This window comes from Staurois parvus, unplaced genomic scaffold, assembly GCF_062004578.1.
Source record: "Staurois parvus isolate SC_StPar_1 unplaced genomic scaffold, SC_StPar_1.0 ptg000102l, whole genome shotgun sequence".
Taxonomy (NCBI): domain Eukaryota; kingdom Metazoa; phylum Chordata; class Amphibia; order Anura; family Ranidae; genus Staurois; species Staurois parvus.
Genome location: NW_028317898.1, coordinates 1,519,150 through 1,659,316, shown reverse-complemented (window position 1 = coordinate 1,659,316; position 140,167 = coordinate 1,519,150). Strand labels below are relative to the sequence as shown.

Below are 140,167 nucleotides of genomic sequence, written 5' to 3'. Positions count from 1 at the left end.
CCCTTACTCTATTCAAAATTTAAAAAAAAAGTTTTGCCTTTAATTCTACTTTTAGGTCATAATTGTTAGAGTAGTTGCTGTGAATGGTGCATGTTTCCTTTAAAACACTGGTAGCTAATGTTTGTGTGTGTAAAGTGTTAACTGCAGAGTTTACCAGCCTTAGTGATAATCACTTTGTCTCTGACACTTGATTGTTGTCAGTGGGCTGGAAAACGTTTGCACAGGATGAGGCTGAGAGTGCAAATGCCACATTCTGGCAGCAGAGATGGGTTATGAGACTGCCACCATCATACTCAATCATCAAATCCTTTCTTTTTTCTGTGCTTTAATATGGGGGAACTTCTGATTTCCAATATGAATGCTGCTACATCTAGTTGACTACACCCATAAAGACCAATGGCTCTTGCACCTTCTCTCCACGTAGAAAGCATGCCTGAGGAGCCCCAGGGGAACAAAGCCAAAGGAGTCAAAATACACAGTGTTAGGGGCACCTGACTATTCAAAGCCTTCTAATCCACTGACTACTAAGAATAGACAGGTCACGCTTGGAAGTCTCCAGCACCAACTATCTCCCATCTACAGCAACATTATATTTGCAGAGCATGTAGTGAGTGTTGCTGATTGGGTAGATCATAGCCAGTGTGTTTCTCCTCCCTTAGATCAGAGTCTTTACAACCACTCTGCAGCTTAAGAGCTTGGTTGGATCCAATTCCTTTTCTTAAGTCATGTTTTAAGTTTTAAAAAATTTTCATATTAAAGATCACACAACAAAAAAGAAAAATACAATAAAACCCAACCCACATAAAATCACACTACTAAAACATTTCACAACATAAGTACTTGCCTACTGGGCACTTTTACCCCTTCCTGCCCAGGCCAATTTTCAACTTTCGCACTTTGAATGACAATTCTGCAGTCATGCAACAGTGTACCCATATGAAATGTTTATAATTTTTTTCACACAAATAGAGCTTTCTTTCGGTGGTATTTAATCACCGCTAGGTTTTTATTTTTTACACTATAAATGAAAACATTTTGAAGAAATTTAAAAAAAAAAAGTTTTCTTTGTTTCTATTATAAAATTTTGCAATCAGATCATTTTTCTCCTTCACTGATGTGCTTTGATGAGGCTGCACTGATAGGCAGCACTGATTATCAGTGTAGATTAATCCTTTCACAGTTGCCAGTTATCGACAGTACTTTCCACACGCTGTCAAAAAACAGATGAACTAACACTCTACACCCTCCCCGCTGTACTTACCTTCATGGGTGATGAGCTTGAGCTGTCAGTAGATGTGTGTTTCATTATGGTTAACTTTTCAGATGAAAATTTGATTTTCGAAGATTCAGATGTATACGAATCTCTGAATGGATATAGTAAAGAGTAACAAATGTCAACGAATGTTATAACGAAGTTACGAAATGCATTTGTTTCATTTGGATGACATCACATGATGTGATAGTAGTTCAAGTCCATGGGAAAATGAATTCAATTTTGAAATTTGTTCGATAATTCTAATTCAGATAATGAATGGATCAGAATTTCATTCCAATTGTTAATTTGGATACACATGATACCGATTGATATTTTCCAATCAGCTCGTGCCATTTCTCTTGGTGGGTTGGACTAGCATCTGAAAACATTGATTCCTCCCAATTCAAATTGTCCGCTTTGATAATATATAATGAATCAAGATAATATATGGCAAGCGCTGTGTATAACAAAAAGCAGTTAGCACAAGAAACAATGACAATAAATCTCGCAGTAACATATGTATTTAAAGTGCAGCGCTAAATCATATAATAAAACATCCAAGAATTTTGCAAAACACCAAATAAAGTTTACACATAAGCCATGACCTAGAGTGATGGCCAGCCCGACCGCCAGCTACCGCTTTCCTTCCAGGAGGATCTCTGGCTAAGGATTGTGAACATTGTATTTAACTGACCATCGATCATTGCTACTATACCAATAGCATTCTGGTGAGTGCATAGTGGTGGTGGAGTGTTCACTGGATCCCCTAGCACTGTTTTGGAGCTGGACACGTTGCTGTTTTGTGTCTTGCAGTACCACTGACACTTATATGGACTATACTTTGACACATTGTTATTGTGATTTACACTAGCACCTATATTTTACACCGTATGGACTTTATTTATTTAATGTTTCACTGATGTTTATGTTTTTGTTTGCACCTATGTGTAAACTTTTTTTGGTATTTTGCAAAATTCTTGGATGTTTTATTATATGATTTAGCACTGCACTTTACACACAAATATATAACGAATATATAGCAATCTTCTGAAACAACTGCAAAATTTTTTTAGTCTACCCAGACTAACGAATATACAAAACGAATGCCGAAGCTACGAAACAAATTGGTTCAATAGAACGAATATGATGAAACAAAATTCTTCAATGAACAAATGCATCTGAAATTAAATGAAAAAATATCTGGTGTGTTCATATCTAGATGTCAGTGCCCACGCAGCCAGTGTAGCAGTCCAGGGATTCAGAACAATTCTGATTGGTCAGCACCAGCACAGAGAATCACACTAGTCTGTCCTGGAAGCCCTGCAAAAAGAAGAGGGAGAAGATAGAGATTTCAATTCCCTGGACCACTACAACTGCATGGGCACTGACAGATCATCACCTATGGAGGTACTATAAGTACAGCGAGGATCAGGGGGGTGGGAAGGGTTTAGGTTGTTAGTTCACTATTTAATTGTTTTTCTCTGAAAAGGTGAATTAACCCTTTAAAACATTATACATCAAACCTATCATATAAGATGCCAGTAAAATGAATGGCACCTGAACACGCTGTTGTGCAATTTGATATTTTAGCAAAGAGTTTTGAAATCAGTGCATAAACGCCATAGTGTGAATGGGGCCTAAAAAGTAGTGTTCTATTATTTTTAATCTATTATTTTAAATCTGCAGCAGTCATTAAAAGAATAACTGCCATGAAGGACCTTGTTTAGGCATTTTCTGTTACAATTGTCTTCCAAATGCACTATAGTTGGCTGTATATGCTGTACAGTTTTATCAAATATACAGTTCACCAAACAAGAGAAAAGATAAATGGCTTCATGTTTCTTGAACTATCAGGAGAATTCTGACTCCACTTAACCACTTACAGTTCTCTAGCTGAATTTAATCACAAATGTTCAATTATCCGCTCACAGCGCTCTTTCTACATTTAGACACAAATGTCCAGAGATGGCCAGAAGAGGGAAGAAAAATAATGATAGAGATATCCCGGTCTGTACATTTTGTAGCTTAGTGGTGCCCCCTCTAACCTTACTGCCCTAGGCAACAGCCCAAGAGTTCCATTAAATGCAGACCTGACTGATGTGTAAAATGTATACTTTCTGTCATTAGGATGTGCCAAATGTCAAAGAACTGGCATTCAAGGAGCTTTCTAATTCTTTGGAAAGATAAATGTGACAATGGTTTGGAACATTGTATGAAAAAAAGAAAATTGCCATCTAAAATAGTATGTGCCTTTTTAAAATCCTGCAAGAGGTATAATGTATTTTTCAAGAAAACAGCCTGGTGTGTGTTCAAGATGTTTTTATGTTAGTCTCTCATATTCCAAGATATGATACATAGGGGAAAAATGAATTTTAAAAGGGTTATCTAGTCTCTACTCCTCTGGAATGTCTTTGAACTCAGGGGAAGGCTTGGGTTATTTTTTTACGATGTGCTAGATTGCACAGGTTCTTTGGACAGCGAGGCCCCAGCTCCCTTGGGGGTTTTATAGCTCGTAGCCCCCTGCTCGGCTCTGGCCTCCTGTGACACTGCTAACACACAGGCCATATGTCACTGTGGCTGAGCAGAGAGTAAGAATGTGAATGAGGGGGATATGTTTGTACAAGATGGAGGATCCTTTGCCAAGATGGAGGTTGGAGCCAAAATGGTTGAACCGTGTCCATCTCTGTGGCCATGATTGCTACACTGAGGTGTAAAGGTGTCTGCATGCAGAACTTCTAGAGCAGGGGTCCTCAAACTTTTTAAACAGGGGGCCAGTTCACGGACCTTCACACTGTTGGCTGACTGAACTATAGTTTGAAAAAAATATTATTATTATTATTATTATTATACAGTATTTATAAAGCGCCAATAGTTCGCTCAGCGCTGTACATTATAAAGGGGACAGAACATGTGACAGAACAATACCAATACAATGCAAAACATGAGGGGATCGAGGGCCCTGCTCTTTCAAGCTTACAATCTAGGAGGGAGGGGATGGTGGCACAGGAGGAGATAGCTGTGGGGGATGGAGTGGTAGGAAGAGTGGAGGAGGTCGGCAAGTTAGCAGGGGGCGGGGTAGGCTTCCCTGAAGAGATGGGTTTTCAGGGTGCGCCTAAAGGAGAGGAGAGTAGGTGATAATCTGATGGGTTGGGGCAGGGAGTTCCAGAGGATGGGTGACACCCTGGAGAAGTCCTGGAGGCGGGCATGGGAGGAGGAGACCAGGGAACTAGAGAGAAGGAGGTCTTGTGAGGAGCGGAGTGTGCGTGTTGGGCGGTACTTGGATATTAGGTCAGAGATGTAGTTCGGGGCAGTATGGTGGACAGCTTTGTACGTCAGCGTTAGGATTTTGAATTTGATCCGTTGCGCAATCGGAAGCCAGTGGAGGGATTGGCAGAGGGGGGTGGCGGAAACGGAGCGGTTGGAAAGGTGAATGAGTCTGGCAGCCGTATTCAGGATGGACTGAAGCGGGGATAGCCAGCGGCGAGGCAGGCCAGTGAGGAGGGAGTTGCAGTAGTCGAGTCGTGATATGATGAGGGAGTGGATGAGCTGTTTAGTGGTTTCTGGAGTTAGGAACGTGCGGATTTTGGCAATATTGCGGAGGTGGAGTCTGCACGAGTTTGTTAAAGAGTGGACTTGGGGCTGGAAGGATAGGTTGGAGTCCAAAATGACACCAAGTACTCTGGCCTGCGGGGCGGGTTTGATGGTGGCGTTGTTGGACATGATGGAGAAGTCAATGGGGGGTGGTGTCCGGGCTGGAGGGAAGACAAGAAACTCGGTTTTGGAGAGGTTCAGTTTAAGGAAGTGGAGCGACATCCAGTCTGATATGTCGCTCAACAGGTGTGTGATTCGGGTGGAGACCGAGGGGGTGAGGTGGGGGGTTGAGAGATAGATTTGTGTGTCATCGGCATAGAGGTGGTAGTTGAAGCCGTGAGAGTGTATGAGTTGGCCAAGGGAGGAGGTGTAGATGGAGAAGAGAAGGGGCCCGAGGACAGAGCCTTGAGGGACCCCAACAGAGAGGGGGAGTGAGAGGGAGGTGGTGGCATTATAGGTAACGCTGAAAGAGCGTTGTGACAGGTAGGATGAGAGCCAGGAGAGAGCAGAATCTCTGAGGCCGAGGGAGTGTAGTTTTTTGAGGAGGAGGGGGTGGTCGACTGTGTCGAAGGCCGCAGAGAGGTCAAGGAGTAGGAGCACTGAATAGTGGCCATTAGCTTTGGCGGTTAGCAGGTCGTTGGAGAGTTTGAGTAAGGCAGTTTCGGTGGAGTGTAGGGGACGGAAGCCGGACTGTAGGGGATCGAGGAGGTTGTTGTCGTTGAGGTGAGAGCATAGGCGGGTGTAGACTAGGCGCTCGAGGAGTTTAGATGTAAATGGGAGCAGGGAGATGGGTCTGAGGTTGTTCGGGTCATTGGGGTCCAGGGAGGGCTTTTTAAGTATGGGGGTGATGTGTGCATGTTTCAGAGGGGAAGGGAAAGTGCCGGAGGAGAGGGAGAGATTGAAGATGTGGGTGAGGGAGCGTAGGATGGAGGGGGAGGGAGGTTGTAGGAGTTGTGAGGGGATAGGGTCAAGGGGGCAGGTGGTGAGGCGGGCATCAGAGAGGATCTGGGAGACTTCTTCGATGGTAGTAAGGTCAAAGGTGCGGAGTGTTGGGGGAGCTTCAGTATGAGGAATGTAGGGTGGGGTGGGAGAGGAGGTAAGAGCAGTGGTGGGGCCGTGGGAGAGGGGTGTAGAGGGGGTAGCTGAGTGAGGGGGAAGGGGGTTGGAGGGAGTTTGAGCAGCGACGAAGTCCCTGTGGGTTATGTCGAGGGGGAGGGGGGATGAGGGGGTAGCTGTGTGAGAGGGGACGGGTTGAGAAGGCGTGTGAGTTGCGGCAATGTCCTTGCGAATTGTGTCAATCTTGTTTTTGAAGTGATTGGCAATCTCAAGGGCAGTGAGTGAGGTGCTGGGTGGAGGTGGGGGTGGCGAGAGTAGAGAGTTGAAGGTGGAGAAGAGTCGGTGAGGATTGGAGGAGAGGGCCTTGATGAGGGTCAGGAAGTAGGCTTGTTTGGCAGTATGGAGGGAGGAGGTGTAGGTGTGGAAGGCAGATTTGTATCGGGTGAAGGCTTGTTGGGATTTGGTTTTGCGCCATAGTCGCTCCAGGGCACGACTGTGTCGTTTGAGGGTTTTGGTGTGATCAGTCTGCCAGGGCTGGAGCGGTCGGGGTCTGATGTTGCGTGTGGTTAAAGGCGCTAGTGAGTCAAGGGCTGTTGACAGCGCATTGTTGTAGGCGGTCATAGCCAAGTCGGGGCAGGACAGGGGGAGGATGCGGTCATGGAGTTGATCGACTGCGGAGTGGAGGGAGGCAGGGTTAAGGTTGCGGAGGTTACGGCTGGTAGTAGTGTGACATTTGGAGGGGTAGGCATTGGAGGATGAGGAGATAGAGAAGGTAATCAGGTTGTGGTCAGAGAGAGGGAAGGGGGTGTTAGTGAGGTTGTGGGGAGCGCAGCGGTTGGAGAAGACAAGATCAAGGATATTACCGTCGGAGTGGGTGGTGGATTGTATGCACTGTGCAAGTGCAAAGGAGGAGGTTAAGTGGAGGAGACGGGCTGTGTCCGGGTTGTCGAGGTTGACAGGGATGTTGAAATCCCCAAGGATGATAGTGGGTAGCTCAGAGGAGAGGAAGAAGGGTAGCCAGGAGGAGAAGTCTTCCAGGAAGCGGGGTATGGATCCAGGAGGCCGGTATATCACAGCAATCTTTAGGGGGGTTGGGGAGAATAGTCGGACGCAGTGGGCCACGAAGGAGGAGAAGGATAGGGAGGGGGGGTTTGGGAGGACTCGGAAGGTGCTCAGCGGTGACAGGAGCAGGCCAACCCCACCACCTTTACGACCGTTGGGCCTGGGTGAGTGGGTCCAGGTGAGACCGCCGTAGGAGAGTGCAGCAGGGGAGGTAGAGTCAGTGGGCTGGATCCAGGTTTCTGTAATCGCCAGGAGGTTGAGGGAGCGGGAAACAAAGAGGTCGTGGATGGCGGTAAGCTTGTTGCACACCGATCGGGCGTTCAGGAGTGCACATGAAAACGGGGGGGAGATTTTAGGGAGCAGGGGGACAGATACTAAGTTGCGGGGGTTGCGGCAGGACGTGGAGGCGGGAGGGTTTTGTGCGGGTGAGGGAGGTGGTGGAGGGCCAGGATTCGGGGAGATGTCCCCCGCGGTTATGAGGAGGAGAAGGGTGAGAAAGGTGGCATGGGAGCGGGATGTGCAGGAGCGTGAGAAACTACTAGTGGAGGTGTTTGGGTCAGTGGGAGAGCGGAGTAATAGGAGGAGGTGGTAGGTGCCATAGAGGGGTGAGGGAAGCAGTGAGGGCACAATATACAAATGTTTGGGAGGAGCAGAGGGATATAGTGAATGGATTTTGGGAACAGAGGAGAGGAAAATGAGAAGGAGGAGTGGAAGAGGCATTTTGGGGAGGTGATGAAAGCAATAGTAGGGAGATGATAGCAATGAGGGGTAGATGTACAATTTTTGGGGTGGAGCAGAGGGGTAAAGAAATGAGATTTGGGAACAGAGGATAGTAATATGAAGAGGAGAAGAGGGGTGTATTATATAAAAAGGTACACGGAGTGGGACTCAGGTATGTAAAAGATATTTCCCAGGGTGTTTCCTTGCAGTCTGTCCAGCATGCAGTAGAGTTTCTTGCTGTTGTTGTGTTCCTGCTGCTTTAGTTCAACTGCTGTGTTTAACTGCTCTGCACTCATTCAAAGCCGCACTCAATCATAAGCAGCACCCCCATCAGAGACTGTGCCCCCCATCAGAGATCTCCCCCATGAGCTGAACTAAATTTATAGGGAGATGCTCAAATGAGCATTCAACTCCGCCCCAATTAGAAGCTGATAAGGCTCACATGAATAAGGGGGGATGTTTCTTAGGAACCAGGCCACAGTCATAAACCTGAGTGCGCCTAGAGGTGAGGACAAGTCAACAGATACACAGATATAATTACAACATTTGTTGAGAATTTAACAGGAGTCAATGCGTTTGTCTGGTTAAGAGTGGAGGTAGCAGATAAATGCAGTTACCCAGAGAAGAACAGCAGGAGTCAATGCGTTTGTCTGGTTAAGAGTGGAGGTAGCAGATAAATGCAGTTACCCAGAGAAGAACAGCAGGAGTCAATGCGTTTGTCTGGTTAAGAGTGGAGGTAGCAGATAAATACACACCACACATATCTTATTTGTAGTGTAAAAAAACAGGAAAACACAATACAATATTTAAAATGCACTATACCGCACTGGACACCGCAATGCACTGTACACTGTAACGCACTGGACACCGCAATACACTGTTCACTGTAACGCACTGGATACCGCAATGCACTGAACTCTGTAACACACTGGACACCGCAATGCACTGTACACTTTAACGTACTGAACACCGCAATGCAATGAACTCTGTAATGCACTGGACACCACACTGCACTGTACGCTTTAACGCACTGGACACCGCAATGCACTGTACACTGAAACACACTGGACACCACAATGCACTGTACTGTGTAACCCGCTGGACACCGCAATGCACTGTACTGTGTAACCCGCTGGACACCGCAATGCACTGTACACTGTAACGCACTGGAGACCACAATGCACTGTACTCTGTAACGTGCTGGTCACTGCAAAGCACTGTACACTGTAACGCACTGGAGACCACAATGCATTGTACTCTGTAACGCACTGGACACCGCAATGCACTGTACACTGTATCGCACTTAGGTTCCACAGTGAGTATATCAAGCATGCTTTACTGCATATACCGACTGATTTTACTGTGGTAGGTTTAGTAACACTTTAAGCCTTTAAAATGAAAAATACAATGTGTAGAAATATGTAAAACAAATACAATGTAATTTGAGATCATGCAATTGTACAAAAGGGGTTCTGCAAGTTTTGTTTTTTAAACCCCATCTGCAGATATGTAGGAAGTATGGCCCAGTAAACACTCATTAGTAATCCAGGGATTAAAAAATCACAAAAAGGCATCACAACCAAGAATAAAGTCCATTCTAATAAAAATACATAAAATACATCAAAACTAAGGCTAGATTCACATCTGTGCGGGTGGTGCCGCTGCGGATCCACACGAAAATCCGTGAAGCTTCACCACCTGCACAGAGAAATGCGGACCTGCGGGTGGGTGCCATTAGTTCTAATGGCACGCCGCTCGCACTGGAAAACGCAACCGTACTGGGAACCGAGGTTCCCATGCGGGCTGTGTTTTCGGAAGAAGTGTAGGGACTTCTCTGCATGTCACGGGGCACGAAAGTCCATTCAAATGAATGGGCTTTCGTGCCCGTGCAAAACGCGGCCTGCACGGCCGCATATATGTGAACCGGGGCTTACCGAGGGATGCCAGTCACACACAGGCTTGAAATAAATGGTAGAGGAAAATGATCACAGGAGAAACCATGTTAACAAGGCTACCTTGGCAACGGGGAGGTGAGTACCCTGCTGGAGTATTTCATTTGGGGCAGTCATAACTTTGTCCTATATGTTACAATCTGGATTCCTTTACAAGTCTGTTTAGATAATAATGAGATGTCTGGCTATGGACAAAGTAAGGATATAAAGCCTCTTTGGAGCCAAGCACAAGTAATGAACAGCATTGCACTACTGAGAGATTAATCAACGTAGTGCACAATAAAAAGGTATGGCAGGGTAATAATGGGATTGTTACATGTATCCTTAAATGGCAATGTGGATTTATCAATTACCTCAAAGGTTTTAATCACCTATTATGCTTTGCCTTTTTAATTAATTATAGGTCAGATACTTTTTGGCTTACTGATGTTAGTATAGATCTGAGAAGCGAGTCTGTGAAAACTTCTACCAACATTACCCAGCACTGGTGCCGTGACCGCATACCACTTTGCATTGGATTTGTTCAGAGATGCCATCGGGGGGGACAGCCCATACACATGTAGGGGGCCCGGGCATCCCAAGGGGCCCAGTCATACTGAGGGCAGGGGCAGACTGGGTCAGAGCAATTGTCGCATGGATCAGCAAGAGCCGGAGGAGGAGCAGGAGACAGAGTTTATGGGGGAGATTTACTAAAGCTGGTTCTCTCAGAATCTGGTGCATCTGTACATGGTAGCCAATCAACTTTTAACCTCAGCTTATTCAATTAAGCTATGACAATAAGACCTGGAAGCTGATTGGTTTCTATGCAGAAGTCCTCCTGATTTTACACTCTCCAGCTTTAGTAAATAAACCCCTATGTGTGCAGCAGTCGGAGGAGCATCTTTTCCCCCAGACACAATGACCGATGTAGATAATGTGGAGAGTGGCTATACCCCTCTATCCACTGTCCTCCACAGCCACTGACAGCCTGGAGTCATGATAAAGTGAGTACAGGGAAAGCAGCTTGCAGGAGTCCAACTGTATCCGCTCCATCTCCTGTCCTATTATCCTGTCTCCACTGTCCTCCTAGCCTCTCCCTCACTTGTCTAATCCAAGAATCTGTCTCCCTTTTGTGTCCGCCCATCCCCACCCACACTCCAGCCAACTGCATGCAATGTGCTGTGCTGTGAGAGGATTTCTGTGGGAAGTTTTGAAACAATAGTTACTAGCTGCCACAGCCTTGGGGGAGACCAGCCTAAAGGTGGGAGGCACAATGGCTGTGTGAGCCTTCTGCACCCAGAACAGCCCCCCTCTCCCCCACCTCTTTATGTTCTGCTCCTTTTTTCCCCCTCTTTCTCCACCCTCTCCTCCTCCCCCTCTTTTCTCCCCTCCTCTCCCTTCTTTTCTTTCCTCCGTATTCCTCCTTCTCAGCCTCCTCTCTCCTTGCTCTCTCTCGGACTCCATTCACATATGGGCGTTTTGAATCGTGGGCAAAATTTAAAAACGCTCTGCTAAAATGACAAATCACACAACATGAATTTCACGTGCCATTCTTGCGATAAATTGCACTGTAATCGCAGCAAACCATATTGTGTAAAGCTTTGACGCCCAAAATAAGCTCTTGCTCCTTTTTGGACAACAAGCTTTGCACACTGAAGTTTGCCGCGATTGCAGCACTGTATCATGTGACAATTATGTGACAATTATGGCAGAACAGCAACGGAGCCAACATGAATGGCACCTGAAATTCGAGTTGTGCGATTTGTCATTTTAGCAGAGTATTTTGAAATCGTGGGAAGAATCGTGGCAATTCTGCTCGCGATTCAAAACTCCCAAATGTGAATGGAGCCTCATTCTCTCCCTTGTTCTCTCTCTCTCTAATGTTCTCCCTTGTTCTCTCTCGTTCTCTCTCATTCTCCCCCTCATTCTTTCTATCTCTCACTCTCTCCCTTGTTCTCTCTCTCTCTTATTCTCTCCCTCATTCTCTTTATCTCATTCCCTCTCTTGTTCTCTCTCTTTGGACTGGAGGAGGAGGACATAGGATGAAGGACATGGGACTGGAGGAGTACATGGGATGGGGAAGATGGACTGGAGGAGGAGGACGACAAGGGATGGAGAAGGAGGAAGACATGGGATGGAGGAGATGACACCGGAAGAGGATATGGGATGGGGGAGATGGAACTGGAGTAGGAGGACATGGGATGGAGCAGATGACACTGGAAGAGGATATGGAATGGGGGAGATGGGAGTAGAGGAGGAGGACATGAGATGGAGAAGATGGGACTGGAGGAGGAGAAGGATGGGGATGGAGTAGATGGGAATGGAGGAATTGGATGTGGGATGGGAGAGATGAGATTGGAAAAGGAGGCCATTGGGGATGGAAGGGGAATGAGACTGGAGAAGGTGGTCATGGGATGGAGGATGAGGAGGCTATGGGGCCTAATAGCAGTGCTCGTGCCAGCAGCACCTCCTTAGGCCTCAGCTCAAGGGAAGAGAGAGATCACAAGAGTGATTACAGTGGCCATGAACCTCCTACTGGGCTGGCTGAAGGAAATATGAATAATCATAACTCTTATTATGAAATCTCATACTATTTCCAGTGATGCCAATAAAACCTACTGACAGCAGTGAGAAATTACAACCCAGCCTAAACTTAGGGAAAGACCACGTGAAAAACTATACAATCACTTGGTCAAAAACTAAATTTAGGTGATAGCCCTTGTTTAGGACAAGGTGGCTACACTTTATTTGCAGAACACTGAAAACAATAAGCTTGCTTACCCTTGTGGCCCTAACCTTAAGTGTCCATCATGATAATTTCTGCCTCATTCCTCTCCCCCTTGCTTGCATTTGTGAATACGTGTTATTATTCTGCTTGTCAGATACAGTATATATGTATTTCAGATTGTGCTCTGTTCCATTTTACTTCACTTTTGTTCATTTTTATTATTTGTTCATTGTGTTTTATGGTTAACTGTCCAACAATTACTGTTCTACCTAATTTATAATCTTATGCTTTACCTTTCCGTCTATTTGTGCCATTTTCTTGTAATGCTTTGTGTTTTTGTACCATTACCTTTATTTCTATATTGATGTTGGTCCTTAATGGTTTCTGTGCACACACTTGTTGCTATAAATTACTGCATTTTGTAATGAGTTTCCATCAGTGTTAAATACACTACTCAAAACGATTAAAGGAACATTTTGAAAACACATCAGACCTCAATGGGGAAAAATATATGCTGGATATCTATAATGATATGGACTGGGTAATGTGTTAGGAACGTAAGGATGCCCCATAGTTTGATGGAAATGAAAATTATCAACATACAGAGTACTGAATTTAAAGACACCCTGAAAATCAAAGTGAAAAAATGATGCAGCAGGCTAGTCCATTTTACTGAAGTTTCATAGCAGCAACTAAGAATGGTACTCAGTAGTTTGAATGGCCCCTACGTGCTTGTATGCATGCCTGACAACATCGGGGCATGCTCCTAATGAGAGGACAGATGGTGTCCTGGGGTATTTCCTTCCAGATCTGGACCAGAGAATCACTGAGCTCCTGGACAGTCTGAGGTGCAACCTGGCAGCGTCAGATGGACCAAAACATGATATCATTCAATGGTATCAATTCCTTCATCCTCCAGGAAATGCCTGCATACTCTCGCCACATGAGGCCGGGAATTGTCGTGCTCCAGGAAGAACCCCGGACCCCGTGCACCAGCGTAGGCTCTGACAATGGGTCCAAGGATTTCATCCCAATACCTAATGACAGTCAGGGTGCCATTGTATAGCCTGTTGAGGTCTTTGTGTCCCTCCATGGACATGCCTCCCCACACCATCACTGACCCACCACCAAAATGGTCATGCTGAACGATGTTACAGGCAGCATAACTTTCTCAATGGCTTCTCCAGACCTTTTCACATATGTCACATGTGCTCAGGGTGAACCTGCTCTCATCTGTGAAAAGCACAGGGTGCCAGTGGCAGACCTGCCAATTCTGGTATTCAATGGCAAATGCCAATCGAGCTCTATGGTGCCCAGTGGTGGCAGTGAACACAGGACCCACTAGAGGGCGTCAGGCTCTCAGGCCACCCTCATGAAGTCTGTTTCTGATTGTTTGGTCAGAGACATTCACACCAGTGGCCTGCTCGTGGTCAATTTGTAGGGCTCTGGCAGTGCTCGTCCTGTACCTCCTTGCGCAAAGGAGCAGATACCATTCCTGCTAATGGGTTAAGGATCTTCTACGGCCCTGTCCAGCTCTCCTAGAGTAACTGCCTGTCTCCTGGAATCTCTTCCATGCTCTTGAGAATGTGCTGGGAGACACAGCAAACCTTCTGGCAATAGCACGTATTGATATGCCATCCTGGTGGAGCTGGACTGCCTGTGCAACCTCTGTAGGGTCCAGGTATCACCTCATGCTACCAGTAGTGACACTGACCCTGGCCAAATGCAAAACTAGTTAAAAACGGTCAGAAAAGATGAGTAGGGAAAAAACTGTCCGTGGCTTCCACCTGTAAAACCATTCCTATTTTGGGGGGCATCTCATTGTTGCCCATCTAGTGCACCTGTTAGTAATTTCATTAACACCAAAGCAGCTGAAACTGATTAACAACCCCCTCTGCTACTTAACTGACTAGATCAATCCCATATGGAAGAAAAATATATTTTAAATATATTTTAAAAATATTCTTCCCAAATATATTGACATATATTTGAAATACTACAATTTTGGTCGTATTCAATATATTAAAAAAATATATATATATATATATATATATATATATATATATATATACTCTATGTTGAAATGCATTTTTTATATATTACAAAATCTATGAAAAATATTTTTAAAAACATATATATATATATTTTAACATATAAAAAAGTAATTTTAACATGTATTTTTACATATATTTGTAAATGCATTCATATTTTTTGAAATATATAAAAAACACATTTCAACATACAGTATGTATATATATATATATATATATATATATATATATTTATTTATTTTTAAATATATTGAATACGGCCAAAATTGTAGTATTTCAAATATATGTCAATATATTTGGGAAGAATATTTTTAAAATATATTTAAAATATATTTTTTTTCCATGTGGGCTATCCTGGGAGTTTAATTGACTTGATGCTATACTCTGATTAAAAAAGTGTTCCTGTAATTTTTTGAGCAGTGTTTTAGCAGTGTGGTGTTCTTTTGTTGCTCAGTCATTCCTGCAAGCTACCACAAGAGGGAATTCTATTAGGATTTTAGAATATGCATTTTATCTTGTGCTTTTCCACTTGTCATTACATCATCGCATCAGGACTATAAAGTTATTAAAATACTGCCTTAGTTTATGTTTGAAGAAGGTTTTCAGTGGCGCTGAATTCTTTCTTTTTACCTTCTCATTACTCTACGTATGCTTGTAGTTGTTTTTATTTTCTTCTTTGGGTCTTGCTAACAGCTTTACTTTTTTAAATCGCTTTTTCTGTCACTTTTTAAATAGCATTTTTTTTTCTTACTTTCCTTGCTTTCCTTCAGTCTGCTAATTAAAGGGAGGGGTTAATTGGTCACAGGTGCTACTGGTACTATATAATTTGCTGTAGAGCTCACTCTTGAGCTTGCCTGTATTTTGCTTGCTGGACCTTCGACTAAGTGGACATTAGATAAGTGGAGTTAAAAAACTGGAGTTGGCAACAGGAGAGTATAACAGGAGTCTACTGACCTGTAAGTGTCAACTGATATTTCCTATTAATATTGTAACTGGGATATGAATGCTAGCAGGGTTTTGTGCAGTGCACATTGTGCAGCATGTATGCAACAATGGAGCAACAGCTCCAGGGTGGAAACTGCTGAGACATATGTGAGTGGGTTGCCCTTCTGGAAACTCGCGTTAAGAGATCTGGAGGAGTAAGTTGTAACACTGGGCAAAACCGACAACCTTGAAAGGGGTCTTCTGCTCTCTGAGAAGGTAGCTAATGGGATTGATGTGGAGGGCAGAGGGGCTAATCAGGATTATCAGGTAGGAAGATGGGTTACTGTAATGAGACAAAGTGGTAGGGTCTCACAGAAAAGGAAAGCTGGCCCTGGGTTGGTGCGTCCAAACCGATTTGCCAAGTTGGGTGAAGATGTGGGGGTGGCAAGCTAAGGGGTGGCAGCCCTGGAGGTCACTGCTATCCCTAACGGCTGGGAGGGCAGACCATCTGGGAGGGGTGGTGAGGGTAGTGCACGAAGGCCTAGACAGTTGGTGGTAGTAGGAGATTCTATAATCAGAAGGACTGATAGCATAATTTGTCACCAGGATCGCCTCAACCCAATGGATTGCTGTCTCCCTGGTGCTAGGGTTCGGTAAGTGGTGGACCGGGTTGATAAATTACTGGGAGGGGCTGGGCATGACTCAGCTGTCTTGGTCCATGTTGGAACCAATGACAGAATATATGAAAGGTGGAGGCTCCTTAAGAATCAATTTTAAGAACTAGGCTACAAGTTGAAGGGAAGGAACTCCAAGGTGATAGTCTCTGAAATATTACCTGCGCCATGCGCAACTCAGGAAAGATAGGGGGAGATTAGAGAACTCAATGCATGGCTGAAGACCTGGTATAAGAGGGAAGGATTTGGGTTTCTAGAGCACTGGGCTGACTTTTCATTGGGGTGCAACCTATATGCTAGAGATGGTTTGCACCTAAATGGAAGGGGATCTACTGTGCTGAGGGAGAAGGTTATGGGAAGGCTGAAGGAGTGTTTAAATTAGGATCGAGGAGGGAGAGAAAATTAGATTATAATGGAGTAGACAGCTCAGACAGGGGTCAGTACTTATTAGTGGGTGGAATTGGGAAAGATGGGCAGCGCTATGGCAGGTGATAAGAAGGTCCCCATGTTAGAAACAAGCAGTGGAATTGGTACCATTTGTATGAAAATAAAAAATATGCAAAATAGGTGTGAACAAGGTGTCAATGTATTAAAGTGTTTGTTCACCAATGCCAAAAGTCTACCAAGCAAAATAGTTGAATTGGAAGCTTTGGTGCATGAAGAGAGCTATGATTTAATTGGTATTGCTGAATCTTGGCTTCGTTCTTCACATGACTGGGACATTAATATTCCTGGCTATGTTCTCTTTTGGAGAGACAAGGTAAATGTTAGTAACCGCCTAGCGGGGCCTCTAGCAGTCCACAGGACAGGATTCCCCAGGACGCGGAGTCTAAGCCCCAGTCTGCTTGTTCACCAGGGCCCCTGATGGTGGGGATGGGCTTGGAGCAGACAGTTACCAGGTCGCGGCCCCTGAGTACACCTGTCCATTGTAGAGAGATCCGCCAGGGGTATGTGCAGGTAGAGAGCCTGAAGTGAAGAGGTGGAAGACGGGATTCAAGCAGGATGGATGGATGGCGGAGTAGTAAGCGTGGTCAAACGGGCCGGGTCGGTAACAGTGGGATCAGCGTAGTACAAGGCGGCAGGCAGAAGAATAGTCAGGTCACTCGCTGGGGTCGGTAACAGAAGTTCAGATCAGGTATGGGGATTATCCAGAAGAGAGGTCAAACTAGCCAGGGGGTCAGAGCAGGAGAAGTCAGCGGAGGTCAGGTTCAGGCAAGGTCAGCAACGAATCTGAAATAGCAGGAACACAGGAGCAAAGATCAGACCATACGGCAACTTGTGTCTGTGCAGGGCTGGTTTAAGTAGCCCGCCCTGCACCTGACAGGCGCAGCCTAGGTCCTAGTGCCTGCTCAGCACCATCATAGGTGCCGGGTGCGCCTGGATCCTAGTGCCCTGCTGCCTGCATGTCTTGACAGACACCTACGCATGTGCAGACCCATGCGTCGCGATGGTCCCTGACAGTAAATAAGAAAACTGGTGGTGTCTGTCTCTATTTGAGAAGTGATCTCAGAGCGTGTGTGAAAGAGGACCTAGTTGATAGAGTGAGTTGAGGCTGAAGCATTATGGGTAGAACTGCACATGAGGGTGCGTACTACAATAGTAATCGCTGGAGTTCGTTATAGGTCTCCCAGTGTTAATGAGGAGGTGGAGACTCAGCTCCTTGCACAGATCAAAAGGGCTGCAAGGACTGGGACAGTGATAATAATGAGGGATTTTAACTACCCAGAAATTGACTGGAGTAATGGTACTGCAGGAACAGTGAAAGGGCAAACATTTTTAAAACTACTACAGGACAATTTTATGGTGCAGTTTATAGAGGCCCCAACTAGAAATGATGCTCTGCTGGACCTGGTAATCTCAAACCATGCAGAGCTTATTACAAATGTCCATATAAAAGAACATCTGGGTAGCAGTGACCATAATATGATTTCATTTATTGTTAGCTCTAAACAGCAAGCACATACGAGAAAAATAAAAATGCTCAATATTAAGAATTTTCCAAGGCTGACAGCTGACACACTGCTCTCCAAGACTTAGACTGGGAGTGAATATTGGCATCAATGAACACAACACAGAAATGGGAGTACTTCAAAAAGACTGTATGTGAACACACTGCGAAATATATTTCCAAGGGCAAAAAGTTTAAAAGGCTAAAAATCAGACCTATGTGGTTTACGGCCAAAGTTAAAAAAGCTATATATAATAAGAAAAGAACTTTGATTAAATATAAAAGTCAAGGAATACTATCATCGTTTAAACATTACAAAGAATATAACAGAATATGCAAAAAGGAAATAGAGGCCGCAAAAATTGAAACCGAACAACAGATTGCAAAAGCAGAACCAACCCCCCAAAAATTCTTTAAATATATTAATAGTAAAAAGGTTCGGTCCGAGCATGTAGGCCCTTTACAAAATAATCTAGAGTGGGTGACTGGGGACAAAGAGAAGACAAATTTATTAAATACCTTCAGCTCTGTGTATACAAAGGAGCATAGGGGAGTTCTTGTCCATAATGGGCATGGTATTGTCACCGCTCCAGATGATCCACATTGGCTCACAATTGATATGATCCAGAAATATTTGAACAGAATAAATCCTCGCGAGGAGGATTCTGGGAGCGCAGTGATGTCACTTCCGGCGTGGCGCCCATATTTCGAAACCCCTATATGTAATACCCATGCAGGACATTCATAGCATGAGGTATAGAAGCCTGTAATTGAAGATTTAAATGTGAGTGGGCATTTTTTAAATATATACAGTATATGGAATAAATACAGTTTCACACTATGAGTTTTTATCTATATATGAACCAAGGAGGAGGCTGCTGAGAGAATGAGTCTGGGGAGGATCCGGTGATTCATCAGAGTGGTTTATCTTAAGGCAAGCTGACCCTGTGGGTTCTATGCAAGGAGGTGAGGGGCCACTGTAGCCACTGTTTGGATTCACACAGTGTGGACACTTGTGATCACATGCATGAAGATTGAGAGTTTCTTTGTTTGTTTGGACACTATTTCTCATATGGATTTATTTTGAATATATATTTGCAGTGATTTTATATTATTTATTGTCATCACTTTGAACACTTTTAATACACCTGGTGGGAATACACGCGTTGCACTTTATTATCTATTTGCACTTTTTAGTACATATTTATAGATTGATAATTATATTGAGGATTTTGAGTTTTAGTGCTGTATTGTATATCATTTATTGCACAGATATATATTTTGCACTTTCATATATATTCACTATTATATATGGGATTGTAGGTTTAGCGCTGCACTTTATATTATTTATTGGCTAAAAGATCGTATTCAGAGAGTAGTGGTTAATGATTCATACTCTGAATGGTCTAGGGTTGTCAGTGGTGTACCCCAAGGTTCAGTGTTGGGACCTTTACTTTTTAATATATTTATAAATTATATAGTTTCTGGGATTAAAAATACTGTTTCAGTCTTTGCAGATGACACCAAGCTGTGCTTACCTTACAGGATGTCTCCAATTTACAAGCCAACCTCAATGCACTGTTTAATTGGGCAACTATGTGGCAAATTTGGTTTAATGTTGATAAATGTAAGGTTATGCAGTTGTAGGATAAGAATATGCATGCATCATACATACTAGGGGGGTACAACTGGGGGAATCAATGGTGGAGAAGGATCCAGGAATTATGGTAGATCACAAGCTTAATAATGGCATGCAATGCCAAGCTGCGGTTTCTAAAGCGAGAAAAATCCTCTCTTGTATTAAAAGAGGTATAGACTCCAGAGAGAGAGATATCATATTACCCTGTACAAATCATTAGTAACACCTCATCTGGAATATGCAGTTCAGTTTTTGGCACCAATTCACAAAAAGAACATTGGGGAACTGGTGAAAGTACAGAGAAGGGCAACCAAACTGATAAGAGGCATGGAGGAGCTCAGCTATGAGGAAAGATTAGAGGAACTGAATTTATTCTCTCTTGAGAAGAGGAGATTAAGGGGGATATGATCAACATGTATAAATACATCAGTGGTTCATATAGTGAACTCAGTGTAGAGCTATTCACCCTGAGGTCATCACAGAGGACAAGGGGGCACTCTTTACGTCTGGAGGAAAAGAAATTTAATCTTCAAACACGGGAAGGTTTCTTCATAGTAAGAGCTGTAAAAATGTGGAATAGACTCCCTCAAGAGTTTGTTCTGTCTAGCTCAGTGGATTGCTTTAAAAAAGGCCTGGATTCTTTCTTGGATACACAGCATATAACTGGTTACTATTTATAGGTAAAGTTGATCCAGGGAATATCCGATTGCCTCTCGGGGGATCAAGAAGGAATTTTTCTCCATGCAGGAGCAAATTGTGTTATGCTTTGTTGGGTTTTTTGCCTTCTTCTGGATGAAATGTGGGTATAGGATTATTACTTTTTTTTTTATGGTTGAACTTGATGGACTTTTGTCTTTTTGCAGCCAGACTAACTATGTAACTATGTAGTGTATGTATCTGTCTTGTATTATACAAATTATAAGCAAAGAATCCAGCAACAGTACTGACAGGTAAAACCATTGACAGAAGAATTTATGCAAAGTTTCCTGACACAGTCGCAGAGGAAGATGTTTTGCAGAAGTGCCAATGGATTATTTATTTAAAGGATAGGTCCAATACCTTTGGGAACATGTTACATGTGCCACCCGTTTTTTGGGTGGGACATGTAACATGTTCCTATTTCTGTAGCCTCTCACCCCCCCCCCCCCCTCATTGTGACAGAGGGCTTCGGGGATCTTTTTTTTATATTAACAATTTTTATTGGTTTTTGTGAAATACAAACAATATATTTCAAAGAATCAGAAGAGAAAATAAACATAACAGAAAGGTACATCGATGGCAGAGTTAAATAGGGTCAGGACCAGCTAAATCATAATTAACAGTGTGAAAAATATCAGGGCCTTGCAATGTGGGCCGGCATAGAAGAAGTGAAAGTATCCCATGGGAGCCAAATCATCTCAAATACAGCAAACGAACAACTATGTAGTGCAGTCAAATATTCCATCTGTCTTACATCAGCAATAAGTTTGTACAAAATCGGCATTGAAGGAGGATCAGAGGACAACCAACACATAGGAATGCTTCTCCTGGCCGCGGTCAGCACATGGACAGCGAGTTTCCTGGATAATTTAGGTAGTCCTGGGAATGGTAAACCCAGCAAAAAATGTAGTGGATCAAGTGGGAGAGAGACACGCAGCAATTAATTCAGCAAGGAGAGAACATCCTGCCAAAAAGGAGCAATGGAGCTGCATGTCCAAAAAATATGATAGAGAGAACCGAGGTCTCTACTACAGCGCCAGCAATCAGGAGAAGCATTCGGATTATAAGCATGCAGAACTTCAGGTGTTTTGTACCATAACATCATGATCTTGTAAATATTTTCCTTAAAAACCACACAGACAGAAGATCTAGATGCATTTTCCCAAATTTTCTGCCATGTCAATAAATCAATATCGCATTGTATAAATTGAGACCACCTACGCATATAAAGGTGAGTATTGTTGGATAAAGAGGGGGCTTCCATAAGAGGTTTATATGTATTAGAGATTATACCCCTGTGATGGGGACCCTGCATACATAGACGTTCGAAGGGAGTAGGCTTCCCCAGAGTCAATGAAGGTGATAAAGTGGAAAAAAAGTGGCGTATTTGAAGATAAATATATAGGTGTTGAGGAGGTAAGGGCTTCGGGGATCTTCTCCCCACACCTGCTGTCAAAATTTGAAAAGAATGTGCCTGTGCAGGGCTCCACCCACATATCTGGATCATTCATTCACAGAGATTTGTGAATGAATGAAGTACAAGTACTGACAGCATTTGCAGCTGATGGCTTGTAGTTCTCAATTAACTACCAGAGCGCTAGTGAGCACTCTAGGTAGTTCATTGAGTCTTTCTGTCACTGTATAACTGCCTGCCCATACAGTCTCAGACTCCTGCAGGAGTCTGAGACTGCACCGGAGATCTGCTGATCGGGTGCAATGCTTTACAGGCTTCTACAAAAAAAAAATAAATACACATTTTTTTTAACCTGCAAAAAATGTGCATTTAGTATTTTTTTTGAAAGGTCAACTTATTCTTTGACCGCTTTATGTGCAGTGGCCGGATGGGACAAGCACCGCTCTGAGTGGACATGCCTGTATGTCCTCTCAGAACAAGGGCACAGCCACGAGGCCATGCAGCTGCACACTCTGGTGATGCCTGTGTCCCCTGGACACAGCACATCATCAGTCGACAGATGGGCTCTGCGATTGGCCCTTCTGATCACAGTCATCATGCAATGTAAACATTGCAGCCTGTAAGTTGATCGGCTCTGTTTCTTCTCACACAGACCTGTGAGTGAGGAAAAGGAGAGCCGAGCTGTATTGCCAGTGAGTTTGAAAGTATTTACACACTGATCACCCAACCAGTGTCCCCAGTGTACATCAACATCTGTCAGTGTCACATCCACATCTGTCACACTGTACAAGTGTGCATCAACATCTGTCAGTCTACCAGTGTTCCATCAGCATCTGTCAGTGAGGATTCACAAATGTGTGGTGCGAATTGAAGCTCCATTTTCACAGCTAATTAACACAGTAGTTGTTCAGCGGTACAGGTCAGGTTTGTTGATCAGGATCAGGTCAGGTTTACATCAGGATCAGGTGTGGTTTACATCAGGAGGGAAAATCTTGTTCACAAACTCATGTCATGTGCGATACCAAAGTAGTTCCCATTGGATTCAGTGAACCTGTAACCCGCAACAGAACTGAACCACACTGCTCAGAAAATGGACAGGACTCTTTCAATCTGCACTGAATCAGCACTGCCAGTGCATCAGATGCATTTGAACAGGCACCATAGGAAGCAATGTTATTTCACATGTCATGCAGATTGGATGCAGTTCCAGCCGCATTCAATCCGCATATTGTGAACCAGCTCTCAGCGTACCAGTGTCATCAACATCTGTCAGTGTACCACTGTCCCATCAACACCTGTCAGTGTCCCAGTACACCTTATCTTGAGAGGAAAGCTTCCCCAGGGGAAGTGCAAGTAGCTATTTTGTACCTTACTGCTTGAACTATGAAATGAGTGGTTCCCCTCTGTAATCTTTTCCGATTCCCAATCTCAGTGAGACTGCACTGTGCTGCCATCTAGTTCTGTATTTAGACATTGCTCTTAGTGGCTCCTGTTTTGTAACTGCTTCATTATTTGTTGCACATACTGTCATTATCTACTGTGTGAATATCATTTTATCATACTGACCCTGTTGGGATTGCTAATCTGTTTTTCATTTATTCAGTAAACATCATGTTATTATTCACTCCTGGTCTGATCCTTTAGCTGATTACTCGTTGTTACAACATTCTCTGACAACTCTTTGGTGCATTGGGCAGTGGACCAATTGGTTTCTATTGCCATTCCCCTATCTGCAGACAGTATATTTACCCACCAGACTTGCTTAACCACTTCGCCTCTCACACCTGTTCACCTCCTAAGGACCAGAGCAATTCTTACATTTCTGTTATGGACCTGTTTATTCAACAATAAAGATAACAATGTAATACATACTGTATTTAATCACAAAAAAGGCTTTCCTTTCAAGATATTTTCTTGTAACAATTATTTTTTTCCTGCAATCCTTTGATGATAAAGCACAAAATAACTAAGAAAATTAACTTTTTTTGAGTAGGGTTAGTGCAATTTGTCCAGTTTAAAGAAGAACTCCAGCATCCTTAAAATTTTTCATTTTTAGATGCTTCTCCCCAGGACTAAATAAAAATTGGCATAGTGCAATATATAATGGCTAACTTTTAATACAATTCTAGCTTTTCTGTCCCACCAACCTCATCCCCTGTTTCTGTTAGCAGGGAGGAGTACTTTCACTCCTGCTGCATGTCACATCCCTGAAGGTAAATAGCACTACATTTCCAATAATGCAAAAGAAAATGATGTAGTTATAGTGGGCAGTTCAGTCCAGGAGTCTGAGACTTCTAGTCCCCCCCCACTGAAGAGAGTGATGATGTAAGCAGAAGCAGAACTACTGTGGGGAAGTTACAAGACCAGTGGACGGGGCTATAGAGGGCACAGTGGCCACCCGTCTTAGAAAACAGATATGCAGAGGAATGAGACGTTACATTCAAAATGCAAGTGTGGGTTTCTCACTGACAGAAGAACTATAGGTGGAAACACAAACACATAAAAAAGCACCTTTACAGACTTTACACCCACTTACCTCCAATCCGATCCAGTCCACAAAAAAAAGGGGATCCGTCCCCCTCCATCTAGGTGGATCAGAGGACAATTATGCATAAATAAATAGCGGAGTCCGTTTATACCCTCTGGTCCTTAGAGCAGAGCGGGCTAGGTCTGTGTCCACCCTGCTTAAACTGAGTGGACATGGACCTGTCATTCACCCACTCTGCTCTGATCAGCAGGGGATCAGGGGAGTCCTCCCTGTGTGAAAGGTCAAACATTGATTCAGTCTGCTTTTTGACAGCTAGAGTTGCTGACTTCTTCTGAGTATACTATAATGCAGCTGTGATTAATCACTCAACAATTACGGTATGCTGGGAGAGAAGAGGGTCCTTGAAGAGGACAAAGAGATTGGATGTGCTACACACACTCTGTGTACCGTGATGATGTTTTTTGGGGCGTGTGTAGCACACCAAAAGTCTGCAACTAGTTAAATAAGAATTCCAGTTATGGATATTTTATACATGTTGTAGTTACATTGGTCCAGCGTAAAGTGGAAGTAAAGGCAAACTTAACTACCTATACTTACCTGTTCTGCAGCCAGTCCGTGACGGTCTCCAGCGGTGACCTCTCCTGTGCCGGAGACAGCCGACAATGGCAGGGAAATGCCTGGGAAGTGACTAGAGTTACTATGGGGCTGCTCCTACACTCTGAATCTCAGCCTGGAACCGGACTGGCTGCTGAACAGGAAAGTATAGTGGTTCTTTCCTTACAGGGCTAGAGAGATTAGGCTTAGAATGTGGCTGAGAGTGGGTTTAGAGTTACTTAGGTTTTGCCTTTACTTCCACTTTAACTATACATATACCATATCTGGTCTATACATCTGGAAGCAGCAAATCACTGAAGTAGACATTGCAATTCCAGTGATTTCCACAGTTGCCCTGTTGCATTCTGAATACAGGTCAGCTGCTCAGCACCATTCAGAGAATGCTTTACATTTTATGAATGAATGCAAAACATTCTGTGTTTTGTCCTTGCTACACAATTCCCTGTGTGTAACTCATCTGCAATAAGCCTGACCAAAGGTAATCTTCAAGCTTTATTAACAATGCAGGGTGGGTGAAACTACTGAGGAAAAGTAAATGTGAAATATATGCAATCAATGTATGAAGCCTACAGAAAACACAATGAAATGATTAGGCTGTAGATGGTCCATGCTTACCAGCAATGCTGCCTGTAGGGGATGTAAGTTCAGTCAATGACATGTGCTGCAGAGAATTATGGCTGATACATTTCCCTCAGTTCTTAAGGTGAAGCCTGAGTTCCCAGGATGTATCTGATTCCTTTTTTTTAGAATGAAGGAGTTTTTATTCAGGGTAAACAGTCTCTAGTTTCTGTAAACCAGTAAATGTATTCTGGGCTCCATCTAGGGGTCAAATTTAATATTGCATAATGATTTTCCCTGATGAGGATGATGAAGAAACAAACTATAAAAACATATATCAATAATTATATAAAACCTCCAACTTTATATATAGTGATTAAACGCATATAAATGTGTCCTATGATTAAGTCACTGATCATGTGATGAAATGCATCAAGGACCAGAGCTACTTACCGTCACCATGTACAAAAGTGTGAGTTTGGCCATCTTAGACATCTATCCAGGGATATGCATCCTTAAGGGGGAAATATGATTGTATGAAGAGTTTTTTTTATAAAAAGTGATTTATCTGGTGCACTGAATGTTACAAGTGCACTGTTCTTGTGAGTGTTTTTAATCCTTTTAATAAGTTGAAATGAGTTATTCTGATACTGCACCATGATATTTTTTTCACTTTATATTTTACATTGAATTGGTTGGAGTCTGCGGTCATAAAGTGATACTCATCTATTACAAGTTGGTTGGAGGAGTATTGCGCTGCACTTTTTTGATATTGATTTCTATTGGTGTATGAACGCACAACAGTGAAAAGCTGCAACACAAAATATTTGTTTTTTTACACATTTTGGTAATTGTGGAGTTTTCTTTTGTTTGACTCTGATTGGAAGAGATGGAGAGGCAGAGTGGTGTCATCACCAAACAATAGAATGGGAAAAGTTTGTTTAAATGGATACAGGCCAAAAGTTGGAGTGCGCGGGCTAAAGTAGGCACAGGAGCACCAGAACAGGATGACTAAAGACTGGAAAATGATGCTGCATGTTATTACAGAAATGCGTCTTCATTTCTGCCAAAACATATACATCTTGTCTAGTGTACTCAACATGAATTCTTTGGTATGAGGTGCAATGCATGTAATAAAGTAAACGTGTTGCTTTGAGTCTCCATCCCTATGATTAAAGTGGTTGTAAAGGCTGAAGGTTTTTATCTTCCTGCATTCTATGCATGGAGGTAAAAAACCTGTGTGCAGCCCCCTCAATATTTACCTGAGCCTCACCAGCGATGTGTATGACTGTCTCGGCTGTTCCGGGTCTCTGCTTCCTCATTGGCTGAGACAGCAGGTAGGAGCCATTGGCTTCCACTGCTGTCAGTCACAGCCAGTCAGCCAATGAGGGGATAGAGGGGGCAGGGCCAAGCTGTGGCTCGGTGTGTAAATTGACACATGGAGCAACAGGTGCTCCCAGAGCAATCTTCTTGCTGTGGGGGTACCCAACAGACAGGAGGAGCTAGGAGAGCCTTCAGAGGACCTGAGAAGAGGAGGTACCAGGCTGCTCTGTGCAAAACTACTGCACACAGCAGGTAAGTATAGACGTGTTTTGTTATTTTACATTTTTAAAAAATTAACCTTTAGAACCGCTTCAAGGGGCAGAGTGGAATGCTTTGGGGGCATGGCCTGGCGGTAGCCCAGACTGAGAATGCCATTCATTTCAATACCAGCCGGTCTGCCTAGATGTGCAGCTTCATGGGATCCATCCTTTGCTTAACATGTGTTGCCTTATGGTATGCTGAAAAAAAGAGGCAGCTAAATGTTTGGCCTGTGGGCTATTTCAGTTGGCATTCAATGCAATGCACATTGATGTTCCATTTATTTTTTGATAAAAGGTCTGGACATAATCTTTCTTTACTAAATATTCCAGTCATTGACAAGCACAAGTAATAGATGACACTTAGCCTGCAGTGCCAATGTAGCATAGTGCAGTTTCAGCGTGTTATCTGCTATTCCATTCAATTCAATGCTATTGGCTTTTTGTTGCTTCAGCAACCAGACGGAACATAAGGCTCTGCACATAGTGTACAGCTTTCAGCCTTGATTCATCCACTACTACTACGAAAAAAAAAGAAGTCTGACCAAACAGCAAGAAAGATCTCAGAGGATCAAGGTTAAACAGGGGAAAAAAATTTGCATTTCTAGTATGTGCAGCACACTCCTGTTCACCATTAGGGCCAGCAAACATAAAACACTGCGGGTACTATATGCATAGTTTGTACAAATACCGCAACTTGTGCATAAAGATGACATTTGATTCAGTTTATTACATTCATTCGATATGCAAATAAATGGCTACTGCAGCTGAGAAATATTTTTCCAGATATGAATATAGGGCTCCAGGCAGTGTGAGTGATTCTTAGGCATGGGTCATGTGGTCTCTTAGCTTAAAGATTAGGCACAGCCAGCCAGACGGGGCTTTGCCTCAGCAGTCAGAATTTGGCTTTCAGTACAGACCATTGGCTTACTTCATTAAAGCTGAAGTTTAACTAAACAAAATCCCTACAACTTTAATCACACCACTTACCGGTATTGAATTATGTCCCACATTGTGCAGACAGTTGGATCCCGGAGAGATGTTCACTGCAGGGATGCCTGTCCTCTTCCTGTCTCTGAGCTTTCAGTGCTGCAAACATTAAAGTGTCATTAAACCCAAATCATTATAACCACTTTCGGACCAGCGCATACCTTTGCTGCAGGCATCATCCCAGTATTGTTTTTTACAGCTGGCTTTCTTGTAAAACCAATCCTAGTGGCTAATTAGCAGCTGGATCGCTTTTACAAGCAACGGGAAGGGACATCCCGCCTCCTTCCGTGGCTCTCTCTGGGTCTCCAGTACCATTAGGAGACCCAAGTGTCCAACCGACTGACCATAGAGCTAATCAGAGACTGGAATGGCTATGGTCTAAGAAACTGGAAGTGATGAACATTTCATCACTTCCAGTTTCGTAGCAGTACATAAACCCTTAGAGGTTTGAAAAAAGCATCAGATCATACTGATCTTGGTATGATCCGAAGCTTTTTATTGCAGAGGAGAGTACTCGTCACTGCCTATTGCTATCAAAGGGGATATTTATAATCCCTGTGATAACAATAAAAGTGGAAAAAAATTAGAGTGACAATGGTAAAATTTAAAAAAAAAAATGTAAAGCTCCCCTGTCCCCCTGTGCTCGCATGCAAAAGCAAACTCACACATTGCTCCTGCATACATACATAAACAGCGATCACACCACTCATGTGAGGTATCACTGGGAACGTGACATGTTTGGTATAAATTTACTCAGAATAACATCATTTTTTTATATTTTACCAAACAATTTGGTATTATATAGTGTTTCTGTACATTAAAGTTCAAAAAATTTTTTTTTCTTAAACTGCATTTGAAAACCACTTTGCAAATAAAATAATAAAATAAAAAGTTGAAGCAACCACTATTTTATTTTTCTAGGACCTCTGCTTTAAAAAATATATATATTTGGGGGTTCTAAGTAATTTTCTAGCAAAAAATACTGATTTCTACATGTAAACAAAAGGTATCAGAAAAGACCTGGTCTTGACCACTTGACCTCCGGAAGATTTACCCTCCTTCCTGACCAGGCCATTTTTTGCTATTCGGTGCTGCGTTATTTTATTTTTTGTGATATGAACGAAAAAATACCGAACATTTTGAAAAACAAAAAGATATTTTCTACTTTTGGTTATGAAAAATATCCAATAAACTCATAGTCATAAATTTAGGCCAAAATGGATTCTGCTACATGTCTTTGGTAAAAAAAAAAAAAAATCCCAATACATGTATATTAATTGGTTTGTGTGAAAGTTATATCATCTACAAACTATAGTAGATATACTAGAATTTACACAGCTTTTACTTTCTGACTGCCTATCGCATTTCTAGAGGTGCTAAAATGCCAGAATGCCAGAGTGCAAAAGCCCATAAATGACCCCTTTTTGGAAAGTAGACACCCCAAAGAATCTGCTGAGAGGCATGTTTTATATTTTTTTCCACACTTTTGAAAAATTACAATTTCTTTTTTTTTTTTTTTACACAAAGTTGTAACTCAAATGATATATTGCTCATGTATGCGATGGCTATATGTGGAATAACACCCCAAAACACATTCTGCTACTTCTCCCGAGTATGGGGATGCCACAAGTGAGAGATTTTTTTTTAATATCAATAGACAATACTTTAATAGCCTTTTCAGGTCACCACTTTATATTTACACAGGAGGTCTGGTGTAAGAATGAATGCCATCGATCTGATGTTCACGGTGATATCTCACATTCATTGTTCAATCCCTGTCTACATACTGACAGGAGACTACCACTTGAGTTTGTCTTTGAGCATGGGAAGGGGGCTGGGGCGGGGGGTGATTTTTGTTTTTTTTTTTTACTTTACTTGTTATCACAGGGAATGTAAATTTCCCTTGTGATTGCAATAGCCTATGACAGATATTTTTTATGAGAAATCTGGGGTCTATTAGACTCTAGATCTCTCATCTGCCCTTAAAGAATCTGATCACACCAAGATCGGTGTGATCAGATGCTTTCCCAATTTAAAAATGATGAATTGCTCGTAGACCATAGAGATGATTGAAGCCCTTCTGACCTCTGATCAGCTCAATGGTCAGCTGACAAATGCTGGATGCATACTTGGATTCCCCCGTGGGATAGGAGAGCCCAAGAAAGCCATGGAAGGCGACGGGAGGGGGAAAGTCCCTTCCTGCTGCTTGTAAAACGTTCCAGCAGCTAATTAGCCACTAGGATTGCTTTTACATGAAAGTCGACCAGCAGCTGAAAAAAACCATACCAGGATGATGCCTGTAGCGGCAGGCATCATCTTGGCATAAACAGCAATGTACCAGTATGTTGCTGGTACATGCTGGGCATATATGTATATATGAATTGGGTGTTTAGACCAATATGACTGCAATTCATTCTTTTTTGTAATACCCAAGTTGAGAGTTAGGCCCCAAAAAGTTTTACATTGTGCAACCATGATAGGTTTCTATGCAAGTTGTCTGGCAAGAGCTGAGTATGGGTGGGAGGCCATGTATTTTTTGTGCGTAAAAATTGCTTTGGCCACAATCAATTCATAAAAGCTTCAGTGAAAAACAGCAGAGGGGCTGAACGCTAGTGCTGGCAGAAAACTGAGCCAATCGCTAACACTGCATTTTTGGGGACACTATACAAAAGAAGCACTAGTATAGTTCTGTTCATGATCAATATATTGATCTGTACAAACACTATACTAGTAATGGCGGTGATCAGCGACCTATAGCGTGAGTGCAATAGTGTGCGGGCAATCTATCGCTAGCTGGCCCTGGCTGGGTGGGGAGCTTACTGACCCTGACACTATCTGATGTCGCTAGTGGCAGGAATGCAGTGATCAGTGAAAAATTCTATATACTGACACTGTACTAATGGCACTGGCTGGGTGATGAGGTGATCAAAGGCTTAATAATAGAAAGCGATGTAAGGTTACGTCGTCATTCCCAGAGCTGCTGCTCACCCACGCAATGTGGGCAAATGTGTGGCAAATGTTTGAAAAAAAATTCTCAGTATAGTATTTTTTATTTTATTCTATATATTTTTTAAATACTGTTATTAGAATAGTGCAATTTTACCATAGCAACATTGTACTACTTTGGGGGTGTGATCAGGGTTTTTTTTTTTTTTTTTTACACTTTGCATTGCATGAGCAATGAAGATGCAAAGCTTGTTTTGAACTGTTATGAAAGAGTTAGATTCATGACAGTTCAATATAATAGTGATCTCTGATTGGCCAGAGCTGGTCACATGGTACAGGGTGCTGTGATTGGCCCAATGTACCATGTGACAGCTGTGAGCCAATCACAGCTCACTAGGAAGAGAAGCAGAGCTGTTATGAATCAGATTGATTTATAACAGCTTTACTTACATTGTGATCATCGTGTTCTGTTCACCGGGATCTTCAGTCAGTCATTCAGTCATGGGTGGGGAGCGCTGCCTGCCTGCTTTGGCGCACAGCGCTCCCCTTTGCTAGTACAGCCAGAGCGATGTACTCATATGTCGCCTTGCCTGTAGCTGCCGCCCATCTGCAGTGCATTGCGGGCAGGGGGTTGGTAAGCGGTTAAGGTGGATAAACTGTCATAACATTTTACATTATATTATGTTTACATTCACTTTGCCAGTAGAGCATTCATTTTCTGTAGATTGCAAAAACACTGGTTGATCTTGCTGTTCATTGCCCCTTCCTTCTTGTCTATGTCCGTGCTGTAACCTGAGGTTGTGTAGACCAGCCGTTGCCACATCTACTGAGCATGCTCCTGTTTCATATTTATTAACGAGATCTGGAGCACCATTTTTTTTAGTTTGTTGGGGGTGGGTGAGGGATTCCCTATGTGCAACGGCACAATGTTTCACACCTGGAATCTGACATCATCATGTACAACATCGTGGGCAGATATTTGGGATGTCATTTTGTTGCTGACATGGGAGTTATGCCATTTTGCCTTGGCAGTGGATGCCAGTCTTGTGAGAACATCTCTCTTTTATGTGCAGCATTTTCATGGCAATGGGAGTGACCTATGATGAGACCTTTGAGATAAATGGTAACAGCAGGTGGGGAATGCTTTCTTCTTTTTCACTTGGCTATCCTGGACTACACTTTGGATTTTACCTTCAGCATGTAAGACCATTATGGTATTTTGTTTCTGTACACAACTTTTTTAGACTCATTACACTGTTTTCAGCCACTGGGTCTCTACTGTTTCTGTTGATATATTAACTTTTTATTTGCCCTTTTTGGGTGAAGTCTAGCACTGTTTTTAGTTTTAGTTTTGCTTTCTTTTTACTCCATATCAATTACCTTAGTGGCAGTCGTTAGTAGTATATATTGATTATACCTGTCACGGATTTGGGGCTACATGGGAATTGTAACATATGGCTTCCTATGTATAATGTATTCCTATGTGAGAGCGGACTGTCTGAGGTGGCCATTGTCTGTGATAATGTGATTAGTTCTTATCTGATGGTTTTCTGGATACATTTAGTGTGTTTCTCTAATAAAGTAGTTCAAGAGGCCTAAAGAACTGAAACATCTGTGAATCAATATGTTGTTCTATCAGATTGAAACCTTTTTAACTTTTACAAGAACACATTACTGTAGGACATGAATAGGAATGTTATAATATATGTGGTGAATAGTCCCCAATTTTTTGAAGGGTGGTCTTCTTTCCCCTCCCGTTCTTTCTTTTTTGGTCTATGAACATAAACTAGAGATGTGGCATTATTGCATTTTATCAATGTAAGATTACTTTCAAGGATCTGCTGGAATCAATGGGACAGAGCGGCAGCAAGTCAAAGGCCACTTTAATTGCAGAGTTGATGGAGAGTGACCAGGCAAAAAAACAGACAGTGAACCAGCTGCACAAGGATTCGGTATGTCTGAGGTCTAGTGAAATATCCAATGGCATATGGCGCTCTACAGCACCACTCTTTCCAAAGAGGTGATCATCTAGACAATTGCAGACACAACCCACAGCGAAATACAGAGACGTGGAAGTTGGGCTTATTAAGGATTTATGCACGGATGTTTTACTTGGAAATGATTTGGAACATCTCTGTTCATCTTTCCTTTTGGATTTCTCCTGCCTGTGACCACCCCGCAGCAAGCAAGACGAGTGGAGAAGACACTCAATGACGGGACACAGGTAAGACTTAACTCCCTTTAATCCTGAATAGACCATACCACCCCTAATGACTTTACCCAGGAACTACTATCTGACCCAACATTAGCTAGTTTCCGGGAAAGGGGACAGAGTGGGATTGGGGATTACTGTATAAAGTGACTGAAGGGAATGAACCTCATCCTATGCCCAAGGGACAATTGGGCATTCTGCAGAAATATTGTTGTGACCTGCTTAGCATTGGACATGACATTCCCCTAGCTGGTCACTTTGGAGTGACCAAAACCCTTCATCGTTTGACTATGCTTCAGGCTAGGGATAACCGAGGACATTAGACAGTATTGTTGTGCCTGTGATATTTGTCAGCGGCCAGGAAAGAAGGGCGACCAACAAAGGCTTCTTTGTACCCCCTACCGATCATAGCTGAGTCCTTAAGCCGGACATCCATAGACCTTGTAGGGCTGTTACTCTGACCCAGTCCCTCCGTGAAGAGATATATCTTGACAATGGTAGATTATGCTACTCATTACCAAAAGGAACTTCCCCTGACAAGCATCCATGTGCAGACAGTGGTGGAGCCCCTGCTCCAGATCTTTGCCAGGGTGGGTTTCCCTCAGAAGATTATCTCGGACCAAGGAAATCAGTTTACTGAGAACCTGACCCGGTTCAATGGAATGCTAAAGCAATGGCTTTGGACATTCACAATTTCTCACTGGGATTGGGAGAAATTTCTGCCACACCTCCTGTTCACTTATTGAGAAATGCTGCAGGAATCTATTGGGTTCTCCCCATTTGAGTTATTGTATGGGAGATGGTTTAGGGAGCCATCAGGTCTACTTAGAGCCCATTGGGAAAGAAGGGGTGGGGGCTGAGGAGACTTTTGTGGTAGGGTATGTACTATCGCTCAGGGACCAGTTACAGGAACTCATGAACACTGGGCAGGAGAACCTTTAGACCATGCAGGGGTGGTAGAAGTGCTGGTATGATCATACCGCCCGGAACCATACCTTGGCTGTAGGGCAGAAAGTTTTTGCCCTCAAGCCTACCAAATTGGACAAATTACAGGCCGCTTGGCAGAGATCCTACAAGGTAGTGCAGAAAATATGCAACACTACCTACCTGGTACCTAAGTGCTCAGATGAAAGAGTCCAGTGGACCTTCCATCTGAACATGCTCAAAGCATCCTAGAAGAGGCCCAAGGAGAGAGCCGCCATATGTGCCCCACCCGAGGAAAATTTTGAGAGCCTTCCCCTGTCGGAGCTACTAGCAAGAGATAGGGATAGAGCAGGTGAAGAGGCAGTGAGGTTAGACTGGCAGCTAGAGCCAGAGCAACAGGACCTGGCCAGTATGGTCCTTAGGCAGCATCAGGAGATGCTTACACTGACCCTGGGTATACTACTATGGCAGTGTACAAAACGACAATGCAGATGGGCTTTCCTGGTAATGTGACCTTTGATTGCAGTACAGTTCCAGGACATCCCCAAGCTGACCCATATTGGATCTAGCCGGGTATATGGGCCTGTATTTCAGTAATACTGAATCTGCCCTCCATTTGCCCCTCTGGTCCCTGCAGGTCATACTGCCACAGAAACAAGATATACTGCACCTGTGTTCAAATCCCAATAGCTTGTACATTCATTTATCTATCAGGTGCTAAAGAGGTGTAGCCACATGTTAACACTAGAAATCCCAGAGGAACCCTCTACACACTGCTAATTACCCTTTCCAGCAAATGTTGCAATAGAAAATAGGGATTTTTAGTTCACACATATTGCAATACATGTTTACCCTGGCCAGCTGCATCAAAGTAATCCCTCTATGGCCAGTCCTACTCTGCTCTGCCAACGCAAATGCTACTGTGGACACAATGCCAACGTGGGGCAAAAAGGGGGAGAGCTACTAAGTTTAGGTCCGGCTACTGACCAACTATGCAACAGAAAAAAGATGCGTAGTACTTGTGGTCAAATCCCAATAGCTTGTCCATGCATTTATCTATCAGGTGCTAAAGGGGGGTAGCCACATGTTAACACTAGAAATCCCGGAGGAACCCTCTGCACACTAATTACCCTTTCCAGCAAATGGTGCAATACAAAATAGGGATTTTTAGGGATTCACACTGCCACAGCTCTCAGGGCAGATGTGCCTGATTATCTTCAATCCCAAACGCTGCTATGTTTAACTCGGAGCTTATTTGTAAATAGTAGGGCTATCTGTTGGCCCTGAGGAACAGTCTGACTATGTGATGTGATGTAGATATGTATGTTGCATCTACTCCTGAGAAAGAGAACAGAGATTCATGAAATGCATCATGTCGTCATACAATCATGCACCAATATTTGGAATGTATATGGAATGTATATGTGTAATAATATGGCTGTGTATATATTATATGTTGACATATAATTTATATTGATAGTATGATACATACTACAAATCAGCTTAACACTATTTTAACCAGATTTTATTGTGATGAGATTTGTAATTGTGGATTACTAAATTTGCAATCATGTGCATCAATTATGTAGTATTTTGTGTTTGATGCACGTCATTTAAAGTGCCAGGGCAAATGTATTGGAATTTTGTGTATACGTTCCAGCTTCAGTTCCCTTCTAAGCTGTTCATTTTCTACTTTTTACTTATCTGTGCAGCCCACATAACTATAGAGTCACACATGTGAATGTATACACAGTGGTAACTGTCACTTGACCTCCCTCTCTGTACCTCCATGTCTTTATATTGCTAAGCCCTATGGAGGCAATTTGTTGGCAGGTGATTGAAGGGGGCTTCACCTCCCTGTTAGTCCCAGCATACATACTGTAGCATAGACACAGGCTGGAGGAGCATATCATGTGACCACCACATCACCAATCAGTGCTATAGAGCATATATCAGCAGAGTACTAGAAACTCCTCCCTTAGATCTTCCATTGCTCCATGGTCCAGTTCTTTTGCTCACATGCCCATTGAAGGCACTTTTGGCTGTGGACACGGGTAAGCATGGGCATCCTGACTAGCTGATTAGTCAGTGGCTACTTTGATGCCCATTTGTTTCTGCTTTTAACACCAACTTCAGGGACAACATGCTAACTTGATCCCTAAAATATCCTACTGACTTTCAGATACCATTGTAACAAAATAATCATTGTTATTCACTTAACCTGTCAGTGATCATAAAATTATTATCAGTGTAATGTTCTTTTTAGTGGAAATATATGGTTATGATGAAATTTCCAATATAAACTTGACTGGTAAGGCCCCATACATACTGGATTTTTTAAATCCTGGTTCACGAGGCTCCGGCCTTTGGATGCAGGTGGAAGGCACAGGTGCACCATCTAGTCCCACTGCCGGCAACCATTTATACTCTATTAGAGGCTGACAGCTGCTGTGGCTGGATAGGGCTGAATGGTGCACCTAGCGGTACTAACATTTTATGCAGTATGTGCCCAGGGACAAATACATGGAAAGCAAGCAGTCTGTTTTCTTGGCATTTGTTCCTGGGTGCATACTGCCCTAAACTTAATTACCACTTGGTGCACCATCCAACCATGCTCAGCTGCGGCGGCTGTCAGACTTGGACAGATTGCTGGCAGCAAGGCTGGACAGTGCACCTGCATCTTCCACTCACACCTAAGCACTGGAACATTTTGCGCCAGGGCTAAATGCTCAATGTGCATGGAGCCTAACAGCCATATCTGCAGATTCCCAGCACATTATGTATTGAATAATAAAAAAAAAGTAAGGCCTAATTCACAATGGCACTGGTAAACCTGCATGTATATGGATTAAGAGGACATTTCTAAATGCATATAAATGCAGGTAATGATTTTTCAATGGTGCCATTCACACTGTGCATTTGCCTAAATTTAGGGGCAGTCAGTTTAACTGCATTGAAAGAAAAGAGTGTATGCAGGATCTGATTAGAAACTCTAAATGTGGCTAAACCTGTTTTAAAGCAGAAATATCATCACCAATTGCTTTCTATGTGCCCTAGAAGTGATCCTGATCTGTACAGGTTAATGTAGGTCATTTCCACATGGTGTAAACAAGCCCTTAGGCCCCTTTCACATAGACTGTCAATTTCTCAGGTGGATCTAAATGGAAGCTCCATGTTATTCTATGGGGAGGAAGATGTAAATGGACGTGCATCCATTTACATCTAATTACATCCAAATCCATCTAGGTCAAGGGTAATGACTGATCAGAGGTGGTTGGATGTAACCTATTGCATGTCTGTTTACATTTACCTGCCCATAGAAGGGGTTCGTTCAGCTCTGGGTGGGCAAAACTGAACACGTCCAAACACTATGTCCAACGCACATGTTCCTGAGAAATAACTATGGATGTCAGTCGATGCTGCAGCAACCACCAGATGGAAACCATAGAAATTAAAAGCAGAAAAGATATCACCAGCACACCAGGAGTCTCTAGAACAGGTCCAAATGTTTAATTCAGCAATCACATCATAGTTACAGAATCAATGTTTCAGGGCTTTTGTAAGGACACTGTGGGATTGATTTCTAAAGGCAAGTAGACTTTACAGTTTGCAAGTACTGTTGCTACAGAGCTTAGTAAATGAGAAAGCCTCATCTTGTAAAGAATACCCAATAACATGCAGGGAAAATTACAAAAAAAAGCATTTTTGCTTGCATATGATTGGATGATTGAAGATAGCAGAGCTTTCGTTCATTTACTAATCTCTGGAGCAACTGCACTTGCAAAGTGCACACTGTGTTTGCCTTTAGTAAATCAACCCCTTAGTCCTCATGCACACTGGATGTTTTTACAGCTGCTTTTTTTGGCTTTTCGCATTTTTTTTTCTACAGCCAGTAAACTCCCCAGCATGTTATCCTATGTGTCCATGCACACATAAACTGTAATCAATGTTTTTTGGCTGGAAAAACCCCCAGGACTAGTGGGGTTTCTAGAGGAGTTTTTGAGCTGTATATCTGTAAAAATGCTTTAATGCTGAAAAACGCGTCAAACCGGCGTTTTTGGACTTTTGTTAGAAGAAAAAAATTTTTCTGGTAAAAAAACCCCCTAAATGCAAAAAAAAGCGGCAAAACGCTAATGCAAAAATGCTGAAAAACTCACATTTTTGATGTGACTTTACACAGCTAGCATTACCAGCATTATTAAAACGCCCAGTGTGCATGGAGCCTAAAAGTCAGGATCTTCCTTGCCCTGGAGTGCTCGGTTGTTGTTAAATATCCATACACTATATGGACCATAATGTTTTTTTTACAGGAACTTACAGTACATCAGTGCCACACAAGCACACTTGATCACAATACTGCATGCATGTCTCTAACAATATTGGTGGCATAGTTTGTAAAAATCAGGAAAAGTTAAAGTTAAGATTGTTTAAAGAAAAAAAAAATCTTCCCCCTGCAAGTTACATAGTTAGTCTGGCTGAAAAAAGACAAAAGTCCGTCCAGTTCAACCATTAAAAAAAAAAATTATAATTCTATACCTACAGTTGATCCAGAGGAAGGCAAATAACCCCAGCAAAGCACGATCCAATTTGCTCCTGCAGGGAAAAAAATTCCTTCCTGATCCCCTGAGAGGCAATTAGATATTTCCTGGGTCAACTTTACCTATAAATGTTAGTATCCAGTTATATTCTGTGTATAGGCGCATAATGTGCTAGTATGCATTAAATACTAGCACAATATGAAAGACCTACCTTTAAAAGGAAGCCCTCCGTTTGCACACTGTCACTGCTGCCAGGGCTTCCATCTTCATCCAGTCTTCCTTCTAGGTTCAAGAGTGGGCTGTCTGAATGCCCAAGCCGTAATGACGTCACTCCCACGCATGCGCATTTGAGCCATGCCTGCATCATAGCGCATTGAAGGGACGACATGCATTGCGCATGTTCTGTGATGTCACTGGCTGCAGAAGTAGTGAATATCTGCTAAACTATGCACTGATTAGATTTATTACAAGCTTACCTGTAGGTACAAATGAGCAAGCGGTGTTTACTACCTTCAGAAAGACTGACCAAAAGGAAAGGAAAGTGCAGCTCCTCATGGTAATTGTATTTTAGTTTATCATTTCTGTTTGCTGTATTTATTATGCATTGATCTTTGTCCATTATGATCAGCTACAGGAATGACCATAGAAGAATCCTTGCTGAACCGGATGAATTTCGATCCCTCTATGGCCAGGAGTCTAAATGTTGTCTGTGTTTTACTAGGCTCTCTTTTAAGCCATCCAGCAAAATATATACTGATTTTACTTGCTTCTATCCTAGGCAGCTATAGTTTTTCTGATGGAGACATTAGACTGTGAGCTGCACAGTGGCTGGAATTGATATGAGTAGATCTAGGAGCTCTGTAGGGTTCTGCTGTATTTATCAGATCTATACAGATGAATATAAAGGAATGATGAGCCCTGCATCATACAAATGAGTCTCCTACAGCTGCATGACAGTGCAGGTGTTTGTACAGCCAATTCTTCTGCTGTTCTGTGTTTCTTGCTCATTCAGTCTCTGAATCAGCTTGTGTACTGACATCAGCATAGCTTGAGCAGCAGTATGTGAGTGGCAGGGGGGAGAAGGAGGACGCAGGCGTATTGTGCATGGGTGGGGAGGGGAGAGATGTGGAGCAGAGCAGCCGAAAGCATCCTTATTCACCTACTGTAGTGCCTGCTCTGCCTCTCCTAGGGAAGAAATTAACCTATTCCTGTCTCACTGCAGACACCACCCAGTTAACCCTGCTCTCCTCCCTCTCCTCCAGCTTGCACTCAGCATCCTTCATCCAGAGCACAGACACAGGACCAAGTCCAGAGGAGACCAGCTACACAGAGAGGGAATTTGGCTGCTCTTTTCCCTGGTCCTGTCTCCTGGTCCTTCCCCGAGCATCATGTCTGCAGGGGGAGATTTTGGAAACCCACTGAGGAAATTCAAGCTGGTCTTCCTAGGAGAACAGAGCGGTAAGTCAGACGAACACAAGTATCATTTATTTATTTGACATGAAATGCCTTTTTCTTAATGTATTTACTGTATTGGAAATAGTCCGGCATCTTCCAGTGGTCTTCCGTCATACCTCAATGTCAGCAGGTCCTCTGTCTGCAGGATCCACCATCACCATTCCAGCAACCCCATTCTCCTCCCCATCAGTGGAAAGACTTCATCTTCTTGGAGAGCCCCAACCCCATTTATAAGTACCCAGGGGGGCTCAGGTGAGGTTTTTATCAACCCCTCCTACATTGACGCAGAAGCATAACCCCCAACAGATTATCTTTTCTTGTATTCATTGACACTATCCTTAAATGTTGAATTTTTCAAAACTGCCCTTCCAATGCAGGATGTGGGTTTTATTTCTGTCCTGCTGATATCATTGCATGATCTTTGACCATGGGGCAAGAAGAATTAAGAGAAATTGTAAAATTGACCCTCCGTTCATTAATGGGTGACCTCAGCAATAAATACTTTGTCTTCTAGGCTGAGGCCTTAAGGTTGTCCACCATAAACTCCACCGTAAACTGATTTTAGGAATGCTGTGTGGAAGGAGTTAACGTATCCTGTAAGCCTTTTCTACTGTATAGAGGAATATATATGTTTCTTATAGCATAGCAGGTTGCAGGCATAGTATGGAGTAATGTAAGGTTTGCTTCAGATGGACACACCCTTAATGACTCTGGGGATATGTGCAAGAGACACACACAGACGGCCTCCCTCTTATCTGTAGGGGAGGACAAGATGATGTTAGTCAAGGGTGGTATATGTTTGTAGAAGCTGGCAGAATATCGCATACTGTCTGCTTGCCTATCTTAGATCAGAGGGGGTGGTTATATCTTACATATTTACTGATTTACAAAGTCATTCCTGGCACCCTTATTAAAAATAATAATGAAAAAAAACTTTGGGCACTACGAATAGAAAATAATCTTTGTCGGAATTGAATCTGCATCTTCAAGCATTCTGCAGTGGGATCATTCCTATGGGTTTTTTTTACCAGCCTGGCTGCTAAAAAGGGACTTGTTGCCAATGTGATTAATAGGAAAGAAGACCAGAAGGCTGACAACCTTTATTCTGAATGTTTGATCACCATTTTATGTTTTTATTCAGCTTGAAACAATACAACAATAGACTTACTGCCATTCCTCAGATCTGAGCATGGCTACTGCAAGGTGGTGTAAGAATTTAGGAACGATTACTAAATGCAGAGTATGTTGTAAGAATGAACATATACTTGAAGATGTCACTGTCTGCCACTGTACACAAATCATTGATATATTAAAGGTAGGAAATTGCAGCAGGTTTGGAGGTGTCAATACTATACCCAACAGATTACTTTTAGGCCTGTGTGTCCACTTCCCCTCACTAGTGGCAAATACACTCCAAGGTGATCATACTGGTAAAAAGGATTGCTGTGGATTGCTGGGTGGCCAGGTATGACAGCCCTGATTGCCTTTATTTAGTAATCAGGAGATTTATTTACAAACACTCAGGAATTATTTATTTTTTAACGTGGAAAAAGTACTACATATTAATTTATTAATTAATGCATTTACACAGCACACAAATACATGTGTTTTATTGTAGGGGTGCCATTTATTCCTGATAGTATCCAAATGCACCTTGATAACAACCAAAACACATGGCAGCTTGTTACCATGCGTTTTGTTACGATGCTACATGCACATTTTAAAGGCTCATTCACAGGTGTAGAAAAAATGCTGCGCTTAGATGCGAATCTAAACGCAGCACTATAGTAATCAATGAGCCCATACACACAGCTACATGTACATGCAAAAATGCAAGCGAAAGAATGTCTTCAGCACACCATGGATCTTCAGAATAGGTTCAAAGCTTTATTCAGTGATCACATCATTGTAACAAGAGCAACATTTCACGAAGGACCACTTCATTACGCATGTGACAAATAAATAAAACTTTGGACCTATTCTGAAGATCCATGGTGTGCTGGTGACATTCTCTCATTCTGGTTACCTTCAGTTCAAGCCAGCGGTTGCTGCAGCACCCATTTACACTTACAGCCATTCTTCTGGAACATGTGCATTTGGAATAGTACAATGGAATCCTGCAAAAATGTGTGCTGCATTTAGTGGCACACAGATATAGTACCCCGCAGTTGTGTCCATGGCTGCACATATCTACACATGTACGCATTTTATGCGCGTAAATCTGCAGTCATTCATTGGAATGAAAGAATTGTATGCGTCTTAGCGCACCTAAACATGAGCACTCCAGATGCGCATTTTACACAGGATCTTCTGCCAGCAAGAACCTGCACATATGCCGTATGAATGAACCCCTAGAATGATTTCTGTGCATTGGGCAGCCCATTTCAAACTACATGGATGTGTTCCCAGACTTAAGCTGGCCATACACAGGTAGAATTTTTTTGAACGTTTATGCGAAAATTCTGAAAAATCGTCCACAAGAGCATGTCATCTTGCCATCATTTGTTGAGTCAACAAATTTCATTTCGAAAGCCCTTACATTTTTGTCCGCACCAGCCACCTGAATGGAGTCCCAGATGTATTAAATTAAAGTTTCATTACAATATGTACGTTTTGTCGGAATTTCGTCCATTCAAGAAAAAAATTTTATCCTGAGCCTTCAAATTTCTTGTCACTCTGGTCAAAAATGATCATTGATTTGACCCCAATAACCAAATCGAACAAATGTTCTGAAAATGAAAATTATTGAACAAATTCTCCTGGTGTATGGCCAGCTTTAGTGTTCTGCCCTCCATTAAAACTGCGATCTGGTCACCTTGAGAGGAGATGGTGCCTTGTGCATGTTTATAGATCAAGGATATTCCCAGCTTGGAATATCACAAAGCACTCTGGGTCAAAGGTGACAGCTGAAGGCTAATATTTGGAGACTTTCTGACCTGAGCTGAAAAGGCATTAATAACTGAAAGCCTTTATGAGCAGCTGCCGAGGAATGAGACATGAACGATTTTAGACATTACATCGAGGGATGTAATAGCAGAGAATGGAGGGGAGGATGAGCTGCTCTTGGTGAGTACAGGAAGGATAAAAGATTGATTCCATAAGGCAAAGTGCATTGTGTAAAGAGCATCTACCCATGATGACCAATTGGAATTCATCTTTCACTGATCTGAAAGCCGGAAATTGAAATGCCTGGTTAAGAGCATTTCACGAATAGTGAGAATTAACAAATCGGGATGGTAATAATCTCTAATCTACTAAAATTTTACATATTTGATGAATGATTCTAAAATGAAAAATATGGCACAGCTAGTTGAGATGATGCAGAGGTTAATGATAAGAAATGGAAACAATCTGCTTAGTATTACATATAAGGCTCTCTCTTGGATGCTAAAGGTTGCAGAGCACAAATGCTTTGACTAACCTTTTTTAACTACCATCAAGCTGTGCATGCTTAATCCCAGAGTGTACCAATTTCCTTCCGGGGTAATCAATACTTAATGAGGTCTTGGGTTTAATTCATATGGTTAATGGCTTCCAAATGATTCTCAGTGATTTATGCTCAAGCTTTCGTCTTCATGTTATCTATTCTTTAAAGCGTCATACCTGAATTTCCAGTATAAGTTTAACAATCAGAATCATCACAATAATATCATTTGTTAGGCCCTAAAAAAAATATTGTTCTAATTGAAGTGTACCTGTCACCATCCTGCTAAATGATAAAGGTATGTTTCATATGGCGGACCTGTTTAGCGGATCTGCTTGCTCAGCAGGGGATCTCTCAGCTGATCCCCATTGAGCAAGTGAATGACAGGTCTGTGTTCGCTCCGCTGCTGCAGAGTGGACACATAGTAGCTCGCTCTCATCATTGGGTGGTCAGGTCAAAATGGACTGCCTGTCCATTTCCACCCGACTGATCCAACAGACAGAAGGGGAATTGGATTCCCATCCCATCGTTTTTTTGTGGGTCGGATCGTATTGGATGTCAGTGGGTGTAAACGAACACGTCCGTTTATACCTGCCACTCCATAGAGAAGAATGGAGGTTTTGATCAGGTCTGCCTGAAAAATGGGCAGGCAGACCCGATCGGAACGTCCATGTGAAAGAGGCCAAAGAGTTGTCAGTTTGGTTGTCAATACAAGTAGGAGTAGGAGGATCGTCGCTTATTAATGGACATGTCCTTTTCTTAAAGTGACACTAAACTCTGGTTTAAAAAGATATTCAAGTATGTATTCTTGAAGAATGTGTTACCCCAACATTTCATTTTCCTGATTTGTGCCTGTTGTACCATGTACTTGTGGTAAAAAAATCCTGTTCTCTTCCTAATGCTTCTTTTCTGGCGATCCTGCCATCCCCCTGCTTTCCTATTGCAAACTGACCACTCTAGGCATGAGAGCACATCTATCTGAATGTCAATTTTCTGGCTGTGCTGGGAGCACAGCCTACCTGTCTTCCAATGGACAAAACTTGTGCTGATACCTCCCCCCTCCACACATCCAAGACCAGTGTACTGCTGTTTCTCCACTTCTCCACCACTACCTCCCTTAGCCTCTTTTGCAGCTGAGAACAGAGGTTATGTGACCACTTAAAAGTATTTATAATATTTGTTTATTGTTACACAAATGTTTTGCCTTTTATTTCCATTTTAAACTGAATGAATTGTTTTACAAGATAAGGGTTCACATTTACTGTAACTCACTTTCTATTGCTCTCAGCCTCCTCCGAATCTCCAAATTCCTTTGTTTTGCTGCTGTGATCTGACTTCCTTTTAGAGGATGGCTATGTTTGTTCTCCTGTATTATCTGCATATAGGATTGTAGTCACTCTCTCTTCCTCGCTCCTGAGACGGGCTATGAGATTTGTAGTTTGCTTAGAGCAGTGCACATGGATGCAACTAATGTCCACTATTCATTACCAACAAATGAAATTGAGAGGGAAAAGGAGAGGTTTGGGGGCTCACAGAGCATGTTACAAGGAGGCATAAAAACTCAGTAAGAAGTGACTTCATGAAAAATAGATTACATACAATGGATTTGTATGGAATATGAAGAATAAGTATATCAATTAGTGTCACTTTAAATTAAAATCACCATTTCCCAATTGTTTTTATCATCCGATAATAAATCATCAGCTGTAAAGTTATGAGAAAAGCTGATGTATAAAGCAGCCATTTTGTAAGCAAAAATGAAATGCATGAAGAGCTGACTTATACATTTTTTGGTACTATAGTGGTACAATGATCTTTTGAACAGTGCAGGAATGAATGCAGCTGGTGCAGGAAAACCAGACTTGAATAGCTCATGGAAGCATGGTACCAGCTCCTTGCTTACAATCTTGTATGTTGGAAAAATATATTCGAAGGTAGCCTTGATGGTTCAGCAGCTTTGTATTCTTGCAAGATAGCCATGGTTATGATCATTTATTTCCTTTGAATATACAGCCAAAGGGTACTTTAAAACAGAAATAGACCCAAGGAATGCCAGGAATGATAGCTGTCACAGTTGCTTGAGCTCTTAACTGAACTGTCAAGACATGAAATTGTTGGTCTCACAAATGATCACATGTGCCACACAATGGCAACTACAGATCAAAGACTAAGATGACATCTTCCTTAGCTGTAAAGGATAGGAGTGTATTGTTCCGCTTTTGGTGTAAATGCATCTGTGTACTGTCCCCAACCCCTCCTTCAAGCCTTATATTCACCTGTCCTTGGTCTAGTGAGATACTGTCCATAATGCTGCTGAGCCACTTACCAAAGAATTCTGAGCCAGGCCTGTGAATGGGCAGTAACTCTACATTCAATTCCATGAAGAGTTTGAACTTGCTGAAGTAGAAAGCTGCATAGAACTTAATAGAAAGGTGTAAAAGGATGTTAGGCACGTAGTTCTCACTTTTCACCACTAGATGTCCTCATCCTTAGTTGCTTATAGTGTTCCTAAACCCCGGACCCCACATTCACTCTCTCTGGTCTCCCACAGTACACACAACATGGAAATGTAATTATCTGTAAATATAAACTGCTAAATGTAAATATAAACTGCTAAATACCTTTTCTCATCAGCAGTTACAGCAGTCTTGTGACTTCTATCAGTGTTCAGCAGAGCATTGGTTAAAGCTTGTAGGAGGAGTTTTCATTCTGCTGTAGGAGGATGCAAAACCCCTGGCCTCTCTCTAAAGAGCTCTGATTGGCCCTGTGCGGATCACATGCACTCTCCCAAGAAAAAAAAAACCCTCTCTAACAATACACACTAAACTGAGCATGCGAAGAATGGCTAAGGGTTCAATCTGTGTTATCATGAGATAAGATGTGGACATTTGAAGAGTAGGAGCTGAAAAGACAGGATCAAATGGCTTTTTTACACAATGCAGATGATTAACCCCTTAGGTTCACAGTGAGCATAACAAGTATGCTTTACTTCATATACAGACTGATTTTACTGCTGTGGGTTTAGTAACACTTTAATTTGAATAGTTTTGCAGGTAAAGTTCTATCTAGGTGGGGGGGGGGGCCAGAAATGGTACCAGTATGCCATAGATGCCATCTTGGGAGAGTCTGTGATTGGACACAAAGTTCTATTGAGATCTAGACAGCCATCTTTGAGATAAAGGTGTTATATATATATATATATATATATATAGCTCATACTGTGTAATTTTGGTGGACCCACAGTCTGGGAAGTTTTAGGTAGGGACAGAGACCCGTTTGTGAAGGAGAGGTAGGCTTGTATTAGGGGTAAAAAAATGCCCCCCAACTGCTCCCTCTTAAAGGGTTATTTCACCTTTACAAAAAGGTTGCCTATGCAGGTAAGGTGCGTCTTTAGATAAAACAAGCTATGCAGCTTTGATCAGAGCTGAATGTTGCCCTTGCTATAGGTGTAGGCAGGGCTATTTTCAGCTGGAACTTGATGGAACTCAGTTCTACCACCTCTGGCTCAGGCTCTATGCTCCCTGCTCACCACTATCACAGAAATCCGGCTTCTGTGTTTACAAGTCACACTTGTCTCCCACAGCAATGGCTCCCACAGATCTGATCTCCAGAGCGGCTCCCATTAAGTGCAGGATGGGCACAAGGGAGATGCAGTGTGGATGCCAACACCCCCACTGGATGATCTTCCTGCAAGTGAGAGAAGTGGAGCCACCTACAGTGTGCGGGGAGGTACTAGAGCCGGCTGGGTGCTTCAGCTTAATACAGCAATAAAAGTAAGACATGTAGAGCTTTTAAAGGAGTGGGGGGGAGAAAAGGGGGGAAGTGGGGGGAGGGGGTTACATGCAGAGGTCACAGCTGAAGAGGTGTGGATGGGGGATGCAGAGGTAAGCAGCTGTGGAAGAAGGCTGAATTTTGCACTCTGTGTGTAGTGCACCCCTGAACTCTGCACTTTGTATGTAGCACACCCCTGAACTCTTCACTATGTACATAATGCACCCCTAAACTCTGCACTATGTACGTAGCAAACCCCCAAACGCTGCATGTAGCGCACCCCTAAACTCTGCACTATGTACGTAGCAAACCCCCAAACTCTGCACCTAACGCACCCCTGAAATCTGCACTATGTGCGTAGCAAACCCCCAAACTCTTTACGTAGCGCACCCCTGAACTCTGCACTATGTATGTAGCAAACCCCCAAACTCTGCATGTAGCGCACCCTTGAAATCTGCACTATGTGCGTAGTGAACCCCCAAACTCTGCACGTAGCGCACCACTGAAATATGCACTATGAGCATAGCAAACCCCAAAACTCTGCACGTAGCGCACCCCTGAATTCTGCACTATGTACGTAGCAAACCCCCAAACGCTTCACGTAGCGCACTCCTAAACTCTGCACTATGTGCGTAGCAAACCTCCAAACTCTGCATGTAGCGCACGCCTGAAATATGCACTGTGCGTAACAAACCCCCAAACTCTGCATGTAGCGCACCCCTGAACTCTGCATTCCATGCATAATGCACCCCTAGTATTTATTGCCCCTTTAAGACCCTCCCGCTTTTAGTGAAATATGACCACACCCACTATTTGATGTGGTTTGGAGGGTGTATGTGTGTGTGTGTGTGTGGGGGGGGATTTTGGGGTGTCGTGGTTGAATTCCTGCACCTATTTTCTGGGAAAAACATCCCTGGGTGTAGGTCATTTACATACCTCATGAAGCCTGACTAGAAAACTTCTAGGACATTTCTTAGAGGCTCCTAGCTCTTACTGTTCACCTTCACCATCACCGGAGTGAGCTCTCAAATGCTGAGCTCAGAGCTACTACATCAGCACATGTGAGGGGGTTTGAATCAGAGAAAGAGCTCACTCCTGTGATGGTGGGGGGGAACAGTAAAAGAGCTGGGCCTCTGTTAGCTATGTCCTAAAAGTTTTCCAGTGAGGCTTCATGAGGTACGTAAATGGCCTACACCTACAGCAAGGGCCTTGTTCCGCTTTAGTCAAAGTTGCATAGTTCGTGTTTATCTACATTCACCCCTATGTTTATATACATTCACCCCTATGTTTATCTACAATTACCCCCATTCACCCCTATGTTTATCTGCATTCACCCCTATGTTTATCTACATTCACCCCTATAACCATAAAACATCAAAGTGCAGCGCTTAAAAAAGTAAATAAGTGATAAACAGTAGTAAAGAGTCAATAAAGCATCCACAACGTTTCACTGGAGAAATGCAAACTTCCACGGCCTTTTACTCCTTCAAATAACAGAAATGCGCACTCACCAGAAAACGCATGGATATGCGCATGTACAATCAGACATCCCAGGTGATAGGAACATCGAAGGTTAGGCAGCAGGCATTTTCCTCACGATGGGTCATCACAGACTCCTGAGTCAGGTCCAGAGGTTCCCCTAAGGTCAGCCAGGCACTCCACACAAAAGATCCTCTTAAGATGGCAGTGTGCTCTCTCTGTGGGAATGATAGCTCCACATAGGAGCCCCAGAAAACAGATGCCAGAGATAGTGTAGTACTTCCCAAAAACTTTTTATTCATATAAAACGCATAACAGGGCATATCCATGCGTTTTCTGGTGAGTGCGCATTTCTGTTATTTGAAGGAGTAAAAGGCCGTGGAAGTTCGCATTTCTCCAGTGAAACATGCTTTATTGACTCTTTACTACTGTTTATCACTTATTTACTTTTTTAAGCGCTGCACTTTGATGTTTTATGGTTATATTGATATTTTGAAGGCAGTGTGGTTGCCTTTAGTGTTCTAGCTGCTTTATTTATAAGAGCGCTCACTATCTTCTAAGCTGAATTTTTACATTCACCCCTATGTTTATCTACATTCACCCCATTCACCCCTATGTTTATCTACATTCACCCCATTCACCCCTATGTTTATATACATTCACCCCTATGTTTATCTACATTCACCCCCATTCACCCCTATGTTTATATGCATTCACCCCCATTCACCCCTATGTTTATATGCATTCACCCCTATGTTAATATGCTTTCACCCCTATGTTTATCTACATTCACCCCCATTCACCCCTATGTTTATCTACATTCACCCCCATTCACCCCTATGTTTATATGCATTCACCCCTATGTTTATATGCATTCACCCCTATGTTTATATGCTTTCACCCCTATGTTTATCTACATTCACCCCCATTCACCCCTATGTTTATATGCATTCACTCCTATGTTTATCTACATTCACCCCCATTCACCCCTATGTTTATATACATTCACCCCTATGTTTATATACATTCACCCCCATTCACCCCTATGTTTATATACATTCACCCCCATTCACCCCTATGTTTATCTACATTCACCCCCATGTTTATATGCATTCACCCCCATTCACCCCTATGTTTATCTACATTCACCCCCATTTACCCCTATGTTTATATGCATTCACCCCTATGTTTATCTACATTCACCCCCATTCACCCCTATGTTTATCTACATTCACCCCCATGTTTATCTACATTCACCCCCATGTTTATATACATTCACCCCTATGTTTATCTACATTCACTCCCATTCACCCCTATGTTTATCTACATTCACCCCTTATCTGTATAGGCAGTGTCTTGGTAAAAGTGAACTATGCCTTTAAACTTCAAATTCATCAGAGAGGGGGTGTACATATGCTGTGGCCAAAATGCTTTGCTTTGTGTCATGCTGATACAGAGAATAAGGGATTAAAACAGGTGGTGAGAAGGCAATATAATACCTCCTCACTGCCTCTCAAATGCCATCTGAAGAGAGATCCAACATCAATTGCTCTTCAATAAGCAACACAAGTGTAAAAGAGTCCAAAGTGATCACTGCCTGAGAACTTGAGTACAGCCCAGGAATCAGAGCAAGGCTGCTTCCATCAGGGATGGGGCCTTACCTCCTAAACATGCCCCCCATGCATTTACCCAGGGAGGTGTATTGGTGCAGGGGTGAAGGCTGTTTCTGGTGTTCCCTGCATTGGGATCCTTGATGCAATTGTTCTTCCTCGGTGCTGTACGCTGGAACAGCTCCATCTTCCATGTTATTAATTCTACAATACCGAATTCATTTCACAGGAAAAGTTCTCCTCAGCTGTCAACACTGAATTGTAACAAAGTCAAACGGCGCTCAGCTCTCTGACAGTCCGGGTGTTCCCGGAGACCATGTTGGTGTTTGGCAATGAGAGCTGTCAATCACCCGAGCCAGACACAAGGAAGGGTTTTGTGTATGCTACGGCGTCTGCACAGCCATCACCTTTCTTTGGGATGGAGGCGGTTCAGGGAAGGACACAGCGTCTTTGAGAAGAATCCTAATGACCTGCTTCAGACTGGGATTAATTGCTAGTGGGTACTTCAGCTCTCCAGGGAGGATGGGTCTCCCACAGCTCGAGCCAAAGGCATACATGCTGGGAAGTGCACTTTGCTGCATCACAGAACAATGACTAAGTGCAATGTGCAGTAACCCGTGACAGCCAATCAAATCTCATCCTTCACTGGTTTATTAGGCTGGCATGGCCACTGTACAGTAATCAGGCCCTGTTTTGTACATATGTTATATTTGCTCACCATGCTAATCAATAAGGCCTCATGCACACAGGCTCTTTGGCCCATGGGTATCAAATCCCAGAATTTTGGGTGCAGGGTCCAGCCCCACTGCCAGCAGCCTGTCAGGATCTATGACAGACGAACAGCTGGACGCTGCACCTAGTGATACTCTCATTTAGGGCCGAATGTGCTAAGGGTATATGTCCGGAATGCAGAATTCCTGCATTGCAAGCAGATGTCCCTGAATACATAGGACCCTATGTGCGAGTACTGCTCAGCACAACCTTCAGCCACCACATATTTCAGGGTGTCACAGATTTTGACAGGCTTTTGGATTCAACACCCATGGGTCAAAAAGCCAGTGTAGGATGAGGCCTAAAAGATAAAAGTATCTTGCCAAGACAATATTCCAAGTTTCCCCCTCCATCAGTATTTTCTTTTATGTGATTGGATAGGCCCCATCAGGAGTTTGAGCCCTGGATATTTGTTATAATTCACCAATAAATCTGACTAATGCACAGAAATCTGATTCCTATAGGCCACAGCAGTTCCCACAAGCCTACTATTGCCTAATACTTGCTTGTTTATCTTTTAAAGTGTTACTAAATCCACAGCAGTAAAATCAGTCTGTATATGCAGTAAAGCATGCTTGTTATACTCACTGTAAAGGGTTAATCCTCTACATTGTGTAAAAAGGCTGTTTGATCCTGTCTTCTCTGATCCTCCCCTTCTACTGTCCCCAATCCATCTGCTGATAGTATAGAGCTCTAGGACTCACTGCACAGTTTAGTGTGTATGGCTAGAGAGTTTTTTTTTTCATTGGGAGAGTGCATGTGATCAGCACAGTACCAATCAGCACTGTCCATATAGAGGGTCAGGGGTCCTGCAGCTTCATAGGACAATCAGAGCAGAATGAAAACACCTACAAGCTTTAACTATTGCTCAGCCAGACACTGATAGAAATCAGAAGATTGCTATATACTGCCGGTGAGAATTTATTTAGCAGTTTATATTTACAATAATAGCTGCATTTCCACGTTCATTGTACTGTGGGAGACCAGATATAGTGAATGCAGGGTCCTGGGTTTAGTAACACTTTAAGCTTCTCATTTTTTCACATTACTGTTCTTGATAACAAACCTAAAGTTGGCCATACACTATGCAATCTGATTGTACAATTTACTTTAGATCTACCATCAACTATAGAGTACAAGGACCTGCCTGACTTGATGCTAACATGGATTGGTTAGATCTGGTAACTCTAAAGCCAAGTACACACTATGAGAAAATCGGATGACCAATCATCTGATTTACCACAAAAGTGCATATCATGATGTTGTTGGAATGGTATTGACTTGTAAGAAAATCCTCAGCCCACAAAGGCAAACGTAGCTACGTACTAGTGTAGTAGAAGGGGAAGTGTAGGGTCATTTTTTGCTTCTGATCTGTTCAAGGATCAGGGGTATGTAATGCACACAGGGATGTAGTCCGTGCTGGGTTTAGGAGTACAAGACACACAGAGAGCAGGGCCCAGGAGTACATAATGCACAGGATGCAGGAACAGGAGTGTTATCCACAGAATTCAGGGGTCAGGAGTATGTAATGCACAGAATACAGGAAACAGGAGTATTATCCACAGAATTCAGGGGTCAGGAGTATGTAATGCACAGGATGCAGGAACAGGAGTGTTATCCACAGAATTCAGGGGTCAGGAGTATGTAATGCACAGAATGCAGGGAACAGGAGTATTATCCACAGAATTCAGGGGTCAGGAGTATGTAATGCGCAGGATGCAGGGAACAGGAGTATTATTTACAGAATTCAGGGGTCAGGAGTATGTAATGCACAGAATGCAGGGAACAGAAGTATAATCCCCTCCCACCCAATTACCCCTCTCCAAATTCTCCTAGCACAAATCTTCTCCCCCCCCAACCCCCCTTCCCAGCACAACAAATCCCCCCAAATGTATTTTCTTAGCAAACATTATATCCCCCCTTCAAGCAAAAATCCCCCCCCCAAAAAAAAATCCCTCTTTTTGCACAGATCATCCTCCTCCCAGCATAAATCACTTTTAGCACAAATCATCTCCCCCCAAATCCCCCTTCCCAGCACAGATCTTCCATCCTCCAAACCCCCTCCCAGCACAACTCATCTTGGGACAAATACCCCACTCCCAAATCCCCACCCAGCACAAATCCTCTTCCCGGTTCTAGCACAAAGCCACCCGACTCCTCCATCCCAGCACAAACCCCCCTTCCTCCTCTTCAAAACCCTCCAGAACAAATCCTACCCCCCCCATCCCCAAATCCCCTCCCAGCAAAAACCCTCTCCCCACTTCCAGCACAAATCCTCTGTGCCGCAAATGCTCTCCAGTTCTGGTTCTGTAACAAATCTCCCCACCCAAACCCCCCCCCCAGCACAAATCTTCCCCCTGCACCAGAACAATTTTCCTCCACCGCCCCCAAATTCCCCCTTCCAGCACAATCCACCCTTCTTCCCCATCTCAGCACAAGTCCCCACCCAACTCATCTTTTTCTCCAATTCCCCCCCCCCCTTCAGCACAATCCTCCTTGTCCCCAATACCTCCTTCCAGAATAAATCCTCTTCCAACCCACAAATCCTTCCTCAAAGCACAACCCCCCTTTCCAGTAACACCCCCCCCCCCCCAGAAATTTACCTCAGCACAAATCTTCCTTTCCTCCACCCCCCCCCCCCTTCCAACCAAATCTATCAATCTCCATGTCTAACACAAATCCTCTCCCCCAACCCCCCCAGCACAAATCTCCATCCCCCAAATCTCCCCTCTCAACACAACCCCACCATCCTGGCACAGCCTCCCCCAAAATTTCTCCACATCTTCCTACTACCCTCCCCCCAAACATAAATTGTCTTCTCCATCTAGTACAATCCACCCACCAACCCCCTGCATCTAGCACAATTCCTACCCCCTCCTAAAGCACCCCCCAGCACATATTCTCTTACCCCCCCAAATCACACCTGCCAAAGTAAATCCCCCAGATAAATTAATATAAAAATAGATCAATATAAAAAATATATCAATATAAAAATTATACACAAGAAAAATCAATGTAGAATAGAATACATTAAAAACTCAAATAGAATGCACTAAAACCAAATATAAGGTGCGGCCCATACAGGATACAAGACAGGAATATATATCATGCTAATAATTTCAAAATAGCAATCTATAACAAATTCATATAAGATATACTGTATATCTGAAAAATTCATATAAGAAAAAATTCATAAAAATATAAAAAAAATCATAAAAATGTCATAAAAATTAAACAATTATCAAAATATGGGACAGTATAAAAGTATGTATGGGGAGGAGGACCTGATAAAAAAATATGAAGAGAAAAATATAAAAATAAAAGTAGTATCAGGACATAATAAAAATATATATAAAAGAACTTGTAAAAGGGCAACTAAAATTATCAGCTGTTATCAATAAAACAATTCAGGTCTATATCTTTATTGAGACCTTTGGGATATAGACAATCTATTTAAAAAATCCACTTTGTCTCAGCCTGGGATACAGATCTTTTCTTAAGGGTACCTCACCAGTGGGACGTAATAATGTCTATTCCCACGAATTTTAGAGAAATGGGGTCTCTGTTGTGGTGTTGCCTATAGTGCCTAGAGAGTGAGTGCTCTTTGAAGCCCTTTTTACTATTAAAAAGGTTGGTGTTCTACACAGCACATGGGCTTCTATGGTGCAAAAAGAATGCATGTGGCCTTATGCTGACCATACATGTCTCAATTTATCATGTGATCAACTATTCTGTCTGATTTTTGTAATCATTAACATAAACAAACCATTGATGCAATGCAGTCTTCACATGCAAATAAGCTGGACACCGACTACATGTGAGAGGGTTCCCCGCAATTACCTGCGTAAGGGCGTTCCGTATGTCCATTTTTCATCTGTCCATTTATGAATGAAAAACAGACACCATGTATTTCTATGGACTAGCGGATGTAAACGGATGATCATCTGTTTAAATTCATTAACCACTTGCCCTCCAGAAGATTTACCCCCCTTCCTGATCAGGCCATTTTTTGCATTACGGCGCTGCGTTACTTTTACTTTAATTGCGCGGTCCAGCAATGCTGCACCCAAATGACATTTACGTCCTTTTTTCCCACGAATAGACCTTTCTTTCAAGGGAATATGTTCGCCTGTGCGTTTTTTTATTTTTTACGCTATAAAAAAAGTACCGAAAAATCTTGAGAAAAAAAACAATGTTTGACTTTTTGCTATTAAACATGTCCAGTAAAAAAAATTAGAAAAATTACATTTTGGCATACATTTATGCCAAAATGTAGAGAATAAACAGGTGGCACACACACCTAGTACATTATCAAAGGTTTATTGAAAGGAGTGAAAAATAAAAACATACTTGCAGACGAAGCATGTATCTAAAAAGCATTTGCATATTGACGATGGCCACAACGGCAAGCAAGGTGTTCCAACTGTCAGTGCTCCCATCAGCCATCCACTACACATCTGCATCAGAGGCTGGTCAGTAGCTCTGAGGAAAGGGATTCGTCCCCAAAACGCATCAGCCATTTGACCGCACTGACAGTTGGAACACCTTGCTTGCCGTTGTGGCCATCGTCATTATGCAAATGCTTTTTAGATACATGCTTCATCTGTGAGTATGTTTTTATTTTTCACTCCTTTCAATAAACCTTGGATAATGCACTAGGTGTGTGTGCGCCACCTGTTTATTGTCTATCTAGTGGCTGATCTCCCCGTCTGAGCAGGGCTGCACCCCTGAAGCATTTCCTTTGGTTGTTGCTGTCCTGGTTCCCTTGGCTTCCCTTTTGGCTGTGCATATCCTGAGGCGCTGGAGAGTACATACGTTATACCATAATGTATTCTGCTACATGTCTTTGCTAAAAAAAAAAATCCCAATACGTGTAAATTAATTGGTTTACGTGAAGTTATAGTGTCTACTTTTTTATTACTTTTTACTAGTAATGGCGGCGATCGGTGACTTACAACGGGACTGCTGGACTGTGGTGGGCATTCTGACACTGGAGGGAACTAACTGTCCCTGACATTCCCAGTTACACCAATACAGTGATCATTGCTAATAAAAAGCACTGACACTGTACTAATGGCACTGGTCAGGAAGGGGTTAACATGTGGGGCGATCAAAGGGTTAACTGTGTGCTGTTTTACTAGGGGCTGTGTGTGTGTGTGTGCTTCACTGTAAGCACACTGCTTTGCATGGCTGACAGGGGAGAGAACTGTTTTGTTTATTAACAGTTCTCCTCCCCATCGAAGATGCTCAGCAATCACCGAACGCCGGCAAGCAATCACCGACTGGGACCCGGTGATTGACAGCCGTGGCCGGGAATGGTTGGCGCGGGTAGGGCACGCACGTTCCTCACGTGATTATATGTGATTTTGCGCACTCGTGCCACCCTGTAGCAGTATTGCTATAGGGTGGACGGGAAGCAGTTAATGTCCGCATCCATTAACATCCGTTTTTTTGAACAGAAGAAAACCCTATTTTTCTTCTGTAAAAAACTGAACACCCATGTGAAAGGACCCGAAGGCAGCCCCTCTTGCAGTGGTCATCTGCAAGTGATTGGCCCTGGACTATCTGTCCCTCACAGGTGATTGCTGCATGGGCAGTTACATGCAAGTTGGCACAATTAGCTGCAGGAAGTTGCATTCTGCAGCTAATCCCCAGGTACCTCTGCTGGATTCTCATATGTAAACAATGTCAGGGTCATTCACACTTGCGAATGAGGCTTAAGTTTCAGAATTGTATCAGAAAAAGTAGTCAAAAATGAAACAAGTTGCTTCATAATCAGACAATTGTATAATATACTGCACTGTCAGAATGAGAATGATCTGAATTTTCAGTCCCCCTAATTACTTTCATCTTCCACCAGATATTGCAAAATTGCTCATAATCAAATAATATGGTAGCAAAAAATCAATCGATAATTGCTGGATTTGATCAGAATACTGAAACCATTGTTTCAATAATCAGTCAGATTGTTCTGTGTATAGCCAGCATTCTGCGAGAATTTTAGCATTCTTGCTGCCGGCAGGAAAAAGCATTTTCTTAGCCTTGTGGCCACCAGTGTTCTTTCCACTCAGTGTGCAGTTTTGTTTTGTTTTCTTCCTTAAGATTGAAGTCACAGTATTTTCCTAAATATTTGTATCATTTATTGCTTAGATCTTTGTGGGCTTTTCATGGATTCCAGTCTTTCTTGATTAATAAAGGTAATTGTAATTAAAACTGCTGATGTATGTACAAATTAAAAACAAAGAAACAGTGCAGTATTCTGGAAGTTTGCAAGATAAGAAGTAGCAGGGTAGTTATTCTGTGTCAGACTGAGATCGATTTTTAGCCGGAAGGCTGAGCTTTGCTGATTGTGGTGAATTTTCACACTGATAGGTCACAGACTGTGAGGTAGCAGCAAGGGGGCTGCACTGTCTGAGTGTGATGGATTTTTACACTGGCAGGTCAGAGGGTGAGTGACAGCAGCATGGTCTGAGCTGCGTAAACACACACTGCACAGGCAATGTTCCATCTCTGGACCAGGATGATGCCTGAACAAAGATTGCTTTGATTTTCTGTTCAGGATGAAGGATGGAGGCATGTACATTTTATAGTTAGGCCTCCTTCCCATGGCTAAATTGCCTGTGACAAGGCAAGTAGTTTACAGAAAACTGTCTTGGAGCCCAGGTGTTGTAGACAGTCTCCATGACACCAAGCAATGACAGGCTGACAGCAATTGCATCTGTCCACCGATGCTCAGAAGTAACCACACATAGAGCCATTATTTGAGGTTAGGTACAGATGATTGCCCCTGGATGAAATGCAACTTGCATCCATAAACAATCATCTGTCCCTAACCACATAAGGGCCCCCTTATATCAAATGCTTCCATCAGAGTTTCCCATACATTTTGCAGGCAGAATGTGGAAACTAGGAGGCAGAGCAGGCTGCAGTTCTGGACAGAGGAACTTCCACTTCTGTTCTCCTGTGAATGCTGGGGACCGGGTACATACATTATGCCATTGATTCTTAGAATGCCAGCAGCCCTAGCAACCAACCACTGCAGAGGAGGGGGACCTACTACACTGGGGATCAGGGACTAGCACAGTGGATATGCTGGGGGGGCAGGCGGTTGATCACAGCCCACCACAGCACCCCCTAGATCAGGCCCTGAGCTGTAGTCGCAGTCAGCCTGTCATTGCTATGTATAGGTACAGCAGCTGCAAGTATTTGCATCCACCTGGGCTCTCAGGCCCTATTTTTCTGCAAGTTACTTGCCACATAATGGCCAGTTTGGCTGTGTAAATGAGGCCTTGTACATTACTTAGAATGTATGCACTTAATGATCTATCTGACAATAACTCAACTTTAGTAGTGTAGTAGAATTTTGTAATGTGCAGTAACATACAGCAAGACCATAACTCTCTGTGGTTTATGGATATCACAGTAATGAAAGCTGGCATGTGGTTGGCCTATGCTCAGTATTGCTCTTTGTAATATGATATACTGTATATAACATATACTGTATAATCTACAAACACATAAGATTCAGCTTCATGTGCAGTTCAGAACATAGTGAGAGGCTAGTTCGTGTTACATAGCAGATAAATTACAAAAGGCATTTCGATATTTTAGGGAGTTTATCTTGAAAGAACTTGTGCGGTATTATTGCATTTTCTTCCTAGGGATATTTACTTTGTGGATAATGGTTTGTTCTTCTACATAGTCTCTAGGGACAATCTACAGAGAGGTTGAAAAGTCCCTTCTGTCTTTGTTGCTATGTTACGCTTCATCAGTGCAGAGCGTCTGACAGACCCTTTTGGTCAGTTTCGGGTTGCACAATTCTTTATATTGTACCAATATGCAGTTTCTCTCTTAAGGACTGCCAAATGAGACATTTTATCCTGTGATATGAGATCCCCAAGTTTTGTACTTTAGCATCCGTGCAACATTTGGAATTTTTTAACACAATATGCATTTAATAAAATTTTATATCAGGAAGAATTAATAGAAAAATAAGTATTTGAACTCCTCTGTACTACCCATGATCAGAAATTCAGTTGACAAAAAAAAAGCTAATTGCTATTGATTTATTTTACCTGAATATCTGCATGCAGATCTGTTAAATCTGCAGAAAAGTATAACTGTTGAATCACGATTGCCTGAATTCTCAATTGCATGATGTCCACAGACTGGACAGATAAACATGCAAATATGCAGGAAAAATGTGAGTATCAAGAACTCTCCTGATAAACCACACAATACAAAGAAAGACCAGTCATTCTGCATGATTATCAGTCTAATGGAAACACAGGATATTGATTTAGAACAGGGGTTCTTAACTGGATTGATACATACGTACCTCTTGGGTGGTATTGGAACCAAATGATGTAGAACTGGCTTTCTAATTTAAAACATATTGAAAAGGATTCTCTGCATTACTGAACCTAAAATCAAAGTGGAGCAATTGACTTCATGATGACAATCAAGTGTCAGTAACCGCGATTCCACGTTTTTATTGCACAAAAACTACAGTATAGCTTGTATATTTGTGATATTTTTCAAATAAATAAATATGAACAAATCTTTGATTTTTTTCAGCTGTTCTGTTCCTGATTATCAATATGTAAAGAAACACCAGTTATTGACATATTTTGAAGTCATATTGGTACCTAATACAGCTGGTGATGATGATAATGACTTAGTTCACCATAATTTGGTGAAGGTGGTATAACATACTGGGAAATCTATTGGGGGTCAGTGATTGTAAGAAGGTTACAACCCCTATTTTAGAACAAGGAGCAATGAAAATCAAATAAGATCTAGGATGTGGTGGTCCAGGAAGGTCTGAGGGGTTTGGTCCTAAAGGACTGGGCAGTGGTCTCTGATGCAACTCAGAGTGTCCCCCAGAAAAGAAAAGAGGGAGCTGGGAGAGCCCTTATAGTGTAGTTATCAGGTCCAAAAAAGATTATTGGCTCAAAAACAGTTGATCATTAGGAGAAAAGAAAATGGGAAATAACTTACATCTGTTGAGGCTGCGGTCACCCTAGAAAGTGGAAACACGCACACTTCCAAGTACACAGGTGGAGAAATCCTGTTTTCATGCAGAAGATGGTCTCTCTCAATGCTATGGGGATTCCAATCTTGGGTCCTCTGTGGGGTCCTCAGGATGGTGTTAGAAATTGGTGAGTTCAAAATAGGTCTAAAAAAAAAAAGCCTGTCAATGGTCTGATCAGCAGTGCCATCATTGTCATATGTCTAAGAATAGGTTGGAGTTATCTGGTTTCATGAACCAATTTTTTTTATTTCACCAATGGAAATGGCAGCCTTTCTATACATAGCACAGAAGACCCTTCTTGGAACAGTCTCAGTTCATCACATATCCCAAAAATAAGAGGGTTGTTCCTCATTTTAGGAAGTGGATGAGGCATGAAAATCATTTCTTAAAGCCCCAGTGGCAAAATGCATATCCAGAACTGCTGGTATATAGTGAAAATATAGCCATTTGTTCTAAATTGCATACAGTGTTTTTTGGCCATCGGTGCAGTGAAAAGGATTCTCTGCTTTACATTACATTTCTATTACATAAGGTCTTGGGACCCAATGAACAAATATCCTTGATAGTTCTACTTGGAGTCATTCTATGAAATATTAACATCAAGTAGCACAATACAGCGTATCCAAAATAAATAAAGGCAACCTTCACAGAATCTTAGGAGCACAGTTTTTTGTTCAGACCTCTCAGCTAAGATATGACCTATATGCCCTCATTTTTTTTAAATTTGTATGCATATGTCAGACTGCTCAAGGCATGGGGCTCCATAGAAGATCACTGAACAAATCAATTAAGAAATGCAAAGACTCTAAGTTCTCCTTCACATGGCTGTTTAGCTGCAACCACCAGATTTCAGCAGCAAGTATCAGTGGATTCTCGCGGATGGAATCACAGGTGTATGCAAATAGCACTGACCACTCAGCATATATAAACTAATGACAGGCAAACAGGCAACATCACTGTTCTCATGTGACTGCACACAAGGTAGTTACTTGCAGTTCGGGACAGATGACTCCGGCCAGGTTTGGATGTCCCTAATCCCAGAGAACCCCGTGGTGTGTGGCTACACGTGAACAGTGGCACCCACTGTCAGCCTGACATTGGTATATATAATTTTGAGTGGCCATTGCTATTCCCCTGCACCTGTGATTCCAGCTAAAAGAATCTGCTGATTCTTGCAGCTGGAAACCGGTGGATGCAGCAAACCGGTTGTATGAAGGAAGCCTGATACTAATACTTTACAAAGCCTTTCTGAATAAAGCTTTAATTAAAGTGCAGCATAAAATAAGGTCAGTATGCACAGCACCCCATACCCAAACTGCACCACCCCCCTATTTCCAGCATTGCATTTTTCTTTTTCTCCACCGGCACTTGTCAGATTTGATATCGGCGTAGCTGTATGTAGCACTGCCCATACCGCCTTATCATTTAGTAAGTGGAATCAGTGAATGAAAAACTACAAGTCCCATCTGCAGAGGGACTATAGTTCTCAATGAAGCACAGGTGCAGTGATGCCACAAAACTTGTAGTACATTGATACTTCCTCTAGCTCCATAGCTGAAGGTCTGTACCTCAGTATGGACCTGAGCTAGAGGAAAAATCTGCAGAATCAATGGGACTCAGACAGAAAGAATTAAATTAACAAGGAGGTTTCCTACTCTATAAAAAACGTTTGTAATTTGTAATCCAAGCGGCAGTTCATAAGCAGTCAGCACAAGGGAAGCATACACTCACGCAAAGCTGATGCGATAGTCTCAGGCAGAGCTGACAGCGTTCCAGGCAGGGCTGATGTAGCTTCTGGGATTCCCCTTCCTCCAAAGGAGCTCAGGCAGAGCCGAGGGGCCACTAGAGTCCAGCTGGAAACCCTCAGTGGTTGCCCAGCAGAATGGCACAACAAGAGAGACCAGCACTGGCCTCTTAAACCCCCTGAGCAGGAAGAGAGGCGGAGGGGGGCCATTAGCAGGTGACAATGAAGAGAATGGAACTACAGTAATTTTAATTTGTAGCTGTACACAGAAAGGACTGGTTGGGCAGGGTAATTAGTGGGGGGTAAATACATTAATACAAAAGTAAGGCACTAATTAGGGATGTATACACTAATTGAATTTGGGACCTTTTGTGGAGGGGCGAGTTAATTACAGCTAGGGGCCTTTGGCACACAGGAGTGAATACTAATTGGAGGAAGCTCTTCCTATGGCCAGGAGGGATTAGGAACAAGGAGTTAATACCTGGGACTGGCAGAGACCCATATCGTGACAATTCCTATTAACTCGTCACTATGATGGGCTGTCGCAATGGCTAGTAGGAATGTGTGGGAGGTGATTTGGGAGAGGCTCATTTCATCATTACCAGGGCTAGCTGCATTAGGTCTGTAAAGGTATTTATAGATGCCTCCATTTCACACCTGTTAACATTTTTTTTAAAGCAGTTGGATCAGCTTCTGTCAGTAAGAAAAATTATACATAGAAGTCTAGACATGGACACTGGGGAAAAGTAAAGAAAAAAAATCAGAATTACCTTTTCTTCAAGGTGTTTGATGGACGTCAGTTGCTCCGTATAGTAGCCAGAGAGGCGGTTGGAATCTGGGATCTTAGATGGAAGTAGAGCGAGAAAGAGAATAATAATTAGAATGGCAACTGCTGTGTGAAGTAATCACAGTCTGCCACTGTATAGATTAGCCTCAGGCTAATGTATGCAGGAAATTGAAGTTTGATTGACAAGAATAAATAAAGAAAAACTCTGGATGCAAAGGAGAAAACATTGGAACCTCTATGGCAGATCCTTATTTTCGACTGTTCTGTAGATACTGATTATTTGTTGTAAATAAGTGTTTAGTAGGAGATTCTACCTCTCATATAATGACATGATCATTGTCAGAGCTGAAAAAAGAAACATTGCACACGTCTTTGCAGTTGCTTAAAAAATATGAAAATCTCAGTGCAAAAAAGCAAAGGTTATCACTTGGGATGCGAGTATATTGACCCCTAAATCTATGAAGACTTCAGCTGCATTGACATATTAGATCAATGATGTCACAGGCATCTCAACCCCTTTGTTACCTGCAGCTGTGAGGTGGGTAATCTCCGTTTGCAATTCATTGGGCCGGTTGGGATCATGTTACAGCTTCCTGCAGGTTCAGGCAAACTTGAGTCCGGATCAAAACCAAGCTCATCCCCAGTCTGCACACTAAGTTCTGCTATCATTGGTTCAGGGAACAGAAGTTTAACAAGTTCACGACCGTCCGCCCGCAATTAACTGCAGATGGGCAGCCGCTGAAGTTAAAGCAACGCACAGGTATGCCACTGCCTACTTCCAGGTTTCAGGATTGTACACAGTGGGAGCCTGGCAGCAAGTCCCGGTGAATGATTCATGTCTGGGACCTGCTGATCGGCTGTGTATGATCACTGCCCAGTGCTCTGTGTTGTTAAACAACACAGAGGTCCGTGCAGTGAAAGTGACCTGTTCATTTGAAAACTTGGAGATAGTTTAGTAAAAGCAGCACACTAGTTAGGAACCCCTTGATTGCTCTAGATGTTAATGGTTTCCTAGCCAGTGACATTACAATGACTAATGTATTATCACTGATCACTGTATTCATTTCACTGGTGATGTCAGTGTCAGTTAGTGTCAGATTGCCTGACGCACTCTCATAGTCCCATTATAGGTCGCTGATAGCCTCCATTAATAGTATATAAAAAGAATTCCAGTATATATACCTTAGTTTATAGCACTATAACTTTCATGCAAATCAATCAATATTCACTTATTGGGATTTTTTTATCAAAGACAGCAGAATACATTTTGGCCAAATTTATGAAGAAATTTGATCTTTAAAACATTTTTTCATTGTATATGTCTTATAGCAGAAATTAAAATATATTTTCAGTCTTTTTTTGTTTATATCGCAAAAAATAAAAAATCCAGTAGTGATCAAACACCACCAAAAGAAATCTCTATTTCTGTGAAAAAAAATAATATAAATTTTGTTTAGGTACAGCATCGCATGACTCTGAAATTACCAGTTAAAGTAGTACAAAAAATGGCCTGGCTATGAAGGGTTAAATTTCACAGCCTAGTCTTTAAAGAGAGCCTGTTCCTTAACACAGTCCCCTCCATTCTTTGCCCATTATAGCCTTCTCTTTTTCTGGGATAGACTAATTACTGTCTGTGCTGGCTCATTATCTCTGCCCCTCCCTTCACCTTCCTACATCAGGCTAGGTTCACACCTATGCAGTTTGCATTTGATCCATTTCTGCATTGCATTTTGCACTTGTGTGTTTTGACTTGTTTTTGCTGTGTTTTTTTTATTTTAAATTTTTCTTGTTGCTAGGCAGATTTAAAATGCATCAAAAACGCAGAAAATGCTTTTCTGCAGCGTTTCCATTGAAGTCTAAAGAATCAAAAATGCTACTTTTTGTGTTAAAAAAAGTCCATGACCCTTTCCAAAAAATGCACCCTGTGAAAATGCTGAGATGTGCATGTGTCTCATAGGAAATCATGTTAAATGGACTGTACTGCATTTCTGCAAAACACTCCGGAAAACACTTAGGTGTGAACCTAGGGTCACCTTTTGTGTAGCTACTGGGAAAACCCTTAGGTGTGAACCTAGGGTTACCTTTTGTGTAGCTGTTGGGGGAGATGCAAGGGGAATACTATAGAATGCTGCACGAGTGACAGCTCTGAGTATACTGGGGCTGCTGACATCACATCCAAGATGGCAGAACCCTGTAAAACTCTCAGGGATTTTGGAAGTCTACACAACGGAGGCTTTTATAGATAAATAACATGAATAAAATACCTATTGTAAATGCACATATAACTTCTATGAAGATTTATGTTGGAATGAATAGTCTGGCAACAGGGTCTCTTTAACATATTTTGCCATTCACACATACTGCTAAGTCTATATAATGAGGAAACAATGAAGGGGTCTGTAAAAATAGGTGCAAAAATGGATGATTAGCTTTTAGTAACCAATCACATTCAGTGCCTATTTGTTCCAGTCAATGACCAATAAAACCATATGATTTATTCTGTGGAGTAGCTACACTTTTGCTGCAGTTTTAATAAATCATCTCCATAGCTGGAGATCAAAGACACTGGGCCTGTGTGAAAGGGCATCATCATTCATGTGCACCTAGTGCAAACTGGCCTTTAATATAGGCCTGATTTCAGGGAACTAATTCATATAAATCACAGAAGACCCTGTGTAGGTGTGTTGGTAGCAGAGATTAATTGGCACAGAATAAATGTAGCAGCCTTTTTGTGGTATAAAGCCTTACTTAAAAACCAATTACCGTCACATGCTGCATTAGTCTTGTTAGTTGATAGTGATCTTGTTTTTACAGTTACCGCTGGTAATTAAACTGCATACAAAGGTCATGTATCAGATTCCAGCGATGTCGCAAAATTTTGAATTGACAACAGTACTGAACAACCCTTTTTGGAAGCCAATTAAAAAATTGTGGATGGTTTGTCTTGTGGTCACAGTAACCCTATTCCAGCTATCGATCTAAGTGTGGCTTAGGAAAGCAATAGCTGTAACCTAAATTCGTTCCGCGTAGATGTATGTTAACTACTCTTTATATACTAACTGCTAAATTCCTGGAAAGTAGCTCTCGCCTTTTTCTATCCCACTCACTTCTGATGTCTGCTAGAACACTGTGCTGCTTTATCATTTTTTCTCCCTCCCTTTACCTCTGTGTGTCTGAATTTTTATTAAAGGGCATTGCAACATGAACACTGTTTTCCTGTATGATTCCCTTTCTCCCATACAACCCACTAAGGGCTCGTTCACACTTGACTGTTTTACCAACTCTTGCCAAATGCACCTATAGCATTTGGCAAGTGTTGGTCCGGTGTTTGCGGAGCGTTTTTAACAGTAAAAATGCTTCCCAAACGCCTTTCTGCTGCCTGCGCACAACGCTAGTGTGAACGTAGCCTTACACTTAGACAAGCTCCCTGCTATTGTGTTCTATGTGGTGTATACAACTTCTATAGAGCAGGTTTCATTTAAAATAGAGAGTTGGTTGCAGTGACCACACTCTCCCTGGACACGCTGAACCCTGGACTCTGAAATGATTAGTATTTTGCTTGGGTAGTGTGTGTGCAGTGTGATCCACAATGCAAACACATGTTACAATATCATGTTTCATCTTGATGAGAGAGTTATCTGCGTAGAGCACCCTAAATCCTGAGACTTAGGAATTCACCTAGATTCACACTATTGAGAGCCATGTGGCCCATGTTTGTTCGGGTACGACAGCCTATTCATTTGAAGTGGCTTCTGTGCCCGAGTTTCCTGCAGGAAAAAGGTGCATGGACCTTTTTAAAATCGCAGCTGTAGGGAAACTGCATGGTCTTTTTGACCATGCGATTTCTCGGCAGTTCCTGAACCTGCAAACACGCTGTGGGCTGAGATGTATGGGGCTGCCATTGACATTTTTGCTACGTTTGTAGGCAAGTGCAGTCTGCTTTATCCATTGCAGGTGGCGATCCACTACAGCAGCATAGCAGGAGAAGAGGCAGTCAAGAGGAGCAATGTTCCTCTATGGATTCCTGGGTCACTGGGGAAGTTATCTGGTTGGATGCTGCTACCCCTTGTGACTCTGGCACTCATCTTGGATCAAGCAGAGTCTGTTTAAGACCCTGTGTTTAGCATGCATTTTGCAAGTGGGTAGCATAGGGACAGGTTACCCATCTGTCGGGGAAAGTAAATAACAGTAGAGAAAAATTTCAGATGTGTAGGGACAGGATAGGGACACACCTCCCTCCCTTGAACCCTCCCATTTGGGTGCCAAGCAGCCAGGCTGCATTCCACCATCTGCATGTACCAGAACTGATCCAGTCTACATTGTTCCCGAAACCTGTGAGTGTTTCCAGTTCTGTTCCTGCAACTGGACTCTGTATTTACTGCCTCCACACCATTACTGAAAATATGGGTTTGATAAACAGTAGCACTTATATAAAAGGATTTCTCCTTTTCAAGTATATGTTTTAGAAATTTAGGTAATCATCAGGCCTAAAATGTGCATTTTAACATTTGTGCAAACAATGAATGAATAAATAAAAAAGCTGTTGCGGATATATATATATATATATATATATATATATATATACAGTACATATCTTTAATGCATGAACATTTCCCCATATTGTATTCCATTCTGTATTGTAAAAACACTGCAAGTACAAAAAAAAGTTAATTGGCCAGAAATCTATTGTGCTCCTAACGTCAGGTCAGGCAAAATCTGAGGCTAATTTCTGCCTTGAAGTGCAGAATATATTGCATATATTAGTTTAAAGGGAACAGAATATTTGACATTCATGCAATAAATTCACATTTCTCCAGTTTCTGGTGCATGTTGCGAATCTTCTGCAACAAAGTGCATTGCAAGTGTGCATAACACATGCACCACAAAAAATGTTGGAAAAACAATAGTACACTGTATGTGGGGAAAAGGCCTCCTGGGAGATGTAGTTCTTGCGCGGGGTGACCATGTCAGTAGGAAATGACCTCCCAGCAGCTGCCCCTTGCCCTACAAGCCTGGTGATGATGTCACAGGGAGTAATAAAAGCTGTTTCTTACTACAGGAAAAACAATATACTGTAACATGCTCTAATTGGGGAGACTGAGGATTTGGAGGTAAATTTGGGTAATGTCAAGACACTCATGTTAATGTATATTCCAAGCCTAATTTTTTTTTTCATTTTTGAATTGAACAGGGGAGAGTTTAACCTGCTACCCTTTTTGTATCATCTGTGCTACATTAGGGAGGTTCCTCTACAGTTCTTGTTGTGTAGACAGAAAGTGAATGGTCTGGAGTTGTGAGCAAGGTGCCCCAGGGCTCTTTCCTTGGACCAGTTCTGATTAACTTTTTCATAAACAATATAGAGGTTGGTATAAATAGTTCAATCTCAATGTTTGGTGATTTTACAAAGCTAAGGAGAGCAATAACTTTACAACAGAATATAGTAACTTTACAAGAAGATCTAGTAAAAAAGAGGACTGGGCAGCTATATGGCAGATGAGGTTTCATATTAAAAATGTAAAGTAATGCACTTGAAAGCTAAAAATATGAATGCAGTTTACTTGCTAGAGGGAGAATCTCTGGGGGAATCGAGAATGAAAAAAGATCTGGGGTCCCAGTAGATCACAGATTCAGCAATAGCATGCAAAGCCAAGCTGCAGCAAGCAAAGCCAGAAGACTATTAGCATGCATTAAAGTGGTAGTAAACGCAGCCTAAAAAAAAATTAATTAAAAATCCACTGCAAGATGATGTCATAACTTGCTAAAGTGCACTGCATACTAGCACATCATGAACGACTTTCCTTAAAATGAAGCCCTCCAGCGGCGTGCTGTCACCTCTGCAGAGGCTTCCATCTTCTGTCTTGTCATTACAGTGTATGGGTTTGGCAACTAGCAGGCTAGCTGCTCAAAGCTGTCAAATCCAGTAGCAGGAATTAGTAGATTCCCGCCACTGGAATTTGCACCATGGCAAAACGCCTAATGTGAATGTACCCTCAGACAGTTACTGATAGTCTAAATGATGTGTCCACATATTTTTGGGAAAGATCTGCTAGATGAACCACACAAATGATGCATTACTAACCTGCTTGTAATATGGATAAATCACTCAATAGACAATGGTAGCTTTGGTGAACGATAACCTCTTTCTGTAGGACAGTTGTTTGTATGTCTTGTGAACAACTCCAGACACTTTTTTTTTTTTTTTAGTTTGAGATACAGTAGAGAAGCATTACATTTCTGCCAGGTTTTCATTTCTGGGTTTAACCTCAATGGAAAGGACTTCTTTTCAGTTACTGTGACATCCATGCAACTAATGAGATGTGCATTACTCTCCGGGACAGAAAAGCACAGACCACAATAAAGATTTTGCCAGATCGCTGCCCACTCTGCCAAAATTAGTTTTTATATATGACCCTTTTGGGGTTTATCCGAGAGAAAAAAAAACAAGTTTGGTTGGAGTTTGGTTTTTAATAAATTTTTTATGGCTTTTTTTTAAATTTACAAATAAAGCAAATAATGTTTTTCCATTGCTCTGTGACATAGCTTAGGATAGTTCGGTTATCCATCTTGAGAGATGCCTCTTCTAAACAAACAGAAAAAAGGAGCTGCAGTTCAATATCAGTATTACAAAGTAAGAGAGGTTGAACACATAAATAAAACAGAACAAAGCATGTCTGCAGACTATTGTCTTATTGTTCCAATGGGATAGGTAGTCATAGACGTCCCAGTGTGCCACCTAGTATTCCCTCTGCATACTGTTTCATTACTGTTGCATTACGTTGTGTTCAACGTGTTTGGCCATGGTAACAATTTCTTGAGCATTGTAAGTGTGTAATATAAGGGTTTCTATTGAATAAAGATTTTTTATATACTTATCCCCTTCAATGTGTGTATTAATGTCTGAAATGAGGCCCTTTATAGTGACTTTCATTAGACTTAATCATTATTGAAATGAGGTGATATGAAATTAGGTGACATGGCCCTGCTGTTACATTTAGGTATGACACATCCAGGGGCGGACTGACCATTTGGAAACTCGGGCACTGCCCGAGGGCCCGGGGTCAGTAGGGGCCCCATGAGATGCCCCTGGTACCTTTTTCATAGGCTTTTTTAAGTTTGGGCAAGGACACAGGGGCCCCATGATCCCCTATTGCCCGGGGGCCCCATGAGTTGTCAGTCCGCCCCTGGACACATCACATTCCTACTATGTCACGTGACACTGAAATCACAATTCAGCATATTTTTATTTCCAGTTGAATCTTGGCAGTCTGATATGGAAAGAGTATCGCCAAATATTTATTTTCTGTAGACATATTGGGCTTTTTTTTTTTTGTAACATTATCTATGTAAATTGTGGGAATCATTACCATGGGAGTTTCCAGTGTAATTAACTGGTTGCCTATACTGGGAAATTTTTTTTTTTTTATGCAAAAATTAAAATTTTGGGCTTTTTTATGTTTGAAAATGAAACAACTGATTTTTTTTTTTTCAGAGGCAGCATGTGTACAAATACTTGATATATTCTTCTGTTATCATATATCAGTCATTTACACCTCTAACAGCAATAATGACTTTAACACTAGAGATACTTTTTTATCCCTATTTAGGGGTAAACTTCAGGAAAATACACTCTCATACTCATCATTGACTACTTACATTACATTGCTGCTAACAGATACACAAATGTGTGGATGATGTGTCCTGCCAACCCCCTTCCTTTTATTTTCTTTTACTTTATGATCTTTTCTTGTTATTTCCAAGTGTAAGCCAATTTACTGTATTGGAAAAATGTTCAGAACCACATGGTTTGTAGTCTTATTCCCTCCCTATTGTCAAAAAAATCAAAATATGTAAGGAGCTGTTGCTCTTTCAAAATTAAAAAGGGCTAGATTACTAGCCCAACACAACGCTTAAGGTATCTCCATGGTAAGGGGCCAGCAAGCATACAATATATACAAAACCAAAAAGTGAAGCCGTGCAAATAGCAAATAAATAAATATACGTATGCAAGCTACGGCACATAATGTCCAGGATACTGTACATTCAAATATCTCAATCAATACTAATATGCCGCTCTAATAGAAATTATGTGCAACACACATAATGAAATTAAATAAAGTGAATCATCAAATAAACAGTCTGTGCATATAATGTAAATGGTATCAAAAAGTCCAGCACCAACAAAAAAAACTTCAAATGGTATCAAAAAGGATCTCTGTGTATCATAACTTTCCTAATTGATGAAACACACCAAGCGTCTTCGCACCCAGTTAAGATGTCAGCTAACCAAAAAATGTGTGACTATCATGGAGAAGTCAGAAAGCTCTTGTGTGGAAGAAACTGCCTCTGCTATAATCCAAATCGGCACTCACATTTCTTCAAACAGATCCACCACAACTCATAATCCCGGAAATAATAAAATAGAGCACCGGACTCGCATAGTGTGAATTCCTTGAGGATGATTTATTAATGTAAAACGCTAAAAACATACAAGCTGATAAGTGTATACAGATACTTCAAGCCCCACAATGAAGTGTGAGAACATGCAAGGGAAACGTGGTGATGTCACTACCTTTGGTTCCACCCTACAAACATTTTGTCAAAAAAATTACATCAGGCGCCCGAAAGGACCTGACTAATCACCATCCTTTTAAATACCCAGCTATTAACTAGCACAGGCGACCAATCAAAAAATCATTGATGGACATAATTGCAATGCGCCATCTCGTGGTCTAATATAAAATTACAATAAAAACCATGAGGTTATCAGACATGTGTGACAACGCGCCATCTTGTAGTAAAATAACAAAAGACACATGAATATAAATTAAGAGGTTTAAATAGATTCCTGTGATCTTCCTTCATATAAAAGATGTTACATAACAAGACACTAGGAGGAGCACAGGAAATCAACTAAAACCGCATGTGGAACAACCACATCAGCACCCCTGCTGGTCAACCATCTAGTATTCAAGCAGCAATATTAAAAATTAAATATAATATGGAAAATAATATACACAATAATATAAAAAAATTGCACAGTAAAAAAATGTATTTTGAAAGAAAATTACCCAAATGTCCGCGAGATGACTTCTCAAATAGATAACTCACAATTGTAAGTAAGTTTCTGTGATCTTCCTTTACAGAAATATAAAGTTCATAGAAACAAATTCCCTACAAAGGCTAGCTCTAAAATGATGTGTTCCTTCCTACAAATAAAAGGGTCAACTATTATTGATGAATGCAATAACATACCACTCTTTATTGAGCCCATGGGTTGAGAACACTTTCAGGTCATATACCCACTTCATTTCTAATTGATATATTTCTCTTTTTACATAGCTTTCCCTCCAATGTGGTAAGTATTTGTTAATGTCTAAAAATAGGGTTCCAGAAGGGTCTTTGGTATGTACCTGTGCATAGTACTTGGATACACTATGATCTGGAAAGCCCTTCTTGATGTTAGCTACATGTTCTTCTAAACGTACACACCAGCCCACATATTGCAGGCCATAAGGGCACTGCAATAAACTGTGTAGAATATGATCTTAACATAGCATTAGATTGAAAAGACGTAGCTTTCCTACAACCCAATTTATTAATATGACAAATTGTACAAGGATAGAAGCCTTCCATATCCTGAAAGAAGCAAGTAATCAATGGGGGATCTAAAATATTGGGTGTCAATTTATGTCTCAAGAAGGGATACCTCTGAAAAGAACCTGTGGTCGGTCCAGAAGTAAAGGACCAAGAATACGACCAGTTTTTAAAACTGCCCAATGTCTCTTAAAAATATTGCTAATGGCATGATGTTGAGTAGAAAAGAGATAACCATAGAATAGGAAATATCTTAGCCATCAATGAATTAGAATTTGTATTTCTCTTCATTACTAATGCATCTCTATCTATATTTGTATTTGGGAAATCATATAATTTAAAGATGTTTCACTATATCCCTTCTCTAAAAAGTGAGACGTAAGGATTCCTGCTTGAGAGATATATTCTTCCACCCGAAAACAGTTACTCCTAAGATGGAGGAACTGACCTTGGGGGACAGATGAAAGCCAGGATTTTTTATGGCAACTATTGAGAAGAATATAAAAATTCCTATCAGTAGATTTAAAATATGTACTGGTAATTAAACAACCATCCTCAACCTTAATATTGAAGTCCAAAAAATTAATATGATGTTCATTCACTTCAAACTGTAATACTATGCCCCTATTGGCATCCCACAGGAGGAGGATGTCGTCAATGTACCTCCGTCACAGAACCAAATTAGGTTTGGGAAGGCTTAGATGACATCCTCCTTTCACTTGGCCATGAATACATTTGCAACTCCCCTACTCTGCAGATAATGCTGCCCTTGAAACCAGAAATAATTGTGGGTAGCAGAAAAGGATAAGAAATCCATAATGACATTTTTCTGTAAACCAGGGATGTATCATTCAAATTTAATTATTATTCTACAGCTTCCAGGCCCAACTCATGAGAATAATAGTATGCAAAGAGGACACATCCGCTGAAACCACCAGAAGTTCCTCTTTGTTCTGTACTTGTCCCAAAATATTAATACCATGTTTAGTATCTCTTATGTATGATGGGATCTTAATGACAAGAGGTTGAAGATAGTGATCTACATATTTCTCTGCTCTAGATGTCAATGTCGCCGATGACAGCGGCCAAGGGAATGGATCGGGTCCTTATGGACCTTAGGCAAATAATATACAGTATTATTGGCACCTTTGGAGCAGAAGTAATCAAATATGATCTTTCTTTTTTTTTTCCAGAATGCCCATATTGTATCCTCTAGTGATTAACCTAGATAGATCTTTTTTATATTTAAAAGTAGGATTGCTCCTTAATGGTGTACATGTGTCTGAATCTGACAAGATTTTATTAATTCTGTTTATCCAAGATAACAATACCTCCCCCTTGTCGGCGGGGAGGGTTATCAAATCCTTATTCTCACAAAGTTGTTTCATTCCATTTTGAAATCTCTTATCAACCTTAGGTTTAACAACAAATACATTTTCTAAATTCTTCAAAACAAGATAACGAAAGATACCAATAGAAGGTGGACATATCCCTGGGGGATTAAAGATGCAATACTCAAATTTGAATGGCTAATCGAATAAGCACTAATTAGTCTATTCGTCTTAGCAGGATTAGTCAGTAAATATCTTTTAACATTAATCTTTCTAATATACTTGTGAACGTTGATAAAAGTTTGGAATTTATCCAATCTTTTAGGGGGGGCAAATCCAACGGTCCAAAGCAAATTTTTCATCTGTCAATACAGCTTTGCTACGATTAAAAACCCTTGCTCCTTTTACACCTGCCTTCTTTTTGGACCAAATTCTCCTTCCCCCTCTGGTTCCTCTCTTCTTTCTCTCTTCTTTCTACACCTCTTTTTTTGGCATTGATTTGGGGTCTGAAAACCCCAATTTTGGGCTCTATTTTGTACCTGTTAATAATAAGATCCAGAGAATGGCCTATTTCTAGTTCCTTCATGGTGGCTCATTGATGGATAATTCTGATCGCCCCTGGGGTTATTCCTGTAATTTCTCATTTGACTATCTCAAAAGGGGCTACCATACTGAGTTCATGGCCCAGAGCCTCTATGATTCATGAGTGGAATATTGTCTCTATAGTCAGCATAATGTCTGAGAGAGGGGAGAATCCCTTCCCACCCGTTTCCCAGTATGCCTATAAATTCCAACTGAAGCACTCCTCCTGTGTTAGCCAGGTTGATTATAACCCCGATTTCTCAGTATGCCTCTACGTTCTAACTGGAGACCTTCTCCCATATTGACCAGGTTGGTTATGACCCTGATTCTGAACTGGGGGGTGATAGGTTGTAGTTGTTTTTGTCCCTTGTGGACCAATAATTGCTGACTCATCTATAGACTCATCATTTTTATCCATTGGATGATTTTGAATCATGCCTTGATCCGGGACCACGATGTCCTCTGCATACAACATCCCCCCTGCTTTGCTGATGATAAGTGGGGAACTGAATTTTGTTTTATTCAAAGGATAGTTTCACATTTTTTTAAAATAAATGCACCCATTCGTCAAAAAGATTAAAATCTGCATTTATTATTTTCTTGCATTTGAGCCTGCAAAGCATTGCAACTACAATCAATGGTTTGCAGATGGAATTCTACAGACCTTTCCTTCAGCTAACCTTTGGTTAGGGAGCTGGAGGAAGTATCAATGGACTACAAGTGCAGTGATATCACTGCACTTGTGCTCCATTGTGCTCCATTGAGAACAAACGTCTCTCTGCCACGATGGCAGATAGGACTAGTAGTTTTTGCATTCACAACTCTCTGTGAATAAATAATGCAAATGTGTGGGTGCTGCACCACTGCTGCACCAAATTCAAATTTGACAGGAGCCGGTGATGAGAAGAAGTTGGACAACCCCCACATTCTGTAAATGATATGAGGTGGAGGGGCAGATTGGGGGTGGGGGGCTATGGATCATGTTTAATGCTACATCCTAAATGTGGGTGTAACATGAAACATGGTCTGAAAGGCCGAGTTAGATTCTTAATGTAATTTGGAAGAAAGACTCCAAATTATTGACCTTGTAGTAACCCAAGGTCAGCTCTATGGACAGCACATGAGATGCTTCATCTTATCTTTTAGAAATGTTTCCAGAGTGGAACATGTCAGAAGCCATTCCTGGCTTCTCGATTTTCAAATACTAGTTTAATGGGTGTCATGTTGATTCAATGGCTTCAGTACTAACACATAACAAGTATGATGAGTGTTGTCTATACTTTGACTTTCTTGATTTGTATACTTGTCCCTAGTCAGTAAATTATAAAGATTTGAAGCCAAATGACTGCACAATAACCAGGCAGCTAGAATATTTAGAAGCAATGGTAGCCTTCATATTCTTTTCAGAAAATCAGTACACACTGTTCCAAAAAATCCAGTTCAACCTCAAACCTTTTATTCTGTATCTGTTCAAAATGTTTCACAAAATCATAGAAGTAAACCCTAAACGTCTGTGTTTGCTAACCCTTGAAGTGTACAGTATGCACTGGTGATGAGGAGAACACCCTCTTGTGCGGTTCGCGGTCAAATTTTTCTAACCTAAAAGTTCAACCACAAACTTCGAACCGGGACAGTTCACTAAGCAGTAGCTTACCGCATCTGAGTATGTGGTAAGATACCGCACAGCCACTAAAATACCACGAGTTATATTATCAAGTCATGTGGTATTTTAATAGTGAAAACATTCTTTAATGTTTCAGCTGTCAGTGGGTTTCCCCACTGACAGCTGAATGTAGAAAGAATCCCAGCAATTAAATGTTTTTTTGTTTTTCTTTAAATTGGCGTGGGCTCCCCCCATCCATACCAAGCTCTTCGGGTCTGGTATGGATTTTGAGAGGAACCTCCATGCCAAAATATAAAAAAATGGTGTGGGGGTCCCCTCTTAAAATGCATACCAGATCCAGGCCCCCTCCCATGTGAATGAGTATGGGGTACATGGTACCATTACTCATGCACAAAAAAAAAAGTGTAGTGTAAAAAATGACAGAAGACAGTCTTTGACAAGTTCTGTATTAAAAGCAAAATAAAAGAAATGTCCCCTGAAGTAGATCCAACATCAATCACGATGCCCATTGCCACTGCTGCCCCGAAAAAAGAAAAAAACTCCTTTCCTGACATTGACTCCTGTCTGACAGCTGCATTTGCCTGACATTTCTTAAATACTGTGATGTTGTCACAAGGGGCGGGGGTCACCCGATTGACATCACCGGGTGGCCCTGCCCCTTGTGCTGTCATCATGCACTGTAATTGTGGTCAGGTGCATTGCTTTGGCCAATCACAATGCAATTTCAGGGCACAGTGCATTGTGGGGCGCGGTGGGCAAACAGCCCACCGAATGCCCTTATCATTCGCGTGTTCACTAAACATATGAGTGGCCGATGTTTGAGTTGAACTTAATTGTTGCTGGCTGTGGCCCATCAAACATTTTCCTTGACATCTGCCCCAGAGGTGCAACAGAAATTGAGATGAAATCTTTACAAAAGACAACTGGACGATTTACCCTCACCCCTTGTTCTGGTGACAACTCTAAAAGTTTGGCTTTTCCATCGCTTTCTTTCCTGATATTATTTCCCAACAGAATAAAAAGACAGGGTGTAGCTCCCTAGTGGTGACACGGAAAGCAATAAAAACTTGAGAGGGGTTCTAATTCCTCTACACTTTTTCCAAAACTTAAGATGTTTTTGCATGCACATGTTCACAGTAAATAAAGAAATCATGTGGTAATAATGATAATAAATTAAGCAAGACATTGTGTGCAAATGATGTGTTGTGTCGACCTGGCTCATGTATTGGTAAATCAGCTGATGTTTTATATACACACTATGTGCAGGGTACAGATTCAGTGCATCTACAATAACATTCATCTTTTCTTGTCTTACAGTTGGGAAGACGTCTCTTATCACGAGATTTATGTATGACAGTTTTGACAACACGTATCAGGTAACCTATATTTTGAATTCCTGATTTTTAGAATCAATACATTGAATATTGTATAGTTCAAGATTTATAACCATTTATATAACTAGAAGCTCAACAGGGCATGTGAATTTTCCAGTGTCCTGATATAAAAGTGGATAACAAGGATGCTACTTTTCTAAATTTAAGTAGCAAATGCAGATCCTGGTTTAAAAAAGCTTTAGCAGAAAAGAAAAAGCCCTATGATCAATATATATTTTGAAAAAAGTAGGAAGAAATCTTTAACAATATTTCTAGCATTCTTCTTTTTAAAAAAAATGATTGTTTGGAGGTGGTCGATGAGTGACAGGTTTCCTTGTGTTTGCTATGGGGTAATAAGGTTGTATATTCTACGTAATATAGAAGCTGGTCTCGTCATCACTCAAAATTTGGCTTTAAGGGCTCGGTTATGCTAGCTTTAGGCTCCATTCACACTAGGGCTTTTTCTAAGCTCCTAGAGGCTGTTATCAGCGGGGGGGTTTTCTGCTTCTAGAGTAGTGCTATGTCCATGCACACTATTTTAGGCTAGTAACATTTTCCAAGCTTCAGCATTTAGGAGCAGAAAAAAAATTTTTTTTGTAGAGATTTTGGCAGTAAAAAACACTGAACGCTCCTAAATGCTACTAAAATGCTCTTAACACCATTTTTCTAGCTTTTTTTTCTACATGTGCTGTAAAAATGCTAAAAAAAGCTAATGCTCCCAAACGCTTCTAAAAACGCTGGCACAAAAACGCTATAATCAGCGTTTTTCATGCAGCTTTTTTGTTCTAGCATTTTTTGTGCTTATAAAACGCTTTTATGAATGGAGCCTTAAAATGTGGCATTAGAAATGCTTTTGTAAAGCACCCTGGATACCAATCAAATCACCTATCACTGAATAAAATGGTAAGCTTACAGTTCTGTTTACACATTGCATTTGCTTTGCTTCAAAAGTTATACTCCATGTTGCTTTCTTGGTGCTTCAAAGTGTCTCCAAAGCCTTCATAGGAGTCTATGACAAAGCTAGCTAACAGCACCTGCAGCTTTTGAGGGGCTTTTAATTAGAATTGGCTTCACTTTGTTTTGGAGATATTACAGGATGCCTTGGGAAACCCACAAGCTGGGCAGCAATGATGTCACTTCCACACATGCATGCGGGAGTCGCATCACCGCAGCACAGATCGGGCATGTAAACATTCGCTGAACTGCACATGTGCTGCTCAGTGTACGTCACAGCTGTCAGGCAGGAGGATGCATTTATGGCAGCAGAGATCAATAGGGTCTCTTCTGTCATAAATACCCTGCATTTCAGCAACTTTTTCAAAATTGACTTACTTCTTCTTAAATAACCCCTGTAGTCACAAGTACTGTGGAGTAATTCCTAAAGATTACAACAGACTCTCTAATGAGATTGGATTTGGTCGGCTCACAGCACCTTCTCTGTGTCTAGACTGGAATGCCGGCAGGATAACAAACTGCTACCAAAAGGAAGCAAAAGAAAATGTGTTGTGACTTCAGCACTTCTGTGGAAATAAAGTCTTTAAATGAAAAATAGCTGCCAGGTAGGCTTTTATTGCAAAAGAGATCCTGTATGTCTCTTCTGCAATAAAAACTCCTCTTCTGCCTACCCGCAATATTTCCCTGCAGTATACTGAGCCACACATGTATAGCTGGGTGTACATTTTTGGCATGCCTTAGGTGCCAGGATGCATGCTTACCTATGTTAGATAAGTCATCCTGAGCCAGCTAATCAAGATGGTCAAAGATGCTGATGCCAGAAGACCAGAAATGGTTTCAACAGTGGTGACAGAGCAGCAATGAAGATTACACCTGTCCAGGGGCAGACTGACAACTCATGGGGCCCCCGGGCATTAGGGGATCATGGGGCCCCTGTGTCCTTGCCCAAACTCAAAAAAGCCTATGAAAAAGGTACCAGGGGCATCTTATGGGGCCCCCTACTGACCCCAGGCCCTCGGGCAGTGCCCAAGTTTCCAAATGGTCAGTCTGCCCCTGCACCTGTCACATTGCTGGACAGTGACACTGTGGTAGGTAAGTGTGCCATAACCTGCAAATGTGCTGTGCATACTTGTACATTATGGCTTAAGCCATGTAGAGCCACTCTAGATTTTAGTATTTCTTTACAGCATGTGTACTGCTTTTTAGGTATATGAAAATATGGGAATGTCCATAGCCTGGCCACAGGTTCAATTTAAACTGCACTTGCCATTAGTGAAATAAGGGGCTATCATTACTGGCCTCCTTCAGAAAACACAAATTGCTAGCTTAATTGTCTTTCTTGAATACTTTTTCATCTCTGGCCCAGAACAATTATGCAGCCAATAAAAGTTGGATAAAAATGAGAATTCCTTATCTCTACTGTATGATTGTTCTGAGACATTGACTGAGAAAGTATTGAAGCCAAAACATCAGTATTGACATCTAAATAATAACCATTCCTTGTAGGAGAAATAAGCAATAGAATTCCTCATATTTGTCTTATGTTAGATTTCTCTCCCCCTCCTGAGCCCCAAAACTTAGTTTAACCCCATAAATTAAAACATTTATCAATATGAAACCCATCATACTTGCCTGCTGTGTGCAGTGGTTTTTCACAGAGCAGCCCCGATCCTCCTCTTCATGAGTCCCCCACCAGCGCTTCTGGCCCTTTCCCCTTACCAAGTGCGCCCAGAGCAAGCTGCTTTCTCTGGGGGCACGTGTGCGTGCTCGCTCCAGAGCCACCTCTATGTGTCTGTGGGGTACACAGAGCATGACTCAGTCCCTCCCCCACTCCGCTCCCACCTCACTGGCTATGATTTATAACAGTGAGCGAGACCTGGGAGAGCCGCTGCTTTCGTGCACATCGGTAGAACAAGATTGGGCTCAGGTAAGTATTAGGGGGGGCTGAATGGGGAGCTGCACACTGAAAGGAATTTTTACCTTCATATGCATGAACCTTGATTGCACATGAACCGTAACCTAACCTTAAAGTAGAACTATGGCCTTTCGTTAAAAAAATAATATGCTGCAGGTTTGAATTATTACGTTTTTCACTTAAGATAACTATACACCAGTAGAATATCCTTTGAATATTTTAACTTTCTATATGTTCATTTAATTTTCTTATAGCTAATAGGGTCAACTCGACAGTCGATTTCAACCGTAGTGCCGAACAAATATTGAAGGATCAGAATTAAAAAATGTTCTTGATTAAGTTAAATTCTAGCAGTGAATGTAGTTTTTGTTTGGGAAATTCTATTCTATTCCAAAAATATTAAAAACAAACCACATTTTGAAGTAATTTCAATCAAAATTCTTGAAGTCTCTGATGACATAATTGATTGTACTGATGAGCTTTTTCGTATGTACTTTTGTACAAAAATCTAACAGTGTATGGCCAGCTTTAGTCTCTCTGCAAAGTCCCAAAGATATCTGCTAAGCCCGCCAGTGAAGTCCACCTAATGCAGCTTCCTGTGATGGGGTGGCAACAGAGCTGTACTGTTGCTGAATTCAAAGTAGAGTTGCCACACTCATATAAGTGGTGCCTGTTTGCACAAAAACCGGATGAGAAAATGTTGTATTGTCACCGCTGACTGACAAGCTTGTAGCTTGTGGCCAAACCCAGTCCTGCCCACTGCATTCTGGAATGACAGCACCTCCTCTGTCGCTGAAACTCTCCCACTTTGAGCTGCAGTATCTGGGAGGGGAGCGTGTGAGACACAAATGAGGGAGTCTTTGGCTCAGTCTTGGAGACTAAAGCTGGCTATACACTGATTTCAATTAATGAATGGCCATCTCTGCTTGACAAAAGTTGATTGATCAACTTCCGTTAAAGAGACATGCTGAAAATTTTCCTTGATTGGTGGCTGCAGCCAACCAACTGAAGCCAATGATCAATGTATTTTGACATCAGTCATGTGCTCTGATGAACGTATGATGAAGTGATCCATGAAATCTGATTACAAAGTATATACATATAGTTTGACCTTTTATTTCCCCTACCTATCAATGTATGCTTACATAAAACAACTGAAGCACTTTTATAACTTTAGTTCACTTTCTTTTTGTTTTTCTATAGGCTACAATTGGAATAGACTTTCTGTCAAAGACAATGTACTTAGAGGACAGAACAGTGAGTATTTGGAGCCTCTTCTCCATATGTAGCTTCTACTAAGTCAGCAATATATACAGTACTTTTCTTTTAAGCCAGGTAAATAAATACAAATACATAAAAAGAAATTTCTCATGATCATGTAGGAGTGAAATGCTGCCTTTTGCTTTCAAAGCATTATGTGCTTTGACTTGTGATAATACCCAGCTGGTAGTTGCTACATCACCCGTATGCTACAAGCCATTTCCAGGAACACATGTGATGGGAATGTTCTACTTGATATTTTTGCATTTAAAAGCATATTTTGAGCAGTGCTGTGTTCGAATAGAAAAGGTTGTGTTTAACTTTAATGTCTGTCTACACAAGCCCTAAGATAGAAATTTTAGACAGATGGTTTGAAAGAGGTCTGAAGGGGGCAGTCTACATCAAATTTGAATAACCTTCCATAAACTGAGTTGGGGCCTACAATATTGTGTATTAGTGACATACAATGGCCCAGCAGTCTTTTCACCTTATCACTTTCCCACTTCCAGCTGTGTAACTCCAGATGCATAATTAACAAAAATTATACCTAAGGGCTGGTTCAAACCACATGCAGTCCAGTGCATTTTTTTTCTGCATCAAAACTGCATGGATAGTAGGTTATATGGTTTCCAATGGCATAGTTCACACCAGTGAAGTAAATTCCAGAAAACATAGGTAAAACATGCTGCATTTTTTTTCTGCACTGAATTGTACTGGAAACATGCAACAAAAACACACCAGAACACACATGAACATATCAAAAATGCACTGGAAAGCACACTTATTAAAGTTGGAGAAAAAGAGTTGAAAATTGCACTGGAATGCATCAAAAACACACCAGAACGCATCAAAAACGTGCATGCAGAAACGCATCCAGAATGTGTCTCGACTGCGATTCTATGGTGTGAACTGGGCCTAAGGGTAAGTTAAATCCAGCCACTGCATTACAGTTCAACAGCTGGTGGGTGATGCAATCTGGCCAGATCAGCGCAGTGTGCAGATCTCAGTGTATCCCATTGTTCACTTTTTTTTAATGAACTGTATTGAAATGGCACAGAAACATTTCATAAAGTTTAAATGACCCCGTGCCTGCTGGCCTGCCACATTTTTTTCCCTGAACACTACCCACACACCACCACAATGCAGTGGTATGAACTGAGCACGTAAGGAGACAAGGTATTTTGCCTTGCAATGCGGTGGGACTGTGCTGGAATATCTGCCCAACGAAGTCCACTGCATCTGAACTTCCCTTGAGGTATGTACTGCAGCTTACTCTTGTCTCATTGAAATGACACCATGGTCATTGGTTTACTGTAGACAAGCCAAATAGGTTTCAATAACATTGAATTACCATTCATCAGATGAACTGAAAAAAAAATCATATAGATGAGCAGTAAAGGAAAAATTTAGAAGTGAAGTTGTGTTTGGTTTACTACTGGTAGATTTCTCAAAACCTTTATAACGGAAAACCTTCATAGCATCATTCACAAGATGGATATACTGCACTTATACCATTTTCAGCTACATTTGGAGAAGCAGACAGAGCTTGAGGCAACAAATGGGGAAATAGATAAGGAGTTGATTTACTAAAACTGCAGAGTGCAAAATCTGGTGCAGCTGTGCACAAAAACCAATCAGCTTGCAGGTTTTATTGTCAAAGCTTAATTGAAGAAGCTGAAGTTAGATGCTGATTGGCTACATGCACAGTTGCACCAGATTTTGCACTCTACAATTTTAGTAAATCAACCCCAATGTGAGTTTGGGGAAAATGAGTAGAACTGATAATAAAACATGCCTTGGGAGATGAGACAATTATGATAAACAAGACCTAGAAAGACCGCAAAATTGGTGGAATAATTGGGGAGCTGTCATGGTTGGAACCATCAAGGATAAAATACTAATTATTGTTAGAAATTCTGTATATAGCCTTACAGAACAGACAGTGCACAGTCCACATGTGCTTTTCTGCTTCACTGCAAGAAGGAAACAGGAAACTTTATGCAGAGAGTATACCATAGATGCAGCTACAAACTTATAAACACTGCCATCTACTGGTTAAAGAACATATCTCTACTGAATATGGATGTAGTTGTTGCTCAAAATACACTAACACTATATTCCAACAGTTATTTGATTTTAACTGGCTTGATTTTGTACTGCCCTTAAGCACGTTAGCAGTGTGACCTTAATGGCAGGAGGCATCTACTGCCTAAACACTATGGGGGACATTTATCAAAACTGTCTTATGTTCTTATCACTTCTTTTTTTTTTTCTAATGCAAGTTAGGGACACAGTTTATGTTTTCTGTAAACAGGTTGTATAAATAATTAGTCTCTGTCTTAACATACACTGTATGTGAATGTTTAAAATGTTGGGGCACAACTAAAAATAGTCAGGCTGGCCATATGAGCATGTAAAACTAAATCTGTCACTGTGGTTGCAATAGAGACTCAAAAATGAATGCCAACATTTTATTTGCAAATTGCACATGATTTGATACACACAAATACATTAATAGATGTCCCATTCTGTTTTTTTCTTTTTTCAACGTGGCCAGCAGTTTGCAATTTGCAATAATGTAAAGCTTTCACTTTCCCAAACTATACCTACTGTATTTACAATATTTTGATATTCTTTACATTATAAATGAAAGCTTAATAAAATGTTACATAGACATTATAACGTTTTGATGTAAGGATCTATTTAGCCAAAGACAATGGAGTCTATAAAATCATTTAATTTGTTTCATCAAATGAAATTAAGGATTTCCTGACACAAAGGGGAATTCTTGGCATATGTAATACCTCCATATGCTTTAGCTGGCAGGATTGAGTGCTGTGCTAAAGTCAGGGTGCCAAATAACAAAAGGCCTGCCCTATTTGTACTGTAACTGGGAGGAAAAAAATTGTTGTAACAGACGGTCTACAGGGCTCAGGCACCGCAAGCTGAAAGTTAATAGTATAGGTCCAAAACAGTTCACCGTCTTGTTGGTCTTACTGAATTATGCAGGAATCCATACTAACTATATTGGTTCCAGCTATGTTTAGAGTTTTGTAAACATAAAAGTTGACTTACATCTTGTTATAGCTTACTGCACATGTTGTCTCTTCCTTAAAATTCATTCGCAAAAATCCCAAGACATATTTAATTTCTTTTGCAATATTCCTTGCAAAAAAATATTTAACAATATGCTGTTACTAAGAAAGAGACCCCTGCCTCACGGGGACTTAAAATGCTAATAACCCCAAAGCAAACATTAATTATATTGCAGCTTACCAATTCTTAGATGTGATGGTTGCATTAGTTTTCTTTTTTAGACTTTCTTTCTATTATTTTCACCTGGAGATCTAGCCAGTTAGTCAGTTAGTCTGTTGTTTTTCAACAGAACAAGCTTTCCTGCAGATGTAGCAGTTAGAGGATTAAGACAAAACATTTACCAGTGATAGAGGTTCCTACAATTGTTCAAAAGATTCCTAACAGCTTTTATTCATTTATATAAAACCTTTATCCAAAAAGGAACAAAACTGTTTCTGTAACTGCTTATAAAATGTTTGCTAGAGTGTGGCTTTGATATGTAAGTGTATCTAAATCTGCGAGTACATCTAATACTCCCTTCCCTTCAGACTAATAATGCTGATGCCTAAAGTTATCTCTGTTGCATGGTCTAATACAGGAGGTGTGTTACTGACCAAAGTTTTCTCTCAGTAGTGGCATGCTAAGGTAAAGAGTATCCACCTGGGAGAATCTGAATTGTTATCAGGAGATTACTATATTTAGGGTATCCACAATAAAGTCTTCTGTAGATTAACCACTTGTGGCCCGCCAGCAATACATTTACATCCAGCTTCCCTAGGCACCGCAATGTATCCGTATATCCTGGTGCTCGTGCACACTTGCGTAACCCCTGGGGTACGCAGTGGCACAATCCTGTGACCCCTGTGTCTGGTGGACACAGCTAATCACAATGAGCTGTACCCAGCCGCTGTGAGTGGTCGAGGGATCATGTGAACACTATGAGCAATCATAGTTATCACATGCTAACATGTATTGTCATATATTACGGGGATGAGGAGTGATATTTATAATCATTGTTGATGAGGCAAGCGTTCACTAGCCGATATGGAATGCAAAACTCTTCTGTCCAAGAAATGAATTTTTCCAGCAGCAACTTGGTTTTCCAGAGAGGCTTCCATTTACTGGGTCTCAGCACAGAACACAGTCCACAGAGTATTTGGAAATCATACAATGATCAGAAACCTTCAACGTACCCAATCCTGCTTTGATGGTTCAGCCAAAATGTCCTATCCTAATATACACCTTTTCCCCATTGAGCAATGTGATTGATTGGTTTTATGAGCATCTTTGTTCTTATGTGTTACAAACTAAGCGTCTTGACCTAAAACAGCTACATGCATAGATTTTAATTAAAAAGTTAAATAGATACACCTTGTCTTATTTATGGCAAAACTGCAATCTTTAACATCCGTGTACAAAGGTGGACACAATTCCCACTTTAAAACTCTCTTCACCATAAACAAGTACACTATGGATATTTAAGACCCCTTAAATCTATTACCATATGCTTCTCGTATTGTTTAAGGGACTATTGCATTTTTACCTTTCTTTCATAGGTATGACTCCACCTCTTTAAAAAGGCTATTTCTCATAAACAAGGCCCCATGAATATTTAAAATCCTTTCAAATCTAATCAGACTTGAATTTTACAATGCTGGTAGATTTACAAATAACCTGCTCTGAAACTCCCCTCTGACTCTCCACATATTTATCCAAAAACAGGTTAGCCCAACATAACAAAGATAAGGCATTTGCCTCTTGCATAACTTAACATAGTAAGAAATTGAATTTTTCATATCAAAAGGATAAAATAACAGTTTGTCTTGACAGCTATGTGTGCCAACTTCACATATATGAATGTATATACAGTACATTAGATACAATTTACATTGTATAGTTTTATCTATGATACACACATTTTATATGTCTATAACATGTAAGCACAACTGTCATGAATGGCATTCATTCATGACAGCTTGCTTAATATTGTGATGCTGTGATTGGCCAACAGCTATCCCATGGTACCTGGGCCAATCACAACACCCTGTACCATGTGATAACTGTGGGCCAATCACGGCATCACAAGAGTAAACAATGAGTCATGAATGAAAGCCATTCATGACAGGTCAAACAATTGCTGCTACAGTGATCCTCACTGTAACAAGCAATTACAGTGTAAAAAAAAAATAATTCATGATCACCGCCCCAGAGTAGTACAGTATCACTATGGCGATACTGAACTACTCTAATAACAGATTGTAAATTGTAAAAAAAAAAGAAAAGAAATTGTAACAAAACAGAACAAAAAATTATTAAAAATTGAATAAAAAATAATGTATTTATTTTTTAATATACTGTCAGCAGTCAGTATCCCTGATCACCACAACACCAGTCATATGATGACGCTGTACTGCACTGGCGACAATAAGTTAAAAAGAAAAAATGTAAAAAAAATTATTTTTTTAAATTCTCCTTTTTACAAAAAATTGTAACATAAAATTACAACTTGAAAAAACTTGCCATGCCTCTTAATAAATATCTTGGATTGTCTAATTTCCAAAAATGGATCATCTGGGGGGTATTTGTACTGTCCTGGCATTTTAGAGCTTCAAGAAATAAGATAGGCCCTTAGTACATCAGACGTGATCAATTTTCAAAAACCTGTACATATACCATAGTTTGTAGACACTATAACTTTCACACAGAGTAAATAATATACACTGATGTGGGTTATTTGTAGCAAAGAAATGTAGCAGACTAAATTTTGGCTTTAATTTATGAAGAAAGATAATTTGTTTGCAAACTTTTATAAAAGAAAATAAAAGATCCTGATCAGGGACAGACTGACAACTCATGGGGCCCCTGTGTCCTTGCCCAAACTCAAAAAAGCCTATGGAAAAGGTACCAGGGGCATCTCATGGGGCCCCCTACTAACCCTGGGCCCTCGGGCAGTGCCTGAGTTTCCAAATGGTCAGTCCGCCCCTGATCCGGAGGGTATCAGCTAGAATGAGATATGTGAGAAGTCCAGGTGCTATCCCTGGCCATGCTACTATTCTATATCTATGGCTTTATGTCCTGCCTTTGGGCTTGTTTGAGTACACACACACAGGACTCAAGAAGTAAAGAAAATGGAGAGGTCTGATCATTAAAAGTAGTAGTAAACTAGCTTTTCCAACACAACTTTCAAGATCTGTAGTCTTTTCTGTGACTTGTTACACATTATCTTGTCTCAGGTCAGACTGCAACTCTGGGACACCGCTGGTCAAGAGAGGTTCCGTAGCCTCATCCCAAGCTACATCCGAGACTCTACTGTGGCTGTGGTAGTTTATGACATCACAAGTAAGTACGTTTTCTCTCCTTCAAGTCTCAATAGATGTAGAAAACTAAAAAAATACTCATAAACTGAACTATGTAAAATCTGTATTATATGACCTACATTATGTAGTGTTACTACTGTAGGAGGTGCAAGAATACTGTCCTGGTCTTCCCCAAATGCTTTGCCCCATACCCTGGCACATAGGCTGATTCACACATTTCTCCAATAACCAATCTAGGGGTGAAGTTTTTTTGTTGTTTTTATTTTTGGAGAACTTGGATAGGGATGGGGAATTAGGTGGGATACTCCAGAAATAAGAACTATGTATAGTTGAGGACTTTAAGTAGTTTCTTTGATAAGCTATGATGAAGTCTGTGCTTGAAGCAAACAGTAGACCAGGTTTAAGGCAGCAGTAGTAAAATTAATAGCAAGCTTGAGCAGAGTCCCTTGTAGTAAGAGGTTAAATGGACAAAGCTCTTCGAAACACCAGCCACTTTCCCCTTTAGTCCAGACCCACAGCTGACTCCCTAGCACCAGAGGAGGTTAAGAAGTACACACTCTCTAAGATGCTTTAGGGGTGTCTGTACTCACAAGGCCCAAGAACAGATTGAATCCTTCCTCTGTGATACCAGACCAAATCTTCAGTAGATGGCCCCTCAGTCAGCTTCAGTAGAACCTGGGTCTCAGCTTTCAGACCCTCATGCTTCCTCCCAAGCTGGAACAATCCTACACAGGAAAGACCTAGAACTAGAGTGTGCTCACTGAGTATATAGTTACCCAGAATGCCATCAGAGCCTCTCTCTCTGGAATAGGCCGGGGCTGTATCAATATTCATGCTGCCATCTGCATAGCCCCACACCTATCATTCAGAAACTTCTCAAGTTTTATGGACACAGAGAAAGCTATCAGACTGGCCGCAGCTAAGCAAACTGAGCAGATCTAACTAGCATAACACAGCAACACAGTGTGCAAGGTATGCTTTTACCTAGCAACAATTACATCCACACTGTCTACAGTGGGACAACTAAATTTACCTATCAAAATACTAACTAAATCTATCTATCTAAACTTAGCACCCATCTAGGAGGGTGCTACAAGTATATTGGAGAGAGTGGTTGAAAAGAACGTTAGCAGTTTAGTGGCAAACTGGTGGAGCTAGATGAGTGTACTCAGGGAATGAATTCAGCAGACCATGTTTCTTTTTTCATATATGTCCAGCCTATAAAACATCTGCATGTAAAAACAAGATAATACTCTACAGTACAGCAACCAGCATGTTTCGTACTGCCCACGCTGCTTCAGTTATTGCTAGTCTGTGGGTTCTTGATTCTGTATGGCATTACTCATTGCAGCAGTCTCATACTTCCAATTAGTGTGAGCCTTGATACTGTTAGCAAACTGAGCTACATTAGAGATTTATTTATTTATTAGTGGTCACCTCAGCCTTCTTTGCTACATGATGGGATTTCCTTTCTTAAAGTAAGCTTTTAAAGTGGTAGTACACTTATTTTTTTAACTTTTTACCTACAGGTAAGCTAATAATAAAGCTTACCTGTAGGCAAAATGAATATTTCCTAAACGTACACAGTTAGGAGATATTCTCTCTTTCTTAGAGCCAGCACATGCGCACTGAAGGAACGGCATACCCATGCCGTTCCTTCAGAGTACTCTGCCATGGCCTGGGACTCCCACGTCATTGCAGCTCAGCCTGTCAGGTGGAGAGAGCTTGCGAACCCAGAAGAAAGACCGGGTGAAGAAGGAAGCCTCCGTTGCCATGACAATGTGCCGCTGGAGGGCTTTGTTTTAAGGTATGTTTTACATAATGTGCTGGTATGCAATGACATTACCTTGCTGTCACCACTGGCTGGGACCCTAACACAATTCTTGCAGCTGCCTGAGTGAATCCTTAAATGGATCCCATTCAGAGATCTCCAGCGAGCTGCAGTCAATCTGTAGAGGGCATCTATAAGGCAGTGGTTCTCAACCACAAGGCAATGGTTACTACCAGGCTGCAGCCACTCTTCTACTGGGCCTTCAGCCAACAGCAGATCTCTTAACCTCCCAAAGTGCTTGCCAATCTCCCATAGTGGCCCACAGTGTGCCCAGGCCCCCATAGTAATATCCAGCCTGCTGCAGAGCCTCCAGCCCACCATAGTGCCTCTACCCTCCAACAATGTCCCACAGTGCCTCCCCTCCTTCCACCCCAGCTTCCTCCAGAAACCTCATCCCCTTCAGGGTCACGAAGTATGCTGCTGAGTCTTCTAATCCACCTCACAACCTCCATTAGTTCCCTCCCCTCACAGGGATGCCCAGATCCATGCAGAGCTTTGCAGTATTTCAGTACAAGTTTTATATTCCTGTACTTTTATTGAGTGATTATAAACTTTATTTTTTACTGGCCCATGAAAGGTTTTAGAAGAATATACCAGACCATGATCTCAAAGAGCTTGACAACCACTGCTCTACAGTGCAGGATGTTTCCAAGGGCTAGGCTATGCGTTTTAAGGTTATTACCTATTTGCTCAGTCTTCTGAATAATACTAGATTCCTGAATGTCTTGCCGATTCAATAACATCAGTATGTTTAGTCACTGATTGTCTATTCTCACTTCACTCTGACTGTTCAGATTTGCATGCTGGTTCCATGTCTGTGATTTATTAAGTACTGAATCCAGGCAGCCAGGCAACGTGCACTTTCAGAGAATGATCAGCCCTTTAAATTTCTATCCATACTGGTTTTCTTTAAATGTACAGTAGTTGGCTAGGCTGGCTCCCTTGTCTTGCACCATGGTGCACGCTGCTAATTATAAACATATTTCCAAAGTGTGAAAAAAAAGAAAGTAGAATTTTGTACACGGTGTACTTTAAATAAAGCGGAGGGACATAAATTAATTTAGTGTGACAATCAGCTTTTAGCCTGTGACTAGAATAAGTCTGAATGGAAATTCAGAGCAGGCAGCTGAGGCTTTTATACTGGTTATAATTAGGGAAGAATCCATTGTAATCTGCTGTCAGCACACAATGAATGTGGGGCCACCTACTGGAGCTCAAAGATACTGCAGTGTGCATTACTATGGGCAGGAGACCCCCTGCAGGGCAAACTCATTTTGCTAATCAGTAAAAACACTATTAGCCCATTACATAATTAACAGTAGCAATTAACAGGTCTTTAACATCTTGTTAGCAAGATGTGTGTTCCTTATCACATTGCTAAGAGTTGTATTCACAGATCTGAGAATGTGTGAATGGGAGAAAACATAGTATACACTGTGTATAGAGGGTTCAATTTCAGATTCATCCTACTTTTACTATGCATTTGCTGACACATCTGCTTATTTATCTAGACTTTTATACAGAATTCTCTGCAGTATTTGAATGCCATTTCAATAATTTAAATACATCCAGCAAATATCGGTCAATTTGCCCTCCCTTTCACTGATTTCATGGCATTCACCACTCTTCCCATGTCATTCACTGATATCATGACATTCATTATTGTTCCCATGTCTTTCACTGATATCATGACATTCAATACTGTTACCATGTCTTTCACTGATATGGCATTCGTTACTGTTCCCATGTCTTTCACTGATATCATGGCATTCATTACTGTTCCCATGTCTTTCACTGATATCATGGCATTCATTACTGTTCCCATGTCTTTCACTGATATCATGGAATTCATTACTGTTCCCATGTCTTTCACTGATATCATGGTATTCATTACTGTTCCCATGTCTTTCACTGATATCATGGTATTCATTACTGTTCCCATGTCTTTCACTGATATCATGGCATTCATTACTGTTCCCATGTCTTTCACTGATATCATGGTATTCATTACTGTTCCCATGTCTTTCACTGATATCATGGCATTCATTACTGTTCCCATGTCTTTCACTGATATCATGACATTAATTACTGTTCCCATGTCTTTCACTGATATCATGACATTCATTACTGTTCCCATGTCTTTCACTGATATCATGACATTCATTACTGTTCCCTTGTCTTTCACTGATACCATGGCATTCACCACTGTTTCCATTCTTTTCACTGATTTCATGTAATTCATTACTGTTCCTATTCCTTTTACAGAGTTCATAGCATTCATTGCTGTTCCCATTCTTTTCACTGATTTTAATGGTATTCACCACTCTTCCCATTCCTTTCACTGATTTCTGACATTCATTACTGTTCCCATGTCTTTCAGTGATATCATGGCATTCACTACTGTTTCTATCCTTTTTACTGATGTCATGCAATTCACTACTGTTCCTATTCCTTTTACTGAGTTCATGACATTCACTGATGTTCCCATCCTTTTCACTGATTTCATAACATTCACTGTTCATATCCTTTTCACTTATTTCATGGCAGTAGCTCTGTTCCCATCCCTTTCACTGATTTCATAGCATTCACTGTTCATATCCCTTTCCCTGATTTTATGGCAGTAACCTCTGTTTCCAATCCCTTTCACTGATTTCATGGTGTCAATTAGAAAACATCTGCATGTGGTAACAGAAATTCTGATGTGTGGTGTCTATCCTTAACTCTGTTAAAGCTTAAGTGATTTAGTGATGTGATCATTGGAAGTAAAGCTGATATTTGCTTTCCATTATCTGGACATATCATATGGCAGCTCATAACTTACAAATGGTCGAAAATGTTGTGGACTGCAACTAGGGATGTGCATTAGATCCTTATGTGCAGGGCTTTATTTCTCAGGGAACAGGTTCAGGAACTCCCCCTTCTGAGTCACCCCTTGTCTCCGCCCCCTACTAGAGAATACAGAATCAAATCTAATTTTATGGTGCTAAATAATTTGTATAGAATTTGTTAATGATAACAAGAAAAGCAGTAAAATAGATCCTTTGCAGCCAGAACAATAGACCCCCCTGTCACGATTGCGGCGTCAGACCCCAGACCTTCTCACCAAACTCGTGACCGAAGGACTAGCCGATCTAAAATCGCAATGTCACGTGCGTAACAATGCCACACCCAGCTGCACCCTGCACAACGATTTTCTAGCTGATTGGACCACAATCGATGTACCGGCAGCCTGAGTGATTGTTACTGGGTCAGGTTAATTACGCAATTAACCCTTCACACTGCCACCACCTCCTTTTTGTACAGAGAAAGAGGAAACTCGGCAACATCAGCTAAAACACTATAATGGTTGAGATAATCGTCTGCATAATACGGTCACCGCAGGCCGATTATACAGAGAGTTAAACAAACACAGTAGCATCACTTTAGAGGCAGGAATTCGTAAATTGCAATAAAGCGCTATAGAAACAGTTCAACACTCTTAGAAGGAAAGATTTATTACTAAAAGGTCAAACGGGTGCAACAAAAATATTTACAGAAAAGATGTAACTAAGATATATATATATATATATATATATATATATATATATATATACATACATACAGAAACCAACAGCACAGCAAAGAGATATCAGAGAGAGGTGAAAGGGTTAAGGTACTTGCCAAAGTCCTGGGTTAGCAGATCCAAGTTTCAGAGCAAAAGGGCATGGGTCTCCCCAAGTGGTATTGATGTTAAAATGGGAGACGTCTTCAACTTAGACTCTTAGGCCTGACAGCCTATTTTGTAGTCCCCAGCAGGGGGTGTCTCTGAAGTCAAGGACCAATACCCCGCTTAGGGCGTGGAGGTTTGGGGTGGATACCTCAACTAGAGCCAAAATCTCCCGTAACTCATATTTTGGCCCATAACTTTCCAGCTGCACAAGTGACATTCCACCCACGGGTAGATTATTATGCAGACACGTCTGAGGATTGATTAGATATGAATTATGAAATTATACACTGTACGGTTCACAAGATCTACTTTTCTGTTTTCCTATGTATCCGAGACAATGCAAGCGACCTATCAAACTGTTCGCCTTCTCGTGGCCAATCAGATGATAGGTCCGCTTTTTATGTAAGTCTCTCATATTCCAAGATATGAGACATAGGGGAGCAATGGATTTTAACAAAGGTGATCTGAATCTGTCACCTACGCTGAGTTAGGTTTATTAGGTGGGAATCTCTTTCAACTCCTGGGAAAGCTTGCCTTATCTCTTCCGAGGTGTTACAATATGCAGGTTGTTTGGACAGGGAGGCCCCAGATCCCTTGGGGGGCTTTATAGCTCCTATGACCCTCCTGTCACATTCCCAACTCACACACATACTGGCCAAATGTCGCTGGGCCTCTCTAAGGAGGGAGGGGGGAAGAATGAGAGAGAAATATATTTGTCAGGATGGTTAATCCCTTTGCCAAGATGGAGGTTGAAGCCAAAATGGTTGAACCGCGTCCATCTCTGGGTATACGCTGTTACACCCCCCAGCATCAATAGATGTATACCAGTAACAATAGACCCTTGGCAGCATCAACAGATCTCCCAGCAGCCAACATGAATAGACCCTCCAGCAGCGAGCAATAACAGACCCCCTCCCCCAACAGTAGATGCCTCCCAGCAAAAAATGATTCACCAGAAACATAAGACCCCCTAGCAACAATAGGGATCTAGCAGCCAGCATCAATAGACTCTCCAGCACCCCTTGCCATTACATACATTCAGTGCTGGAGGTGCCAGAACTGTGTTCCCCCACATTCCTGCTGCAAAAAAGCCCTGTTTATGGGTAATGTCTTGCATGGTAGCACATGGTCTTCTTCACTGACCCACTAACAGGAATTGTACATCATAGGATAAAATATATACATTTCTGTTTCTTCTCTAAAAGACATCTACTATCCATCCATATATATTTAAACTAGACTATATGTGCAAATTTATGTAGCACTGATACACTACACAGCACAGACCCATTCCTATTAGTTCATTTTCCAAGAAGGAACTCAAAGATTACTGTCCCTGCCACACTCAAAGCAGTTAGGAAAGATGTCAGCTAACTTACTATATTTTCTTGGAACATTGAAGGACATGAGAACAACCAGATACCCACAAAATCCTAAATTGTATACTCTTAGAAACCATACATGAGTGCTAGTTTTTGACACCATGATAATGACTTATAGGTTACCTCTTGCTTTCCCCATACCTGAACCTTAAAACTTAACCTAATCTTTAAAGTACACATTTTAATAAAAAGTTGCCTTGCCCTCAACCCTATCCCCCTCAATGTATCTGGGTCCCACCTCTAGTAGGTGCCTACTTCCTCCCGCAGCTGCAATCTCAAGCAATGTCTGCAGCCTGGCTAGTAAACATCTAGTGTGGTGGTGCCTGCCTGGGCACTAATGTCCCATAGGGACATACCCATATTGAGGGGAAGCATCCCATTTAAGTCTGTGCAAACTTAGTGCGCAGGCACAGGCAGCCCTGCAACTGGCTGGACTACTAACCTCTCACATTAAAGAAGAATGTAAGTGTGCACTTGTTTGAGGGGTGACCCAGATCTATGTATTGAGGGGCAATGCAGGGGGAATGTTCAATATTTCATGTAAATGTGGACATGTACTTTAGATTAAAAATTAACTCTTAACCGTCCCCTAACACCTACCTCTTAGTCCTAACATTTGACCTAATATAGACTCAAAGACTTGAATGGAATGCCTCTCCTCAATACATATACTGTATATTCCCTTCAACACTTTCACTTTAACCTTATTCTCTAACATAACCGTTAAAATGAACCTTTAACATTTTATTTAGCCCTAATCTGAAAAATAATATTTAACAACCTTAATCTCGATCTTAAAGATGACTTCCAGTCAAAACTTTTTTTTCTAGTTTTGGATAGAGCAGGAAAGAGAACAGGTTTTTTTTCTGTCTGTGTTCCCAACATATGTCACAGTGAATAGCCCTACCCAACGCGTTTCATTCACTAGATCATCTCAGGGTGATGTGATGTTTTCAGGAGGCTCCAACTATGATCTGCCTGCACTGCATAGAAAAGCACAAAGATTCAGTGATGATGTCACTAGGTCGAAAATAAGGTATGTAATGAAAAACGGAAAGATTGAGGTAATGATTTCATTTTGATGAGGGAGGAAAGGAGGAACCTGGGAAGGCAAAATATAAGCAGATCAAACTTCAGCTTTAATCATTTCATTTTACAGATCTGAACTCCTTCCATCAAACATCCAAATGGATTGACGATGTGAGAACAGAAAGAGGAAGTGATGTCATAATAATGCTTGTTGGAAATAAAACAGATCTGGCAGATAAACGGTAAGTACAAATTGCTTGTTTACTATTTTCTCTTATATATCTTTTTATATTATCAAAGGATTATGGGCAGAAGTAGCAGTAATTTCACCATGTAGTCTCCACTCATTGATGGAATTTCCACCGTTACTTTAGATATTTATTTTTCCAAAGGAAATCTATAACCCTTAATCAATGTTCTCTTATAGTCAAGAGGGGTTTAGTACACTCCAGTCAAAACTGAAAGCTAACAAAAAGAAACAATCTGCCCTTCAGTTTTCAGTTATATTCCTTTCAAGGTCTCTTTTGTTATGCTGTCTTCTTTAGCCAAACATCCCTGTGACTTCCCAATTCAATATGCAGTATATCATTTCCTATTTTTCCTTCAGTAAGAAACGCACTAGGACATAAGGTAATTTTCAACCTATAGATGTTGTCACCCTGGGAACCTGGCCTCCATAAATTCAAAGCTTTTGCGGTTTTGCGACCTCATCACTTCTCCATATCCTTTCATTGTATCTGAAAACTGCTGTCTAGGGCCAGAATAATGACAGCTTTGTCTATTGACCCAACACAACAAACATTAGAATATCTCATGGGTTCAGAAATCAAATGTAATAAATCAATAGATATTGATATTTGATGTCTCTACTATGAAAGACTAATGCTGGCTTCTCTGAAGGTGCTGATGGGAAGGTTTTATTTTCCTGGAAAGTATGCAAGCCAAAGGATGCATCTGCTGTGTCTCTACTGCAGAGTGTCATCTGCATGCCCCCTACACAATCTTTATAACTGGCTTGTAGATCAAGGGAATTATCTATATAGCTGTTTGTTCAGGACTGACTATTAAACTACTATCTTAATAAGTCGCATTATGTATGTATTATGGTCAATTTAGGGGAGTCATAGGCAATCTTAAGCCAGCCATAAACAGATTGAAATTCAGCTAGTTCAGCAGGATCTGGCTGGATTTTGATTCATTTATGGGAAGGCTGGTTGTAGTGAAGTCGACAGCCAGCAGTGATCATTGTAATCTGCCAGTGGGGAAGGCTCCCCGCGCTCCCCTCATCCAAAACACAATGGCGCTGCAGTAGGGATTCAGTCAGTGTTGATGGGGGGAAACAAGCAATTTTCCTACCTTCGGCCCTTGGTTGAATATATATACACAGTTAGTGTTGATGGGGAAATCGAGCAATTTTCTTTCCTTCGACCCATAATTTGAGGAAATAAATTGCATAATGTATGACCTGCCTTTGACTTAGTGTTTGTCTTATTTTATGCTAATGCATAGCTTAATTAAACTAAAGCCGGCCATAGACAGAGCGATTTTCTTTCCTGTAACCACAGGTTGCAGGAAAGAAAATCGCTCAGTTATCCCTAGCGGAGCCATTGTATTCTCCTGGTGGGAGGGGGGTGGAGGGAGCCATCCCCACTGGAAGAACACAATGAATTTTGCTAGTGGCTATAAAAGCTTGAATACAATCAGCCTGCCCATACATGGTTTGAATCTCAGCCGGTCCCTGCTGAACCGACTGAGATTTGAACCATCTATGACCGACTTTAAGAAAACCAAATAGACAAGTTAGTAAGTTCAATAAAGACTTCTGAAAAAATATAATATAACACCTAAAAAAGGATCTGAATCCTGTAAACTGTGCTTGGAAAAGAGAAGTTAAAGGACAAGGCAGTAGTATTGCAGCTAATCTCTTCATCACCATCACTGAATTTAGCATGTCTTGTTGCTGAGACACAATATCTCTAGATATTCCTCATTAGATATCAAATTTTCACTTTTTTGGGTTCAGTTACACTTTAAAGGTTTTTTCCTTTTTAAGAACAGTACACAGTACCTATATCAATAGAAGTCATAGACAGTGAAGGTGTTTGATGGCACAAGGAAATAACTTTTCTCTGTGCTTGCTGTCAGACAAATAGGGGAGAAAACTACCCTAAATGATATATAAAGAGACATATATGTGCGATATCACAGCCCTTGAGACATACAATGGATACAATTAGAATGGGATTTTTATCATGCCAACTAAAATACACCATATTCGTTAAAAACCATGTTAGTTTTGTTGTTCACATTAAAACATTTCTGCTACATTATTGGTTGAACTGTCTTTGGTCATATGAACTGTTAGTAGTTTCCTTACATTCTTCCATGAGACAAGCTGTGACACCTTTACATGCACAGTGATCCATCCACTACCTGCTCATCTGGGGCTCCCGTGGGGAGTCTGGCTTTCGCCTGATTGTTGTGGTGGAGGTAATGGCTGCACCACTGGGAATGTGTTTTTAACTACCTTTTTGGCTGATAGGTACTAGATGACTTACACTTTAACTCACCTCTAGCCCTTGGGGAAGAATATATTTTGAAACACATTGGACCATTTCCATGCAAGATTGCAGAAAGTTTTTTGTGATCATACTTCATGTTAAAGGAATTTAAAGTTATAGTTGAAAATATGGGAGCACCCTGTAGTTTAAACAGGGAGAGATCACATAGTGGCACACAGAAGGTGCGACATTTTATTTTCTGACCCAGAATCCAAAAATATGTATGCAGATCAAATGTTTTGATTACACTCTGGCTTCTTCATGCTTGCTGCAGGTCAATGATTTAAAAAATATGAAGTCACTAAGAAACTGGCATTTTTAAAGAAGATACGCATTGACAGCTTATATATATTATTTATATATATATATATATATTTTTTTTTTTTTTTTAAGACAGGGTTCCTTCAAAGGGAAACACCAATAGGTGTGTATAATATATTCCCTTTATACAATAACAGTACAAAAAGACAACCCTTCCTGTGAAGGACCCCCTTCTATGGTAACACCATGATGTGGGATCCATGTGTTGAAGTGAAATATTTGAGTGAAAGCCCAGTCACACTGAATGCAACTTTGAAATCGTGCTACTTCACTTGAAGTAGTGAGATTTCAAAGCTGCAGATCGGTGCAATTTGTATCTCCTATTTCACTGTGGCTTGCAACTTCATTTAACAGAAGTCAATGTAAGTTGCAATGAAATCGTAAAAAAGTAATGCAGGAACTATTTTTGAAATCGCATTACTTCAAATCACACTGATTAGGACAGTGCCATAGAAATACATTAGATACGCCTTCAGGTGCCATTTGCAAATTCCATGTCGCGCCTGAAGTCGCACCGGGGTGTGAACCAGGGCTAAGCCCCCAGTCACATCAAAGCCGGTTTTGAAATCATGTGACTTACAGTGAAGTCCTACAATTTCAAAATCGGGGGACATGCCGATTTCATTTGCGATTTTCAAGACATCTGACACAGATGTCTAAACAAATCGCAACAAAAGTAGTGCATGCACTACTTTAGAAATTGATGCGGCTTTGACGTCGGAACCGCACCGATATGACCGCTCTAATACCAGACAATAGGGTGCAACTTGGCATATGATTTGCAAGTCGCATGGCATGCAAATCGCTTGCCAAGTCGCACCCAATGTGACCAGGGGGTAAATCAGAGAAAAAGAGCTCCTATAATGCAATGCAAGTTTTGTAAATCTTGCTGTTAGCACACTGAGTAGATGGATTCTGGATGACATATTATCTTGTCTTCTAATGGTAGGTATAAAGGCAAAAGTGTTCATTTGTTGTATTTATGGATTTAACAGTACCCATTAATTCAGGTAACATAATTATGGCAAAGAGAGAAGCCATGGATTATTTCCTTTAGATTGCGGTTGTTAAACATTTGTAACTGAAATGATTTTTGCCTTATAGGCAGATCACCATAGAAGAAGGGGAGCAACGGGCAAAGGAGCTCAATGTCATGTTTATTGAAACTAGTGCCAAAACAGGATACAATGTTAAACAGGTAAGAAGATGTGTTTGTCAAAACCTTCACCTAACCTTCAGAACTTACAATCTTATTTAGTAAATCAATGTAGCATGAATGCCTATGTAAGAAGTGTAGCAACCAGTTGTAACGCTTAACTGAGCTCATTTCAGCAGTCTGAAGTCTGGTTGGTTGCTATAGACTATTGCACATCTTCACCAAATTTTAAAAAAGGTCAATTTTTCTTGATCGTGTCATCAGGTTCCATCAACAGTGCATTTTTTGCATGTAACCTCCCATATGCACAACGAGTAATTACTGTTTCAGGAAAGCTGTGAAGCTACCCATGTAGATAGTTACAAAGCATGAACTGCTGGTGGGACTGGGTAACAGGTTTGGGGAACACCGCAAGTAATGTCGCTTGTCAGTGTTGGTGAGATAAAACAATTTAAAACTCTAAATATTATTGCAAAAATAGTAACAAGTTTAGATTTTTTGGTTCAATAGGGTTGAAGCTGAACTCCAGGAATTCAGACATTTTGTAAAATGTGCTGGCATACAATGAGTTAAGTCCAGTGAGGCGCATGTCACCTCTTTCATTTACATCTGACATATTTATGGAGCTCCAGGAGTGCAGCTATCAAAAAACTCCCAGGGCTCTGACAAGAGAGGAGCTCTTCTTACACACAGCTTCTATGCCCAGCCCCTCCCCTCCGACATTCATTCATAGAAGCTTTTGTATGAGTTCACTAAGGGCTCATGTACACTGCAGCTCCTAAACTGACGTTCAGGAGCTGTTCAGCGTTTTTTTCAGCAGCCCCTGAACTCTCCCCAATGTTCTCCTATGTATTTATGTACACTATGTCGTTTACAGGCAGTTGAGTTTACAGTCATTTTTTTGAACGCACAAAACTTGCGTTTAGGAGTAGATTTTACCGGCATTTCAAATGCCAAACGCGTGTAAATGCTTGTAAATGCAGTTAACCGCATTTATAAGCGTTTGCGTTTAGAAGCGTTTTTTAACTGTTCCATGTCCAGATGCTGTCCAGAGCCTTTTTTCATCATCAGAAATGCATGCAAAGCGTTTTCCATGTATTCAAATGGACCCGGTACACCAGCGCACTCAGTTCCAGGTTTTGCGTGAAGTAAAAAATGGTAGAACGTGCCGCACTATGCTCAAGATGGGATCCATAGTGAATACAACCAGAAAAGACAGGTAATCTCAACACATACTGCTCTCTCTGCTTCTGCTCTATTTCTCTCAAAATTTCTGAAATAGTTAATTATTTACTCGTTTTCAGTGCATTCTGAGCATTTGGGAAGGTCTCCTGAGGTTATATTTTAAAAACACTTCTAAGCGCACATAAACGCACATAAACACGGTGTGCAAATGTGGCTAAACAGACTTTTTTTAACCTATGTTTTTCAGCAGTTTCCATTGTTCAGAAGAGTTTTCCAAATCTCCATGTACATGGAGACCTTAATACAAAGCACTCTGTGATTGAGCAGGAAGATGAGAGGTCAGGCATAGAAGCTGCATGCGACTCTGCAGCTGACGGAGCTGAGACCAGAAGGTCCAGCATCAGAACATTACAATAGCTACCAGAACTCAGGAAAAGATGTAAACTGTAAATTAAAGAGCGAGTTCCAGAAGGTGGCATGCAGCCCACTGAACGCACCCCTACTAATCCACCACATTTTACAAAGAAGCTGAATTCCTGGAGTTCAGCTTTAAATTCACTTTAAACCTGAACTCCAGGCCGATATAAAAGACACAAATGTAGCTCTGTATAGCTCTTTATATACTGTAGCTTTACATGGCTTTTTAAAATGCGAGCAGTACTTTAATATGCCCTGGCCCTGATATCAGTTTCTTGAAGTCCCTGTAAAAGGAAGCTCTGACTCAGGAAGAAAAAGCAACACAAGGTGCCAATAAGTTGTGATGCAGGGCAAGCAGTATAAGAGAGCAGAGTGACAAGATCATCAGTTCATGCTTCTCCTTTTACTATCTAGACACAGAGTGGGGATGGGGATAGGAGGTACAAGTGTTACTGAACTACAGCAGAGAAAAATCAGGTCCCTTGTCCTACCAAACAGGGCTCTCTTGTATGTCAGAGCTTTGTAAACCCCCAAAATGGACAGGGAGAAATACAAATCCTCTGGCAGGTAAAACAGCTTCCTCACAGGCTGTTCCACATCAGCTCTGCTCTCAGTCTGCTCAGAGCAGACAGCTATGACTGTCAGTCACCTTTTTCTGCTCTGCCTTGCCCCTGGAACGCCAAGCATTACTGATGGCGGGTGCAGCTGGGTTCGACTCTCAGCCTAGAGCTGGATCCAGCTGTCAATCAGGCAGCTGGGTGGATCCTGACAATATAGTCGGGATCCTTTCAGAGACATGAAAAAAGGCTCTGTGACGTCAGCTGATAGCAAGCAATAGCCTGCCATAAGCTGCCTCTGGGTCACAGGGGAGCAAACGTACAAGCACTCCTGTGACTCACAAGAGAAGCATGACCAAAAAAGCTTCAGCCATGCTTATTTTCTAAATATATTTCATCTGTGTATTTAACTGCCTAATCTTTAGCTTAACAGAGTAACTCCACTTTTGTTGAAAAAAAGCAATCACCTCTGGGTGATCTATGTACATTGCAAAGACTTTAACAAACTTTGTTGCAGATTCCTATCTGTTTCTGCTCTTTGTTAGATCTTACTTTGTGCCAGACTGATTCTGAATGGGAGCGATCAGCAGATGCACCTGCAGTGTTCTAATGAGAGTGGCAGGGTCTGTATTTCTTTAGGAGCAATAAACCCTTTGGGAGTACCTCACCCAAACTGACATTTTTGTTGCAAAGGATGCCTAAAATGTGACTTAAAAGGGAAAGGAGAGCACCACCTGAGTGTAGTATAAGCACACACCGTTTAACATATATTTTTCTATTAAACGGTATGTCCTTTTACTACATTCAGATGGTGCTCTCCTTTCCCTTTTATGTTTACCAATCCAGAGCTGGCTTCTAACTCTGGTATTCAGCAGCCAAAAGTGTTTTTGGACTTATAGAGATATATATATATATATATATATATATATATATATATATATATATATATATCTTAATCTTAGGACTCTCAATAGACCCATTGGATTTTACTGGAGCTCTGTCCTCTTCATGTGCCAATTCTACTCTTGTCTAAAATGACTTATCTCATCACACAAGCAGGAAATTCTGTGCACCAACTGTGTAACAGAAGGCCTTCAGGTTGCCATATTACTTTGAATTTTACAGAAAATGACAGAACTGCAGATTGAAAAGGAAAAATAATTTGTAATATCAATAAATTAAACAATAACTTGTGTCATAATTGTAAATGTTATACTATTTTTTTATTTGTGATATTTTTTTCCCTAAGAAAGTGGAAATATGCTTTAAATTTTATGAATATATTTTCTTGAATATCTCTTCTTGCTCTTGCTAAACCCAGTCAACTGAGTCCTTGGCAAGTCTTTCCCTTGTGGTCTTAGTATTGCCTAGCATCAGAGTCATTACCTCATATCCCAATTTTTCCATTTTTTAGTTATGTAATGCCCACTTATAGTTCAACCATTTTGGTTTCCTACATTTGGAAATGCACTGCCAGAGGACTGAGGCAAAATTTCTTAAACTGAGTTAGAACATAGTAGCTTGAATGTGGTTGGTTGCTATTGGAAATACAGACACATTTTATACATCAGGCCCACTAAGAGAAAACAGAAAGAATTTTACGATTTTTATTGGTTGGCATATCATTTGCAGAGCATCTAAAAAGAGGAAACCACAAGGAATAGCAAGACCATGATCCCAACATTGATAGCCATGTTGACTTGCAATTGTTTCCTTTACAGCTATTTCGCCGAGTGGCTTCTGCACTGCCTGGGATGGAGTGTACAGAGGAGAAGAGCAAGGATGGCAGTATCCTTTATCATAGAGGCTTTGTAACCTCAGAACCTGGTGCTTTTTATAACCTCTGTATTGAATTGCTCCTATATTTTTCAGGATATACATAATAATTGCACATTGTTTTGCTTTGGTCACCTCTACAAATAGAGGTACAGCATAGACACAAAAGGAGGGTTTTTACTGAGTAGAGTCCATAAACTTGCCAAAAAAAAATTCATAACATCTGTGTTCTAATAACTTTATGAAGTAGAGCACAGCTGACTGACCTGTGTACTTATATATAGCTAATACTGTATTTATACAATATCAACATGGTATGGGACGTACAGTTAGGTCCATATACAGTATATTTGGACAAAGGCATAATTTTAGATTTTTTCAGGTATTTACCAAAACATATTCAAGCTATAGTTATATAATGGATATGGTCTGAAAGTGCACACTCTCAGGTTTAATTTGAGGGTATGTACATCCAAATTGGAGGAAGGGTTTAGGAATTACAGCTCTTAAGAGTAGCCATCTCCCCTTTTTCAAGGGACCAAAAGTAATTGGACAATTGAATATAATAATAAATGTTCATTTTTAATATTTTGTTGAGAATCCTTTACTGGCAATGACTGCCTGAAATCTGAAACCCATGGACATTACCAAAGACTGGGTTTTCTCCTTTCTGATGCTTTGCCAGGCTCTGTATTCAGTTGTTCATTGTTTGTGGGTCTTTCTGTCTTTAGTTTTACCTTCGGCAAGTGAAATGCATGCTCAGTTGGGTTGAGATCAGGTGATTGACTCGGCCATTCCAGAATATTCCACTTCATTTCCTTCAAAAGCTCCTGGGTTGCTTTTGCAGTGTTTTGGATCATTATCCATCTGTACTGTGAAGTGCCGTCCAATCAACTTTGCTGCATTTGGCTGAATCTGGGCGACAGTATATTTCTAAACACTGCAGAATTCATCCAGCTGCTCCTGTCTTCTATCACATCATATAAACACCAAAGACCCAGTGCCACTGGAAGCCATGCATGCCCATGCCATCACCCTGCCTCCACCATGTTTTACAGTTGACGTTGTGTGCTTTGGATCATGAGCTGTTCCAAGCCTTCTCCACACTTTTTTCTTCCCGTCATTCTGGTACAGATTACTTAGTTTCATCCGTCCAAAAAATGCTTTTCCAGAACTGGTCTGGCTTTTTTAGATGTTGTTTGGCAAAGTCTAATCTGGCTTTTCTATTCTTCAGGCTTATGAATGGTTTGCACCTTGTGGTGAACCCTCTGTATTTACTCTCATGAAGTCTTCTCTTGATTGTAGACTTTGACAATGAACCACCCACCTCCTGGAGAGTGTCTGGATGTTGTGAATGGGTTTTCTTTACCATACAGAGGATCCCGTGATCATCCACCACTGTTGTCTTCCCTGGATGTCCATGCTTCTATATGTTGCTGAGCTCACCAGTGCGTTCTTTCCTCAGAATGTACCAAATTGTTGATTTGGTCACTCCTAATGTTGCTGCTATCTCTCTGATAGCTTTGTTTAGTTTTTGAAGCCTTACAATGGCCTGTTTCACTTGCATGGACAACTCCTCTGAACGCATGCTGTAGGTTTACAGTAATAGATTCCAAATGCAAATACCACACTTAGAATCAACTCCAGACCTTTTACCTGCTTAATTGATGAAGAAATAACGAAGGAGTAGCCCACACCTGGCCATGAAACAGTTTTGATTCAATTGTCCAATTACTTTTGGTCCCTTGAAAAAGGGGGGATGGCTACTCTTAAGAGCTGTAATTCCTAAAACCTTCCTTCAATTTGGATGTACATATATAACTATAGCTTGAATGTGTTTTGGTCCATACCACAAAAAAACTAATATTGTGCCTGTGTCCAAATATATATGGACCTAAAACTGTACATACCCTCAAATTAAACCTGAGAGTGCACTTTCAGCCCATATCCATTATAGAACTATAGCTTGAAAATGTTTTGATAAATACCTGAAAAAATCTAAAATTGTGCCTGTGTCCAAATATATATGGACCTAACTGTATATTGATGTGATTACAGGGGCTTGCAGACCTAATAGAATGTTTGCATTATGTAGATGGTTAGGTCCCTTTCACACAAGGTGGATTCTGCTCATCAGAGTAAAACAGCCGGATGAGCAGTCACGGACACAGCCCGATGTGCCCTACGCATGGTCAGGAATATAGGTACTCTACTGCCTGTTTACATCCAAATATCTACAATCCGCCTAAACTGAAGAGGACAGATCCCCTTACATTTTTTTTTTTTTTAGCAGATTGGATCGGACACAGGAGGTAAGTCCATTTACACCCACCTGTCCATAGGGCTGCATGTAGATTTTGCCTTACGAAACTACAGTTGTGGCCAAAATTATTCAACCCCCACTGAAATTGAGTGTTTTGGCCAGTTTGACATTGCTTTTGATCATTCAGTCATCTTGCTTACATTTACATTAAAGAGGCACTTGTAGGTCAGACAAATATAACATAACAGTTATAATGAAATAACCACAAATGTCTTTTCTGTGCTCACAGCATTATCAGTTTTATTCAACCCCCAAGTGACATTCAATCTTAGTACTTAGTACAGCATCCTTTTACAGTTATAACAGCTTTTAAACGTGAAGCATAGCTTGACACAAGTGTCTTGCAGCGATCTACGGGTATCTTCGCCCATTCTTCATGGGCAAAGGCCTCCAGTTCAGTCACATTCTTAGGCTTGCGCACTGCAACTGCTTTCTTTAAGTCCCACCAGAGGTTCTCAATCGGATTTAAGTCTGGTGACTGCGATGGCCACTCCAAAATGTTCCAGCCTTTCCTCTGCAACCATGCTCTAGTGGACTTGGAGGTATGCTTGGGATCATTGTCCTGTTGAAAGGTCCAACGTCTCCCAAGCCTCAGGTGTGTGACGGACTGCATCACGTTTCCATCCAATATCTCCTGGTACTGAAGAGAATTCATGGTACCTTGCACACGCTGAAGCTTCCCTGTACCTGCAGAAGCAAAACAGCCCCAAAGCATGATTGACCCTCCACCATGCTTCACAGTAGGCAAGGTGTTCTTTTCATCATAGGCCTTGTTCTTCCTCCTCCAAACATAGCGTTGATCCATGGGCCCAAACAGTTCTAATTTTGTTTCATCAGTCCACAGAACACTATCCCACAACTTTTGTGGTTTGTCCACATGGCTTTTGGCATACTGCAGTCGACTCTTCTTATTCTTTGGAGACAGCAAGGGGGTACGCCTGGGAGTTCTGGCACGGAGGCCTTCATTACGCAGTGTGCGTCTTATTGTCTGGGCTGAAACTTCTGTACCCACATCTGACAAATCTTTTCTCAGTTCCTCAGCAGTCACACGGGGACTTCTCTCCACTCTACGCTTCAGGTAGCGCACAGCAGTCGAAGTCAGCATCTTCTTTCTGCCACGACCAGGTAGCGTTTCAACAGTGCCCTTTGCCTTGAATTTGCGAATGATGCTTCCTAAGGTGTCTCTTGGTATGTTTAACATCTTTGCAATCTTCTTATAGCCATTGCCCTTCCTGTGAAGAGAAATCACCTCTTCTCTTGTCTTCCTGGACCATTCTCTTGCCTTCACCATGTTTGTAACCACACCAGTAAATGTCTAGAAGGAGCTGAGTATCACAGTCATTTTAAAGCTGCCTAATTGGTGCTTATTATGCTTGATTGCTGCTCGGTGACATCCACAGGTGTTTTCAATACCTGATGGAAAGCACCTGTATGAACCTCTGTTCTTCAGAGTGGTAGTCTTTAAGGGGTTGAATAATTGTGGCAATGAAGAAACCACATAAGAACCATTTACTACTGTATTACATAAACAATTGATGTCATTTTAGTTGCATTTGGGTAGTTACAACGTCCTTGTAGGATTTGATTCTGAATACAATTCCAAATGTACACTATAGTCCCTAAACCCCTTTACAGCATTGGGGGTTGAATAATTTTGGCCACAACTGTAAATGTGTCCTGTCTTGTATTATAGCAGCCATTACTGATAATACAGTTTTTTCATATCATCAGTTTTATTTTCACTGTAGGGTCTTCTGTAAATATAAGTTCCTTAACTGCTAATCCTCTGCTATAGTGATTGACATTAAACTTGACAAACCTCAAGAACCGCAAGTAACTGATGCTGGGTGCTCCTGCTAATACGCAGCGCATGACAGGTGAGCTGCCAGAGGCCATGTGCTTAGCCCCAAGATGCTTCCTATTGGTTAGCCTGGAAAAACAAACATTTGGAAAATACATCCAGAGAATGTCAAGATCCTCCACTGCTCCTGACTTCTCCCACCTCCCTGGAACCTTGTTTGCTTTTTTGTCTTTTTTTTGCCTTTTGGCTCTTGTGTTGGTCTTGAGTCTTCTACTCTCTCTCTTCTACCAGAGTCCTTCCATAATTGTTACTCATTGCACTTTTATTCCATATTGTCTTCTTTCTGTCCCTCTTGTGCTCACATCCCCAGGTCCTTATATATGCACCTTGTTATAAACAATTAAATGTACAGAATCACTCCCTTACTACCGAGTGTCTAGACGTAGATAGTACCTGTACACCGAGTGATTTAATCTATGCCAACTGGTGAAAGCCAAGAGTACTCCAAATGGATTTGATTTGAATATGCACACGTAAATCCCTTCATCCACCAAGCTTACTCTAACTCTATTTTTACAATTTTAGATGAAATATTCTTTCTCTTCCCTGTGATAACAAATACCTCCCTACACATACAAGCCCCCCAACACACTTCAGAAGAGAAAGGAAATCCTGACTCTAAATGCTGTTATTAACATTTTATTTTTATTTCCAGTTTTTGTTGTAATATATGTATAATTGTACTTTATTAAAATTGCCAAAAACTATGTGACACAAACTTATTGTGTTGTTATTATGTTTAAATGGCAGACATTTGAGATGTGCAGAATAGCTGCTAAATGTGAATCTACATTTGGTCTAGAGTATCTAATTATTAAAAAGGGGAAAAGAACCTTGTTAAACTTCTGATCACTGCTACTAATATCTCCAAGTTAAACACACAGCAGAAGCAGAGTGTTCTGACAGCCAAAGATTACACGGGAACATTGTAATAACATGGAATGTGGAGGGGGTATTATTTATTTGGTTCATTTCCATCACATGATGTTCCACCACTCCTCATGGAGCCTCCACTTAAGGTTACTTTCACACTGATCTGTAGCAAAAATTTTACAATGTTTATAATGCATTTTTCACAGAACTGGTGACTCAAAAATTGCATAAAAAACAATGCAGGTGCATTTTTACTACATTTTCAAAGCAAGCACACCAAAAATGCAGCAAGATTTTACTAAACACAGTGGACCCACAACAGATCAGTGTGAAGAGTTCCATAGGATTAAATGGCCATAAGTTTTTCGGCCACTTTTTTTAAACATAAAAGCAAAAAAAAAAAAAAAATACAGATCAGTGGGAAAGCAGCCTCCTAACTCTTACAGATGACACCGGTTACCTTTGAAATAAGGGAAAATTATCCACCAACTGCCTATATCCAGAACATGTAATAACATTTTGTGCTGGTCAGAATTAACTGTATTTAAAGGCAACATTGTTTTAGTTCTGGGGGGGGGAATGCAAAAATGATCCCCCATGGTAGCATTTTATTGCAGTTTGTCAATGACAGGGTGATCGATTTGTTGTGGTGACCATTGCATCTGAGACAAATAGAGAAGGGAAATCCAAAATGATAGCGTTGTCATCACAGCAAGTAGTAAAGGAAAATCCTTCAATTGGGACACCTATTCTTATAACAACTCTCCAAGATGAGAGCCTTTGAAGCAAGCATGTCCTTGCGGCCTGGTGTTGGACATGTGAAGTCCTTAAGCTTCTGTCTAAGGGGTTGTCTGCAGCCACATTATGAAGAGACTACTCAAATATAGTGTAATATAATCAAACTATATGGTTACTATGTTGCAGTGGATATATTGTTGTGAAGTGAAAGTTTAAATATGACCTACTCTAATCCCTGTGAGAAAGCAAGGCAAAGACTGTGCACTTTGCAAGTGCAGTTGTTCCAGAGATTCGTAAATGAGGTGAAGCTTCACTTTGCACATGGTTGGATGGAAGTCCACAGAGCTTACTCTCATTTATGAAGTTCTGGAGCACTTGCAAATTGCACAATCTACTTGCCTTTAGTAAATCAGCCACAGTATGTATGCATGCACTTTGGTTTTCATGAAATAAAATATGAAGAATTTAAGATGGAGTACGACTTTCACCTTTTTTCACACTGCTGTTGAAGAGGAAACAGGCTATAGGAGCTGGCACCCTAACAGCTTTTGATAGACGAGTGGAAGGGGTTTGGAGCGGTGTTGCAGATTTAGGCATGTGTCTGTTTAACATTATCTGACTTTGCATACCCACAAAAAAGGGTGCACATACTGTTTGTGTGGATTGATATTTTAATATAAAAAAGGTACATAAGAATGCTCTGGGAACTAAAAAAAGTCACTACATACATTTAGTAATCTGAAAAATAAAATATTCTTGTGATCTGCCAAAAACAAAAGTGTATATAGGAATGCTGCAACCAAAATGTCCCAAATACTGAACCCACTACCAATAAAACAAGCATTCCCTTTAAATCATAAAAAAACAAACAGCAAATTTGTGAATACTTTACAAAACACATGTAAAAAATAAGTGCAACATTTCTCAACAAGAAAAAAAAAAAGTTCATATGCTTTTCATGTACACTAATAGTTCGTGCTGGATCAAAGTGCTCAGTGCTTGTAAAGTTCCACGTAAAAGTGCTCCAGTTCTCCTTAGAGAGAAATAGAGGGGCCTCTTACAAATTAAAATGATCTCGAATTACAGAGATCAAAAGCGCCCAAACTCCAAATTAAAAGGATGGCACTCTTGCTGTCAAACTGTTGAATGGCTAAAAACCTCATTGATGTGTGTTGGCAAATCCTCTAACTTCCAAATGTTGCTAATCGTAATAGCATGTATGGAGCACAAGTAGGGAGAAACCTCATTGTGCAATACATTAAAACTTTATTTAAAAAAAAAAAAAAAAAAGGAATACACTTACTGTACATATATGTAGATAACAAGCGGTGTCATATAAAAGCAAAACAGCCACAGTGTCAGCTGACACACCGCTGCGTGATGACATTACAGACTTAAAATCAATGTACACGAGTTATGTATGAATACGCCCTTAGAAGCAGTCATGGTTTTAGAACCGGCATCTTTATCCTGCCTTTACTGCTTTGCGAGCTGACCTGGGACAAGTATGCAGGTACAGATTCCTGACTTCAATAGTTGCTTGTTGTGGGTTGGGCATGGATTCATTAGGCAGTGAAGTGCTAAAGCTTGCAACTTTTAAAAACAGGCCAGCATTGGGTACTCTAATTTCTATTCTCATAATCCCTTAATATAGGCAAAGAGAAAATATGAACTGAAATATGTGCAGAAAACACATGACATCACTAGGTCTTCATTTTTTTAGCTGCTGGAGGTGCTAGCTGTGCTGTACATATAATAAAACGCTGCCTCAGTGCTTCACTCAAGAGCCTCTTGAGAGAAGTTGTAAAATTATCAAAATGCCTTGGATCATTTCAGTCTTGAGGAGTGGACATTGCATGCAGTCTGCCTTAGTAACATCCATATGTCATGCTATAGTGCCATGATTGATCAAACAGAAATCCAATAAATAAATAAGTGCTGGGCCAAGGACAGTAAGGCTGGAGAAGAAAAGGGGTAGATTTGCTGAACATCCTCCAGCCCAGAAATGCTAAAGCTTCCTTGTGCAGTAAAATCAGAGTAAGTAGTTTCAGTACAGTTGAGGAGCCTATACAACTGTGCAAACCTACAGGAAAGGCTGGAGCTCAGCTATACGCAGAGCTGAACAGGACAAAACAGAAGCTTCCATGATGCATTGTACTCTAGCTGTGAGGTCCTTCACAATGACAGTGGTCAGGAGCAGGTGGCCTGAATGACACCAATCTCTCGGCACATCAAATTACCTCCCACTGCAATCTCATAGAAAGCAACATCTGTATTAAAAAAAAAAAAAAAAAAACCACAGAACACAATGTATGAGAAAAATGTGTGCCATATATTCAACAAGTGACTGCCCAGGGCTTAGCAAGTAGCACATCATCCATATTTGTTTTACATAATGGTAGAGGTTTGAGGAGTCAGCTGATAACAGATAAACATGCAACAAATACATTTTTTTTTTAATGAAGTCATGTCTGTGGCCAGTTGATATCACTAATAAAAGGTCACAATTTATGTGTGTGAGCACTTATATGTGACTTTCACATCTAGAATTTCTGATAAATTAGACACATGAAGATCATTTGCTTACACTTATGCTTTGGAAAGTTTATTATAGAACTAAAAAAAAAAACAAAAAAACATTTGAACAAATACTCAGCCAGCAGCTGTAAAATAAATAGTTCAAAATATCAAAGGCCAGCATACTGAAAATGGTAGTTTTATCGCTTGACGGAGCATCCTTCTGCTGTGTCCAGCAGTCACTACAAATAGTTTAAAAGCAGCATTTAGACTAAAAAGGTTTTTTATTCAGTCAACACAGAGAAGGCGCACAAACAATTGCTTTTGCACTCATATGCCGCATTCATGGAATAAACTATACATCACACCAGTTTGGCCAGCCAGCCCTCTACATTTCTGAGGTTAGCATCCCCCTCTTCCTCTTTGCTGTCCCGAGCACTACATTCTACAAATTCCACTTTCATAGGAACTTGAGAGAAGTCAAAGTCTTTGCCTTTCCTGCCAAGTTGTGTGGTAGATGGGGAGCTACTGCTGTCCAGGGTGCTGGGAGCAGCTGATTGAGTGACACGTAGTGTGTTTCTGTAGCAAAAGAAAGGCAAGAATGTAACATACATGTGTGACACCTGTAGAGTAATCGCACCTGTTAATGCACATTTACTGATCTACATACAACACAAGTTTAATTAACTAATGAAAACGAGCAGCAATAGTCTTTGGATGAAGGCTGTGTGTGTTTAGTAACAGGCATGGTGAGTTTTTTGAAGTTGTAATTTTTTGTTTAAAAAAAAAAAATCTGAAGAATTGTAAGAACACACTGTCACCGGTAGTCAGTCATCACTGACACTGGAGACAGCATGTAAAAGAAAAAATTTACAATTAAAAATCTATTACATTTTTCTTTTTTTACATACTGGTGACCAGAGCAATACAGTGTTACCATAGTAACACTGTACTACACTTGGGAGGTGATCAGGATTTTTCTTCCACACTATGATTGCTTATAACGATCATTATCACTGCTATAAGTAACAGTTTTTTCTGATTGAAAACCAATGTGTATTATTGTGATTAGCCACAGCTAATCACTTGGTACATACAGGGCCAATCACAGCCCATCTTTACCATGTGATCACTGTGACCAATCACAGAGATCAACACAATAGTACACAATGAATGGAAGCCATCCATTGAGTAGAACTGATATGGTCACAGCGATCACATGGTACTAGCAGCAGTCCGGTACACTGATCTGTCATCTGGTGAACATAGTGGGTAACAGATAGCGTTGCAGCACTGCCCGTAGGATGCATGCAAGGCACAATCCCGGGAGGATGTCATATGACGTCCACCCAAGATAGCAGTGGTCCTGCCCAGCTGTTTTGTTGATGAGGCGGGAGGCAACATTTTTTGTTAAATTTTGGATTGATTTTTTTTGCGGCTGCGGGAATATGTTACAGGATTAAATTATAAAATTCATCTTTGGAATATGTCTGTGCCCGTTAGGGAGATTCACACTCTATTTGTCCTGTTTAGCATTACTGAAAGTGAAAGCAAAACAACACACCAAATTTTGGGCTGTTCCCAGAAAAAGTAATATGGGGGAAAGCTTACAATGGGACACTAGTTCTGGTGATTTGTGGTGCCCCAAGGGATTCCCTTAATTTGCAGTAATTTCCTCTCACTTCCTGTTTTGGATAGTAGACAGGAAGTGAAGGTAAATCTCAATGGGACACAGATGGTAAAAACCCTCCCTCTATCCAAAAAGGTAAAAAAAAAAGTTTTGCCTATAATTCTACTTTTTAAAGTATGGGATCTCTATTTCCAAATCATACTGGCCTAGGTGGATGCATCTGTTCCCCGCCGGCTCTAAGTGTGAGAGTTAAACGATTACATGACCGTTGAACGCAGAGTTCTCACCGCCACTGTGAGAAGAGCGTGGTGGCTGTCAGTCAACGCTAACTGGTCTCCCTTTCCCCTGGGCTCACTGGAGCACTGGGCTATGGAGGAGGAGGGAGCAGCTGGCTCAAGGTCTCAGCAAATTGCCGAGAGGCTGAGCCAGGTGCTGCTCCAGACTCTGGGGTGGATCTGGACTTCGGGATCTTTCACCAGCTTGGACCGGTTAAATTTAAAAATATGTTTTTTGTAAATATATTCTTCAGATCTTTTTTTGAACATATATTTTTACATATATTTATAAATGCATTCCAAAAATGTAGATTTGTATTTTTAAAGACATACGGTATATGTGAAATGTATCTTTAAAAATATTTTTCATATATTTTGAAATAAAAACGCATTTCAACATACAGTATAATATATATATATATATATATATATATATATGAATATAGCCAAAATTTTAGTATTTCAAATATATGTCAATATTTGGGAATAATATATTTAAAATATGTTTCAAATATAATTTTCTTCCATATGTGCCCAAAAAAGCAGAGGGCAAAAAACTAGCAGCCAGTATGTCGTTTCCCTGTTACCGATCTTTCCTCATTACTAACTTGCTTTGTTCTGCACAAGGTCATTTTGTTAGACATGGCATTGATTCTCCAGCAATGAAAACAGTGTGCAGCACAGTGGTAACATCAAATCTTACTCCTGAGACTAGCTGTTGGAGGCAGCAGCGGCCTAGATATCACACTAAAAACATACAGCTATGAGGTCAAAAACACAAGAATGCCTAGGTGAACTCATACCAGAAAGTTCAGGAGAAATTCAAGATGAAGGGAACATTTTTCAAGGTACTGCTTTAGACACAATTACCATTTGTAAATGTTCCCTATAAACAAAGTAAATCTCCACTTTAACTTGTCTGTCAATACTTATTGACTACAATAAGTTGCTCATTCAACAATTTCCTGTACTTACAGTTCCTTTTCCAGTTGCTGCTGTATCAGTTTGGCTGACTTGGCCATAGAGATATCTGTTGGAAGAAAGTTAATTATATAGTTTATATCACCTCTTCGGATAAAGGCGCATCTCCCCCCACATATAGTAGATTATTAAAGCTGTAATAAACCCCAAAACAAAAATGCATTTTGCAGCGCACCAATCTCAGGTTGTGGCGGCAGCATTCATTTTTTTGTTTTGACCTTTACTGCATGGATCACCAGGTGAAAAGTGTTATTTTTCACTCAACATAAGTTATCCAGCAAAAGTAGCAGTCAGAGGGCTCAGACAAGCCATCTGCACCTAAAACACTACTTCCCCAGACCGACAATGCTGCTGTCCAAAAAGTGTTTCTGTACAGCCAGGGTGGAGACACTAAGAAAGAAGTGTTGCTGGCTGGATCACCAGCTGATAAAGGAAAAGAAAAAAACTAATGCAGGGACCACATCCAGGAATTGGTAAGTTGCAATAAATCATTTTTGTTTTTGGGTTTAATATGGCTTTAAAGAAGAAAGGCAAAAAAAATTGCCCTTTAGTACACCCCCCTACACAAAACACTAAACAGTTAATAAAGTTTTGAAAAGTCCAATTGAACTTTCATGACCTCATCTCTAATTAAAACAGCATCTGCACTGCCAAGAAGGAGGTGTAACAGCAGTGATTACATCTTATCCTCTCCTCTATGCAGAGAAAGGAAAAACTACAGTTCCCATCACCCACAGGTAAATGTAGTGAATGCGGGTGAGTGCACTAGGCTTGTACATGTTGAATGTATCAGAGTCTCGATCTGCCCTCCACTGCAAGTGGGGCTGAATTACATCACTGCTTCCTGGAGAAAGAACTACAGAAGGGATGTGCCAAGACCAGTGTTTGGGGGAATAAGAGGCCTAACAGCTACAGTCTAACAAAATGGAAAGCAAAAAGAATTAATGGTTTCATTTGAAAATGGATAAGCTATTCCAGAGCAACTACTGAGTGAACCAGAAGAGGGATAACATTCAGAGAAGTTAGGAAATCCGCAACAAGGACATGTAAAGTTTTTGCCCGGAGTTCTACTTTAAAGTCTTCACTTACACTGTTGTGACACATGTAGGTATTTGCAATGGGGACAATTATGTGAAGATAACTAAAGTAAAACTGAAGCAGTTGTCCAGATCAACCTATCAGATTTTGACGATTACAACAAATAGTTTGATTGCTATGGCCAACCACTCCAATTTTACTCCATCTTTGGAGATTAGCCACAATACAATACATTTTAGAAGTAGATGATATAAATATATTAAAACCTGTTCAATTTGCACAGAACAGTGTAATCAGGATTCAAGAATTTTATGGTGCTATGTGGATCTGGTAGTTTCTGATGCACAAACTGAGGAAAGTTGAAAAATATGAATGTAAAACAGGAACAGATGCACACAATTTATCTTACTACAAATTGCAGTACACTACCTACATCATATCCCCTTGTATTTCATATCTCAGACAGGGACACACCTTGCTTGTTGCATGCTATTAGTATAGGTGGGACATTCTTCTGCAGTGTGGCATCTGTTAGAATATTGTAGAGGAACTCCGCCACATCCTTAACTTCACGCTGGAAAGCTGAACTGTCCACCACAAAAACCATGGCCCTGCAAACAAGTAATAGTAAAAAGGTAGGATCATTAGCAATAACAGTAATACACATAACAGGTAAAGCTTTGGTCTAAGAAACCTGTGCCTATAATTCATTTAGCAAATACACCGCACTAATACTACATGCCAGTTTTCTAATCATATGAACATATATTTCTGTTATCATTGCTAGAATAGTCTACCCTGAAGTTAGTCTTAAAATTAGAAGTCCAGTCTAACTCAATCTAATCTTTCACATTTGAAAAGCTGCTTTATTAGGTTCAAAATACAACATTGAAACACAATGTACAATATAGTACAGAGGTTACACATAAGCCAATTGTTTTTTTTTGTCTAAACACACCACAAAAATGAATACAAGAGCAAATGCACTGAACATGTACCAATACATAAGTATACATAAGTCTTAGATACAACCATTTATCCCACACTTTAGCAGGACATCCTCTAAATCCTATCTATCTAAACATGCCCTGCTCCCACCCCATGTGAAGCCATATACTAACTAGCCTGTAGAAGATAAAGGTGTATACTTACCTTTTTTCTGGGTGCTCCAGTCACATGATCGGTTCCCAGCGCTGGTTTCAAGGTAGAGGAGGGACAGCCAACAACGGACACCCCACAGTAAGTCTGTGGGTGAGGTCACCACATAGGCATTGCGTCCGTTGTCAGCAGTATCTCCTCTCCCATGAAGGTGGCTGCTAGGGAGATCATGTGACTGGACTGAAGCGCACAGGGAAACAGGCAAGTATAGACATCTAGAGGAAAGACAGGCTACTTGGTATAGGGCTTAGAATGGGGATGGGAGCAGGTTTAAGATTAGATCTGATATCTACAACACAAATTCCCCCAAAAATTGGGACAAGGCAACAAAAATCTGGCAAAGTAAGTGGTACTAACAAGAGAGAACTGGAAGAACTAAGGTTAACTGGCAACGGGTCAGTAACATGAATGGGTATAAAAAGAGCAGCTTGGAGAGCCAACATCTCAAAAGAAAAGATGGGCAGAGGATCACCGATCTGAAAAGCAGCATCTAAAAATTATTGGAACATTTTCAAAATAATGTTACAACATAAAATTGCAGATCCTTTTTATCATTTTACAGTACATGTCAAATACTGGATGCCTGTAACCAACCATATAAAGAAAGGTTTCCTTATTTAAGGTGGACAAAAAGGATGCATCTAAACAGCGATTTGACAAAAATGTTAATCAGGGCAGTTGGAAATGTATTATTTATAAATTTAAAGTAATCTTCTATCAGATTCCTTCTGCTTCTGGGTTGTACTAGTTGAGGACAGTGGACATGCCATTCTAAACATGCTTGGTAGGTGATACACATGCATTATGATTTTCTTTACATATAAAAGTCAAGTTACATTTAAATATTTTACAGCATTCTTTACAGACAGTTAACCAACATTCTTACCAAGAATCAAGATGTGTGCGTACTTAAGATATTCAACGTATGACGTGTCGGTGGGAACATTTAAACTTGAATACTTTAAATTTCAACTGTCAGATTAAAAATCCCCAGTCAGTAGGGATAATATGCAGACAGCACAAGGCTAATCAGATATTAACCAGAAGAGTCAGAATTTGCCATTTTGTTCTAAAAGAACATGCTGGGTTCATGAATTTTATACCCATGACAATAGTTATTGTAACAAACACACTTTACTTTTACAACTTGTCAGAGAAGTTACACAACTGTTAAGACCAACAATGTTTTAGTACCTTGCTGCTGTCTTGTGTTGTTCCAAGAACTGAAGTCTCAAGCTCTCATGGCCAGGAATATCAACTAATGTAAAACTGGAGCCCTGTATATACAATAAAAGAAGTTGAAATACAAGAAAGACTTCTGTCAAAGACAATATAACAATTCAGAATAGAAGATTCAGCATACTACAATAACCAAACACACTGGGGTTGATTTACTAAAACTGCAGAGTGCAAAATCTGGTGCAGCAGTGCATGGTAGTCAATAAGCTTCTTCAATTAAGCTTTAAAAAAAAAAAAAAAAAAAAAAAATCAAACAACCTGGAAGCCGATTGGTTTCTATGCAGAGCTGTGCCAGGTTTTGAACTCTCCAGTTTTAGTAAATCAACTCCACTGTTATTTGTGAAATTATTGCAAGTTCAATAGCCAAGGCAATCTAATTACTAGTGCACTCAGCAATCTGTGTACCTTTTATTTGTTGCAGAAAATAGATAAGGGAAAGATGGGTGCTTGTGGAAAGATCATAAAGAACGTCTACAGAAATGCTGAAGTAGTTTATGAGCAACACTAGCGAAACATGATATCCTTTAGTAAGGAGGTAAAAAGGACTTCAGTTTTTACATAAAACCCAGAAGTGCTTAATCCCTATATTTCAATTAAATAGACTGCAGGGCTCAGGAGCCCAACTCCAAGCTTCTGCCAGCTTGCTTCCAATATATATAGTCAAGACCAACTGAAAGAGCAAAGGATCCGCTCCAGGTGAGTGCAGAATCTGCATAATCCCTCCACAGACATGCAGGTGCTGGCCCGATCCGTGATCACAGATGCAATGGAAAAACAGAATGGTTGGCCACACAAACAGCAATATGGTGGATGAAATCCTTTATTGGAATCCTTTACATGCAATATGATAATACATTACATTACAGTAATGACTGAGCACGTGTTCGTGTGAAATGGGTCTGCTGCTCCTCTGTCCTGTCTTGGAGCGGTCATGTTCTTATCATACTGCATGTAAAGGATTCCAATAAAGGATATCATCCACCACATTGCTGTTTGTGCGGCCAACCATTCTGTTTTTCCATTCCAATAGATAGTCAGCATCATGGAAGGATCCAATATTAAAAAATATGACTTTTCAATTGTTTTGTATTTTTTTTATTGAGTTACTATGTGCACACACAAATGTGTGCTCCCTTCAAATATCATAAATAATGCTGCTCCATTTCCCTTGAGAATGCTCTCTGACCGTGAAACATGCTGGGCAGGGTCTAGCTGGTGAAGTTAGTGTGGCAGTGTGTTTTCTTGTGCTGCTCTGTACTTCTCATCCTGTAAGCGTTTGCCGATGCTTCACTGAAATAATCCTGTGTGGCAGTTTTACAGTAAGCTAGCTCCTTTGGCTTCCTTTGAGCATATATACATGGTTGTGACCCATTACCCTGAATCTTTGGTTGGAACGGCAGAGGACCACACTGGCTCACAGGAAAGGCTCTCAAAGGCACACACACAGCATTTTTTTTTATTGCCATAACTGGAGATAAACATCTTTTAAGAGGCAGAGTGTTTGTGTGCTGGAGAACTATTGTGAGGAACACTTTCTGCTCACTGTGTCCTGAAGCTTGGATTTGCACTCCCTGCTCACTGGGTCTTAATGCCTGAATCTATCTCATGGACTTAACTTTTTGAATTTCATCTTTTTCATGCGTTGCGTGACATGCATTTGATATAACGGTTTGAGTATTTTAATTGCTTCACATTTTTGTACATTTGTATATTATCAACACTATTCATTTATTTAAATGGCATTTGAAGGAAGCGCACCTGAGTGTATATAGGCACTGCTTTAGTTGTGTATTCCAACTCAGTTCACTGAACCCCACGTTCACCCAGTGCAAAAATACTTATGAATACGTTTAATTAGACAAGGCTAAAAACACAGCCCTGCAGAATAGCTTACTTGTTTCAGCCTGAACAGCCCAAGCCAAAGCTTCTGTTTTTGGCATACTAGAACAGCTGTTCAGCACAAACCCATTGATTGCTTATGAACACCAACTACTAAGTGGCACGACTGTAGTGCTGATGTAACATGAAAACTGTACCAAAATACAATATGCTCCCAAAAAACTGCACCACATTTTTAGTGTACAGGCAGTCCCCGAGTTAAGTACATTCGGCTTACGTAATACTCATACTTACGTACACTTCCCTCGGGACCGGAAGTCAAGCTGTCAGCATTCTTGTGCAGCAAGCTGATAAGAGACTAGCTGATAAGAGACATCAGAGAGACATAAGAGACAGAGACATCCATTGCTCGTTACTTGTGGGGCTAGCAGTGTCTGCCCACTATCTCCAAAGTGATTTAAGACTGTCTGTCTGCACCTCCGGGGAGAGGAAAGGAGAGGCTGTCAGGCTGCTCACTGAAGTGATCCTCCGTCTGTGCAGGGGGGAGGGGGCAGCGTGTGCTGTGTAAAGGAGAGCAGAGTTCTCTCATACAGTACATTACAGTACAGTGTATTTTTACCCTGCAATAATGCCTCCAAAGCAAAAAGCTGATGCAAGTGCTGGCACAGCAAAGAAAAGAAAAACAATCTCCTTGGAAGATAAAGTAGAAATAATAAAGAGATCAGAGAGTGGTGAAAAATCATCATCCATTTGCAAAGCATATGGTTATGCTCCGTCAACAATTTCAACAATTTTAAAAGATAAGAGTAGAATAATGGAGCATGTAAAATGCTACATCCCAACCCTTGATGCCTACTTTACAAAATTGACCCCAGCAGCAAAATCAAGCTCTGCATTACATTTGGATGTCGGAGACACTGTTGCTGCCCAATCCTCTCCAACATGCCATCCTCTGCCAAGATAGTTTAAAGTTGTACTCTACACTGTACAAGAGTTTACAGTATAATATTTGAATGTTGAATTTGATGTTTAAACATTTACATGCACATAAAAGTTAAATATGTTAAGGCAAACATGTGTCCAAGCTGCAGTTCTTATGCAAAACACCAGTTTAGAGCCTCTTGAGGTTTTACTGCTTTCTGTAACCTTATTACAAAAACGTAATCTAATATCCTGTCGTTTGGTTAGTAGTTAGTGCTTATAAAAGTGCCTGATTCAACTTATGAACAAATTCGACTTATGAACAAACCTACAGTCCCTATCTTGTACGTAACCCGGGGACTGCCTGTATATACTACTGATCTAGTTTAAACTGTTAATGTGCACTGCATGGACTTCACACTGTATCAGTTCCAAGACAGGGTGCATACTTCGCACATTGGTAAAAGCAATCTTTCACTTTATAACCTGAAATGTGCTATAGATAAGGTAGCAAAAATAAGATGTCTGTATGTGCAAAACTGATATGACTGCAGATCAGCAAGAAGGCCATCAGCTCAGGAGGAAGACTCCCCCATACTGCATACACGAGCAATGGAATAGGAAACAGGTCTTCATTACGACAATCCCTCTAAATATATATTTGGTACTACAATATTTAATTAAATCTTACTTTGTCACTTTTTGCTCTGTAAACAGCAGATGTGGCAGTAATAGAAGTCTGTGTTTTTCTCAATTTTCCAGTTAAAAGCTGAAAAAAAAAAAAGATATATATTGTTAGGCATCACAGATACATTCCACTCACCAACAACAGTAGCAGTTTGGCCCCTATAGTCTTGTTTTCGGCATGTGTGATTGGCTCAGCACTTTCCCCAGAATTCTGCATAGAGCTTGAGAAAAACCTCAGACCTCTCTACCACTTGTCTTTGAATTACTGCATTGGATTTCATAAAAAAACAAAACAAAAAAAAACCCAGTACCAATAGGCAATCCCTTGTTGCAGATTAGACTACTGTAAATGATTGACTGGTTGCTATAGGTCCCTTCACGGTTCAAAAGGTCACTGATTTTTGTATTGTTTCAGTGAGTTAGGTTCACAATCCCCATTTCCAATCTAGGTAACAATGTAAATATGCATCACCAAAAAAAAAAAAAAACAGCACTTGTCATTTTCCTGGGATGTGTCCAACAGGTGGCCTTTGGTAGCCTAGTCTGTTTAAATCCAGCTGCCCTGTCACCACACTCTCCTTTAGTTCCCAGGATGGAGGGAATGTCTATGCCAGTGGTCTGCAAACTGGCCTGAGGCCAGACGTGGCCCTTTGCTCGCCTTTATCTGGCCCTCGGGGCATCATTCCTCTTACTGACACCAATGATGGGGCATCATTCCTCCCACTGACACCATTGACGGGGGGGGGGGGGCATCATTCCTCCCGCTGACACCAATGACGGGGCGGCTATTCCTCCCGCTGACACCAATGACGGGGCGGCTATTCCTCCCGCTGACACCAATGACGGGGCGGCTATTCCTCCCGCTGACACCAATGACGGGGCGGCTATTCCTCCCGCTGACACCAATGACGGGGCGGCTATTCCTCCCGCTGACACCAATGACGGGGCGGCTATTCCTCCCGCTGACACCAATGACGGGGCGGCTATTCCTCCCGCTGACACCAATGACGGGGCGGCTATTCCTCCCGCTGACACCAATGACGGGGCGGCTATTCCTCCCGCTGACACCAATGACGGGGCGGCTATTCCTCCCGCTGACACCAATGACGGGGCGGCTATTCCTCCCGCTGACACCAATGACGGGGCGGCTATTCCTCCCGCTGACACCACTGACGGGGCGGCTATTCCTCCCGCTGACACCACTGACGGGGCGGCTATTCCTCCCGCTGACACCACTGACGGGGCGGCTATTCCTCCCGCTGACACCACTGACGGGGCGGCTATTCCTCCCGCTGACACCACTGACGGGGCGGCTATTCCTCCCGCTGACACCACTGACGGGGCGGCTATTCCTCCCACTGACACCATTGACGGGGCGGCTATTCCTCCCACTGACACCATTGACGGGGCGGCTATTCCTCCCACTGACACCATTGACGGGGCGGCTATTCCTCCCACTGACACCATTGACGGGGCGGCTATTCCTCCCACTGACACCATTGACGGGGCGGCTATTCCTCCCACTGACACCAATGTCGGGGCAACTATTCCTCCCACTGACACCAATGACGGGGCAACTATTCCTCCCACTGACACCAATGAAGGGGCAACTATTCCTCCCACTGACACCAATGAAGGGGCAACTATTCCTCCCACTGACACCAATGACGGGGCAACTATTCCTCCCACTGACACCAATGACGGGGCAACTATTCCTCGCACTGACACCAATGATGGGGCACTCTTCCTTCCACTGACACTAGCAATGGGGCATGATTCCTCCCACTGACACCAACGATGGGGCACTATGCTTCCTATAATACCAAAAATTAGGCATTTTCTACCCCCACTAGCCACAGCCCGGTCCTTCTAACGTCTGAAGGACAGTAAACTTCCCCCTTGCTTAGCAAGTTTGGAGACCCCGGATTTATGCCAAGTTGGACACTCCTTCCTGTTTACCAGTGAACCTACCTGTCACACTTGGCAAAGGAAGCTGTGTGTTTGAAAAACTGCCGAAGAGAGTGCCAAGGTTTTAGCAGAGACTGAACACAACCTCAAAAGCTATACTGTGCAAAGACATCAGGCTATAAAATGTCCAAGTGACATGAGCGATTTCTCCAGCACACAGGAGTAGATTTACTAAAACTTGAGTGCAAAATCTGGTGCAGCTGTACATGGTAGCCAATCAGCTTCTAACTTCAGCTTGTTCAATAAAGCTTTGCACAGAAACCAATCAGCTTCCAGGTTTTGTCAGAGTTGTACCGGAATTTTTACTCTCCATTTTAGCAAATAAACCCCATAGACTTCATGAGCATAGAACAATCTGGCTGAATTTATCTAGTTTGGTTATTTCACATCTATGAATATCTTAACAATGATAGAAAACTGCCATACCCGGATGAAGAGTAACGTCTTCCCAGAGTCAGAGAGGCCAACAAGTAGAATGGCTCTTCTGCTAGTCTGTCTCTGACGTAGAAGCTTCCACAGCACTAAAAGAGAACAGAGAGTTGTGAACAAGTGTGCCTATAATACAACACTGCCTGCCCCAAACAGCCGAGAGCTACCAAAACCCTTGATGTGTAAGCCATAGGAGTGTAATCCCAATGCTGCACACTATGTAAACGCCATACTGCTTGTTAGAATTAATACTGACCTGTATACAATGGATGGCACGAAAGGAAGCCATCCATTGTATACAACGGTCATGTGACCTGCTGTGATTGGTCACATGACCATGTGATTGGAGCCGGTTCACAGATCTATCATTGGCCGTGTCTGAGGTACACAGCCAGTGACAGATCTCGCCACAACGAGGCCGTGGGCACAAGCAAGGTGCAATCCAGGAAGGACATCATATGACGCTCTCCCGGAGGGACGAGAGGCACGCCTGGCTGTCATTTTAGTATAGGCCGGGCAGGAAGTAGTCAGAAGTCAGCAGCTACAAAAACTGTACCTGTTGACTTTTAATAAACACACACTTACCTGTCCCAGGGTCCAGCAATGTGCTCACCTGAGCTGTCCCTTCTCTGCCTCCCCCCCTGGCATCGCAATTGTGGACACCAGGCCGTGACAGCATGCGGCTTCACAGCCGGGTGTCCCCTGTTAATGCACAAGTCATGCCGTGCTTCCTGATTGGTCCAGCAGTCTCTTCTGGGACCTGTGAAGGTTCCCAGGAGACTGTGGAAGGAAGGAGAGGGCCAAACTTCCGGCTCACTTCACCATGGTAAACTGAGCTGGAAGTGGGAGCGGGTACCTGTCAAAACCAGGGATCCGCTCCCCCCCAAAAGGTGTCATATATGGCAGTGGTGGGGGGAGGAGGCACATAATTGGAGCTTCCACTTTTGATTGGAATTCCACTTTATAGAATGTAAGTTGACAATGAAGACTAATATTACACATGACGTCATGCGTGCTCATGTTCCGTGTGTCCTCCATGCACACCTGTCTGGGTACACTAGCACATGTCACTCCTGTAGAGAACACACAAGATCTCTAACTCACCCAGGCTGACCAATACAACGACAAGGGCCACGATTACAGAGAGCACGGCGGGGTCTTGTCTCTGGATTTCCTGCCTGACGGCATCCATATCCAGCTTCCACTGAGGACCACCATCCTCCACAACTGCCGCCATAGCTGTCCACCACAAGCACATGCGCACGACACTAGATACCGCAATGCGCATGCACCTCACCTCCCGCTACGTGTCACTCCACAGCAACCAATCAGCCAAGAGCTTCCGGGATCCATAGAGCACGCTATTCGCCGAGAGGACGCGTCACGTGGTGTAATGAGAGGGCACTCTGTTAGGGAGGCGGCATGAAGAGGGACTGTCAGTTTGTATGGTGACACCATCATGACACGTGACTGACGTACCGATCTCTCCGGGGATGTCACACCTGGCTTCTCATTGGTCTTCTTACACAACCAAATCTTGTATTCTTTACCAGTCTGCTTTGTTTTACCATGAATGTGTCTAGTCGGTGTATATCACAGTAACCCTTTCCTGAATCCTACTAATGAGCACGTGTGAGCATATCCCTCCCCAACAATGCAATATTGATCATGAGAGTGGTGACAGGCCTCATTCATGCTGGTATACTGAAAGTGGGACTAAACCAAGGACTCTGCATCCACTATATCTGCTTTACCAACGAACATGGAATGCAAAAACTGCTAAATACCTTTTCTCATCAGCATTCTTATGACTTTTATTAGTGTCCAGCAGAGCACATGTTAAAGCTTGTAGGAGGAGATTTAATTCTGCTCTAGAAGGATGCAGGACCCCTTACCTCTGTCTGGTGAGTGATGATTGGCTCTGTACTGATCACATGCACCCTCTCAAGGAAAAAAAAAAGCCCGCTAACAATAGACACCAAATTGAGCATGTGCAGAGTGTCTCCCAGAGCTCTACTGTCAGGAGATGGATTGGGGACAGTAGAAGAAGGGGAGGATCAGAGAAGAGAGAAATCAAACTTCCTTTTTATACAATGTAGAGGATTACACAGTTTGCCTGAAAAAAGACAAAAGTCCATCCAGTCCAACCACCAAAAGAAAAAAAGTTATAATCATACACACATAGTTGATCCAGAGGAAGGCAAAAACCCCAGCAAAGCATGATCCAATTTGCTCTTGCAGGGGAATCCATTCCTTCCTGATCCTCTGAGAGGCAATCAGATATTCCCTGGATCAACTTTACCTATAAATGTTAGTATCCAGTTATATTCTGTGTATCTAGGAAATAATCCAGGCCTTTTTTAAAGCAATCCACTGAGCTGGCCAGAACCAACTCTTGAGGGAGTCTATTCCACATTTTCACAGCTCTCACTGTGAAGAAACCTTTCCGTGTTTGGAGATTACATTTCTTTTCCTCCAGACGTAAAGAGTGCCCCCTTGTCCTCTGTGATGACCTCAGGGTGAATAACTCTACACTGAGTTCACTATATGAACCACTGATGTATGTATACATGTTGATCATATCCCCCCTTAATCTCCTCTTCTCAAGAGAGAATAAATTCAGTTCCTCTAATCTTTCCTCATAGCTGAGCTCCTCCATGCCTCTTATCAGTTTGGTTGCCCTTCTCTGTACTTTCCCCAGTTCCCCAATGTTCTTTTTGTGAATTGGTGCCCAAAACTGAACTGCATATTCCAGATGAGGTGTTACTAATGATTTATACGGGTAATATGATATCTCTCTCTCTGGAGTCTATACCTCTTTTAGTACAAGAGAGGATTTTGCTCACTTTAGAAGCCGCAGCTTGGCATTGCATGCCATTATTAAGCTTGTGATCTACCAGAACCCCCAGATCCTTCTCCACCATTGATTCCCCCAGTTGTACCCCCCCCCAGTATGTATGATGCATGCATATTCTTAGCCCCCAAGTGCATAACCTTACATTGATCAACATTAAACCTCATTTGCCACATAGTTGCCCAATTAAACAGTGCATTGAGGTCAGCTTGTAAATTGGAGACATCCTGTAAGGACGTTATTCCACTGCACAGCTTGGTGTCATCTGCAAAGACTGAAATGGGATTTTTAATCCCAGACCCTATATTGTTTATAAATATATTAAAAAGTAAGGGTCCCAACACTGAACCTTGGGGTACACCACTGACAACCCTAGACCATTCAGAGTATGAATCATTAACCACTACTCTCTGAATACGATCTTTTAGCCAGTTTTCTAACCATTTACATACCGAGTATGTACATTTACATAGCCTGTAGACTTTACCTTACACATTAGCCGTGTGTGAGGAACTGTGTCAAATGCTTTTTTAAAAATCCAAGTATACAACGTCCACCGCCACCCCTCTGTGCAAGTTTTTGCTCACCCCCTCATAAAAAGAAATCAGATTTGTTTGACAACTTCTGTCTTTCATGAATCCATGCTGTCTGTTGCTTAAAATATTTTTTTCCAGCAAGAACTCATCTATGTGGTGTTTTTTTAAACTCTCCAGTATCTTCCCAACTATAGAAGTTAAACTAACAGGTCTATAATTACTTGGTAAAGATTTTGATCCCTTTTTAAATATTGGCACCACATTGGCCTTACGCCAATCCAGTGGTACTATGCTAGTCATTAAAGAGTCCCTAAAAATTAGAAACAATGGCTTTGAAATGACAGAGCTCAATTCTTTAAGGACCTGCGGGTGTATGCCATCCGGTCCAGGTGCTTTATTCACCTTTATTCTGTCTAAATATTTCTGGATCATATCAATTGTAAGCTAATCAATACCATGCCCATTATGGACAAGATCTCCCCCATGCTCCTTTGTATACACAGAGCTGAAGAAGGTACTTAATAAATTTGCCTTCTCCTTGTCCCCAGTCACCCACTCTAGATTATTTTGTAAAAGGCTTATATGCTCAGACCGAACCTTTTTACTATTAATATATTTGAAGATATTTTGTGGGTTTGTCCTGCTATCTTTTGCAATCTGTTGTTCGTTTTCAATTTTGTGGCCTTTATTTCCTTTTTGCATATTCTGTTATATTCTTTGTATAATAGCGCTCCTTCATTTTTATATTTAATAAAAGCTCTTTCTTTATTGTAGCTTTTTTAATTTTGACGGTATGTCACATAAGTTTGATTTTTAGCCTTTATACTTGTTGCCCATGGAAATATATTTTTCATTGTGTTCATATAGTCTTTTTGAAGAACTCCCATTTCTGTGTTGTGTTCATCGATGCCAATATTCCCCCCAGTCTTGAAGAGTAACTGTCAGCTTTGGAAAATTAGCACTCTTAAAGTTGAGCAGTTTTGTTTTTCCCATATGTGCTTGCTGTTTACAGTTAACAATAAATGAAATCATGTTATGGTCACTGCTACCCAGATGTTCTTTTATGTGAACATTTGTAATAAGCTCTGCATGGTTTGAGATTACCAGGTCCAGCAGAGCATCGTTCCTAGTTGGGGCCTCTATGAACTACTGGTAAGTATTATTAATATTCCCTTACAGGCTACTTCTAGTTGAAGTTCTAGTGATGGGTTTTTTGTAATCATTGTGGTGGAATATAACTATATTCACGTGTGGTTCAGAATTCTTTTACTCCGTGTTTCTGAGTTTAGAAGGCATTTACATAGAATTTCCAAGTCAGAAACATATTTCCCCTCTGTACAATAGCATGTGAACACAAAATAAGACTGTGAGTCAAATACAGACCTCCTTTTACTGGTGTATCTGTTAAGCACTATGTTCAGCAAATGGCCAAATGTGGTGTGTCAACCTTGAACTACTGCTACTATGGTATGATGCTCTGTACCTCCAAACTATAGATACCAGCAAAGCCACTTCTGAGAATGGTTGCAGAGTACCTATAATGAGAACAACCAGAAGGGGTTTCTTTTGAACAATATGTGACTTATATTTTACTTTGAAGTATATCCCTTTATGGTGTATACAAACCTCAGTTCAAAGCACTGGGTGTGATTACCTTAGTCACTGCTATCTGCCTTAGGCTAAAAACAAAACATAATCTGGGGAGACTGTTCCTCCAGAACGCAGAAGGGTGATTGACAGCCTCAGCTATGCATGTTTCTCAATGAGATTTTGTAGGTGTGTCCCCTTTCCCTAACTCAGGTCTCAGATTACACTTAGTTCCCCTCTCTATGTTATTCAGTGTGTGATGTCAGATACCCACCCCCTGCATTCTGGAGTTGAGAAATAGCCTTTGATCTGTAGCACCACCCTCTTAAGGGCCGCTGGATTTGTTTTGGTCCCCCTAAGCTCTGCACGACCAGGCAACATGCATTTTCCACACTTGCACATTCAGAATTAGTAAACAGTCCATGAACTGTTTTTTAGTTGTTTTTGGATGGGGACTAGGAGTATATGAGATGCCCAAGGAATAGCTGGACAAACCCCAGCCTTCCTTTCAATCTGTCTTCAACCTGACACCCCTTCTGCTCAGGCTCTGCCAAATTCAAGGGTTGTCCTTGGTCACCATACTCGGCCTCCTGCCTGGGGATTGGCCAAGGTCCCCCAAACATGCAAATCTTTTTCCCTTCTCTTCTTCCAGAAAGTTCTCTAAGTTTCTGGGTGGGAGGGCTCCAGAAGCCCTGACCTGTAGAGTCTCCCAGCCTATCCTGAGGTGAACTGCTGACACACTCCCAGGCTGCTACCCTACTTCTATCTACACAATAACAAAGCCTATCTAACTAGAAGGTGTTACATCTGTGTTGTAGAATGCTATAGAGGAGAGATGACTGCAATTAAACAGGAACAACGTATGTAAGAAAATTTGTTTAATCTCTGTGTATCACCTGAGACCAGTCACTTGACTGGGTATATGCAAGGGTTTACAACCATTTTAAGTTCAGAAATTGCCTGATTGTGGCACTTGTAAGCACAGGCTGGTTTCCTATGCAAAGTGTTTGGTTTTAAAAGGCCATTTAAAAGGTGCCATTTTCTTGAATTCTGTACTGGCTTTTAGTGGGAGTTGCACATGTTTAATACATCTGTAACGGACTGCCTGACAGCACCTCTATCAGTCCCCTGGTAGAGCCTCCCCAGAGTGCGGAGTCTAAGCACCGGAGCACTTGTTCACCAGGGCCCCTGATGGTGGGGATGGTACCAGGTCGCAACTACCAGGTATCTCCAACAGGGGTAGAGGAGTCTGACAGGGGCTCCAGAGAGCTAGGAGTCTGATGTAAGGGAGCCTAGTGATCCCTGCGGGGTGGGTGGATGGATGAGCGAAATCAGAGTCGTGCAGGCCGGGTCGGTAACTAGCGGATCGGTAAGGTACACAACGGTAGGCAAAGGATAGTCGGGTCACACGCAGGGTCAATACCAGGAGGTCAGATCTAAACGGGAACATCCAGGAGCAGAGTCAGGCAAGCCAAGGGGTCAGGATGGGAGAAGGCAACAAGGTCAAAACAATCCAGATCAGAAATACTCACACACAGGTAACAGGATACAAAGACCATTCGGCAACAAGTGCCTGTGCAGGGCTAGTTTAAATAGCCCGCCCTGCACCTGACAGGCATAGCCTGGGTCCCAGTGCCTGCCTAGTACTGTCCAGATCACGGGTGCGCCTGTGTCCTAGTGCCCTGCCACCTATACGCCTCGGCAGACACCTACGCATGTGTAGACCCATGCGTCGCGATGGCTCCTGACAACATCACAGAATTACACTTGTATGGAAATACATCACCGAATGTTAAATATGAACCCTTCCCTCATGTACACATATTTAGTTTGATTAACTTATTAGTACCCCTAAAAATACAGTAACATGATTATGACCCTCAAACTTTGATTTCAGAATGTCATGAATTACCACTATGTTGACCAGTCAGAAATACCCAGGAGGTGAGAATGGAGTAAGTGACATAAGGGGTCTAATGTACTAAAGTATGATAGAAAGATGAACTGAAGTGCACCTGTATTCATTTTACAACTATTTATCTCCCCTGTACATGAATAGATGTTTCAAATGAACATTTCACACATTAGTAAATCAGACTTGAACCGTATCTATGATCATAATATAAAGTCATATTTTCATTTCCAAATTGTATTTCAACTATTTCTAGCTTACTCCTATTACTCTGAATGATCTTGAAGTTCCTCCTAAATTCTGTGACACTTATTCAAAATGCCCTGGGAGTAGGTGCTGCTGTGTCACACATTTCACAGATCCTGCCTTCTGAACTACAGGGGATGAGAGGAGGAAAGCATGCGGAGAATCCAGGAACTTGTGGAAGGAGATGACCAGCAGACAGCCAGCACTCACATCAGCAAATTAGATTCTTCAAGTAAGCTTTTATGGATTATCAAATATAACTACATAGTTGCCAGCTGCCTCAGATTTGCTGGAATAGTGCAACTTTTTAACTAAATGTCCTGCCAAAACTGTGTCCCGTAAATACAGTGCGAGGTTTGCTAAGTGGTATTACGCATGAGCCAAGGACACCTTGCCACAACTTATGACAGCCAGCACACGTGTTGCCTGGGACCTTCCCACTGCATTAGCACACACTGTACAGCTGATGAGTGGGATAGGGAGTCTTTTCTGGGTAGGCAGCAGCTTCTATATAGAAGAAGAGGAGTGCCTGTATATCACAGCCATGTGACATTGTGGGTCGGCTCAAACCCTCTTGCTCAGCCTTCAGCATGTACTCCTCCTGGCCTGCTATTATCTGAGAATCAGAAAAAAGATGGGGGAGTGTAGTGGTAACTTTACAGGTGGGAATGAGGGGCCAGGCAGCAAATATCTGCTTCGGGGAGGGGGGGCATTGGAGACACAGGTGTTTTGTGAAGGGCCATTGGTGGCAGAGGTGTGATATGGGGGGGCATTGGAGGCAGAAGTGTGCCATAGGGGACTATTGGAGGCAGAGGTGTGCTGGAGGGGAACATTGGAGGCAGAGATGTACTGTGGGGGTTAGAAGAGGCATTGGAGGCAGAGGTTTGTTGGGGGGGGGGATTGGAGGCAGAGGTGAGCTGTGGGGGGGTCACTGGAGGCAGATGTCTGCTGTGGAGGGCCGTTGGAAGCAGAGATGTGCTGTAGGTGGCCATTGGAGGCAGAGGTGCGCTGGAGGGGAACATTGGAGACAGAGATGTGCTGTGGGGGTGGAAGGTAGAAGGGGCATTGGTGACAGTGGTTTGTTGTGGGGGGGGGGGATTGGAGGCAGAAGTGTGCTGTGGGGTCCATTGGAGGCAGAGGTGTGCTGTATGGGGCAATTAGAAGCAGAGCTTTGCTGTGTATAGGGGGGTAGAAGGGGCATTGACGGCAGAGGTTTGTTGTGGGGGGAACATTGAAGGCAGAGGTTTGTTGTGGGGGGAACATTGAAGGCAGAGGTTTGTTGTGGGGGGAACATTGAAGGCAGAGGTTTATTGTAGGGGAAACATTAGAGGCAGGGGTTTGTTGTGGGGAAAACATTGGAGGCAGGGGTGTGCTGTGAGGGGAGCACTGGAGGCAGAGGCGTGCTGTTGGGGACATTGGAGACGGGTGTGCTGTGAGGGGAGCACTGGAGGCAGAATTGTGCCGTTGGGGACATTGGAGACGGGTGTGCTGTGGGGGGGCCATTGGAGACAGAGGTATGTTGGAGGGGAGCATTGGAGGCAGAGATGTCCTGTGGGATGGGGGATAGAAGGGGCATGGGAAGCAAAGGCCTGTTGTGGGGGGAAAAGTTGGAGGAAGAGGTGTGCTGTGAGGACTGGGGTCATTGAAGGCAGAGGTGTGCTGGGGGGATTGAAGCACTGGAAGCAGATGTGTGCTGAGGGGAAGCATTAGAGACAGGTGTATGCTGGGTGGGGACATTGGGGGCAGAGGTGTGCTGTGGGGAGACATTGGAGACAGATATGTGCTTGGGGGGGGGATTGGAGGTGTTGTACTGCACCTGGTGTAAATAATCCCATAAGCCTCTCTCACTGGCCATTTTTTCATTAGGGGAGCCCCGGGTCTTGCATAATTTTATAATTTTAGCAACACCCCCTGCTTGTTACTATTGTCCTGAGGGCTCATTCAGAACGCTCTTTGGAGACCATTGTAATGCTACCTACCTTGCCAAACTGTGACGCCACTTTTGTTAAAGGACATCAACTTTTATATACAGTATCTCACAGAAGTAAGTACACCCCTCACATTTTTGTAAATATTTTATTATACCTTTTCATGCGACACCACTGACTTATTTGGTTCAGATGGTGTCATGCGTGTGTGGCGGCAACCAGGTGAGGAGTACAAAGACAAGTGCATCTTGCCTACAGTCAGGCATGGCGGTGGGAGTGTCATGGTCTGGGGCTGCATGAGTGCTGCCAGCACTGGGGAGCTACAGTTCCTTGAGGGAACCATGATTGCCAACATGTCCTGTGACATACTGAAGCAGAGCATTATCCCCTCCCTTCAGAGACTGGACCGCAGGGCAGTATTCCAACAAACCTCCAATACGACCACTGCTTTGCTAAAAAAGCAAAGGGTAAAGGTGATGGACTGGCCAAGCATGTCTCCAGACCTAAACCCTATTGAGCATCTGTGGGGCATCCTCAAACGGAAGGTGGAGGAGCGCAAGGTCTCTAACATCCACCAGCTCCGTGATGTCATCATGGAGGTGTGGAAGAGGACTCCAGTGGAAACCTGTGAAGTTCTGGTGAACGCCATGCCCAAGAGGGTTAAGGCAGTGCTGGAAAATAATGGTGGCCACACAAAATATTGACACTTTGAGCCCAATTTGGTCATTTTCACTTAGGGGTGTACTCACTTTTGTTGCCAGCAGTTTAGATATTAATGGCTGTGTGTTGAGTTATTTTGAGGGGACAGCAAATTTACACTGTTATACAAGCTGTATACTCACTACTTTACATTGTAGCAAAGTGTCATTTCTTCAGTGTTGTCACATGAAAAAATATAAGAAAATATTTACAAAAATGTGAGGGGTGTACTCACTTCTGTGAGATACTGTACATGTTTAAAACTCCAACCCTGACCATAGCCTATACAATCTAATAGCATGATCTCCTTTAGATTTACTATAAACTGTGTACTGCAAGGGCTTTCCTGGTTTGATACTTATTGAATAGATTGTTTAAGTTTGGCTTCATATTATACCTTAAAGCCACTTGTATGACATATCCATGTGTACAATATATCAAAAAATTACAAAACAGTTTCATCGGACTTTACTGGCATAGAAGGGAATATACATACAAATTTCTAAAATGTATACAATTTATTACAAAGAATTTTATCCATTAAAAACAAACAGAGACCTTATAGGTCATATGAACAAATTTTACATATGTTTAAGATTTACAGGTGAAACTCGAAAAATTAGAATATCGTGCAAAAGTTCATTTATTTCAGTAACGCAACTTAAAAGGTGAAACTAATATATGCGATAGACTCATTACATGCAAAGCAAGATAGTTCAAGCCGTGATTTGTCATAATTGTGATGATTATGGCTTACAGCTCATGAAAACCCCAAATCCACAATCTCAGAAAATTAGAATATTACATGCAATCAATAAAACAAGGATTGTACATAGAACAATATCGGACCTCTGAAAAGTATAAGCATGCATATGTACTCAATACTTGGTTTGGGCCCCTTTTGCAGCAATTACTGCCTCAATGCGGCGTGGCATGGAAGCTATCAGCCTGTGGCACTGCTGAGGTGTTATGGAAGACCAGGATGCTTCAATAGTGGCCTTCAGCTCTTCTGCATTGTTCGGTCTCATGTCTCTCATTTTTCTCTTGGCAATGCCCCATAGATTCTCTATGGGGTTCAGGTCAGGCGAGTTTGCTGGCCAATCAAGCACAGTAATCCCATGGTCATTGAACCAGGTTTTGGTGCTTTTGGCAGTGTGGGCAGGTGCCAAGTCCTGCTGGAAAATGAAGTCAGCATCCCCATAACGCTCGTCTGCGGAAGGTGCTCCAAAATCTCCTGGTAGACGTCTGCATTGACCCTGGACTTAATGAAGCACAGTGGACCAACACCAGCAGATGACATGGCTCCCCAAATCAACACAGACTGTGGAAACTTCACACTGGACTTCAAGCATCTTGTAGTGTGTGCCTCTCCATTCTTCCTCCATACTCTGGGTCCATGGTTTCCAAATGAGATGCAAAAGTTGCTCTCATCAGAAAAGAGGACTTTGGACCACTGAGCAACAGCCCAGGTCTGTTTTTCTATAGCCCAGGTAAGACGCTTGTGATGTTGTTTGTTGTTCAGGAGTGACATTTGAATGTCCAGGATCCGTCTGTGTGTGGTGGCTCTTGATGCACTGACTCCAACCTCAGTCCACTCCTTGTGAAAGTCCCCAACACTTTTGAATGGCCTTTTCCTGACAATCCTCTCCAGGCTGCGGTCATCCCTGCTGCTTGTGCAACTTTTTCTTCCACACTTGTCCCTTCCACATAACTTTCTATTAATGTGCTTTGATACAGCACTTTGGGAACATCCAACTTCTTTTGCAATTACCTTTTGAGGCTTTCCCTCCTTATTGAGGGTGTCAATGATGGTTTTCTGCACAACTGTCAGGTCAGCAGTCTTTCCCATGATTGTGATTCCTACTGAACCAGACTGAGAGACCACTTAAAGGCTCAGGAACCCTTTGCAGGTGTTATGGCTTAATTAGCTGATTAGAATGGGACACGTTGAGCCGAGAATATTGCACCTTTTCACAATATTCTAATTTTCTGAGATTGTGGATTTGGGGTTTTCATGAGCTAAAAGCCATAATCATCACAATTATGACAAATCACGACTTGGAATAACTTGCTTTGCATGTAATGAGTCTATCTCATATATTAGTTCCACCTTTTAAGTTGCATTACTGAAATAAATGAACTTTGCATGGTATTCTAATCTTTTGAGTTTCACCTGTAGAAACCAACTGTAACTTATTTACTACATTACATTGTTTCAGCGTAGATAATATATATAGATGGCTAATTGCCTTATTCAAAAAATATTGTGTGCAAATACTGTAAGTTCTCATAGGTCAACACGTTTCTCATTTCTGCTTCTTCAGGATGCATGAATTAAAATAGCAGTGCTAACTTGAATCTGTGTGTGTGTGACAAATATGCAGGATACTTCCTGGGCAGCCATCCAGATATCAAGGAGGTCCAAGAATTAGGCAATAATCAGGGATGTCTCTATTTGTAACATAACTGGGCATCAGGAGGAGTGAACGAATAATATACAGTGGGGCAAAAAAGTATTTAGTCAGCCACCAATTGTGCAAGTTCTCCCACTTAAAAAGATGAGTGAGGCCTGTAATTGGCATCATAGGTAGACCTCAACTATGAGAGACACAATGAGAAAAAAAATCCAGACAATCACATTGGCTGATTTGGAAAGAATATATTTGCAAATTATTGTGGAAAATAAGTATTTGGTCACCTACAAACAAGCAAGATTTCTGGCTCTCACAGACCTGTACCTTCTTCTTTAAGAGGCTCCTCTGTCCTGCACTCATTACCTGTATCAATGGCACCTGTTTGAACTTGTTATCAGTATAAAACACACCTGTCCACAACCTCAAACAGTCACACTCCAAACGCCACTATTGTGAAGACCAAAGAGCTGTTGAAGGACACCAGAAACAAAATTGTAGACCTGCACCAGGCTGGGAAGACTGAATCTGCAATAGGCAAGCAGCTTGGTGTGAACAAATCAACTGTGGGAGCAATAATTAGAAAATGGAAGACATACAAGACCACTGATAATCTCCTTCGATCTGGGGCTCCACACAAGATCTCACCCCGTGGGGTCAAAATGATTACAAGAACGGTGAGGAAAAATCCCAGGACCACACGGGGGGACCTAGTGAATGACCTGCAGAGAGCTGGGACCAACGTAACAAAGGCTACCATCAGTAACACACTACGCCGCCAGGGACTCAGATCCTGCAGTGCCAGACGTGTCCCCCTGCTTAAGCCAGTACATGTCCGGGCCCGTCTGAAGTTTGCTAGAGAGCATTTGGATGATCCAGAAGAGGATTGGGAGAATGTCATATGGTCAGATGAAACCAAAATAGAACTGTTTGGTACAAACACAACTCGTCGTGTTTGGAGGAGAGAGAATGCCGAGTTGCATCCAAAGAACACCATACCTACTGTGAAGCATGGGGGTGGCAACATCATGCTTTGGGGCTGTTTCTCCACAAAGGGACCAGGATGACTGATCCATGTACAGGACAGAATGAATGGGGCCATGTATCGTGAGATTTTGAGTGCAAACCTCCTTCCATCAGCAAGGGCATTGAAGATGAAAGGTGGCTGGGTCTTCCAACATGACAATGATCCCAAACATACCGCCCGGGCAACGAAGGAATGGCTTCGTAAGAAGCATTTTAAGGTCCTGGAGTGGCCTAGCCAGTCTCCAGATCTCAACCCCATAGAAAACCTTTGGAGGAAGTTAAAAGTCCACGTTGCCCAGCGACAGCCCCAAAACATCACTGCTCTAGAGGAGATCTGCATGGAGGAATGGGCCAACATACCAGCAACAGTGTGTGCCAACCTTGTGAAGACTTACAGGAAACGTTTGACCTCTGTCATTGCCAACAAACGATATATAACAAAGTATTGAGATGAACTTTTCATATTCACCAAATACTTATTTTCCACCATAATTTGCAAATACATTCTTTCCAAATCAGCCAATGTGATTGTCTGGATTTTTTTTTCTCATTTTGTCTCTCATAGTTGAGGTCTACCTATGATGCCAATTACAGGCCTCTCTCATCTTTTTAAGTGGAAGAACTTGCACAATTGGTGGCTGACTAAATACTTTTTTGCCCTACTGTAATAACCAAACAAATCCAAGCCAATAGGGAATATATAAAGCCTCGACTCAACCTTCCAAATTATATGGATCACTATAATTCTGCCTTCAAGCTTTTAAGACCTCCCTTAGATATAATTCCTCAGATATACAGTATATAGAGCCATAACACATGACACTGCCGCTAAAGGATTCCCACAGGGCGACTGGATCACATAGCAAATGTACCTCAAACTGGTAAGTCTGCATCTGGCAGATAGCCCGCACTGCAGCAATTACACAGACTTCAGGGTGTCCAGTGCTGACTATCTGCCAAATCAGGACTTACCTGTTTGAGGTACATTTGTTATGTTACCCAGCAGTTGCCCTATTGGAATCCTTCAGCTACAGTGTCACTCAGTAATGTATCTCTATATTTTTGAGGAATTAGGCTACTTTCACACTGATCTGCCGTAAAAACACAAAGGCTTTTTTATTGTGCTTTTGCAGTGCTTTCTAAGCGTTTTTAAAGGACTCGTGACTTAAAAACTGCTCCAAAAATGCTTCCCAGAGGTGTTTTTGAGGCATTTTTAGGTGTTTTTCAGGCGTTTTCCATTGATTTCAATGGGAAGAGGCGTTTTTGGGGTGTTTTTTTTAACTCCCCAAACATGCCCCAAAGATGCTGCAAGCAGGAGTTTTTACATCACAAGCGCAACACCTCAGTGTGAAAACATACATTAATATACATTGACATACCTAGGGAAGCAGTTTTCTTGAGCTTTTCAGGTGCTTTTTTTAAATACAAAAATGCTTGAAAAACTCAGTGTGAAAGCAGCCTTATATCCAAGTGAGTTCTTGAAGGTTTGAAGGCAGAGGATTTATTTCTGCACAATATAGTTTGAATAGGGCAATTAATCTACTGTATATGAATACGCTGAAACAATGTAAATCTTGAATATGTGTACAATTTGTTCTTATAACCTATAAGTCTCTGTGTGTTTTTAATGGATACCGTTCTTTGTAATAAAATGTATACCTTTATAAATTTGTACGTATGTTCCCTTCTATGCCAGTAAAGTCTGTTGAAACTGTTTTGTAACTTTTGCCCTCACTTTGGTAAAGCTAAAGGAAATTGCACAGATTGTATAGTGTATGACCAGTTTATGAGCACCTCTCACACTGACTTTCCAGGTTCCACCACTCCATATCTGACAGGTAAAAGTTAAATCTTTACTGGAACTAATATCAAAATATAGCCACAACACGGGGTGTTCCAGATATGTGATATGTTGTTATAAATGATTAAATTATATGTAAACCTATCAGTGAGAGGTAAGATTCACAGGAAAATCCACCCAGGGATGTTGCAAGTTTGGAATTATATCATGGTGGTTATGATGTGTAAATGTCAGCCTTTTAAATTCTGCAGTTTTGAAAGCTTTTTAGACCTAAGCGAGTCACATGACAGGGAAAATAAAACAAATTCCTATGGAGGACGGTCACATCTACAGACCCTTGAAAAAGTATTCATACCCCTTGAAATTTTCCACATTTTGTCATGTTACAATTAAAAACGTAAATGTATGTTACTGGGATTTTATGTGATAGATCAACACAAAGTGGCACATAATTGTGAAGTGGAAGCAAAATGTTAAATGGTTTTTAACCACCTCCCGCCCGCCATATAAGGAAATGACGGGCACAAGGCGGTTCTCTTATTGTGGGAAGACATCATATGACGTCCTCCCACTCTAACCGCACATGTGCAGCTTTGGTGGCATGCAGCGCGGTGATTGGTGGAGCACTATGTCCCTGGGACACAGCGGATCACCGATCAATGGAAAGAGCCGAAGACGTCGGCTCGGTCATGTGATCAGCTGTGTCCAATCACAGCTGATCGCATGTAAATAGGGAAATGTCGGTTATTGGCATTTCTCTCCTCACGAGCTGTCACACTGACAGCTCGAGAGGAGAGGAGAGCCAGTAATCAGCATTCCTCGGAGGAAACATGTACACTGATCATCAGGGCATCACATGCAATTCCAGTGCATTTTGCCAAGGCTCCTGTGTGTGACTGAGCTGTGAGAGAGAGAGAAAGAGAGAGATCATCCAAAATCGCAAGTGTTTAAAAAATTGCAGTAAAAACGCATTGCTGTTCAGCCCCAGGAAGAATTGCAGCTAAATTGCACTGCAGTTGTTCCTTGAATCACACTTGAAAACTGAACTAATTCACACCACTTAAGTGTGAACCTAGCCTTAAGCTGAATTCCAGGCAGATAGAGAACATTTAAAATGTATCTA

At 41.6% G+C, this 140,167-nt stretch overlaps 2 protein-coding genes across 2 annotated transcripts; one reads left to right on the top strand and one right to left on the bottom strand.

Annotated features, from left to right (window-relative positions):
- The first annotated feature begins 39,644 nt into the window (after positions 1–39,644).
- On the top strand, positions 39,645–108,469 carry RAB6B (RAB6B, member RAS oncogene family). Its single transcript, XM_089671222.1, has 8 exons — positions 39,645–40,001; positions 77,067–77,125; positions 81,195–81,248; positions 87,560–87,665; positions 95,725–95,836; positions 99,581–99,674; positions 103,513–103,579; positions 107,686–108,469. Exons 1-8 carry the CDS (start codon positions 39,932–39,934, stop codon positions 107,748–107,750), a joined length of 627 nt encoding a protein of 208 aa, XP_089527348.1. The 5' UTR covers positions 39,645–39,931; the 3' UTR covers positions 107,751–108,469.
- Positions 108,470–111,673: 3,204 nt separating this feature from the next.
- SRPRB (SRP receptor subunit beta) lies at positions 111,674–125,329 on the bottom strand. The gene is made up of 7 exons (XM_089671221.1): positions 125,149–125,329; positions 124,042–124,136; positions 121,652–121,729; positions 118,156–118,238; positions 116,278–116,414; positions 114,760–114,814; positions 111,674–112,458 (listed from the first exon to the last, which is right to left on the bottom strand). The coding sequence occupies exons 1-7, from the start codon at positions 125,300–125,302 to the stop codon at positions 112,242–112,244; spliced, it is 819 nt and encodes a 272-aa protein (XP_089527347.1). The 5' UTR covers positions 125,303–125,329; the 3' UTR covers positions 111,674–112,241.
- Between the last annotated feature and the right edge of the window lie 14,838 nt (positions 125,330–140,167).

What these genes read in the sequence shown, in the direction of transcription:
- RAB6B (XM_089671222.1), top strand. Translation starts at nt 39,932, where the DNA reads ATGTCTGCAGGGGGAGATTTTGGAAACCCACTGAGGAAATTCAAGCTG. An exon ending in GGTAGTTTATGACATCACAA is followed by an intron (nt 87,666 to 95,724) that starts GTAAGTACGTTT and finishes TTCATTTTACAG; the next exon opens with ATCTGAACTCCTTCCATCAA. An exon ending in ACAGATCTGGCAGATAAACG is followed by an intron (nt 95,837 to 99,580) that starts GTAAGTACAAAT and finishes TTTGCCTTATAG; the next exon opens with GCAGATCACCATAGAAGAAG.
- SRPRB (XM_089671221.1), bottom strand. Translation starts at nt 125,302, where the DNA reads ATGTGCTTGTGGTGGACAGCTATGGCGGCAGTTGTGGAGGATGGTGGT. An exon ending in CGTTGTATTGGTCAGCCTGG is followed by an intron (nt 124,137 to 125,148) that starts GTGAGTTAGAGA and finishes GTTCTCTTTTAG; the next exon opens with TGCTGTGGAAGCTTCTACGT. An exon ending in AATAGCATGCAACAAGCAAG is followed by an intron (nt 114,815 to 116,277) that starts GTGTGTCCCTGT and finishes TTCTTCCAACAG; the next exon opens with ATATCTCTATGGCCAAGTCA.